The 106,276-nt window shown below is 36.5% G+C and overlaps 3 protein-coding genes across 4 annotated transcripts; 2 read left to right on the top strand and 1 right to left on the bottom strand.

Moving 5' to 3' along the window:
* The first annotated feature begins 15,177 nt into the window (after positions 1–15,177).
* LOC133515633 (uncharacterized) lies at positions 15,178–61,314 on the top strand. 2 transcript variants are annotated; one of them, XM_061848204.1, is made up of 8 exons: positions 15,178–15,597; positions 51,126–51,299; positions 51,823–51,947; positions 55,342–55,538; positions 56,151–56,354; positions 59,269–59,426; positions 60,273–60,347; positions 60,430–61,314. In XM_061848204.1, exons 1-8 carry the CDS (start codon positions 15,582–15,584, stop codon positions 60,459–60,461), a joined length of 981 nt encoding a protein of 326 aa, XP_061704188.1. In that variant the 5' UTR covers positions 15,178–15,581; the 3' UTR covers positions 60,462–61,314. The 2 variants fall into 2 exon arrangements, with proteins under 2 accessions (XP_061704188.1, XP_061704193.1); XM_061848209.1 differs by lacking the exons at positions 15,178–15,597; positions 51,126–51,299; positions 51,823–51,947 and adding an exon at positions 52,406–53,158.
* A 3,155-nt stretch (positions 61,315–64,469) lies between these two features.
* LOC133515622 (uncharacterized) lies at positions 64,470–84,085 on the top strand. Its single transcript, XM_061848197.1, has 8 exons — positions 64,470–64,763; positions 67,856–67,988; positions 68,420–68,554; positions 70,734–70,873; positions 72,368–72,544; positions 75,103–75,140; positions 76,810–76,923; positions 83,493–84,085. Exons 1-8 carry the CDS (start codon positions 64,686–64,688, stop codon positions 83,704–83,706), a joined length of 1,029 nt encoding a protein of 342 aa, XP_061704181.1. The 5' UTR covers positions 64,470–64,685; the 3' UTR covers positions 83,707–84,085.
* A 2,196-nt stretch (positions 84,086–86,281) lies between these two features.
* Positions 86,282–105,129, bottom strand: LOC133515505 (ER degradation-enhancing alpha-mannosidase-like protein 3). The gene is made up of 10 exons (XM_061848052.1): positions 104,770–105,129; positions 103,246–103,392; positions 98,221–98,373; positions 97,932–98,085; positions 97,004–97,173; positions 94,641–94,862; positions 93,942–94,107; positions 93,178–93,566; positions 92,170–92,371; positions 86,282–88,195 (listed from the first exon to the last, which is right to left on the bottom strand). The coding sequence occupies exons 1-10, from the start codon at positions 104,883–104,885 to the stop codon at positions 87,326–87,328; spliced, it is 2,589 nt and encodes an 862-aa protein (XP_061704036.1). The 5' UTR covers positions 104,886–105,129; the 3' UTR covers positions 86,282–87,325.
* Positions 105,130–106,276: the final 1,147 nt, after the last annotated feature.

Raw genomic sequence — 106,276 nt, 5'->3', positions numbered from 1 at the left:
ATAAAATCACTACGGATTGTTTTGTACGGGCTAAAAATCGAACTTTATACAATCATTACTAAATTCACCCCCCCGGAAAGGGGTGAAATCGGCTGAAAATAATGTAATGGTTGTAACTAAGAAGAGAAAAAAGGTGTACTCGGTGCAATTTGTCGTACGTTTTACAACACTTATATCTAAATTCGCACGTGTTATTTATGTTAATTTAAGCTACGGAACAGGTAAAAAAAAAAAACAACATACAAAAAAATCTATTTTGGCCATTGCGGGTCTGGGGAAAGTAATGTACTCGGTGCAAATTGAGTAAATAATTAGACAAAATATCTAAATCCAATGTCAAATTCGCACCAGGGTGCGACACCCGGAAAGTAGTTTTTCATGTTTTACTGTCGTTGTACTTCGGGGGAAATTTTAATACTATTGGAAATTGATGCAATCATATTCATTTGATTTTGTTTACATTCGCACCCCATAAAAAATTGGCATTTTTATACGGAACATGCAGTTTTTTAATTTTTTTTTTTTTTTTTTTTTATTTAGAAACCAAACAGTCGTATAAACATATCAACAATGCAATACAAACGATGTACCACAACAAAAGGAAAATACAACAAAAAGACCTGGAGGTTCATAAATTATAAATTATGTTAACTGATATAAATATAGTTATATAGCTACTTAATGCAAATTTTTGAATCTGATAGAAAAAATAACTGATATCTGTACTTATATATTAAAACAACTTACTTTTAACTATATCTTTTAGACTAGCCAACGAATTTTGAAAACAATCTACTTCGAATAGATTTTGATTATAGTAACTAGGAACTCGTCTGAAAAAGGTATGCCTGGAATAGTTTTTGACCGAAAAACTAATATGCACCAAGTTTTGTAATCAAGTACCAAAAACGTAGAGCAATAAATACACAGAAGCGACAAGCGCGTGATTAGTGGCAAGAGAAGGAACGCGCGTAGATGCACCGACGAAGCACGGCTCTTGAGGCACGAGTAGTGGCATGTACCTACTGCAAAAATAGTATGATTTTTTTTCTTTTATACTACGTCGGTGGCAAACAAGCATACGGCCCGCCTGATGGTAAGCAGTATCCGTAGCCTATGTACGCCTGCAACTCCAGAGGAGTTACATGCGCGTTGCCGACCCTAACCCCCTCCCGCCCCTCGTTGAGCTCTGGCAACCTTACTCACCGGCAGGAACACACTATGAGTAGGGTCTAGTGTTATTTGACTGCGATTTTCTGTAAAGTGGAGGTACTTCCCCAGTTGGGCTCTGCTCTAGATCTGGAATGACATCCGCTGTGCTGTGCCCTACCACACAGCGCGAGATGACATTCACAATGCCCATACCTCTCGTAAAAGGTTTCTGAGTATGCAGACAGACAGTCAACAAATTAAATACAGGTACGCTCAATGTTTGTTAAATTCGAAAAATCGCGTTTTTCCATATACTTACGAAAACGTTAGACTACTTAGTTCACTCAATGATTGTTTAAAACAATAGTTCCGTTTTAATGCCAGAAGAAAGATTTGTGCTCGTTGCCCGTCAAAAGTGTCAAACAAACTGTCTCGGAACAATCGCTGCGCGTAGGGTTTGAGATCCGGATATCCGATATATCCGGATATCCGTCAACTATAAGATCCGGATCTAGCGGGTCATAAGATCCGGATATTACGGATCCGTTAAATATGGTTATTGACCTATAACCGAAACAATTTTCTAATGAAATTTATGAATAATTTTGTCATTTAAATATAGTATTTTCATATATTTAAGCAATTCAAATACTAACAGCACATCAATTTTGATAAGTACATCATGTCACGCAGTAACTTTATACAATGAATGCGAATGTTGCTTAATGCAAACATTAGATCATTGGATATCCTGATGACTTGGGGCTATAGGCTCAAAACAAAAGCGACCTGGAGGCCAAGGCTAGGAAGGAGAGAAAATTGGTCTGATAATCAACCACTAGAATATCTCCAAATGAATAGGGTTAAGATGGTCGGCTCTTTATCATTTGTCATGAAGGGCATAGTGACAAGTGATAAAAATAGAACCATGCTGCCACCGCAGATCGAAAAGAAAAGACCTACCTAAAGTAATCGGGAAGAGGAGATAGATGTTCGAATCCAAAATGCCCTAAGATGCTCAGCAGCGCTTCACCGAGTTCTAGTATCCAAGCTGATCAGTAGACTGTCCATGATTCAAGTATATAAGACAATAATTAGATTTTGATGAATGGCATCGGTAAGTATTACACTTGGACTCTGAATCAGAAAAAAAAGAACAAGTTCTTAGTTAAGAAGACGAAATTCTGGCGGAATATTCTGGGACCTATCAGAGATGAAGATAGAGAAGATGAAAGCGTAGGAAAAATAGGGAGCTAGAGTAGCTAGTTGCGGCACCCAATATAATTAGCGAGATTATAGCCGCACGACTTCGCAGACTTGGTCACTTGGAGTGGACGGGAGAGAATCGGGCTGTGAGAAGATAGGAGCGATGTAGCCCTAAAACGCCCTCGGAGTATCCAACTAGCGTGGAGTGGTGCAGAATAGAGCAGAGTGACGTTGTACTTGTGTCAAAGGCCAAGATTCTTTTTGGGTCACTGATCCAGTGAAGTAAGTAAGTATTGCTTTCATAGTTAGTATTTCATGACGAATGAACACGAGGTGAGGCATTGGATGTATTTCCAACTATGCACCAGCTAATCCAGATATAAACCCTCCTTATTAAGTACGGTTTTAGAGATAACATTATGTTAGCTATTATAATAATCAAGTAATCATTTAAAATTGGTTGGGATAATATCATTGTATTAAAACATAGTTAAAAACGTTATTTCTGTGTTATCTAAATCCGTTTATTAGGATTTTATTTTGGTGGATATTCGAATAATTAGAATATCACAATATTCTAATTGCAAACCCTACATATAGTAGTGACACCCAGTAGTGACACAAATAGGTAATGTAAATACTGCGAGGAGGATCTTGTTTAGGAAATAATCGGACAGACAGACGGACATGACGAATCTATAAAGGTTTCGTTTTTTGCCATTTGGCTACGGAACCCTAAAAACAGAGCGATCGAGTATATTCCTTCAACAGGATGCTCTCTTACAGCATATAAAAAGGGCTTAACAGACCCACATTGGGACCAATTTACCTGAATAGCGACCCACAAATGCTAGATTCTTGCAACTAGGCTTGGCGAAACAAAAATGATGGACCAGCGTACACCTCTTTGTAGAAAACCCTTCCTGATGCTAGTCTCAGCTGCAAGGAGCTATTGTCTTGCAAGTGCAAAGAACGCTGTACAGGGTGTGGGTGAGTAAAACACGGATTTAAATACACTATGCTTTGCGCATGCGAAGGTGCATGCTCTGAGACAAAATATCACGTAAAAAAAAAATGTTTAATTAGTGTGTAACTTTAATTAGCTAGATCCGGAGTAAATTACAATAAAACGATCTCAGTATTCTTAATTTTGATAATAATACTTTTATCGAAAATATTACTTTACTATAAATATCGTTCAGCAAGTTACCTTTACTTAAACATCATTTGCCTTGCAAATTGTATTGAAACAGCCATCCGACTCTTGGTGGTGTCATCCGGTATGGAACAAAAATAGTGTAATTTGCTTGTTTATAAACCGATTTTCAAAATTTTAATGGAATTTAATAGCTTGCTTTGTAGCATTCATATCTTGATACAATGTTTTCCTGTAAAGTTACTAGTAAAGTTGATGAAAACAAAAAACGGATTTTATTTCGGGAAAATTTAAATAAAACTTAAAATTGTTCGCAAACTATGGTACTTACAAGGTCAAATGTATAAACGATAATGTAGCGCATTTAATTTTGCTTTTTATGACACCCCACACAAGCTTACATGTGATATACTTTCTGTGGTATACGCAATATTCTGAACACGGCACCGGCCATTTTGATGACGTCATAACTGGTGACTTAACCACGTTAGAAACTGTTTCCCGATGGTTTTTTTGTCAAAATAACATGCTTAACAACATACTAAAATATGGTGCTGGTTTCATCATAGGCACCTTTAGGGCCCTATATGACCCTAAATGAAGCGCCTTCATACCTACTCGTATAACATTTTTTTATACAATCAAACACATTTGAATAAGTAGTCGATAAAGCGGTCAAACACCGATAGATTATTAATATGTTGTAACATGACATCACTATTTTTGATCTCACATAGACAATTTACGCACAAACTTGCATTTCATTTTTGGTCGCACTTTTGAAGTTTGACAGTCGTTCTTGATATCCTATTTCTATGTATCCGGACCGAAAAATTGTCGGATATTGCAAACCCTAGCTGCGCGCTGCGCTATCTCCCCGTCCCGCGCGCCCCGCGCCGCGTGCGGCCAACCACCTTCGCTTGCAGTTCGTTGCGATTAATTCTATTTACTTTTTGACAAACTTCCGGTAAAAAAAATCTATTTTTTATTTAGTGCAAATGTAGTGTCTTTAGATAAGTACCGTTTTTTAAATTTTCACGTCTCTCTTAATTTCCCCCGAAGCACAATGTACAAAATAATTAAAAATACATGTGCCATAATTTGCCCAGGCGTGCAAAGTTAACTGAATGTTTATAATGCTTTAAAAAGCTTAACTTGAGATTGCACCAACCGACTGACTTATCCTCGAGCCGCAATCGAAAAAAAAAATTTTTTTAGGGTATCATACATTGCACATCTTTTTAATTAAGATATACTATGCACCAAGGTGTTCTCTATACACTACTTAGCTTGAACCAAATAGCTTTTAATTTACTCCAAAATTACGGCACTTTATAGTTTATACCTAAAATTTAACGGTCTTCCGTACATAATAGAAACGGTGCAACTCGGGGGAAATAATCTAGTTGCGCCATCTAACGAATCCAAAAAAAGCACGACTACACGACTTACTTCCATACTTTTCGTTAACTTGACTATACTATAAGACGCGAGTTGGCACAGTGGCTGTTATCAGCCACTGGGCAGAAAGCGGCGTACACCTCTCGACACCCCTGAGCCGCTCACACCGGTGTTGCTCCTGGTCGTCTTCACGACGGCAGTTTCAGGGGCCCATCTAGTGGGCGGCAAGTCACCGCCTGCCTCGTTAACTAGTGAAAACATTGTTATGGCAGGTGCCGGACGTCTTTGCAATAACCCAGTCTCATTGTCCACCCAAATTTCAATCCATAGACCGTTTTACTGTTCACTTTTTCTACAATAGTCCCAATGCCTGCTGCGACCGGTTCATGGGTATCTATTGTTGCACCTGTGAACGGGTTCCAGCAGGCGTTCTACATGACATTTAATCTCTCCAAAGGGCCTCTACGTGTTGGATCTATATCCCCACGCAAGCCTATCAAAAGACCGGGATTTATAGGCCCGTGAAATCCAAGGAGATACAAATAAGTTGTGAACTTCCTTAATCTTAATTTTTACTAAGTTCAAATGTCATCTATCTATACATTTACAGGGTTGGGCAGATTAAGTGTCCTAGATTAAAATGGCCATAAAATTAAAACAAAACTTCAAATCTGAATAACAAACTTCTTTTTATTTTAAGCATACTCTATATTTACAAAACAATATGGCATTTTAATACTAATAATATTTTCCAATAACAAAATGTCAATTATTTTACTGGTTCAATTGATTATCGATATCTAACACTACGTTTTCTATATTTTCCGTCTGTTTATTTCTTTGTAAATATCACTACAGTTCAGAAACCGCTGAAGTATAAAGGAGAAATCTAACTAGAAATTTCTCTACTACATATTTCCCAGAACCCCGGGCACAGTGCCGCTATATTTATTAGATTGGCATTCCAGGTATCCGCTTTTAAAAATTGTATTTACTTTTTTTAAGTTTGTTGTTCTCATTCACTGTAAGGCTTAGCACGCACTGCGATTTTATTTCTTGCGATTTCAGTCTTGCAAGTGCGTGCATTTATGTAGCATGCCGTACGTTACACTTTTTGCGCTTCTGAAACCGCAAGCAATTCGTTAGCTTTTTAAGTATGAAGTGGTAATTTTTGGACCAAGAGCTAACACCAGAAAATGCTATATTATACTAATTAGATATAGACGGACGTATGTTCGTTTTTTTTTTCTATCGAGTAAAAGTAAAAAAAAAAACAGGAATAAAAAAGAACAAAGTCGCTAGAGAAATTCCTTAAGATTTCTCAATTAAATATCTCAACCGTACCTATTGTTGTCTAAAAAATCGATACGAGATTTCAAAAAATCCGCTCTCTGAACGTACGGCACCTAGGATTTATGCATATCGAGCTTCGAGTTCTCGAGGTTCCACTGTATAATTATGCCAAAATGATCCAAGATATTCTAAAGATTGTCCATGATAAAAAGTGTTTGTGTATTGCCGCCAATGGGAGTTAAAGGAGACAGATATCAAGTTCACGGGGAAGAAATATAATATATTAATTATAACGTTAACAATCTGATTGCTGTTCGTGGAATCCAGTCTCTAGTTATATTTTGCCTTTTGCGTATAACATCGACATATTGTACAGTCAAGGTATTAAATATCGTCACGAAAAAAGTGCCAAAAATATGTATACACGACCTTATTACCTATGCATTAAGGTAGTGTGTATATATTTTTGGCACTTTGTCCGGGTCTATATTTAATACCTTGACTGTACTGTAATTAGTTCGTATTGGTGAGAATTAGCTAAGCGGTTTTGAAGTTTTAAAATACAGAGTGTAACAAAAAGAGTTAGGATCCGTTTAAGGGCATATTCGGTAGGTATCGTATTCTGATAAGGAAAAAGTATGAGAAAAACAATTTTACACGCAAAAGTTTATTTTTTCTAGTCTGCTAACCATTCATCCCAAAGTTTTCTCGTAATTTTTTTTTGTTATGCCTAGTATGTATTAAGCTTGTTTAGTAAGGCTGCGTCCACATTGAACACGTTTATTGATAAAAAAAAATATAGCAAAAAATAATCACCAAACTTCATAATTCTATCTTGTATCTTTACCTTACCTTACGTACCTACCTTACCCTATCTACTTTTTTGGTAGAAAAATATCAAAACAAAAAATAATAATTTCTATTATTATTTATACTTAGTATTTTTTTTAAATACACGTGTATATATTTCACTTTCTTCGCATTCGAAATGAAAAGTAGAGTGTTTAACTCTGGGGAAGTGGAGGAGGTGCATAGTTAGTTATTAAATACCTGTTTATTATAATTTTAAGATTTGGTTGTAGTATATATGTATATGGATCTCCCTAGCTTCGATATAAATAAATATGTGAATGAATTTAATTAAATGAATATGACTATTATTTTTGAGTGGGGAAGTATATTAAACTAAAATTATTAGTAAAACCCCGGCCAAGAGCATGTCGGGCCATGCTCAGTGTAGGGTTCAGTAGTGATAGTTACCCGTCCGTCACAATAGGCTGCTTTAAACGGGGGCTATTAGTGGGATCTTGTATATTAAACAACACTTTTACTAAGAATGGAAGACTTTGAAAAAACTCAAAAACGGTTTAACCAATCATGCTTGCTATAGTTTTCATTAAAAGTCGTTATTAAGTTCGGTTTTTCATATTTTTCCCAGACCTATGGAGCCATGGTTCAAAATTAAGAGTGGGGGACGCAATGTTTTTTCTTCTGGGGCGATTATTTCCGATAATATTTATTTTCTTTATCAAAAATGGTGACTTAAACCCCTATTGATTTTGAAAGACCTATCCAACGATACCTCACATCATAAGGTTGAAGCGAAAATTAAAATATCATCCCCACTTAACGTGTAGGGGCCTTTAACATGTTGACATTATTGACATATGTTTTATGCAGCGTCTTTATGCGAGTAACGTCTCTCGTGGCTGTATAAGCCAATGCGGGACCGGCATTTGCGACCGCATTTGTGGCAGCTGATGTAGGGAGCCATGTTGGCACAATGCACCTGATATTACTGCCGACATGTAGGGGAGGTACTCTTTAAAACGTTATTTTTTCTAGTTTTTATTTTACCACTTCGTTGGCATAATTGATTATACTAAATTGATTTTATTGATTATGCCAAATTGATGCTTGCTAGCACTAACGATCACGGACCATTGCCTAATTCCCTTACCACGGACAGACAGATGGATATGGTGAAACTATAAGGGTTTCTAGTTGCCGGTGAGCCGGGATTTGAACCCGCGACCTCCGGATTGAAAGTCGCACGCTCTTACCGCTAGGCCACCAGCGCCCCTGTAGGGCTAAGACGGCCGGTTTTTATCGTTATGATCATCTGTCATCATGCCTGTCATGACAAACAAGTGATAAAAATGCGACCATGATATATAATATACAATAGGTATAGGTATACCATATTATACAAATACAAATACAAATACAAATAATTTATTTATAACGCCAAGTTACATGTCATGTTCATGATGGTTTTCATATCATATTGTATATGGTATTATGACATAGGTATACAGTGTGTAAATTAAATACGGGCGAATGTTTGAACGGTGGTTAGCATAGGACCTAAAAAGTATAAAGAGATATATTTTGCTTAGAAATACAAAGAAAATAGCAACCATACTAAATAATTCGGCCCGCAATGTAAAGCAAGATAGAGCTTTAAAGTACCTAACTGTCAACGCTTGTTTGCAGTTACTATAAATAGCTCGTATGTCGTAATGATTTTAATATCAATCTAGTTAGGTAAAAGCAACTGTGAGCTTGGGGCATTGTTATTGATGTCATATAGCTACGCCCACAGTGAAGTTATTAAGTGATTGTTATGAGATGTAAGATGGCATAATATATAAAAATAATGATCGAGTTTCGGATCTGCTTGAGTTTTGTTTATCTAGGTACTGCAGATTACCGCTGGTAGAGAGGAGCGACGACGGCTGCAGGTGGGTTGCAGCAGCCAGAGCGCGCGGAGCCGTGGCCGCGGACGCATCCATCTAGTTGATCACGCGTGTGCCGCTCCGCCGTCGCCCTTGACGCGTCGACTTGTAGAGCAGGCGTGTGCTCGCACCGCCGTCGCCCTTACCGCCGCTTCTGTTGTTGACGACGCCGAGCCATGCCTACTTACTACTTCTTAGTGTTTACCGGCACGTATACACTGGTATGTATGTATTTAATATGTTTCAAAAATACTGCAACGCGAATAATTAAGAGTAAAACAATGAACATTACGCTTGGAGCTAGTCAAACATCTAAATCTGAAAGCAAAACAAAATTAAAAGTAGTAAATTTAGTTGTCCAATTTATCAAATACCTATTAGATATTTTTTCTAAACTTAATTACTTATCTGTTTTTTGTAAGAGTAATGTACCGATTACTTCGTAATTTATATCCATTGGTTACTAAGAATCCTTAAAAAAATATATTCAACATTAAACAAAGTAGGTACTTACTTAGTTATAAGAAAGAGCTTTTATATTGTATTCAAAAGGGATCGTACATCACAATGTAATATTGAGTCCTATAAATTAAAGCATATTTAGGTGCCTCAATATTTATTTGATCGTTGCAGCTACATCCCTTGGCGAATATTGTATGTAATTTGTAGCTAAATCTTCAGCTTTCTGGCCATGCGTTGTCTTCAAGGCAACTGTTTTATACGATTAGATGATTGAAAGATTTTAAATTTGCTACTTATACCAAAACTGGGTTTACTCGGATTTATCTCATTTTAATTCCAAGAAACACTTATCTGTAGTTATGCTTATAAATCTAAGCAAATTGCCAAATATGAATCTTTACTCTTAAATTTTGGGCTCTAGTAAGCTGTATTTTAGGTATTATAGGTATAGGTACACGCTAGGAACGCGAAAAACCATATTTATAATGTCCTATAATATTTATTTATTTTCTACCGTGCCTAATTTTCATTTAGCTTAAGAATTAATATATTTCAGAAATTCGGATCTCCGTACCCATGTTAATTGAAATATTTATATCTTTGCATATTTAAGTATGTTGCGGGATTTCATAAGATACGAGTTATATTAAGAACGAGAGTTATATTTAACGTTTCACGTGTAAATTGACATTTTAATAGATCTCATGGGAATATTTAGTAAGATATTTGACGCCTATAGATTATATTTTTATCGCTTTGAAGAGTTTCTTGTCATAGATAACGTACTCTGCCGAATACCACGCTAATGATATGGCGGCAGATGTGGGAGCGAGCCGTTATCTCTCTGCGCTACATTGTAAAAATGGCAAGTTTCTATGAGTAGGTACTACTAGGTAGTATTAGAGAAAAACATGCTAGGAAAATTTATTACCTCTTGGTTGAACTTTCCACATCAGGGGCTCATTTACCAAAACAAAAACCAAAAAATAGCAAGATTCGTAAGCTTTGAAATCAATCTTAAGCTTTGAGTATGGCAATCGAAAGTGACGCAAACGCATTACTTATTGACTTTGACTTTATCTTCGTCCACTTTACAAGATTTATAACGCCCAGGGTTTATCTTCTTCTTCATCTTCCTCGCATTGCCCCGGCATTTTTGCCATGGCTCATGCGAGCCTGGGGTCCGCTTGACAACTAATCCCCAGAATTGGCGTAGACACTAGTTTCAATCTAGCAATCTGACCTTTCAACGCAGAAGGTAAACTAGGCCTTATTGGGATTAGTCCGGTTTCCTCACGATGTTTCCTTCACCGAAAAGGGACTGGTAAATGATATTTCGTATATAAGTTCCTTAAAACTCATTGGTACAAGCCGGGGTTTAAACCCGCGACGGATTGCAAGTCGCACGCTCTAACATTACATAATATTTCTATCGCACACAAAGATTGACTTGGAGGGACTAGGAATAACCTTGCGGTGGTTGAAGTTTTTCAAAGAAGCTCCTTGTATCTATTTGTGTTCTCTGCAATGCATTGAGTGTTATTATTGAGCAAATGCATTGCATTGAGCAAGTACATGTCTGAAGAAGAGAAATACGTAACGTCCAATTACGTATTGAAAACCCCATTTTCATAAAGAACATAGATAAAATTGCGACTTTACTCAGAAAGTCGGTTTTTGAGGGCCAAAAACGCTAAATGGTCTTTATATGTATAATAAAGAAACAAATATAGGTATTAGAATAAAGATAAAAATAGAACACTTAATGAGCGTTCATATTAAACGTAACTTTCCTGCCTTAAAATGTCAACCTATTATGCTTGTACTAAAGTATAAAAATCGGCCAAAAGCATATCGGGCCATGCTCAGAGTAGGGTTCCATAATTACTCTTCCGTCACAAAAAGCTAAACTGGAACTTAAAGTATAGTAGATTATTAACCAAGGGACGAACCGCGGATAGTACCTACGTCTTTTTACTATGAAGGGGAAACTTTTTGCGATAACTCAAAAACAGCTAAACTGATCATGTGCGCTATAGTTTTCATTTAATGTCTTTCTTAAACTGTACTTCCACGATATTTTTCATATTTTTTTGACCTATGGTTCAAAAGTTAGAGGGGGGGGGGGACAATTTTTTTTCTTTCGGAGCGATTATCAAAAAATGTTTGTTGAAGACCCCCATTCGTTTTGAAACAATTCGAGACAATTCTAAGAACCCCAAACACAATTAGTTTGTTATATCACCGAGTTCCCATGGCCACATTCTGTCTCCATCATCAGATCAGCTCGATGGTACCATCATATTGCATTGTCACCCGACTTACATATGTATGCAAAACTTCAGCTCAATCGGAAACCGGGATTTGACTCAAACAAACGTACACACATATTTTAAATAAAAGCTTGTAAAAACCGAAACCACAACCAAGTATCAAAATAATGATAAAAATTTCTTCGCTATCGTAATATGCAATGTTTCTCAATTCAGTATTTAAAATATATACCTATATATAGTATATATTAATTTATTTTTCAAAAAAATATTGCAAGAATTTAGTCAGTTTTTCATTTTCATGAAAATGGAGAAAACGAAGCATCCAAAGAGCATATAATCTATACGTTTTAAGAGACGGGACTTCCATACTAGCGAATTGAATCAGTTTGTTTCGCAAATCATTACCAAAAAGTACGACAAAGAACTGTCAAAGAACCATAGTACCAACATAAGCGATTTAAATAGTGCACTATTTAAATCGCTTATGCTACTTCGCTACACGCTTGCGTTTCTTATAGATATCGAGGGAGGGTTGAAACATAGACTCCTACAAATTTTGTACTCGAAATCAGGTTTGAATCGAGTCCACATTTAAGTTGTATGTTATATAGTGGATAGTTCTATGAGTGGACTAATACGTGGTCGGGCTTAATGTGGACCCGATTTTTTTTTACAACAGCTTGTTGGAAAGGGGCTTTTCTATGGGAAGATGTATCAGGTCTTCGTTCCCAACAAATTTGACCCTCTGCCTGCGTCTGAAAACACACAGCCTTGGATAAACATGACTTTATCTACAGTTTATATTCCAAGTGTTTGCTAATGAGATGATCATCTGATTATTTAGCGCTAATATGCATCTATAAATCATATTTTTTGGCATCCCATTATCAACAACCCTTTATCAATGCTCTAACTTTTTTATGTATTTATAGGTCTGTTAATCATGTGAACCGGTCCAAATCCTGGTACGGGCATTTATTTGCGTGATGAGCATGAATATTTGTTCCTGAGTCATGGGTGTTTTCTATGTATTTATATGTATATATCGTTGTCTAAGTACCCACACCACATGTCCTGTAATATTTTATATTTATCATAAAAACAGAGATTAATTAACTTACATTTCATGTTAATATTCTAAATAATTACTAGATAAAAAAAAGTTAACTAATTACCATTAATGCATAGATGATAGATAATTTTCCACTGAAAATCTTCGACGAATTAATTATGTGTCATATTGCATGCAAGATCTCAGGAAATTTCTTATTTTATTATTTATACTGATATACACATAAACATACAGTTATCAATAGTTTTAATACATCCCTAGTTCACAACTGTTTTAGTAGTAAAAACGGGACTCTATTACTAAGACTCCACTGTCCTGTATGCCTGTCTATTACCAGAATACTGTATCTCATGAACCGTTACAGATAATGTATTTCTGTTGTCGCTATAACAACAAATACTAAAAAGTGCGGAACTCGGTAGGCGAGTCTGACTCGCACTTGTCCCGTTTATATTTTATTTGATGTGACATAGTGAGCCTATTTTTATGTAGCAAAGAATAAATTATGGATCGTAATTTAAAACTTTTGATACTAACTCGTAGGTTTCTTACGTACTTACTACGAATATTTTATGAATTATTCATTCCGAAATTTGCAGAAAACGCATTGGCAGTGAGTGATTCTTTCAAATTGCTGTTCGGGTTCTCCGACATCCGGATCTCAAGTTACTAAGTGATCCATAGTATCACTACCATACCTGCCGAATTCAGATGTACCTACGTAAGATAAGTGCCGATACTCAGGTATTATCTCTTATCGACTTTCTCGTCACAATTTGTCGGACAATTTCATGTATGAGGTGCATGCCGCTCATGAGTTACGCTATTATTTATTTAATGATAATAATTGGTTCAATAGCCTGATGGGGATTTAGCCCGAATGATATAACAATAATCCATCTGTAAGTGCTGGTGGCCTAGCGGTAAGAGCGTACTTGCAATCCGGAGGTCGCGGGTTTAAACCCCGGCTCGTACCAATGAGTTTTTCGGAACTTATGTACGAAATATCATTTGATATTTATCAGTCGCTATTTGGTGAAGGAAAACATCGTGAGAAAACCGGACTAATCCCAACAAGGCCTAGTTAACCCTCTGGGTTGGAAGGTCAAATGGCAGTCGCTTTCATAAAAACTAGTCCTACGTCAAATCTAGGGATTAGTTGTCAAGCGAACCCCAGGCTCCCATAAGTCGTGGCAAAATGCCGGGACAACTCGAGGAAGAAGGATATAACAATAATCTCCCAAAGAAGCTTTAGGTATATGCTGGGTTCAAATTCCGGCAAGCGCATTAATGCGCAGGAACTCGCGCTCATCACACAAATAAACCATAACCTCACCTTTTTAAATTGTCCACAACACAATACTATGTCGTCAGCATACAATTCCTAATTCGTCACCTTTATATCTCGTCCACATTACTATTTTGACCACAGTGCTAGCTCGTCAACATTAATGTACCACCAATTATCCAGACTTCCTTCTATAAATAAGACAAGTTTTGTACTTTTCATTTGCTATTTCATTGCATTTTTCCAACTGAAAACTTTTGTTGGCCTGTTATTTTGACTTATATGGTAGCATGTAGACTACATAGAAATATGGGCAAGATATGGACGTGACGAGATAGGAATGTTGACGAATCAGAATAATGGACCATATCGATACCTCTACTGAGTATAAGTTTAGTATACACTGAGGCAAGTGCAAAATCAGGATTCAAAGGTACAACGGAACGTAAGTTTTTATTTGTATTAACTTGATGTCTTTGATTATGTCTGCAATTCCAAAATTTATTGTAATTTATAATTTACGAGTATATACTATACTGCGTATACTGACGCGTATTTTAGCGGATCCAACAAGCACTTATTGCAGTATACGTCAAAATTTGACAATTTTTACGATAATATTTGATTCAAAGTGTAATTGTATGTTACCTTATATTAATGCATTTAAAATTTATCAAATATTTGTAATTTAAATTATCATAATTTTTATTACCATGTGTACCCAGTGAGTTGTATAAGTTTGCCACACTTTTATGCCCTCCTACGCGTCTACTGTAACAAGTTTACTGTAATGTGGTGCAAGTGACTTGCCTCAGTATACAACGTCCGAGTAGGTATATAAAATTATTATAGTTGTTATACGTCACTTTATTTCCATAACGAATATAAAAATCACCATGAAATTTCAGTGGAGGCTGTATTTTAATCATAAATAGGTATATAAAAAACCTAAAATCATAAAATTGTCACTTGCCGCCGTACACTTAGAAGGTATCGATATGACAATAATGACAAATTAAGGTGACGAAATAGGATTGTTGCTGAAACGGCCCTGAGCCTGAGACCGGATTATGGATTTTTTATGTGTAGTATTTATAGTGTGTTTAGTATTTGTCCATTTATAATAGGTACGTATATATAACACAAGCCTTATTGAATTGTTTAAAATATTTTATTTCTATCCCAATATCTGTGGCATCGTAGCTCTCCAACGGATGGACCGATTTCGATGCGGTTTTTTTACGTGAAAGCGATATTTCTTGCGGTGATTCTTAACTATGTTTCATAGAAATTGATCCAGCAGTTTGAAGAGTATCAGCTCTTTTCCAAAATGATGTAAGGCATTCGTAGCATTAAATGGATTTTGTTGGCATATAGCGTGGGTTTTTTTTTTCAATTTAATAGTTATTAACATTTAGTCGTTTACTTGTTGCAGGTGCAGGCGCTGATTCAATTCATTATTTCACTAATAGCAATCGCACAGCATTACTGTGTAATAAACTTCCTCAGAGGGTATCCGCTCTTAATTTACATCCGGATGTTATATTTTCATAGTAAGATATTTTCAATGCTTAAAACTTTACTGTTGTTAAACTTGTTGTATGCCTTATACTTAACTGAGACAGTTTTGTAAAAATGATTCGGGTGTGGTCAAAGGTTTGTTACGTGCAACTGATTAGCATTATCATAAGTAACTAAATTACTAGGAAGAGTACCGAGGCCGAAAGTTATAGGACTTGGATTATTCACCAGAGAGTTGATCACTAGTTTAATTCATTACAAAAAAAGCTATTGATTTTTAAATTAATAGACCATGGATTCTATTGTAATACCCAATAAATAACCCATTAAAACCGTATGAAAATTCACAATACATAGGATTTTTCTCAAGCACAATACTAACCATCCGCACAAAGTTATAGAACATCAAAGATGTTTCTCAGTAGTTTCCAAAGTAAGATAGAAAAAGACTATTCAGCATCCGAAATTGAAGTAGCTTTCGATTGATGAATGGTCTTTGACAGTTCAAAAAATTCCGGCATGCTCTTAGCAAGCCATCCTGGACCGTCTGGACATAACGAACACCCTGAAGCTAATGAAAAATAGTACCATAAATTATAAACTTTTTAGTGTACAAAATACTTTATTAATAAATTATTTAAAACAATGTCTTGTATAACTTAATGCCATTAAACAAATTTTAACATTGAAAACATCTATCTATTTAGAGAGGTACATAAATCAACTCTCAATTGATAAATTGGCAGCTCAGCCATTAACAGTTCTCCAGTACTGAGTAGATAGCGCTTGGAAATTAGTACAATTGATTTGCCGACTGAGACGAATGTATTCTTCGACGTTCTGGATGTGTCCACGAAATTTGCAGACTCCATCACCGAACTTGAAGCACAGAACCTCCGCTTCGAACGTAGGTCCACCTGGTACTGTTCTTTTTTGACAACAGGGTTTATCTGACGTCCAACACTGAAATACAAAAAGAAAGTTGGAACAACCATCATGAACTCCACTAATGAAAGACTGCTGAAGGCATCAATCTATACTTACGTCATCCCACTGTTTAATGCAGTCCGGGTCCTCTGATTCATCGTCTGGGATTTCACCTGAACCATCCAAGTCAATCTCATCCGCCGCTGCCGTTGCTAGCATTATCATAGCTCCCAAAATACAGATAATTTGCACTTTATTTGATGGCTCCATGGTTCACTGTGTTACGAGGGCAACGTTTGGGAACCGACTGAAGCCGCTAACTGACACCAGCCCTTATATAGCTGACCGACGGGGTAATAAAACGACCCACCCTGTCTGAGTCGTAAAACCCACCTACTCATTATTGGAATGTCAAGATTGCGTGCGAAACATATCAATTAGTGTAGTGAGTTAACAAATATTAGGGAAACAAATCAAATTATTATAACAAGTTGTCAAATAGAATTTCGGTTTATCTTTAACAGAAATTACAGAACTTCTTGTTCACTTCAAAGTTTTCTTCCTTGTGATAATTAAACAACAATGATTTTTATTGCAAGGCTTTGATCACACCAAGTCTTTAATCATTGCAACAATTATGTGATTTATCATGTGGTTGACCATTGACTATTTTGATGATTTTAAATAATCAGAAATACTATTGACTGGGTAATTAGTGGGATGAAGATCAAAGACGCTTTATGTTATTACAAATTTATTGTATCTATTCCTTAAATCTACGACAATTTCACTTAATCTACGTGAGATAAAAAAAATACGAAAGTACAAACACTAAATACTTTTCTACATCTTTAAAGCTTACATCTCTCTTAGAAGAGATCGATAAAAAAACGGAGACAGTATCTCCTTCCAATATTGACAACGGAGTGCTTTGTAGTTACGATTGTTACATTTCTTGGCAAGTTCAAGGTATCTGTTGTAGTTAGGTATGTTGGCCCGCGCCTCACACTTTTCTTCGCCGAATAAGAAGCAAACGCCATCTGTTGTCAAAATTTCTCCACCTTTCAGAGTTTGAGTCTTGCAGCAGGAAATTTTTGAGTTGCGGCACTGAAAATAAAAAATTACATGTTAGTACACGTCAACTATTTCAATCTAAAATCCTAGTTCACTTCGCTGAACATTTCTAATAATGACTAAAATGTTTGATCCGTTCTGCCGGGTCTTGATCAAATTATATGAAAAGAGGATTTGACTTTGAAGATATCGGAGCAATCGGTCAAGCCGTTCTCAAGTGATACTCGGACATATATGGTCCATTTTATTTTCATTTATACAGACAGAATAAAGACAATAATCTTACCCTTTCTCCCAACTTCAGGCAGCGCTCCGCAGGTTTTGCAGGCTTTGTCGCATCCTCCTGGCGGACGCGTTCTAAAGCTAGTTCAATTTCCAGCGGAATATCATCTGAATTTATGGGGGCGTCGTGAAAGATTTCCGAGTCATTTGCAGGGCTTGATCGGACTCCAATCGAGCTAATGCTCAGGAACAACAGGAATAACACCAGCGCCATCTTGAACTTGAAGTGTTCCTCCGTAAAAGTTCAGAGCGAAAGTGAAGTTGAGTACAGTAAGACCCGTGTATTTATCCTCGCCAAGAAGTAATAAAGTTCATAGGCCTTTCTAGAACTCCGCAAAAGTTACGACTTTGCACATACGCAATCTGCCTCGGATCGCTGTAATTCATTTGACGCCACACTGTCCGACAGGCTGTGCTGAACTCTACCGTCTTATTAGACAAGTTTCGTCGTACATTGAACAGCTGTCTAAAGGTTTTTTTTGCATTGAATCTACTAACAATGTGCATTTATACGAATTCAAATTTTCTATGAATGAATTCTCAGCCAGTAAGCAAGTGACGTCATGTCAACGAACAAAATATTCAATTTTTCCTGTCGAACGGTAGAATGCGAACTGACCCGGTGAAATCATTTCCATCAAGGCAAATCAGTAAAACCTAGAAGGTTCCGCTCGTTAAGTAGATGACATATTCCAGAGATTTATTTGTATGATATGTTGATCTAAGTTTCTGCTTGATTGAACATTCTAGAGTTGAGTTCTTTACCTAAACTATAAGGAACTTTTAGTTCTATAAAAAGCAAAGTGCGAAGAATAGTCAAAAGCTTGTGCATTCTACTATTTTGAGCTCGGTTTATCTTAACCGACAGAATCCCAATATTGGGTAGATATTTCTTTGTAATTTGTGCCATTCAATTTCTCTGCTAACTTGAGGTACAGGTGGAAATTTTTAATTTTTCTTGCGCCTCTGCAGGTTTGTTTTCCGAACTGAAAGCAGACTATTGGTTCACTTCCGTGCGTTATTCCTCCGTTGAATTTCATTGCACAGCAGGGATAAGATGACTTTGTGCACTGAAAATGAAAATTGTACTTCAATTACAAAAACAATCACTGAAATACAAAGGATAAAGTTTGTAGGTAATGTACGAAGAGTTTACGCATGAGCAATGTTTTTAACATGAGTCATATATACGCTGGATCATAGTACAACAGAATATCATTGTACTCCCCGTTCAAAAAACATTCAGTCAAATGTTCTACTGTACTCCTTCAATTAAACTATTACTTACATGAGATCCTTCCCTAAGGCATCGCGCTGCTTCGGTTATCACAATAACTGTTAGTAAAAATGCGAATATAATCTTCATTGTTACTTTTAGATATGACCTCTCACTGTGAAGTCTAGTGGAGCTTTGATATTCCACAAAAAATGAGCTTTGAAGTAACCTCGCAGACTCATAAACTTTGAGTATTATTGCATCGCTCTGACAGGTACAATTTAATCCACTATCCTAGAAAGCACTATTTAATCCGGTTTGTTCCGGTAGAAAATGAAGGTTAGGCTACTCATGAAATAGCAGTAAAGCACGCTATTCTGTTTAGGTGATCCTGAGTCATATTAAGTGTGTTCAACCGAACTAAGTCCTGAATATAGTAAGTTAGACTAAGTTTAGTACCGTATAGGCAGTATGAATGCTTTGACTATATTTAGTTTAACTTCAAATACCTAGGACTTAGTTCGGCTGAACACGCTCATTTACATTGTGGCTTTCCCTAATTGTTGCCAATAACAACTTATTATTTCCTGTGCCAACCGATAAGGGATTACGCATACGTCAAAGGTTAAAGCCAGAGCAATAGGTTCTCTATTTAAAGGAAAATCATTCCCATACATCATTACAGTTGTCGTTGTGTACTTGGAACGAGAGTACTGGTTTACAGTTGTGTTAATTATTTAATAATTATTGAAGCAAAATGTTCAAGTCTATTTTAATTTTTACACTTGTGGTGGCTCTGACGGTAGCGGATAAAAAGGAAATTACAGAAAACTGCATTTCCTACAGAGGATACGTAAGTAAAATTATAAATATAGTTTGAACAGTTGATGATCAATCATTCTCTTGAATTTTAGGGAAACTATCAACCTGCTTTCTGGGTATTTAAAGTTTTTTCTCATTCTTCCAGTGCGGGCCAATTAATCGACCCTGTTGCTGGCGAAAGGAAGAAACAAATGGCTATGTTTCATACTCGGAGACAACGTGCGACGTGGCACAAAGAATGTGCAACGTATACAGTGACATCGACGGGTTTAACGAGTCTCCAGAATACATCAATCGCAATAAAGACACCGATCTAGAAACAGCCTACAGCAACTGGATTGAGTCTCATCCAGATGAACTATACTTACGAGTCTACAGTTGAATAGCTTTATATCAATTAAATAGTATTATTTTTTCTAACTCGAATCTATTGATCACTCAAATGTTGTGATATTTTTGCTCAAACCTAATGTGCCAATAAAAAAATATTTTTAGCAAATTGAGTTCATTTATTTACTCAATTCCTTACCAGTGTACACATGTAAAAAGTGAAATTTCTTATTGATAAATTTCAAAGTAAATTCCAATAACTTTTTTATAACTATACAAGTTTTGAGTAAAGAAGTTCATTTCACTTCAAACAAGTTACAGTCAGTGTACGCCCGATATTTTTGTATTAACTCTTGGGAATCCCGAAGGATGATGTCGATAAGTTGAATGTTAGGTAGCGTCATTTTACTTACCAACGGTCAGTAATTGAACTAAATATTGTGACAAAGCCGCGACAGGAAGCAGAAGAGATAAAATGAGTAATATCCGGGGTAATATATTTTCAATTTACGAACTTTATTGTCCTATAAAGTTGATAGTTTACAGTAACTAATTAGTCATTGTTTTTACAACCTGTGACCTCTGAACAATTAGCAAGGCCAAAATATGTGGGTTTATGTCTTGTGGGTCACATCCTTATTATGAAATAGAATATAAGAGCCTGTTCTGGGGCTCAGGAGCTAGTTATCCTCAGGATCAGCAGCGAAGTGGTTGAATATTGACTTATTTCAACTTTTTTGATTGTGAATTTAAAGTGAAAATGAAGTCAAACAAACTTGTGTTAACGTGTCTAGTCTTAGTGATGATAGTAGTGATCAGTGAAGCTGGAAATGTCATGAAAAAACATTCTCGTCCCTCGAGGTAAGTCCTTTTGAAGTGATGCATTCTTTGAATCTAGTTTTCTTAGGCTTTTAAGAATCGGATTTGACAATATTTCAATTTACAGGCCGAGTCAGAGAAGAGTATCAGCGAGTCGATCGAACCCAGATGAACGTAGATCAGTTAGAACCAACGACGGTCATAGGCGAAAACCTGCTGATGCCCCAGTACGATCCCCATCTCCTGGAAGATCATCATCATCAGGCTCAAGACCTCGTAGCTCAGGAACTTCATCCATGCGAAATTCTCAGCCTCGATTCCCGCGAAGAAAGATCCCGAAGATTGTCATTACGCCGCCAGATGACGAGAGGTAGGTATTTTATTGACATTACAATATTTCATAGAAATTCAACTGTGCGATTGTTTTTATGACACGAATATGTAATTTACAGGGCGAAAACTGCTGCGAAACCCGGGCAGAAGAAAGTTACCTTTAGTAATCCTCTGGAGAACATAAAATACATCGAACCAAATCCTATCCGTAGGCGAAGACCGTCTGGAGGTCCATCACGCACCTCCGGCTAGAAAATTTCCTATTCAGCTGAGTGAACTTAATTCTCCGTATATCCTAACGTGAAATCGTATTGTTTGTGCTAATTAATTAACAGAAATGTATTTTTTCCCTATCAATAAAGTTTATACTTATCTTTATAGTGGTGTTGTTTTAATTCTTACTATCATAAGAGTATATCTTACTCGTGGAAAACAGTACTTAAACTTGATGGAACTAGATTTTGATATTTGTGAAGTACTGAGATTTTATCTCAGAGTAACTGGAACGTATGGCGTTCTTTGTATTGGTCCTAAAAATAGCTTCTTCCATTGTTCCTATATCGTTTTTCAAACGTCAAGGGTCGGAATAATAAGCAGTTGTTATAAGGAAAATCGGCTTGGAATGCCGATAGTCATTTAGTAGCTAAAATTGTACCAGTTTACAGTTGAAGAAATTCTATAAATAAATAACTCAGTAGCGAAATAAACCATAGTGTTATCTTGGGTTTTTTGACTAGTTGCGAGTCTGATGATAATGAAGGAAACTGTATCTCCTACAGAGGATACCTCAGTACAGTCCTAGAACATATTCAGCATTGAAGAAAGGATAGTAATGAAAAAACATGTAATCTCATTTATTCACATTTATTTTCCGAATTTACAGACATACACAACGAATAAAGCTTATCAATGTAAGGCTCACAAAAAGCATTGGCTAAGAAATTTATATATGTATTCAAGTAGGTAATTAAGGATGATAAATTAATTGTAGTTTACTACACGAAGAAACATTCATTATTCAATTAACGGTAGATAGACAATATTTCTTAAACTAATGAATTATATTAACACTTAAAGCCTTTTATTTATAAATTTAAGTTTGTATGAAATTATTATTTTTTGTTAATAATTATTTCATACAATGACAAAATGATGAAAAACATTTATTCTCCTCTACATTTAAATATATGAAGTAAAAATAAGTATAAAGTAAACTGAGTATCGAATTATCACAAAAATATGGTCTCTAAGATTTAGGCGCGCGACTTATTAATAAACAAATATGAATTTTTTTTAAGAAAAGAGACTTACAATTGTAATGTTTATTTTTACTACTAAAATAGTACATTTTTTACGTATAAAACACTTAATTTGTACTATAACATACAAAAATTGTATTTTAAATTTATCATTTCGGATGAAACGTTGCATTCATGATTAAATAATAATTATAAATTTATGTATCTACACTTAATGTATAAAATTTTAAATTACATTTAAAATTATGAGATCCATTTTTGAACATTTTTTCTACTCTATCAATTAATAACTACAAGAGCATAAAAATATTTGCACGATAAAAGCATTCGAAAAAATATTTCAAACTCAGCAAATACTTTGAATTAATATAGAATTGCATATATTTTTATGCTTATACATAATATATTTGAGCAATCACATCACGAATAAATTAAATTCACATATATTTTATCTAAATTTTATTATAAAAAATTTAAAATATGCACGGTAAAAGAGTAAACAAATATTTAAAGATTAAATCATTACCATATGATGCATTTATTTTCTGGATTCATTCGTGAATTTAACGGGCAATTGAAATCATTCGCAAATTCCTTCATATTTGACAACGGTCCAAGAACACGGAACTCCGGTGGACTGTGTGAGTCTTCAGTGATCCATCGTTTCAATTCTTCAGGTCGGTCTAGAGTGCAAAACGTGTTTGCGTAACTGATCCAGAACATTTGTTTCGGCGAATAAGGAAGTCCAGGAAGCTTTTGCTCTGGCTTATTTCGGTCGGCCCAGTATTTGTACGCTAAATATGCTGATTTAACGCCGCCATTATCATTGATATTAGAATCGTCGGTGCTTTCTCCATTCACCTAAAATAATAAAGAAAAAAAAATTATTATGAGTAAAAAATGCCTTCGCAAACTTAAAATGTATATAAAACATAATTATTTATATACTTACATTCATTCCAACTTCTTTAACAGTATAATTGTTGTACTGATTAACTAGACAATCAACCTTCTCTTTAAAATTATCCTTGGTTAAATCTGTCCACCAAATGCCGAAATTACCATCTTTATCAAACTGCCTTCCTAGATGATTAAAGCCGTTAGTAATTCCATAACCAATCGTAGTTCCAATGGCACCATAATTCATGTATTTTGGTCGGTCATTGCTGAAGAAAGTGCCTTGAAGGATTCCAGCTGGGATATCTGTTTAAAATAAAAGAAAATATTAATTAAATAAGTATACAGTAGAATACTGTATTGATAATTGATGAAATTAATAGTTCCAAATTTATGATACATACTTAAACAGTTTTTGAAAAATCCATAATCCGAATTTACATTAGCTGGTTGGCCATGTGTTAACCAGTCGCTTTTGTTTACTGGCTTTCTTAGCGCACTAAATGAATATTCTGTATCGAATAATTTCGTATTCAATATGTTCTCCAAGTAAGACGCATTTTCGTCAAGTTGTAGTCTTTCGTGAATTTCTTCTAATATTGAATCTTGCAAAAGTTCGTCAGGGTACGCAATATGATCTGCCATCGATACAACTTTCTCGAGAACACCCTTTCTGGATTCTTCATCCATCCAGTCAACCTGTAAATAATTATTGTCAGATGTTACCTTTTTTAATAACGAAAAGAATGGTGTGCACAACTTCTGGTTTTAAATGAATTCAATCCATAAAAAACTTATCAGAACATTTACAAAACGAGAGAATAATCAGAATTCGTTGATAGATAATAAGATGACTTACTGCTTGTAAAATATTTTTGAATTGATTTCGGATGTCAGAAACCATTTCTGTGACATTTTTCTTAGCATCTTCATTGGAAAATTGTCTTGCATACAGAGCTCCAACGCTAAATGGCAAATTTTTAAGAACGGCATTAACACATTCTTCCGACCTAGGTTCTCTTCCTGCTTGGCCATTCAGCACTGTCGTATACTTAAGTTGTCTTTGACGAATTTGGTCGTTTAAGTAACTCGCCGATGCAGCAACGGCACGCCAAATTGCGTAATTAGCTTGTATCCTCTTTGGCGTTGATTTGATCAGTTGTTCAAATTCAGATAGATATCGAGCAAATTGGACATTAATTATTTCGTTATCATCAACTTGGGCATAAGGCTTGAGGAGAGTGTTGAAGTATTCTTTCCAAGGTATGCTGGAGTAATTAGCCGATAATTCAGCTAGTGTCATTGGATTATGCGTTTGAGCATCATTCGGAGAAATTACTTGAGATATCTGTAATATTGAGTTAAAATTTAGTAGATGATAACAATAGATTCAATATGATGTCATTAAATAATAAAATTAAATACTTACATTGGCAAGATTCGTCTCAAATTTGAGAGATTCCATGAGTTCTTGTTCGGCGCGTTCACGCTCAGCACCTAGGATAACCGCAATATCAACCATGTAGCGGAAATATTCTTTAACAATATTGTCTTCAAATCCTTTCAATAAGTACCCTTGTGATAGTTCAAATGTTGCAGGGCGTAGCTGGAATGAAGTGTTAGCTGTATTGAACTTTAATAGCCGATATGGACATACCGATAAGGTATGTTTATTAATTTTTCAGAGTATCCAATTGTTAAATATACTTACGTTCAAAATCATCTTAGTATTATTGTCTGGATCTTCCCGAAGGTAGAGTTGTAAGAAATAATCTTGGGAGTAACCCATTTTACGGAAATTATAGACTGATGACATCCAACTAAAATCATCATCTTTCCACATGTCTCCTTCAAGTACTGGCCAGCTCCCTAATTTCTTTAAAATGTTCAACAATGGAGTAACTCCTTGGTCTTCGATAGCACCTGGAAGTATAAAGTTATTGGTAAGTACAAATTAAGGAAAGTTAAAAAAAACTGAAATTATTGGACGAAATAATACTCACTTTTATTCATACAACTTCCATAGAGCGTTTTAACAAGTCTGAATGGATGAATCATTTCTGCTAAGCGTGGATCTTCTATACTCTTTCTGAGTTGCTGTATAACTTCATCATCTATAGTAGTGAATGTTTCCACTTTGACTTTGTCGTCAGGAATAATTGTTGTATTGAGAAAACCTCCACAAGAAAATCTGTAGAAGTCATCACAAGGGTCCACTAATGTGTCCATAGACTTGAGAATATGCGAGGCTGGATAAAACAATATATTTATTAGTTTCATTATTATTCAGTATGATTCTCATAATAAATTAGAAATTTAAAGAGCGCGCTACTTGCACCTTTCAAGTCACTTCCGATGTATATTCATAAGTTGATATATTCAAGTACTACTGAGTAACCAATGGAGAGTAAGAAGGAATCATCGTTCAACCAATAATAAACCATAGCCTGTTTTTTGCGAGTTTTGACTAACAGTTAACTTCATACTTTAATGTATTTTATATTATAGGATCAGTCAAAACTTACCAGTATGAATACATTCTGGCGAGGTACAAACACTATCTGAAAATTGAACAACAGTAGAGGTTAGAACAAAAAATGTGAATGTTCTACTGATGAAAGTCAAGCAATATGACATATGACACTCATGTTCCAAAATATTTCGAATACGGCGATATTTCATATAAAAATCTCTATAAATAAATATAACTTTTGATTAAAAATGAAACTTCAAAACTTAAAAAAGCAGATATTCACCTTCAAATGTAGCGCTTCTTGCCGAGGCAACAGGTAAAAGGATTCCGCAGAGAGCACTTATCATGAATCCTCGCTCCAAAGCGGATATTCTTTTCCACCATGCTGGATTTCTTAAAAATAAATAAATCATTTTATTTCGACTATCAATAAAATCTCTGTTTGTAATAAAAAAAACATGATATATGGAGGACACAATATAGAATAATTGAGTATTGCTGTCAGTTGATGTATTTTAATTACAACTGAGCGGAACAATATCAAGCGTCGATTTTCAATACAGGTCTCATAATACGCATAAGTACGTTAATCTAACAACAACAGAAGCAAAGGACTTAAAACCCTGGATTTAACAGTGAATAAGCTTTTGCTTACCGAAATAGCCGATGCCGGCGAGTCCGTTGATCTTCGTAATTCAGCTCCATCGCTAGGAGGTTGTTTTATTCGAGATTAGTAACAATTATTAATCGATACTATAAAAAAAGAATCAGATTAAAATTGTTGCGACTAACAATCAACTTGAAACCAATTTTCTGTTTCGGAGCGCGATAAAACCTGTCCGTCCCCGGGGGAAGACGAGGCTTCAATGAGATATACCGAAGTAAGCACTCTTCTTATACTCAGATTCCGGCGTCGTTCCCGTAGCTACAACCCCGTCGCCCTCCCCCGGTCGTAAATGACTCTCTGCACTTCACAGATCCCATAAACAAGTGAGCACTGGCGCCAACATCAATCTCGTCGGGAAGTCGTAAAGTCAGCTCATAATCCCGCTTTATCACCTTATCAGCTTTTCCCTAATAAACGAAATGATGTTTTTGTTTGCTCTTATAACTCATAAATGGATCAGGTTACGTAAGCTCATCTCGATTCAGCGTACGCTGAGTCATGCCTGAGGTCATTGTTCATCTACATGTTTAGTGATAGAACATACGATTACCATTTCTTTCTTTAGTACACCTAATATATATGCTAATGTAAGACTTTTAAAGACTTTAGGTGTGCTAGAACTAATTAGACTTGCCTAATTTACGATTGGAACTCTTTAATTTGGACAGCTGTCTAAAGGTTTTTTTTGCATTGAATCTACTAACAATGTGCATTTATACGGATTCAAATTTTCTATGAATGAATTCTCAGCCAGTAAGCAAGTGACGCCATGTCAACGAACAAAATATTCAATTTTTCCCGTCGAACGGTAGAATGCGAACTGACCCGGTGAAATCATTTCCATCAAGGCAAATCAGTAAAACCTAGAAGGTTCCGCTCGTTAAGTAGATGACATATTCCAGAGATTTATTTGTATGATATGTTGATCTAAGTTTCTGCTTGATTGAACATTCTAGAGTTGAGTTCTTTACCTAAACTATAAGGAACTTTTAGTTCTATAAAAAGCAAAGTGCGAAGAATAGTCAAAAGCTTGTGCATTCTACTATTTTGAGCTCGGTTTATCTTAACCGACAGAATCCCAATATTGGGTAGATATTTCTTTGTAATTTGTGCCATTCAATTTCTCTGCTAACTTGAGGTACAGGTGGAAATTTTTAATTTTTCTTGCGCCTCTGCAGGTTTGTTTTCCGAACTGAAAGCAGACTATTGGTTCACTTCCGTGCGTTATTCCTCCGTTGAATTTCATTGCACAGCAGGGATAAGATGACTTTGTGCACTGAAAATGAAAATTGTACTTTAGTTACAGAAACAATCACTGAAATACAAAGAATAAAGTTTGTAGGTAATGTACGAAGAGTTTACGTATGAGCAATGTTTTTAACATGAGTCATATATACGCTGGATCATAGTACAACAGAATATCATTGTACTCCCCGTTCAAAAAACATTCAGTCAAATGTTCTACTGTACTCCTTCAATTAAACTATTACTTACATGAGATCCTTCCCTAAGGCACCGCGCTGCTTCAGTTATCACAATAACTGTAAGTAAAAATGCAAATACAATCTTCATTGTTACTTTTAGATATGACCTATCACTGTGAAGTCTAGTGAAGCTTTTATATTCCACAAAAAACATTGAAACAACGAAAAAACATTCTCGTCCCTCGAGGTAAGTCCTTTTGAAGTGATGCATTCTTTGAATCTAGTTTTCTTAGGCTTTTAAGAATCGGATTTGACAATATTTTAATTTACAGGCCGAGTCAGAGAAGAGTATCAGCGAATCGATCGAACCCAGATGAACATAGATCAGTTAGAACCAACGACGGTCATAGGCGAAGCCTCGATTCCCGCGAAGAAAGATCCCGAAGATTGTCATTACGCCGCCAGATGACGAGAGGTAGGTATTTTATTGACATTACAATATTTCATAGAAATTCAACTGTGCGATTGTTTTTATGACACGAATATGTAATTTACAGGGCGAAAACTGCTGCGAAACCCGGGCAGAAGAAAGTTACCTTTAGTAATCCTTTGGAGAACATAAAATACATCGAACCAAATCCTATTCGTAGGCGAATACCGTCTGGAGGTCCATCACGCACCTCCGGCTAGAAAATTTCCTATTCAGCTGAGAGTGGACTTAATTCTCCATATATCCTAACGTGAAATCGTATTGTTTGTGCTAATTAATTAACAGAAATGTATTTTTTCCCTATCAATAAAGTTTATACTTATCTTTATAGTGGTGTTGTTTTAATTCTTACTATCATAAGAGTATATCTTACTCGTGGAAAACAGTACTTAAACTTGATGAAACTAAATTTTGATATTTGTGAAGTACTGAGATTTTATCTCAGAGTAACTGGAGCGTATGGCGTTCTTTGTATTGGTCGTAAAAATAGCTTCTTCCATTGTTCCTATATCGTTTTTCAAACGTCAAGGGTCGGAATAATAAGCAGTTGGTATAAGGAAAATTGTCTTGGAATGCCAATAGTCATTAAGTAGCTATTACTGTACCAGTTTACAGTTGAAGAAATTCTATAAATAAATAACTCAGTAGCGAAATAAACCATAGTGTTATCTTGGGTTTTTTGACTAGTTGCGAGTCTGATGATAATGAAGGAAACTGTATCTCCTACAGAGAATACCTTAGTACAGTCCTAGAACATATTCAGCATTGAAGAAAGGATAGTAATGAAAAAACATGTAATCTCATTTATTCACATTTATTTTCCAAATTTACAGACATACACAACGAATAAAGCCTATCAACGTAAGGCTCACAAAAAGCATTGGCTAAGAAATTTATATATGTATTCAAGTTGGTAATTAAGGATGATAAATTAATTGTAGTTTATTACACGAAGAAACATTCATTATTCAATTAACAGTAGATAGACAATATTTCTTAAACTAATGAATTATATTAACACTTAAAGCCTTTTATTTATAAATTTAAATATGTATGAAATTATTATTTTTTGTAAATAATTATTTCATAAAATGACAAAATGATGAAAAACATTTATTCTCCTCTACATTGAAATATATGAAGTAAAAATAAGTATAAAGTAAACTGAGTATCGAATTATCACAAAAATATGGTCTCCGATTCTTCATCGATTGAAAGATTTAGGCGCGCGACTTATTAATAAACAAATATGAATTTTTTTTAAGAAAAGAGACTTACAATTGTAATGTTTATTTTTACTACTAAAATAATATATTTTTCAGGTATAAAACACTTATTTTGTACTATAACGTACATAAAATTGTATTTTAAATTTATCATTTCGGGTGAAACGTTGCATTCATTATTAAATAATAATTATAAATTCATATATCTACACTTGATGTATAAAATTTTAATTTACATTTAAAATTATGAGATCCATTTTTGAACATTTTTTCTACTCTATCAATTAAAAACTACAAGAGCATAAAAATATTTGCACGATAAAAGCATTAGAAAAAATATTTCAAACTCAGCAAATACTTTGAATTAATATAGAATTGCATATATTTTTATGCTTATACATAATATATTTGAGCAATCACATCACGAATAAATTAAATTCACATATATTTTATCTAAATTTTATTATAAAAAATTTAAAATATGCACGGTAAAAGAGTAAACAAATATTTAAAGATTAAATCATTACCATATGATGCATTTATTTTCTGGATTCATTCGTGAATTTAACGGGCAATTGAAATCATTCGCAAATTCTTTCATATTTGACAACGGTCCAAGAACACGGAACTCCGGTGGACTGTGTGAGTCTTCAGTGACCCATCGTTTCAATTCTTCAGGTCGGTCTAGAGTGCAAAACGTGTTTGCGTAACTGATCCAGAACATTTGTTTCGGCGAATAAGGAAGTCCAGGAAGCTTTTGCTCTGGCTTATTTCGGTCGGCCCAGTATTTGTACGCTAAATATGCTGCTTTAACACCGCCATTATCATTGATATTAGAATCTTCGGTGCGTCCTCCATTCACCTAAAATAATAAAGAAAAAAAAATTATTATGAGTAAAAAATGCCTTCGCAAACTTAAAATGTATATAAAACATAATTATTTATATACTTACATTCATTCCAACTTCTTTAACAGTATAATTGTTGTACTGATTAACTAGACAATCAACCTTCTCTTTAAAATTATCCTTGGTTAAATCTGTCCACCAAATGCCGAAATTACCATCTTTGTCAAACTGACTTCCTAGATGATTAAAGGCGTTAGTAATTCCATAACCAATCGTAGTTCCAATGGTACCATAATTCATGTATTTTGGTCGGTCATTGCTGAAGAAAGTGCCTTGAAGGATTCCAATTGGGATATCTGTTTAAAATAAAAGAAAATATTAATTAAATAAATATACAGTAGAATACTGTATTGATAATTGATGAAATTAATAGTTCCAAATTTATGATACATACTTAAACAGTTTTTGATAAATCCATAATCCGAATTTACATTAGCTGGTTGGCCATGGTTTAACCAGTCGCTTCTGTTTACTGGCTTTCTTAGCGCACTAAATGAATATTCTGTATCGAATAATTTCGTATTCAATATGTTCTCCAAGTAAGACGCATTTTCGTCAAGTTGTAGTTTTGCGTGAATTTCTTCTAATATTGAATCTTGCAAAAGTTCGTCAGGGTACGCAATATGATCTGCCATCGATACAACTTTCTCGAGAACACCCTTTCTGGATTCTTCATCCATCCAGTCAACCTGTAAATAATTATTGTCAGATGTTACCTTTTCTAATAACGAAAAGAATGGTGTGCACAACTTCTGATTTTAAATTAATTCAATCCATAAAAAACTTATCAGAACATTTACAAAACGAGAGGATAATCAGAATTTGTTAATAGATAATAAGACGACTTACTGCTTGTAAAATATTTTTGAATTGATTTCGGATGTCAGAAACCATTTCTGTGACATTTTTCTTAGCATCTTCATTGGAAAATTGTCTTGCATACAGAGCTCCAACGCTAAATGGCAAATTTTTAAGAACGGCATTAACACATTCTTCCGACCTAGGTTCTCTTCCTGCTTGGCCATTCAGCACTGTCGTGTACTTAAGTTGTCTTTGACGAATTTGGTCGTTTAAGTAACTCGCCGATGCAGCAACGGCACGCCACATTGCGTAATTAGCTTGTACCCTCTTTGGCGTTGATTTGATCAGTTGTTCAAATTCAGATAGATATCGAGCAAATTGGACATTAATTATTTCGTTATCATCAACTTGGGCATAAGGCTTGAGGAGAGTGTTGAAGTATTCTTTCCAAGGTATGGTGGAGTAATTAGCCGATAATTCAGCTAGTGTCATTGGATTATGCATTTGAGCATCATTCGGAGAAATTACTCGAGATATCTGTAATATTGAGTTAAAATTTAGTAGATGATAACAATAGATTCAATATGATGTCATCAAATAATAAAATTAAATACTTACATTGGCAAGATTCGTCTCAAATTTGAGAGATTCCATGAGTTCTTGTTCGGCGCGTTCACGCTCAGCACCTAGGATAACCGCAATATCAACCATGTAGCGGAAATATTCTTTAACAATATTGTCTTCCAATCCTTTCAATAAGTACCCTTGTGATAGTTCAAATGTTGCATGTTCTAGCTGGAATAAAATGTAAGCTGTATTAAATTTGTCTTTTATAAGATTTTTTATTGTTGAGTATAGGCGATATAGACATACCGATAAGGTATGTTTATTAATTTTTCAGAGTATCCAATTGTTAAATATACTTACGTTCAAAATCATCTTAGTATTATTGTGTGGATCTTCCCGAAGGTAGAGTTGTAAGAAATAATCTTGGGAGTAACCCATTTTACGGAAATTATAGACTGATGACATCCAACTAAAATCATCATCTTTCCACATGTCTCCTTCAAGTACTGGCCAGCTCCCTAATTTCTTTATAATGTTCAACAATGGAGTAACTCCTTGGTCTTCGATAGCACCTGGAAGTATAAAGTTATTGGTAAGTACAAATTAAGGAAAGTTAAAAAAAACTGAAATTATTGGACGAAATAATACTCACTTTTATTCATACAACTCCCATAGAGCGTTTTAACAAGTCTGAATGGATGAATCATTTCTGCTAAGCGTGGATCTTCTATACTCTTTCTGAGTTGCTGTATAAGTTCATCATCTATAGCGGTGAATGTTTCCACTTTGACTTTGTCGTCAGGAATAATTGTTGTATTGAGAAAACCTCCACAAGAAAATCTGTAGAAGTCATCACAAGGGTCCACTAATGTGTCCATAGACTTGAGAATATGCGAGGCTGGATAAAACAATATATTTATTAGTTTCATTATTATTCAGTATGATTCTCATAATAAATTAGAAATTTAAAGAGCGCGCTACTTGCACCTTTCAAGTCACTTCCGATGTATATTCATAAGTTGATATATTCAAGTACTACTGAGTAACCAATGGTGAGTAAGAAGGAATCATCGTTCAACCAATAATAAGCCATGGCCTGTTTTTTGCAAGTTTTGACTAACAGTTAACTTCATACTTTAATGTATTTTATATTATAGGATCAGTCAAAACTTACCAGTATGAATACATTCTGGCGAGGTACAAACACTATCTGAAAATTGAACAACAGTAGAGGTTAGAACAAAAAATGTGAATGTTCTACTGATGAAAGTCAAGCAATATGACATATGACACTCATGTTCCAAAATATTTCGAATACGGCGATATTTCATATAAAAATCTCTATAAATAAATATAACTTTTGATTAAAAATGAAACTTCAAAACTTAAAAAAGCAGATATTCACCTTCAAATGTAGCGCTTCTTGCCGAGGCAACAGGTAAAAGGATTCCGCAGAGAGCAGTTATCATGAATACTCGCTCCAAAGCGGATATTCTTTTCCACCATGCTGGATTTCTTAAAAATAAATAAATCATTTTATTTTGACTATCAATAAAATCTCTGTTTGTAATAAAAAAAACATGATATATGGAGGACACAATATAGAATAATTGAGTATTGCTGTCAGTTGATGTATTTTAATTACAACTGAGCGGAACAATATCAAGCGTCGATTTTCAATACTGATCTTATAAGACGCATAAGTACGTTAATCCAACAACAACAGAAGCAAAGGACTTAAAACGCTGGATTTATCAGTGAATGAGCTTTCGCTTACCGAAATAGCCGATCTCGGCGAGTCCGCTGATTTTCGTAATTAAGCTCCATCGCTAGGAGGTTGTTTTATTCGAGATTAGTAACAATTATTAATCGATACTATAATAAAAGAATCAGATTAAAATTGTTGCGACTAAGAATCAACTTGAAACCAATTTTCTGTTTCGGAGCGCGATAAAACCTGTCCGTCCCCGGGGAAAGCCCAGGCTTCAATGAGATAGACCGAAGTAAGCACCCTTCTTATACTCAGATTCCGGCGTCGTTCCCGTAGCTACAACCCCGTCGCCCTCCCCCGGTCGTAAATGACTCTCTGCACTTCACATATCCCATAAACAAGTGAGCACTGGCGCCAACATCAATCTCGTCGGGAAGTAGTAAAGTCTAATAAACGAAATGATGTTTTTGTTTGCTCTTATAACTCATAAATGGATCAGGTTACGTAAGCTCATCTCGATTCAGCGTACGCTAAGTCATGCCTGAGGTCATTGTTCATCTACATGTTTAGTGATAGAACATACGATTACCATTTCTTTCTTTAGTACACCTAATATATATGCTAATGTAAGACTTTAAAAGACTTTAGGTGTGCTAGAGCTCATTAGACTTGCCTAATTTACGATTGGAACTCTTTAATTTGGTGTAGAGTTTCAAATTTTTCCGTCATTCTTTTTGTGAAATTCTGAGAAACAAAATATTTTTGGAAAACTATTGTAATGTCATCATTATAATATTTTTCCTCCTGCGGGGTACTTTATAATCATATTAATTACGTTCAGTTCGTTGAACTGACGTTTTCAGTGTTCAAAATGTTGAGCTTACGTTTTGAACCTTCAATACGATTAACTTAAGTTTTTGAGGTTTGATACGTTCAATTTACGATTAAAATTAAAAAAAAAATAAAAAATCCCTCAATGTATTGAAGTAACAAGGTAAGATTTCAAAGTTGAAACTTATGGACTTCAGCCCGTTTAGTCCATAAGTTAGTTTTTAACTGTACCATATTAGTACACTTTTATCACAGTACACTGTCCCATGCGCATAAAAAAAAAACAAGTCAACAATGCAGTAAAATCCAAAGTATGCATTGGGATTATAGAAGCAATTGAACACATAACAAAACTCAATAAAAACATTCAATTTAGAGCAAGATGTACTGTTTGTCGGGCACTAAGTTCTTATCTCTTACTATACACTCCATCGATTTCTTATCGGAGAAAGTAAACCAGTATCGAAATCATAATACCTATCATGTTTTGCAACTTGTAACCGTTAAACTTTGTTTTTTTAAACTCTTTGTGAAGTAAAATGGTTTAATAGTGTCAGTAGCAGAAAAATTACTAGCGGAATCTTTGACTTATTTGAAGATTATAAGAAATACTAATACGTTGGTGCATATCGCCCTTCTCAAGTGCCTACAGCGAGAAATGGTTATCGTATTTTCTATGAACAAACATGTAGATCAACAATAACCTCAGGCATGACTCAGCGTACGCCGAGATGAGATGAGATTACGTAACCTGCTCAATTTATGAGTTATGAAAGCAAATGAAAACACAGTGACTATGAAAGACAGTAGCGTTCTTTTATTTAGGAGATTATTATTGTCATAACAATTAAAGAAGAAAACTAAACTCGAGCACTTGTACAAATATCGTTTAAAATCATTGTAAGGATTAAGAAACAGTGTCAAAAATTTCAAGTTACAGATGACAACTAATATACTTTATCCTTCTAACCCCAGAAAAACCCGTGGATAGAAATAGTCATGTTATCGTCCTTACTAGGCATGAAATTTATAGTTTCATATTGTGTAAACTTGTAGGTTAAGCGTATTTTATCTTCCAAAAGTTAATTCAAACAGTATCGTTAACTCTCAGATACGATACTGTTGCTTATGGGCGTTTAAGGTGATATTATTTTGTTTATTTAGGGCAAGCTGATGACGTGATAAGGCGAGATTATGAGCTGACTTTACGACTTCTCGACGAAATTAATGTTGACGCCAGTGTTCACTTGTATATAGGGATATGTAATGTGCAGAGAATCATGTACGACCGGGGGAAGGTAGCGGGGTTGCAATTACGGAAACGACGCCGGAATCTGAGTATAAGAAGGGTGCTTACTTCGGTCTATCTCATTGAAACCTGGACTTTTTCCGGGGACGAACAGATTTCGTCGCGCTCCGAAACAGAAAGTTGGTTTTCAAGTTGATTGTTAGTTGTAATAACTTTAATCTGATTCTTTTATTATAGTATCAATTAATTATTGTTATTTATCTCGAATAAAACAACCTCCTAGCGATGGAGCTTAATTACGAAAATCAGCGGACTCGCCGAGATCGGTTATTTCGGTAAGCGAAAGCTCATTCACTGTTAAATCCAGCGTTTTAAGTCCTTTGCTTCTGTTGTTGTTGGATTAACGTACTTATGCGTCTTATAAGATCAGTATTGAAAATCGACGCTTGATATTGTTCCGCTCAGTTGTAATTAAAATATATCAACTGACAGCAATACTCAATTTTCCTAGATTGTGTCCTCCATATATTATGTTTTTTTATTACAAACAGAGATTTTATTGATAGTCAAAATAAAATGATTTATTTATTTTTAAGAAATCCAGCATGGTGGAAAAGAATATCCGCTTTGGAGCGAGTATTCATGATAAGTGCTCTCTGCGGAATCCTTTTACCTGTTGCCTCGGCAAGATGCGCTACATTTAAAGGTGAATATCTGCTTTTCTAAGTTTTGAAGTTTCATTTTCAATCAAAAGTTATATTTATTAATAGAGATTTTTATACGAAATATCGCCGTATTCGAAATATTTTGGAACATGAGTGTCATATGTCATATTGCTTGACTTTCATCAGTAGAACATTCACATTTTTTGTTCTAACCTCTACTGTTGTTCAATTTTCAGATAGTGTTTGTACTTCGCCAGACTGTATTCATACTGGTAAGTTTTGACTGATCCTATAATATAAAATACATTAAAGTATGAAGTTAACTGTTAGTCAAAACTCGCAAAAAACAGGCCATGGTTTATTATTGGTTGAACGATGATTCCTTCTTACTCACCATTGGTTACTCAGTAGTACTTGAATATATCAACTTATGAATATAGATCGGAAGTGACTTGAAAGGTGCAAGTAGCGCGCTCTTTAAATTTCTAATTTATTATGAGAATCATACTGAATAATAATGAAACTAATAAATATATTGTCTTATCCAGCCTCGCATATTCTCAAGTCTATGGACACATTAGTGGACCCTTGTGATGACTTCTACAGATTTTCTTGTGGAGGTTTTCTCAATACAACAATTATTCCTGACGACGAAGTCAAAGTAGAAACATTCACTTTTATGGATAATCAAGTTGAAGAGCAACTCAGAAAGAGTATAGAAGATCCACGCTTAGCAGAAATGATTCATCCATTCAGACTTGTTAAAACGCTCTATGGAAGTTGTATGAATAAAAGTGAGTATTATTTCGTCCAATAATTTCAGTTTTTTTTAACTTTTCTTAATTTGTACTTACCAATAACTTTATACTTCCAGGTGCTATCGAAGACCAAGGAGTTACTCCATTGTTGAACATTATAAAGGAATTAGGGAGCTGGCCAGTACTTGAAGGAGACATGTGGAAAGATGATGATTTTAGTTGGATGTCATCAGTCTACAATTTCCGTAAAATGGGTTACTCCCAAGATTATTTCTTACAATTCTTCGTTTATGAAGATTTCATAAATAATACCAAGATGATTTTGAACGTAAGTATATTTAACAATTGGATACTCTGAAAAATTAATAAACATACCTTATCGGTATGTCCATATCGGCTATAAAAGTTCAATACAGCTTACACTTCATTCCAGCTACGCCCTGCAACATTTGAACTATCACAAGAGTACTTATTGAAAGGATTGGAAGACGATATTGTTAAAGAATATTACCGTTACATGGTTGATATTGCGGTTATCCTAGGTGCTGAGCGTGAACGCGCCGAACAAGAACTCATGGAATCTCTCAAATTTGAGCTGAACCTTGCCAATGTAAGTATTTAATTTTATAACTTAATGACATCATATCGAATATATTGTTATCATCTACTAAATTTTAACTCAATATTGCAGATGTCTCCAGGGGTGTCTTCAGCGTATGATCCAATGACACTAGCTGAATTATCGGCTAATTACTCCAGCATACCTTGGAAAGATTACTTCAACACTCTCCTCAAGCCTTATGCTCAAGTTGATGATAACGAAATAATTAATGTCCAATGTACTCAATATCTATCTAAATTTGATCAACTAATCAAATCAACGCCAAAAAGGGTACAAGCTAATTACGCAATTTGGCGTGCCGTTGCTGCATCGGCGAGTTACTTAAACGACAAAATTCGTCAAAGACAACTTAAGTACACGACAGTGCTGAATGGCCAAGCAGGAAGAGAACCTAGGTCGAAAGAATGTGTTAATGTCGTTCTTAATAATTTGCCATTTAGCGTTGGAGCTCTGTATGCAAGACAATTTTCCAATGAAGATGCTAAGAAAAATGTCACAGAAATGGTTTCTGACATCCGAAATCAATTCAAAAAAAATTTAGAAACAGTAAGTCATCTATCATTATCTATCAACAAATTCTGATGATTCTCTCGTTTTGTAAATGTTCTGATAAATTTGTTATGGACTGAATTCATTTAAAATGAGAAGTTGTGCACACCATTCTAAAAAAATTATTTACAGGTTGACTGGATGGATGAAGAAACTAGAAAGAGTGCTCTCGAGAAAGTTGCATCGATGGCAGATCATATTGCGTACCCTGACGAACTTTTGCAAGATTCAATATTAGAAGAAATTCACGAAAAACTACAACTTGACGAAAATGCGTCTTACTTGGAGAACATATTGAATACGAAATTATTCGATACAGAATATTCATTTAGTGCGCTAAGAAAGCCAGTAAACAAAAGCGACTGGTTAACACATGGCCAACCAGCTATTGTAAATGCATATTATGGATTAGTTAAAAACTGTATAAGTATGTGTTATAAATTTGGAACCACTAATTTTATCAATTATCAATACAGTATTCTACTATATACTTATTTTATTAATATTTTCTTTAATTTTAAACAGATTTACCAGCCGGAATCCTTCAAGGCACTCTCTTCAGCAATGACCGACCAAAATACATGAATTATGGTGCCATTGGATTTTTAATTGGTCATGAAGTTACTCACGGCTTTGATAATACAGGAAGGCAGTTTGATAAAGATGGTAATCTAGTCGATTGGTGGGCACAATCAACCATGGAAAAATACAACGCGAAGGTTGATTGTATAATTAATCAGTACGGCAATTATACCGTAAAAGAAGTTGGAATGAATGTAAGATAATAAATAATTATGTTTTATAGATTTTAAATTTGCGAAGGTATTTTTTAATTACCAATAATTTTTCTTTATTATTTTAGGTGAATGGAAAAAGAACCCAAAATGAGAATATCGCTGACAATGGCGGTGTTAAAGCATCGTATTTAGCGTACAAATACTGGGCCGACCGAAATAAGCCAGAGCAAAAGCTTCCTGGACTTCCTTATTCGCCGAAACAAATGTTCTGGATCAGTGCCGCAAACACGTGGTGCGCTCTAGACAGACCGGAAGAAATGAAACGATGGATCACTGTTGACTCACACAGTCCATCGGAGTTCCGTATTGTTGGAACGTTTTCAAATTTGAAAGAATTTGCGAATGATTTTAATTGCCCGTTAAATTCACGAATGAATCCAGAAAATAAATGCACCATATGGTAATGATTTAAACTTAAAATATTTGTTTATTCTTTTACCGTGCATATTTTAAATTTTTTATAATAAAATTTAGATAAAATATATGTGAATTTAATTTATTCGTGATGTGATGCTCAAATATATTATGTATAAGCATAAAAATATTTGCAATTCTATATTAATTCAAAGTATTTGCTGAGTTTGAAATATTTTTTCAAATGCTTTTATCGTGCAAATATTTTTATGCTCTTGTAGTTTTTAATTGATGGAGTAGAAAAAATGTTCAAAAATGGATCTCATATCTTTAAATGTAATTAAAAATTATATACATTAAGTGTAGATACATAAATTTATAATTATTATTTAATAATGAATGCAACGTTTCATCCGAAATGATAAATTTCAAATACAATTTTATGTACGTTATAGTACAAAATAAGTGTTTTATACGTGAAAAATGTACCATTTTAGTAGTAAAAATAAACATTACAATTGTAAGTCTCTTTTCTTAAAAAAAATTCATATTTGTATATTAATAAGTCGCACGCTTAAATCTTCCAACCGATGAAGAATCGGAGACTATATTTTTGTACAAATTCGATACTCAGTTAACTTTGTACTTATTTTTATACCATATATCTTAATGTAAAGGAAAAGAAATGTTTCTCGTTATTTTGTCATTGTATGAAATAATTATATATAAAAAATAATAATTTCATGCATATTGAAATTTATAAGTAAAAGGCTTTAACCGTTAATGTAATTTATTAGTTTAAGAAATACTGTCTGTCTACTGTTAATTGAATAATAAATATTTCTTCTTACCGTAAACTACAATTTATTTATCTTTCTCAATTCCCTACTAGAATACATACGTGGCATTCCATGCCAACTCATCCTACCAATGAACTTTGCATCTTCGATTTTGCTGAAACTTGGGGATCTTTTTCTACCCCACGAAATAGGTTACTGTGATTTTTTATGAATTTTTTAATCTAGCCGTTCAAAAGATATGAATTTTTGAAAATTTCGGGGTTTTTAATGTTCAATTTCTGTATGATGATATAGCATACTTCAATCATACTAGCTTTTGTTGGCTCATAAGTTTAATTGGCTTGTAAAGTCGAGAAATAGGTATAAGATGAAAACAAATATGCTTATCACAGACCACGGCTAGTAACAAGAATTTAAATCTAGCTTTATAATTCGTACATAGAATCAAGTAAAAATGGTGTTTGAAATAAAAAACGCTTTGATAATGGCACAATAGTTTATTCTCCAATGGAAAAATGATTTATAATTAACTTTTTACATTAACTATTCTTTCTGCATTTTATCATCTCGTCCCGTATGCAACGCTTTAGGGCCTCACTACTCAGTTGACGCAAGTTGCGCTGGTACTCATGTATTCGGACAAAATTGACTATAGTCGTAACTGCGTCAGGGTCTAACCGTAAATATGAACTACCTCCGCGCGACCCTACGTGCAGACACGTTTTCAAGGCAAATTCAGTAAAAATATGTTTGGCCAGCTGACGTGCCAGGGCAGAATATTTATTTGAATATGCCAAACAATTCTCGAGTTCTGCCTCTTCAATGTACACTCCAGTATTAGGCAGGAGTTCGACTAATCCTAGTGAGTACTCCCAATGCTTTAGTGTCCATTTTTCAATGGTCTGTTGGTTCTCAATAGCTTTGTTCAAATTGTTGCCTTGTAATAGATCTAGTGAAGTTCTTAATGCAACCGATGTTAGAAATGGATCTAACTCGACGTTTTGATCAATTTTGCGCTTCGCGACTTTGGATTGTCGGCCATCATGAATCCATTCTTCGAATTCCAACTGATTGCTTCCATTCATCTCGTGGCTTAAAGACAAATTAGTTGAAATCGAGCTCTGAGAACGTTCGACTTCCATAGACAATTTTTCAGCACTGTCCTTGCATTTATTGATGTAATGTATCGCGCTGTCGTAAGAATCTGCAACGAATACGTCATTGTTATCCAAGAGTTTAGCCTGAAAGATACGAAAGCTAAACAACGAACCATTGATAAGGCTTCAGAAATCTATGAATTGACATCTAAGGCACTCACCTGTACTATATATGATTTCTACTAAGAACGGAAACCAGTATATACAGGGACTTTCGTAGTTCTTGACCCGTTCGCTAGTGACTTCCTTTGGCTCATCAGGATACGCCAGAAAAACTGTTGTCCACTCATCCTGCCATTTGATCCAGGATGCTGGTACACAATGGAGACCACTCAGTAAATTGTCATGTGTATCATAAAATTTTACCACATGATAAAAGCGCTGTTTTGAGTTCATCTGGAAAAATTAAATATAAACCATCAAAACATAATCTAATTAAGCAAACATTTATAACTTATATTAACTATTGTAGTAGAAAAATTCTTACCTCATCAAACGCGCCATCCATTCTTAGTTACAGAACTGCAATAATTGGCAATTTAATTAAATACGACTTGCATCAAAACACGTCTGCACAAAGGCCAGGATAGCTATATAATGAGCAAGGTTTTTTCTGGGCAATATATATCTAATTGGTGAGTCGTTGTTTTCCCATGACTGAGTAATCGAACAAGCGAAATATTTGTTTCAATTTTTTCCTTATTAGTCCTGAAACTGGAGATTAAAAACGCTTTACTAAATATGGTAATGCGATTCTATTTACTAGAAAACTGACATGAGGCTCTTGCAATACGTAATTCATTTACATTTCAAGGACTCCTTGAAAGGGAATCGGTACTGATAACCTTTGACATGTCGACTCTTAAGAATATGAATAGGAACAAGAAATCGTTATTCTATAGGTATTATGAATAATGGATTAGTCATCTGGTAGGTAATCGCGAGACTATGATTACGAAATGTTGTATAAAGGACTGTTCGGGAACAGCTACCTGTATTATCTTTTAACATTTGGAACGAAGTGATTATACTTTAAGACATACATTTACGAGAATTTTCATGGTTAAAAAGGCGAAATGAAGTTGATTAAATGTTTGATCTTGACGTTGATAGTTGCGATTTGTGAAGCAGAAATTATAAAGGAATCGAGTTCCTATTCCTCGAGGTAAGTACTTTTAGAGTGTTGAAAGTGATATAAAACAGCTGTGTGGAGGCTTAAGAACTCAAAGCCATTAGGACTTGAAGCAAAGTGGTTGTCAGTTAAGACTAACAGTGAGACAATTTGAAGTATATGAAGTAAAAATGAATTTAAGAAAGTGTTTATTGATATGGTTGATTTTAATGTTGATAGTTGGGATTTGTGAAGCAGAAATTGTAAAGGAATCGAAGTAAGTACTTGTAGAGTATTAAATGTTTCGAACCAGATTTTGCTACTGTTTGATGCAAGCTTTCTTATTGAGTTTCCATTAACACTGTGTCCAATTTGCAGGCCAAGGATCGCAGAAAACAGTTTGATAGAAGGTTACTCGGATAGAGTGAAACCTAGTGCATACAATTCCGGAAAAACCCGAGCTCTGCGTCCGCAAAGACCTAATGTGGTCCCAATACGACCTAGGTATCCCGCGAGATCTGACTCGCGGAGATCCCAAGCTCCGGAAGCTACTTCCTGGCAAGAATCTCAATCATCTCAACCCCAGCGAGAACTGATATTCATTTCGCGACGCAACATGAGGTAGTTATCTAGTTCTTAGAATGCTTTACGAAGACCTTCAGCTTGATCCAGATATTAACTATAACATGATGAGACATCAATTTATCTTAATGAGCAATGTTCATTATAATAATCTAATTAGCAAGTACTAGTTTCGCGTGAAATCGATAAGCATAAATTGATTTTAATTTTACTCAGTAATTTGATAACCTCTGACTTCTGCATAATCAACAAAGCCAGATATGGAACTCGTTATTGAAACAAAAACTTACTCATTATGATGTCAGATTTAGATAAAAATTAAGTAGAACTGAGTACTTATCAGAGTCACTTCATTATTGTACTAGCAACGCCCCGCCTCTACTGACCATTGCGTAGCAACGCCCCACTCCCTAGCAACGCTCCGCCCCCTAACAACCGCTGCTTAGCAACAAGGCCATATAACCGTACGACTAGAAATAAACAACGATATTCATAGAAAATGTGCGTTTATTAAAAACGATATAAAAATATTCTTAGAACAGAATGTTAACACTGTAGCTCAAACTTAAAAGTCTAGTTCTATACTTAATTACTAAAAAACGTCCTTACATTCTACAAATATTTGTAGGATTATATCATAACCATTAAATAAATTTTTTTTTTCGGAACAGCGGCATCTGGTATCGTATGGCGCTTTCGATCGTACCAGTATTGACTCGTCGCGAATTTCGCTCCCATTCATATTTTTTAACGAAATTGACAATCGCCTTAACTGCATCAACATTTAACTTATTTTCTAGATTTCCTTTTCGTGGCCCGATGAAAGTGCACGTTTTCAAGGCAGACTCAGTAAATATATTTAGAGTGAGTTGTCTTGTCAATGAAGTACAAGTCTTCGAAGATTTCAAACACTTTTTAAGTTTTGCTTCTTCAATGTAGACATCTGTATTTGGCATGAGCTCGACAAGTCCGGATGAGTACTCTTTATGCTTCAGCGTCCATTTTTCATCGGTTCGAGGTGAATTGTTAGCAGGTGCCAACAGATTGATGTCTTCCAGTAAATCCCAAAGAGTTTTTGATGTTGTCACGTTTTTATTTTCCTTTAAAAACATGAGCGGTTGATCTGAATAATCTTCTTCTTTAAATTCATAGGTATCTTGCAGATCTATTTCAGGCTTCGATAAGTCAGGTTCCGAATTAATAATTTCATCTACCGTACTCGCTATCAATGAATGGGCACCTGAACTCAATTGCTGGTTAAGTTCGTTTTCAAACTCCATCAAAACAGCACTTTCATCTTCTTCAGAGCTAACCGACGAAGTTGAAACTGAGGACTGAAGACTCTCAATTTCCGAGGAAACTTCAGCATAACACTTTTCTGCATTCTCGTGTGCATAGATGTAATTCATCACGTTGTGAAAATCTGCAAAAGATACGTCATTGTTATTCAAGAGTTAAACCTTAAAGAATACTCAAACTTCCGCTAACTTTCGTTTAAGATTCGATCTAATACTCTAATGAACTAAATAATGAACCATTGATAACACTTTACAAAATAAGGGATTGAAAAACAGATCTAGATCTCACCTGAGCTGTAAATTAATTCTGCAAAGTGCCGAGTCCAGTTCTCGGTGGGACTTTGGTAGATTTCGATCCGTTTTCTAGTGATTTCATGTTCCTCATCAGGATACACCACCATCACTGTTGTCGAGTTATCATCATGCCAAAAGATCCAAGATGCTGGTACACAATACAGGCCACCAAGTGGCTTGTCCTCCGCTTCATAAAATTTCACCACATGACAAATCTTCTGGCTTGGGTTACTCTGAAAGAATTAATTATAAACCATCAAAATATAATCTAGTTAAGCAAACGCATATGAACGAAGTCAACAATTGTAAAAGAAAACTTACCTCAAACGTATTGTAATCCATTGTCAAGTTCTAAACTGCACCGGTCCTTTAAATGAAAATTTAAAATTTTGTAAAATATGGTCACTCTAAAATCGGTCCTGTTCGAAAGCATGCGAGCTTTATTATGAATAATTACTACTTGGGGCCATATATATATACCCGAATTAGTGATCCATTGTTTCCTGTCGGATCGATAGGTATACTCTATATATGGCTTGATAAGCCCGTCATCGGTAAATAATGAACAATGGGACAAAATATTTTTCCCTAATTACTCATGACCAGCTACTGTGAGCTCAGAGATGTATTTATAAGCTGAATGAATCCTTGTTAGAATTGTACCATTAACTGCCCTTTTTAAATTATCAAGAACACTCCAAGTAAATTATTCTTATCATTTGGTAATTTGGTTCTTTTGACTGCTGATACTAATATGGTGCCTTCCATAGAATTAATTTTATGAATAAAACATTATTAATCGGTTGCGAACATCTGTAACTATTAACTATGGAATTAATAATCATAAGATCAACCGATTAAACGTGATGTGATCCAATTTTGAACATATCAGCACATTAAACCTGTCAATTAATGAATTACGATGTCACCATACAGTAGCAAACTAAATTATAGAACGAATATTATTCAGCGCGGGCAATCTAAGGAATTTCTTAATTATGACCCTTATGGATCGTTAAGCAGTTAAAAACAAATAAATATTCATCGCTTACAAGAAATAATATCGATAACAAATAAATCGTTAAATAAGAGATCGTGGCCACTTGATAAGAAAGATATAAAACAGCTGTGTGGAGGCTTAAGAACTCAAAGCCGTTAGGACTTGAAGCAAAGTGGTTGTCAGTTAAGACTAACAGTGAGACAATTTGAAGTACATGAAGTAAAAATGAATTTAAGAAAGTGTTTATTGATATGGTTGATTTTAATGTTGATAGTTGGGATTTGTAAAGCAGAAATTGTAAAGGAATCGAGGTAAGTACTTGTAGAGTGTTGAATGTTTCGAACCAGATTTTGCTGCTGTTTGTTGCAAGCTTTCTTATTGAGTTTCCATTAACACTGTCCATTTTACAGGCCAAGGATTGCAGAAAACAGTTTGATAGAAGGTTCCTCGGATAGAGTGAAACCTAGTGCATACAATTCCGGAAAAACCCGAGCTGTTCGTCCGCAAAGACCTAATGTGGCCCCAATACGACCTAGGTATCCCGCGAGATCTGACTCGTGGAGATCCCAAGCTCCGGAAGCTACATCCTGGCAAGAATCTCAATCATCTCAACCCCAGCGAGAACTGATATTCATTTCGCGACGCAACATGAGGTAGTTATCTAGTTCTCAGAATGCTTTTAGTTTCTCTAGAAATGAAATTAATGATGGATACTTTCTGATTGTTTACAGGGAAAGACCTGGACTTGCAGGATCTAACTCAAGAAGACGTCACTTCAGGAGAAGGCACCATAGAACCCAAGCTCCAAGACTGCAAAAACCAACTGAACTTTCAATTCAACCAGAATTTACAACTGAACCTTCAGATTCATTTAGATATCGCAATCCTGAAGATTTTGATAGAAGCGGCTTTCAATCATCTAGTTCTCAGCGGGAACAGATATTCGTTTCTCCACAACGTCATCCAAGGTAGTTAGAGATAGTTTATTGAAACCATAAAAGAGGTTATAGGAAATTAACATTAATTTAATGCGATTTTAATGGGTGTAAAGTATTTCGTCATGGCAGTAAAATTTATACACCAGCATCGGTTGAATCTAATTATGTAAATTGAGTTGATCATTAATTTCATAAATTGGTAATCAAATTTTCGATAAGATCTTGAGTAGGAACTCATAGTTTTCTTTGAAGTTTTAACTGGTAAATTTTGATAATTTACAGATCAAAGCCTGACACTGTTGAAGACAAACCAAAGAAAGGTCATTCCAGAAAAATGCATCACCATAAAAAACATGGAAAAGATCAAGCTTCGAGAAAACGACGACCAAATGTACATCCAATTCGATCGGAATTTACAACTAACAGCCCTCCATCTGCTGTGATATAAATTGTATTCGAATGAACTTGATGAATTAGCAGCAAACTGATTATTTTCTGTTATAAAAAATTATAATCTCATCAGAACTTATATAATAAAATTTTTATCTAAATGTACTTTTTCTATAGAAAGTCCAGGCTCTTACTAATTACCTTTAAAATTATCTGCTGAATTTGTACAAATAAAATAATATGGTCCAGTTATATTGACCCAGTATAACGCTGAATCTACAATTTTACAATCTCCAATTCGAATAAGTTTGATGAAGTAAAAACACCTAACTTCAAAGAACAATAGCTTCATTGATAAGCGTGAGATGACGTCAACTTGCTCGACACCCACGCAATAATATGGTTTTGCCATGAGTGATAAGGCCAAATATGGTTCATAGTTTCCCATTACTCATATAGGGCTATTATAACAAATAAGGAAAATAAAACTTGATCGGTTTAACCCATACATGAATGCCTACCTAATTCGCACGTAATGCCGTACTTTATAGAAATATTATTAACAATTTTTATGCGAAAAGTCACGTATACTGAATTTTATTTGTGCAGGAAAGAGATAGATATATTTTATTCCATGAAACTCTTATCATTAACCACAAGAACTCGCTTTATTAGAGCGATAGGTATACAATTTTGATAACCCATGACCCATGATATCCGCTGGTTCCCAGTATTCCTTGTCAAAACCAGAAAAAATAACTTTGTTCATTGAAATCGTATGTTTATTGAAACAAATACCGATACGATTATAGATTCCAGTTTGACATTATACTTTGCAGGCGCCAATTATTATAGATAGTAGTTGTACCATGGCTTTGTCCATTTCGTCACTAATTTTTTTAGTAATATTTATTTTTTGGTAACTTTTATCGATTGACAAACACTTGAAACTAATGGCTGAATTATATTTAACTGTTGCTCTAACGTAAGCTCATTGGTAGCGAGTAATTGACTTGAAAAGGATTCGTTGCTGATGGTATTTTGGATGCTGGTAGAGGTTGAGACAAAATCAGATTGAGCTTCTTGAGGAGGTGATACGTAGTATGACGCAAAGAGTATCGCATCTTCGAGGCTATCTGCAAATGAAACTAAATTAAATAACCCGTAAATGTACTAAGTGATAAGATTTGTTAATTAGGTATTGTCTTACCTGTTTGATAATAAAAGGCAGCCATATGAGGTTTCCAGTGATTCGACGCTGGCGAGTTCTCGATAATCAACTGTTCAATCTTGTAATTATCAATTGGAAATGGGTAGCGTATGAATATAATGTGGTCTAAGTACGAACAGAGCCATTTACTAGGGACGTATGTCAAGCCTGGGTGATCACTGAGGTCGCCCATCCACTTGACGACAAAATATTTCTTCACTGACACCGTAGGAGAGGTCTGAAAAGTGCAAATGCATTGTTTAGAACTGGATATTCATGGAGTGAACTTGTAAGAGTTTGCAACAACACTTACCATATTCATAGACATGATTTCAGGTTTAGAACTTGAATTTAACTAAACAACGTGTGTTTCAAAACTTGACGTAGAGAAATGTGTCTAGACAAACAGGATATTTGTCTTTTATATAGATCCCTGAAGAAGCGTCTGCATGCATAAGTAAAATTCCAGACGAACTATTGACATGAAAGATTTATTGAAATCAGCATATGAAATACATTAATACAAAGTAGACGAAATGGTGCCATAGGAGGAAAAAAAAAATTTGAAGCTACTTTGGTGGTATCGTTTGTAAAACTTTTTCCAATATCGATGTGACTTGGCTGCATCTTGTCGGAAACTGTTTTTGTGCATATTCAGCAAATCGTTCGTAGACAAATTGGATCCCATCGTCAAGATCATCTACAATTGACCAAACAAATTAAATTAGAAGGTGTCAAAAAATAGATTTTGAATGTTAATGAAATTAAAACCGACTTACCTGTTACATACTCCACCGTTGCTGAGTGGACATTTGAGAGTAGTTTTCGGAAAGTGCGGCGTAACACTATGTTTCGCCAAGGGATAGCAACGAAGACATTATTGCCATGTTGGGACACGATCCACGATCTATGGATGCAATGATAAGAAAAATGACTAAACTTTCTAGGTGATTTTACAAATTTCACTACTAAGAAAATGCTATCAGATATTTGTGACATGTCTAACGTCTTCTTGTATTCGCAACTACAGATATTATGAAAAGAATACAAAGTCATTTGCTGGTACAAATAGAAGTGCATCAGAACAACAAACTCGTATAAAATCAGTCTGACCTTAACGGTCTATTCTTATCAAGGTGATTGCCGGCGAATGCACGAATTAATTTTATAAATAAAAAAGTATTTTTGTTTCATCAAGTGTTTTCTAAATTTCTACTTGGAAAACTGTCCTAGTTAAATATTTAAAATATTAGACTAAATTATGACTCACGTTGTAATAACGGCCCGAGTCCGGGCCGAGGCAAGCAACACTTCATTTTCCATGACCTGTGTCCGGTGATCACGTGATGCTTTCGTTTGTCGTTCGTGACGTTTCGTAAGCGAAGTGTCGGATGCCTGACCCGAGCCGTTCTAATTCTAACGTGTGTCATCCTTAAGAGGGTATCGTGCGCACAGTGGCGCCACTTTGGGGGGATTGCGTTTTCTAATAAAGCAATTTATTTCTGCATAATTAAGCACGGGTAAGTTGTAGTCCTATAAATTCCCCCACTTTTAGTCTTTGTTGCATAGTTTAGTTCTTCTTATTTTTTACTAATTTTACAAAACGAAAAAAGATAATAAAAAACTGAAAAAAAAGGAAAACCAAAATAACTTAATTTCATATCTTTTTTTAAATAAAGTGAACCGCCTTCAAAAAACCAACCCACTGAATAGTACTAAATAAATTTTATACACCCACCCATATCCTTGTCCAGTCTCTATCTGGTTGTAAAGCAATTTTCTGCCAAAAAGTAATTAATACCTAATAATAAGAAATCTAATAACCATCCTGGTAATTACTTAGTTTTTGAAGGCGGTGCCAAACCAACAAAAACATTATTTGCTGCCAAACAGAAAAAAATAATACGAGTAGTTATAGTATAGGTAGTAGGTAGTAGTGCAAGAGCTAAATTAATGAGCAAACTATATCTTTTTTATGCAAGTAAGCGCAGAGTTATTCATTGTGTAAAGTTTTGGTTTGGCACCGACTATCTAAAAAAAAAGATATGAAATTAAATTATTTTGGTTTTGGTTTTATTTTTTTAAATTTTTTATTATATTTTTCGTTTTGTAATATTAGTAAAAAATAAGAAAAACTAAACTACCTATATAACAAAGACTAAAAGTGGGGGAATTTATAGGACTACAACTTACCCGTGCTAAATTTTGCAGAAATAAATTGGCTTATTAGAAGCACAATCCCCCCAAAGTGGCGCCACTATGCGCACGATACCCTCTTAATAAGTCGTCATAGGTAAACTAATCTACCTTCTACTAAAAGACTCACGAGGATCCTTCTCAAGAACCGCCTCAGTTTAAGTGATAGTGCTGAATTCAAAACGTAAAATGCAGTTTCCTAACAGTCATAATAATTTATTTGATATTCACAACTATCCAAACACTTCGCTACTGCTACTACCTACTTTCGTACAAGAGGGTCATTATCAACATTTTCACTCTTTAATATTTTGTTGGCTTAGTAAGTTTAAATTAATAAATTATAATGCCCTTACTTATAAACGCACTACACGTCCCAATTAGCTAATAATAGTTTGTCTTAATATGTATTTTTAGAAAAGGATAAACCATAAATTAACTCATTGAGGCTTGTAGTACTTTTATGAATACCTAGGGGGGTAACATATTAGGTAATGTATATTATAATTATTAATAAAAACATTGTCTTTCAGATCCAAGTAGTTGTGGGACCGACATTAATATCGGGGCAAGCCTGGAGGATGTAGCGAACGAAGCCTACGTCTACATTGCCTCCATGCCTGTCGTCACTGCCAGAGCATTTATATTCAGCTGTATTGGCATCGGATTAAGCGTGCTTTGGGCGGCTGCAAGCATTGTACTAATCAGTATGTAATCAAATGCATATTTATCAAAATGGATGTATTGTAAAAAAAGGTTTTATGTAGTTAACTATGTAAATGGTATTGTATTCTATTCATGGTACTTAATTCATACACACATGAGTTTATAGCATACGCCAACACACTTTCATGCGTGTAACTTAAATAGAAAGTGCGTAACAATTGTTGTAACAGTGGAGTCAATTAATGTAAGACTTATTACAGCTCCCTAACTATGTAATCTTTTTTTGCAATTCACCCAAGTAATGGTTCTATATTTACCGTTTAGGATCCAATTAGTGCAATATGTACCTAAAGATAAAACTCATTTGATTATTAATATTTTTGAAAGTTGTTATTATGCTGGGAAGCCTGTTTTTGGTCCTATAAGTTAAATTCGTAAGCCAATCTAGTACTTTCTACAGCATTAAAACATTACCTAGCTAGTCGAAAAATGAAATTATAAGGCAATGCGCTCAAAATGTTGTAAAACCATATATTATAGATATATAGAAACCTAATTTTGCAGAAGGAGGATGGAGAAAGCACCATTCGAACCACGTGCACTGGCCTTGGGTTGCAGTTTCTTTTCTAGTTGCCCTAGAGGATATAGTCGGCATATTATGCTATATCAATGATTCCTTCCATACAGAAGTAAGTAAATGCTCCAAAATTTATAAAAAAAAAGTTTTATTATAAATAATATACCGATGTATTTTTAATCACTTTCGTCGTCATTTAATTAAAAAGAAACACGTGGTTATATAGTCTTAACACGAAAGTGGAGGACCCGTGCGAAATCGCCTTTTCATACAAACGTAGTCCTCATTTTCCTCTCTGGATATTAACATTACTGATAATAGTTTGACGCGTTTGATTTTATTTTCATTCTTTTTATTATTATGGAACTTATAAGGATTTTAAATTTTGAATGAAATCGGGTTTTCTCTCCTAATTATTATAAGAATAAAAAAAAACGAAAATTCATACATAGGGGCATAGCTATGATTATTATAAATCAAATACTGTAAAATATTTTCCATAATGTTAATATCCAGAGAGGAAAATAATAATAATAATAAAACCTTTATTCTCTCATAATATTACATAAATTGAACATTACTTATATTAATTATACATATAAGAGGAAAAAGGACGGCCGAAATTCCATACAAATGGAGATTCGGCCGTCCTCTTTCCTCTTAACCAGTTACATATTAAGCACTTATTGCGAATTGTGTGTAGGAAACAAATTTATATTTGTCGAGAGAGGCATATATAACTAGCCCGTACAGTTTAGGTCAGTTCCATAAGGATAAATGCATTAACCCTTTGACCGCCAAAGACGCCAACTGACGCGCGCGGCTGCAGTTCAATATCAACCTTCGTACATCCCGACAAGGTTCACGATGACGCGCCGCGCTTGATACGCGTGTCGTTCAAAGGGTTCATGCCACCGACCTATGTTCTTTATATATCTACACACTGTCCCTTACAAAGTAATAGTTCTATAGAGTGACATATATTTCTATTTTTAATCCGAATGCGGATTTACATGTTATACTTACAGAAGTTACACAATGTATTTTTCACCGATCAAAAACATAATTCAAATGAGCCTTTATGAGAATATGTCGCCTCTATTAAAATATTTTTATTTGTTGCAACAGACTTTGAGGGATTCATTAGAATTCATAAATGGAATAGGCAGCGGTTTCGGCAACAATAATCCCAGCACAAAATGGGCGTCGAGGACTATGGCTATCCTTCATGGACGTTTCGGCATCTTCCTACTCATCAATTTAGGGCTCATTATTTTTACAATATTGGATTGCTCTCGGTACCGGACATCAGTCACGTCTTCAGTGAGTTATAAGGGACTGTGTTGTTATTGGTCTGTGTCGTCAATTTCTTATGATTATTTCCACCGCCTCGATCTCTGGCAGGGTAATGGCATCATGCGTGACTGTGCAGGTCGATTCACCAAAACTGAACTTATCATAATGCTCGTACGAGTTTATGTCACCTGCTTTGATGAATCGTCCGACGATAAAAAATACTATAAAGGTAGTTGTCTGATGTCGGCGTCTGCGCGACCGCGTAACGATAGATTTGAATACGTTAATAGACACTATAGAAGAATATTGTTTTGTTTGCTACCGCACGTGTCTGGCACGCTCAATTTCTGTAGAGTCAGACCAAGATAAGTTAGCAGCGATTTTGACAGACCAGACAGTGCAGGTGTTATTTCAAACGTCAAACTTCTATGAAACTATGACGTTTACTTAATACTTGCACAGGCTGGGCTATCAAAATCGTTGCCAACATAGCTTGGTCTGACTTTAGATATAAATCATTAACTCTCAAAGAAACGAACTGTGGCAGTCTGCGCCAAATGTCAAAAATGCAACCGATGTCGCTGTTATTTAGCACTATAGGTACCTTGTTAACAACTGCTTGTACATGTGTCCTCTCTTTTTAATATTGTACTGTGGTGTTTTATTGTTTCGGCTGATACATTATGAAAAAAAATCAGCTTTTAGCATGTCAGGCCATCCTCGTGTATTAGGCTTTCCTTGTTGCATGTCCGTCATTCATAATAGGTAGGCAGACTTAAAAGGGGACTTTTTGTTGATACTATGTACTTACTACAAGGTAAACGGGGTATTACTTATTACTTTTTAAATACGCAAAAAGGATATAATACCTTTCAAATTAGTTTACATACTTTATGATATTTTAATTTTATTGAACCTATATGGTTCAACCGTTTATGGACTTTCGGAGCTATGTTTTCCTAAAATATTCACTATATCTAAAATAGCTTTTTCGTGACTCCTAATATTTACGAGTATCCTCCTTGCCCTGTCAGTATGTTTGTTAGTTAGTGTGGGTAAAATCTTGAAAGTTAAATTAGACCCACTTCCCGATTTACGAATAAGCTGAAATTTTGCATACATATGTAAATTGGATGACAATGAAATATTATGATAACATGGAACTGATCTGATGATGGAGACAGGAGGTGACAATGGGAACTCTGTGATAAAACAGGAGGTGACAATGGGAACTCTGAGAATACAAACTAATTGTGTTTGAGGTTAGAATTGTCTCGATGAGTATTAGTTGCTTCTGGAAAGAAAAGAGCAGTCAACGATATAAACTTTCCAAAAACGTATTTTTAATCTATTTAACAATACCCTAAACCACAAGGCAAGAAAGAAAAAAATCGCCTCTCTTTACGTATACGGTAGCTACTGTAATTTTCTTTTTCGGCGTGATTGTTATGTACACCCACGCCAGAATTCATCTTTCTAGTAGTAATGATATCTAACGTAAGCTATAAAAATGCATAAAATGATAATATGATAAATATACACGTCACATTATTAAACTTTACCTATAAGGTATATTAATAGTAGAAAATGAATTCGTAGCATTTAGGTACAGTAAATTCCTACCTTTTATAGTCGTAACGAGTACAGATGGAGTGAATAATCCTTTACCATCGGTTTTTCACGGAAACGCACGAACGTGCTAGGTACATACTTATGCTTTTTCGGTCAGTCTCACTCTCAGTACAAAAACTAATACGAACGTTACTGAGAAAATATTATGGCCAAGGATTGTTCACTACATCTGTAATGTAAGAATTGATATTTGGCCTATGCATTAACCCTTCTGTGTACTTAGACTTATATACTCGTATGCTAAGACTGTCAGTTAAACGGTAGGTCTGTTTGTTATGTGTGTATTGTGTTGTTAGAAATTACTTTGAAATTATAGGGGGGTATGGTTTTTTTATACTAAGTAAATCATTCAATTCTAAGAGTGGATTATAAAACATCGGAATTACTAGAAAAATACCTTGATGGGTAAAGTAAAATACCGAATTTTTGGCCCTTATATTTGTAGGAAAGTCACCCCCGCAGCCATCAAAAAAGAATGAAGGGGCTAATTATTATCGGGGGAGTTGACAATACTACATATATTGAATATAAACTTTATTGTATGCGGGTTTTTCTTGCTTCGAATAACCTATTTTTAGGAGATAGAGCCAACTCGTAACTTGGACACGAGCCCGGAGGCGAGCAGTAAGGCTGAGGAAGGCAGCGACGAGCGCACTTCGAGCGAGCCCAGCGAACCGATGCCGAAAATCCCGCGCCCTGGCCTCAGTCAGTCTTTCCGGTCTATGAAGGACATGCTATTCGGTAGATCGGTTTCAATGAATTCTTTAGACAACAGGTAACATTTATTAATATCATATTACAATAATAATATTAAATAGCGAGCGTTAAGTGGCGAGGTGGCTGTAGGTTCAAAGTCCAGTCACACTTCTGTACCCTGTACCTTTACACCAGTGTTGCCCCTGAGCCATCATAGATTTCGCTTTTTCTAGGTGAGTCACAGTTTGCCGGAAATAAAATTGGATACCGTCTTTTTATCCTATAAGTAGTCCAGTATTTAGTATATCGCTTCAACCCAATAGCCTAGCTAATTTTAGATGCCATCAACTCTCAATAAATATTAGTACTTGCAGAGTGCTGCCTCTGCATGTATCCCATGACACGGCAAGGGTCGCATTCGCTCGGTATACCCCTTACGTAATGAGATATTAAACGTAACGTAATATCTCATATATTAAAGTGTCAAGAGCTTCTACGTGTTGGATTCTTGGTTGGTTGGATATTTAAATAATATAGGTATTTAACTTAATTGATTGTTTGTCACATAATAAATAATCTAGGAAAATAACATTATTTGCACAACATGTAATGCAAGTTACGCCGTCCGATATGCATAAATAAATCTTTTCTTTCAGCATTTGAAGAGTTATTGAAATACTTTATTTCCTAGGAACAAAAACCGTGTGAACTTCATGGCTGAGGAGTCTACGTCCAATCCGATCCATCCCCCGCACAGCTTCGAGAACCTCATCGCGGAGCAGCAGCGGCGCCTGCGCGGGGCCACGGTCGACACCGCCGGCCGTCGCGGTTCTATGCAAGCTGCGCGCAGTCTTCCGCACCTGAGTACCACCAATGTACAAGAAACGTCCCGCGGGTAAGTTTTAATTGTTAAGAGGAATTATTAGTGGCAATTTTGCCATACAAACGTTGCAGACATGTTCCTCTTTGGATTTTTGCCCTAGATGAATAATGTTTTTATAAGTTCAATATTACCAGTATGTTTGGCTTTTTTGATAAGTATTCTTGTTTTCAGCAAAAAGAAAATAAAGACAAAAACCAAAACGGTCAGACACAGATAATTTCTTTCTCATTGCGTTCCCAAAATTTTGTTACTTTGGTTAAGTTTTGGAGGAGGAAAATGTTGAGACCGAAACCTCGATTTCTGAGATTATTTACGTCGGATTTTTGGACGGAGCTGTAGTTGTTCTTAACGCACATTTTTGAGACTCCGCCTGCGCCTGCGAGACATCAACATTGACTTAAATTTCTTAAATCTGAAAAGGGACACAACTAATACTAACTTAACCAACTTCAAAAAAAGGGGAAAGTTGTGAATTCGACAGTATTTTTTGGTTTGTTTGTTACCTCCGAACTCCGTCATTTGTGAACCGATTTGAAAATATTTTTTTGTTCAAAGTATATAGTTCCAGATTCAGAGACAGTTCGGATGATGAAATCTAAGGGGAATTAATAGGCATACGTATAGCGATTTTAGTATTTTCATCAAGTAACCAAGCATTTGCATTCAAAAAAGTGACATTTGATAAAGTGCAACTGCTGATAAAAAACAAGAACAAATGTGTTCAACGACGGGTATTTCACGTTTGGTGATTTATTTTCTTCGTTAAGTTTACTTAAGTTTTTAAGAAACATTTTTGTCAACGTCCAGTTCTGATGATGGGTTCCATAAGAAATTGGGGGAACGCCTCAAATCTTGATGGATTCAAATCCAGACATTGAAATTTGAATCTACCCGAAGCGTGAAACCTTTTTGTGACATGATTGTTTGGCCAGACAGGCACGAGTCCTTCAGTATACTGCGCCACTTATTATAGACCGCGGGCAGGAGCATATTTCGTTAGTCATCGCCTCCCGGCTGATACTTGACATATGATAGTTTAGATGCTGTTTTAAACTAAAAAACCGTCAGCCGGTTTTATCGCGGTGGAATGACCATTAGCTGTAAAATGAACATATGAAAAATATGCGCCTTACCACTTTATGTGCGGCAAAGTATGCGTAATGTGTAAATTGCGTAATCCGTTGATGGCATTTCAGGCGTTTACGCCTGATAAAATGCTACTTGCAAAGTTTCATCATTTGTTATTGTTGTCATAAAAAGTATAGCGCTTACCAACAGCTGATGTTGTTACCACCGCGATATAACCGGCTGACGATTTTTTTTACAGCATCTGAACTACGAGTAAGATTTGACAAAGTATCAAACAAAGTATCTCACCCCACCAACGGAGCGGCAGCTGACGTCCACGAGGGTTCATCATACCTAGCCGTTAACCACTACACGAGTTTTCAGCCGGGAGGCGATTGGTTATGGAAATTGTTCCTGGCTCGCGGTCTATTACAAAAGCTTTATACTAAAAATGGAAAAATAAAAAGTTTATAAAAAATAAAACCGACTTCAAAAAGGATAAGATTAAATATTATCCCTTTAAAATGCGCTAGCAAGTCTAGCAACCGATACGTTTGAAGTCGGTGCCAAGCCAATTAGGTACAATATCTAGCAATAATACCCCAAAACAACTAACGGACAGATTTCTTTCTTCCTTATTTAACCGCACCAGGGTCCGGATTTGGTTCAACAGTGCGGATTTGGCTTGGAACGTTGCTAGCTTACACGCTAGCAACGGATATGTTCGAGGTATATTTATATTAAAGGCTTAGGTATATAACTTGTTAAGGTTTTGTGTAAATTGATTGAAATATGGTTGAAAAAAAACACGCTGGCTAGGAGCTTTAATCGAAAACGCTAGCTAATCCGTTTGAGCTATAACAACACAATGTATGGTGGAGATGTCTCTCATTCATAGGTCTACAAAAAAGTACACGATGTTAAATGTCTATCTTTTAAGGATAACTTACTTCTAGAAAAAGATCACGTAATAGGTATGTGGCATTTGCAAAGCTATTTACATGGATACATTATTAATAATTCCTCCTCCCTCCTTCCTTCGAATGGATGACCACCGCTTGCCTAAAGCTGTGCTCTACTCTGAGTTGGCGGTGGGTAAGCGGAAGCACGGTGGTCAGCACCTGCGCTACAAGGACGTGCTCAAACGGCATCTGAGCGCTTGCGCCATCGACCCTGAGCGTTGGGAGGAGCTTGCTGGAAGGAGGTCTTCTTGGCGTACCATCCATAACGGTGTCAAAACATTCGACGATAACCGCCTCACTAGCCTAGACATGAAACGCCAGTTACGGAAAGAGAGACCTAAGCCCTCCTACGTGTACACGTTCAACGCAGCTGGCCAACTTTATTGTCACGCGTGCAATAGAGTATTTAAGAGCAAGTTCGGCCTGGCCAGCCACATTAGGGCTCATGCTAGACAACGTCCATAATGTGTTTATTTGGGGTCGCCGTCATCGAAAACGATGAGGAGGACTATATATATATATATATATATATATATATATATATATATATATATATATATATTAATAATTATCAAATTAAATACATTAGTTACATTAAGCACTTCATACAGATTACAATGGTCCCTTACACCATACAATTTAAATGAATCTTTCAGGAGAAATCGTAAATTAAAGTTTCATTTCGAGCCATATAAGTTGTACGAAATGTTAAAGACGCTATCCGCAGTTAGTTCTAATTTTTACCACCTTATGCACTGGGATCGTTTTACTTACCCCCACCATGCACTTCGCACGGTCCCAATATTTGTTGGAAAATCGGAAATTGATCATTTATCGACATACACGATTGAAATCTCGTACCAAAAAGCTGATGATAACTGATGATACCTATCTAGCGGGCGCAGCATAGCCGGGCAACTGCCGGGCCAGATGCCGTGGGCGTATATCGCAGGAGCCCCGGCCAACCGCATGAGAGACCAGCTGCCTCCGGACGAGGACCTCCCCCCTGTCCCACTCCCGGACTACACTGCGTTGCAATCTCACAGGAAAGCATGTGAGTCTGTAAGCACGATGCATAATATAAGTACACGCGACGCTGCGAAAAGTTCAGGGTGCTTAGCCAACATGCCAATCGTTTACGCTCCGTAGCGAACAAAACGCAACTGTCAGTGTCGTACTCAAAGAGTAAAGTAAGTATTAATATGAAGAGTGATATAGAGAAACAAAGCGTTTCGTTATCGTAGCGCAAGCTATTGTCACCTTGGTTTGGCACCCTATTACATATGTCGGGGGCGACTTTTCCGAACAATCATTCACTTAAAATTTATGCAACTAAGTAAGATATTGAAGGCATTCAATCGAAAATTACGTTTTGTTTTATAGATAACTGAATTATCTCCAATTATCCCAGATCTGCCCTAACCCCAACATATCATTTTTTGAGAGGTTGTTTATAGTTCGAAGCGAACTAAGTAGTATTCTTATTCATTTTGAACTGGCGTTGTATAAGCCAATTTTCCTGAAAATTTATAAAGAGAAAATCTTTTCATTGAAAAAAGGGGTGGCATGTGTTCTTCTGTGGTTCCACTCTTAAGACCCCCTACTTCTTCATGATCAACCCAGACTAATAGGTAGGTAATATATTAGCAGAAGAATATAAGTTTAGCCCATACTAAATCAAAATCTGAAATGATTATACCTACGAGTATATAACATACATATTAAAAAAAACGGCAACTTCTTCAAATTGAGTACTTTATTAAGGTCAGAAACTTGTGTAAAGAACAGGATCCCTCCAAGGAGAACAGGATAGCCAACAATAAAAACGCATATAGTAAAACTAATTTTTTTCGATGGTACATAATTCTGGTAAACTTTTTAAGTTAGATGTTTGTTACAGCCGTGCATCGAGCAGCATCGAGTCTAAGTTCATTGACACAAAAGAAGGACTACACTAACTCCAAATCCTCTCATCGTGAGTATAGTGTTTATTAAATGACAGTCCGTTATAGTGTAATGCACGTGACCAGCACTAAAATGCTTTGTTGTGCCAGCAGCGGGGTCAGCACAAGTTGATGTGTTGTACTAGAGAGGAAAGCAGCAACCCGAATCGAATATTGAAGAAGAAATACAGTATTAAGGCAATCTTCAACCATCGCCTGATTTCTCGATCTACGTCCATACTTATATTACATGGGCCCTCTTTCTCAGAACTATTTTCTTGAAGCTACACTGGTATTATTAGTTTGCGAATATTCAAGAATGAGTGGGTTTTGAAGCGGTACCTAGAAGGACTATAAGCATTCAGAAAAAAGAGAAAATAGAACAAACTATCGCTGTGGAATGTAAGATTCTAAATCTTTTAAACACGGTTTAACCGCCTTAAAATCCGCCTACCTAACATTACCGTTTACCGATGAATATATTTTTCAATGTGGCAATGTAAAAAGTAAAAGTCTAATTGCACAAAACTTATGTGTTAATACCTAAAAATTAAATTCAGGTAGCTGTGAGTTTAAGATATGGCTCTAAGGGCCACCCCACACTGGCGTCTTTTGAGCGTCGGCGTCTAGTCAGCGCTATGGGAACTGGCGTTACTGCGCAGTTGCGCCAAGCAGCGGCCATAGAGTTGACCAGACACCGGCGCTCGGGAGATCCTAGTGTGGGGTGGCTCTTAGACCTTTTTTAACAGCAGTCGTCTCGTATAAATTCATTATATTCCTTGGACTAAATTTGCTTATCAATAATAAGCGACATTTAGGAAATGCAAGGCACTGTTAACTTAATGCACAATTTTGCAATTACGTTTAACGATCTCATTAGGCGTGAGATAGTATTAAACGTTACTGCATGCAGTTCGGCCATGTACAGATTTAGGTTCCAATTTGTTATTCTGTTCCCGAAAGTACTTAAATAAATATATTGAAATGGGTGGAAGGAGGAAGCAAGCCAGAGGAAGCTAACCTAACCTAACCTAACCTATTAGCAACCTGGTTTTTTGCCCACAATATTGTTACCGAAACTAAGTACTTCGGGATCGGTATTGGTTTTAATATTTATCCGATATAAGTCGATGATATATAAGATACCCATTGAACGCAATTATTCCGTCAAATAGTTTTGGTATAGGTATAATAAGGTTTTATAGCTTAAATGTATCTACATAGGTAGGCTTACATATAGTCTCCTTAAGATAGAACAGTATCTGGGTCATGCATACGCAGATAAACAGTAAATAACCCTTGTGTATCTGTACCCGAAACATAAGGAGAACGGAGCCTAAATTCTGGCAGCAACATAAATACATCGCCCAAAGAGTTTTGGCGTAGTCATCGCGGGTTACAAAATAATAAGCATTTATGGGCTAGGTAATGTTCCTTTCAAGAATATAAAGACAAATATGAACACGACTTAGTCAGGTCATAAGTTCTGTCACGAAGGTTTTGATTAAAAGCAATACAAAGCAATTAATAAAAAAAAGTTTGCCATGATTTGAAAGCCAGTTTTATAAAAATGTTGAACACGACTTTATTTGCTTCTTGTTTACTTTGAGATTTTCGTTACACACGAATACGCCGCTGGATTGTGAAAAATTATACTTTACAAAAGGGAATAAAAATCACAGTAATAATAAAAATGCAATTGTTTATTTGTATGCCCTACTTTATTAGAACGTTATTTTATCACCAGTATTTAGTTCTCCGACAAGTCTGTACTTCATCTAATACCCTTCAAACATAGGGTACTTTTCAGTAAGACGCTTATTTTTGACTGCCATCCAACTAGGAGGAGTAGGTTTGGGTTTGCAATTTTGGTAGTGAATAATATATTTTAAGAGAAATGAAAATTCCAGCTTTAATTTTATGTAATATTCAACCATGTAACAAAAGAAGTATAAATAAATAGGGGGCAAAATCACCTTGAAAATATCGCGTACCTAATTTTGGCATGTTTTTATCTTTTTTCCGATTATTACATAAAATTATGTAGAACTGAGATAGCAAATTACGTTAAATTATATTGTAAGTAATTTAGCATTAAATAATCTTTCAACCCATATATAGGAATAATAAGGCATCATCTGCACCTGTAACTTTTTTATCAGTAAAAATCTTTGTAACAGAACTTATGGCCTGACTAAGTTCGGTTTAAAGATTCTTTATTCTCATAAGAATTTGTACAATTCACTTAAAATGAGAACTTAAAATATATTCATTTTATTTACATACTTCATGTCACAAAAGGAGCGACAGACACTGATTGCAATTTACAATAAGCACTTGTTATTATTTTGCCGGTAAGTATGTTTAAGTAAGTATTTGTATTAGGGGGTAGGTAAGTGGACAAACAGTGCGCGTAATACTCGTACGTAGATCGCTGACGAGGAAACATAGAATGGGCGCGACTAGATGTGGCCTCGATATGTGTTATTATATATTATTTCAATCATTTTTAATTTTAACATAAGATAGTGCAAAATATAATTTATTATTTAATTTACATTTTAATTCGGTTCATTGTTATTACTTTTATGACTAGTTTTATGTATTACACGTGTTGACATATTTATATTTGTATTCACTAGTATTACATATTCTCTGTATAACAAATTCGTGAAGCTTCTAAAATTGTTGCTTAGAATAAAATGTTCTTAGTATATGTGTTAATAATAAGTTGTGTAGTGTCACTATGAATGTTAATAGTAATTTGTGTGTGCTTTGTGTTAAAGTACTTAAATAGGTACGGTAACATATTTTTGGCCATTTCCATAAGAAACACAAAAAAAAAATAGAAACACAGAAACTAGAATAAAAATTTGCCCTCATGTACAGTCAGCGTCAAATACTAAATATATGGTGTACCGAACTATTTGGCTACTTTGACTGCTACGAAGTATTTGACGCTGACTGTACCCGAAACCTGTTAACTTCAGCACGTGTCATTTATCGGAATAAGATGACACAGGTAATGGAATTTAAACATTTGCGTAACTATTGTGTAACAATTTATACATATAAAAATTGAGATCCAATAGGTCAGATATTGACCTATCTGAAATTATCAGGACATGATAACAGATTAAAGTGCCAAAGAGAACCGACAAATTTTAATGTTATACTAATTTAGGAAACTAGGTTATTTAAAATATCGTGTTATGTTAATGGCGTTATTAGTGTTAAGTTGTGCTGTAGTTAGCTTAATTCAGATAAGTATTTTTATTGTTGATGTAATAATATATCGATTAATATTAACTAAACATTTCATTAATGTGTTAATATCGTATCATGGTGTTATGAATGTAAAGTAATACCTTAGTTAGATTGATTCAGATCATTGAGTATATTTATTGTCAAAGTTGTAGACATCGATTAAGTTTATAAAATACAGACATTTTTAAAAATTAATTGTTTATACATAGTTTCATTAAGTTTTTAATGTGGATATTTACTTACTGCCGTAGTTAGCTTAATTCAGTTAATATTTTTTTTATAGGTATAGAAATTGAATCAATTTAATAAACCGTTGAATTAGTATGGGTTGTAATGTAATCAATGTTCTTGTTGTATATCTTATAAGAATCTAGTCATTAAATTAAAATTATTATAAAAAGTATTTTTTGTATTCTAAAATACCCCGAATGTTTGTGTAGACTGAAAGTTCATAGATCATTCAGTGAGTGAAATTGGTGGATGATGGAATCCTATTTGTGTTGTTATTCTAGGTCCATGCAAAAATGTACTTTTTTTTATTACTGCTGCGGTCGATAATTAGTGGGTTTTATAACTTTTATATGTCACCTGGCGATTTATCGAGATTATTTTCGAAATTCGCTTCTTCGTATACCTGCTAAAAATCTAAATGCTGTAACAAATACGTTAGGTACGACACTTAAATTTAATTACAAGCTGATTATAAAATAAAAAATATATAAAAATACGTTTATCTCCCAGTAGCACGTATTGTTGTACATACGTTATATTTAATATAACGACATTATTTCTTGACGAAGTTGGTACCAATAACGCGTAGTGATCCAGATGAAATACTCGTAATGCTTTTGTAGGTAAATGGACGACAAGGTATTACGAGTAAGTACAATAGTATGGGAAACCTTGCCCTGACACGTCACACTCTCGGTCGTATCTCAGGAACTCGTCGCAGATAGCGGCCTGCGCATTATTAATATCGATAACAATTATCGCGATACGATTAATGTTCCTCCGGCGTGTTTAATCCCTTCGTGAAATAACACCCAACTTGGTACGACGTGTATTTTTGCAATTGAATGTAATGTGACTGTTTCTTCCGCAATATGAATATAAGGAGCGATAAACAGAAAATTCCTGCGGAACTCTCTCTAGCTGCGTTACTGTCGGCAGGATTAACTCTTGTAAGTACTTGCATCGAGGATAAAGTAATAACAACAGACTGTAAGTATTAAAATTATAAGCTATCCCTGCTCAGTGTGTGCAATGTGTCCATAAACGACAAATTTCTAAAAAAAATTAGTCCCTAGTAATTCGTTGAACGACAGACATATTTTAATCTAGCCAAAGTTACAATCCATTTTAATAATGTGCGTTATCTACCCAACTAACGCCTATGAATGCATAGCGAATGTAGTTTACATTGGAGATTTTATTTAGACCTCGACCTCTGATAATTTTTTATTTTTCAAGTACCGACTGTAGGCACAGATATCCCCAAGACCTTTAAAAGAATTTTGCTGTCGTTAAAATACTTTTATCAATAAATACCTGACTAGTTCCGCTGTGTAGTTGCCTGACTAGTTGCTTGTCAACCAGTGATTCAGATACAGACATACACATTAATGATAATAAGTTTATTGCAAATAAATCATTTTTGGTACAAGCTTTTATAGCTGACTGTACTTTCCTTTGCACAGGCAACTAATATCTACCCATAGAGACAATTTTTTAAAATGTGTAATAATGTCCTATAATATTTATTTATATTGCATTGTCACCCGACTTACACATGTATGCAAATTTTCAGCTTTTTCGGAAACCGGGAACTCGGACAAATTGATCTTGCAAGATTTGACCCATACAAACATACATAGTTGCATTGCAAGTTAAATTTAAAAAATCTGTCAAGGAAAGGAAAATCAGAATTTATTATTTTTCACCACAACGACCGGTAAAGGAACTCTTGATTATTCAAAAACTAATGAGAAAGTATGGAGAAAGTTGGATTTTATCCACATGTAGGGCTAAGTAATCAGGTGCAAATTTTTAGTTGTTTCCTTATGTTAGCTGGACGAGTTGACTTTTAAATGCTGATTTTGATTGATACATTTTTTATTATATTTATTTGGATTTGATTAGGTTTGGTGTTTCATAGTTTCCTTGCGTTGTTGTGGTGAAAAATGTTGTATTTCACTCGGAGGCAAAGTTGATTTCACCTTCGTGCCTTGAAACCCTCGCAACACTCAAGATTCCACTTCTCGAACTACTCGCTACGCTCATGGTTCAATTTTGGAATCTTTCACTTGCTCGGGTATCAATATTAGCAAATAATTATTAATTTGAAAATATCGTAGGTAGCAGTTTTCTATAACATTATAATGTAAAGGAAAGGAAATTATTTTGATCATGTTTATTGAAATTGAGACCAATAGAAAAATATAACAACATTCCATATCACTTTAATCAAAGTTTGTTGGTGTTGTTGTTTTTGTTGAGATGAAATATGTTTTCCAAAGGGGAAATGCTTAGGAAAACCTGAAGGACGCTTCCAATAAACATGATCAATATAATCTCCTTTCCAGCTTCCTCCTCCTCCTCTACACTTTGCTACAACGTTACTAGGTACCTACTTTATACTAAATAAAACAACATGCCTATACTATAGAAAACTGTTAACTACCTACGACATTATCAAAAGAAAATAAAAAATTCTGATTTCCCATTTTTATCATTAATATGTAGTCTATGTCTGAATCATAATAGTTTTTTTTTGTTGGACCTATCGATTACAACGAGCTGAGTCCTGCACTGAGCATGTCCAGCCTTAGTGCAGGACTCCACAGGGGCAACAGCCGACATTTGCACCCTACTAAGGCGTTTTTTTTGCAAAACCTCAAAAACGGCTTAACCGAATTTTAACAAAATAGTTTTTATTAAGCTTTACTTTCATGATTTTGTTTTCATACTTTTGGCTAACAGTGCAAACGTTTTCGGCGGTCGTATTGATTATTTCCGACAGTAAACAGTTTGTCTTTGGCCACTCAAAGCTAATTTGAAGGAGCTTTGGCTTTCCAATCAATTGTGATTTGGTTCAGTACTAACATTAGTTTTTTACGCTTTTTATTATACTTAGGTATATATAGTCTATATACATATGTAGTTACCTATTATGATCTTATTATTTTTGGATATTAAAAGATAGTGTACTTATATTCCGTAAGTTTGTGTATCTAAAAACCTAATTACAGTTTTTCAGTCATCTACTCGGAGGTTTGCTGGAAGTGCTCCATTTTTTATTTGGAACCTTATTTTATTTATAAACAGTTGAATTGAAAAAAATACTATTGCGTCTCGCTAGCAAGACCTCTCGAAGTTAAATGCATTGTTACTTTTTTTTAAATATATTAATGAAATATTCTAGTAGTATGCTATGCGACACCTTTTTCAAATTTGTTCCTATTTAATATTCTTCTTCCACGCTTTGTCCCGGCATGTTGCCACGGCTCATGGGAGCCTGGGGTCCGCTTGACAACGAATCACAAGATTTGGCGTAGGCACTAGTTTTTACGAAAGCGACTGCCATCTGACCTTCCAACCCAGAGGGTAAACTAGACCTTGCTGGGATTAGTCCGGTTTCCTCACGATGTTTTCCTTCACCGAAAAGCGATTGGTAAATATCAAATGATATTTCGTACATAAGTTCCGAAAATCTCATTGGTACGAGCTGGGGTTTGAACCCGCGACCTCCGGATTGCAAGTCGCACGCTCTTACCGCTAGGCCACCAGCGCTTGTTCCTATTTAATATTATAGGACATTATTACACAAATTAACCGAGTCCCACAGTAAGCTCAATAAGGCTTGTGTTGAGGGTACTTCGACAACGATATATATAATATATAAATATTTACAAATACTTAAATACATAGAAAACACCCATAACTCATCACAGGAATAAATGCCCTTACCAGGATTTGAACCCGGGACCATCGGCTTCGTAGGCAGGGTCACTACCAACTAGGCCAGACCGGTCGTCCAATTGTTGTGTGTCCAAGTTAAGTTAAATACCGTTTCGTAGAACATCGTTAGCCTAACACAAATGTCATATATGTACATATACATACCATCATAATATATAACCATATTCAAAACATAAATATTTCCGAAGAAAATAAATCCAGCATATAATTATGATGATTAACCGGAAATATGCGCGTGGTAAAATTTCAACGTCAATATGTTCTCAGAAAGGTTCTTAAACATTTTTGTTTTCAGATAATATCACCAATATACATCGTGTTATGTATCCTCGCTTTAGTTTACCGCTCCAGTTGCGACTCGGGAATGCTGTCCGGTGCCACTGGAGATAGTTACTTCATCTACACACTCTACAGAATATATATACAAGGTACGTAATATTTGTAATATAGCCATACAGTGTATGTTTAAATTGGCCTCATAAGATGAACTTCCTAGTTTTCGAATTCTAGCTACTTTTCGATTGGCAGTCGCGCTACGAGTGCTACGCCCTAGCCCGTACGAGTATCGTAACTACCGTACAATTGATTTCCTGCTAATAATTATGGATCGTTTGCTGTGGCGTTTCGTACACGTAGTTCGCTTAATTTCACGAGACCCATGGTTGTTGCGCCTCTACAAAGCATTTCGCTACAAACCGGAAAAATCGGTGTTTTGTGTTACGACGTAACAGTATACCTATGAGTTAAACACATAAGTAACTTAGTTTGCCTTTTATTTACCCTCCCTCATATAACTCCTCGTCTGCATGGACAACTAATCTCGGTGTCGATATTTATTTCCGTTGCTGTTTTTTTTTAGCGGACACATGCGGTAACCCGGGATCGTCGCCACCAGCAGGTGTTCTACTGACGACACCAGATACAGTATTTGTGTTCGTTATTGCTATTTTGACTGCTTCCGTTATAAGCTGTGCAACTGCCATCACACTAATTGGTAATTCATTATTATCTAATTAGCTTATTATTAGGGTAAATAGCAAAAAAATAAACGTAGTATACCTAATGGAATCAAACAGGGTACACTTTGTGTTTGTGGGTTTTGATAATTTATGGATTGTAGGTACATAAGGCAACTATATTTTTTATCGCACCAAAAAATATGTTTATTTGGCATCGTATTAAACAAAACGGTTGCCTAATTTCAATGAGCAAATTATTTTTTTGTATACGAATTAATAGTATAGAGCCGCGAGCCAAACGATTGAGTCTGGTCCGAAAAACCGAAGGTGCCATACGTAACATACGTTTATATTTTTTTAATGATTTTGTGCGTGCACATGCAGCTTATATTGCACAATTATATTGAATGAACGAATATTGAATGGTACTGAATGGGTGAAAAAGTTGTGCCTTTAACTTTTTTCAGATAATTGACGAGGGAAATTGTTTTGACGTTTTTGATGTGAAGGTTCGATTTGAGTGCTGGTTGATGCGTAAATTATGATTATTTTACCTTATTTCTTCGCATGTTTGGAGGAAAGCACTATATATACCTCGGCAGGAACAGCAATTCGTAGATTCGTTCGTCTTATTTCGCGTCGTCCGACAAAATCGAAACTCATCCTTCGTCAATTGCTCTTTCCCGGCCTCTGCAATTATGAACTATTACAGTACGAGTACTTAGTGCGGGAATAAGCACTTTCCATGCCTATGTGAAAATTTAAAGGGCCATACTATGTGCCTACTGTAAAACGTTGTAAGATACTAAAACGTAAAAAAAAATTAAACAATGGTTTTAAAAGACAGGTAAATCAATTTTAAATATCTAGCAGAGACCCTAAAGTTTTCATTTGGTAGTGTAGTGTGTAAAACAGCGTCAGAGTTTCACAAATGTTAATTTTTAAACAACGTTAACAAATCTTTGAGTTTGGAGATTTCAAAGCTAAATATATACACCGTGTTTTTATTGAATTCCGTTAACTTCGGGGTATTTGTAAGTACGTTTAGGGAAACTACATGACATAGTTAATTTTCCAAAAAAAAAAAAAAAAATTAATTTTTTTTAACATTTTTTTATTATAAAAAGTAATTAAATGTCGCATATAGCGTTGTTGTTGCACGGGCATTACATTTATCTCAATCAAACAATTGAAAACTGTGACATGTCAATGTCATTTCGAACATCGATCGTCCGAGATAGTAGTTACGTTTAGTAGCAAATGTATTAACCCGTACTAAACACTAATCAATATGTGAACGGGCCCTAAGGTAAGTGTACCCACTCGTAAGGGCTTTATAAGATAAAAATAAAACATTGATTATCTCCGAAATGGAGTTAATTAGAATACCGGTGTATTTGAGAAAGTTACTTAATTTAAGCTCAGGAATGCACCCTTGAAATTAAAGCAAATCAAAAAAAACACGGTGTATAGGTATAAAATATCTATATCATACTTGTTAGAACGTGACAGGCATGGTGACAAATGATTAAGAGCCGACCATCTTGGCCCTACAGGGCACTTTTTATCGGCTATCCTCTACTCTACTCGCCAGATTTAGCTACGAGTAATTTCCAATTTGTTTGAAAGAAAGAACATACGTTTATTCATGACAAAACAAACACGGATGACAATACAATGTATAGGATTTAGCGCAAAATGCCATAAAAGGGTTTATCGAAGGATATCCGTGGAACTAATTTTGATGACAATAATGTACGATACGCACTGACCGGCTGGAGTCGGGCCGCGCCGGAGCGCATTTTCAATGTGCTTCTATGGTAAACTGTATTATTTTGTATATTCATGAACGACGCAAAAAATACGAAGATAATAATTTCTCGAAATTGATAACTAAGATATTTATTTTTATTACGACAATACATAGCAAAGAGCATATAATCAGTACGTTTTACATAGAATCATAAGTGGCCAGGAATAATCACACTTGAAAGACAAACAAATAATGAGTTTGCAAACTATACGTTATATTACAAATTCCAGAAATGGAATGTCTATTCGCACACATGCAAGCGGGGCTTTAGTAAAGTTTTTTACCTATAGGTGTTTATGAGGTAGATATTTCACCTCATGCCTGTGTGTATTCACACATTTCACTAACAGTTAAACCTTATCATCGACATAACTTACCCACAGGTACTTATCATGTTTCAGTGATCGCTGTTAATAACAAAACTGGGCTCTTATTTGCCACCATATGGACATATATTTGTATATGTGTAGCGTCATTAGTGGTCGATATAACATACGCTGTCTTCTTTGGAAAAGATTATGCGGAAATGAGTTACACAATGGTAAGTATGTACCATCAACTAATAGAAATATAACTAAAGTATGAACTAGTTACACGGCCCGAATCGAACAATGATTAAGACACGTTTAAGGTCTTGGAAAGATCTCTAAAAGATCGACAGCTAAACGACATGTCAAATTTGACGTTTATTTCGGTTTCGCTGTGATCCCAATAAGATCTATCTACGATATTTCTAACGTCAGTGACATTGGTTGCCCGAATCGAGCTGTTTCTGTCAATTATACGACATACAAACGATATCTTAATGAGAACTTATCTAAACCAATAGGGCTAAGATGGTCGGCTCTTTATCATTTGTCACCAAGCCTGTCACGTTCTAACAATAAGTATGTAAGTGCGAAAGTGACGGACATAGTGACAAGCGATAAAAATGGAACCATGATGCTGCCACTGAACTTATCGTTATCGTATCTGATTCTTCGAATCGGGCCGATAGTTTATTTAAATTAGTAATAAGTTTTTAAATTGACGTAACGATTTGGTTTTTTCTGTCACCTTGCATTTCATTTTTAATAAATAGGCATATCAAATCTATCTACGCGTCGTCGTCCGTCGTATAGGAGCATAATTTAATGCAATATAGGTTGGCCGGTCGAAGCAGTTTACTGTTGGCGCCAGCCAACTTTACCTGACAATTTTATCTGTTTTTTTATTTATTTAAGTCTAATCCCTTACGGGTTCTCTTACATTTCACGACGCTTCTCTTTCCGCACAGACTCTAGAATAAAAAACATATACTAGTGTCATTTATATTTAAAAATGTAGGCGCGAAAGGTTATCGTCCCATAGAAAATTTGGATTTGCCGTTTTTTTTCTATTGACCAAGTTTTTGACCGGCTATACCTACAATATTCGTACACATCTACACCGTATTTTTTTATTTGGTTCTCGTTTTATATGAAGGATGTAACGGATTTAGAGTTAAAAAATATATTTTTACCGTACCCAATAGTTAAGAACATTGGTGAAAGGAAAGCCTTGAAGAATTATTCAATTTATGCATATTAGCCACAATTCACATACTCCCTAAACTACGCCAGGGGGCCGAGCCAAGGTGACAAAGTGTCAAAAATATGTATACTGGACCTTATTGCCTATTTATATGTGGCGATATTTAATACCTTACTGTACAGTCGCCATCACATAGATCGGAGCAGCCAAGGTGCACAAAAATATCTGAACATGCACTTTAATGAAATTAAGCAACAGCAATCGGAAAACCAGCACTAATTGGGGATTAACGATGCGAGAATACAGTCAGTATTTGCATGAGTTTTCCTTTTCTGCTTACGGATATTATGCGTGGTGGGATAGATATCTACGCCTACCGCGAACACCGAAGTTCGTAAATTGCTGACTTCTTTCTCTGCCACTCTAATAACGCCTTAATTGGAGTAAAAGAGAAAGAAATTTGTGAACGCCGGTGTTCGCGGTTTGTAACTTTTCTGTAACCGTAATAACTCGTTTGTTTTAGGAAATCCATTTTCCAGGAATCGCAAGTAATTATTTGAATGATGTTCTTCGACTAGGCTCTTTGCTTTTCATGACAATTGCTCTGAAGGGATTCCTTGCTCCTGTAATAAATATTGTTCTACTTATAGTATTAGCAATATATGCTTCTAACTACAGGAATCAACTTCGAACCGAAGAGGTGAGTCTTTAAAAAAAATCTCGTATCTCATGTTTATTGTCTCAAGGTTCTAACGTTAACTCATACATAGTTTCCACCTATTTCTATTGTTGAGCAGTAGGTACAATCACGTCTGAAAATATCGATACGAAAAAAGTGCCATAAACATGTATACACGACTTTATTGCCCATATATTAAGGTAGTGTATACACATTTTTGGCACAGTTTTCAGACGAGACTGTACACTATATTATGCATCATAGTGTTTTAATGAAGTATTTGCTTAGTTCATTTCAATTTTATTCCGAAGTTCAGATCCAAATAACACGCTGACACACACATACAAAATTTCTATTAGTTAAATTCAATTGATAGCGACACAATACAAATAAATAAAAATATATTAGGGGACAATCTTACACGGATTGACCTAGTCCCAAATTAAGCACCGAGAATAATACACTCGAGTGCAAAGATATCGGACCAGCATTATTTTTTTTTTTTTCAATTTCTGTAAAAACTGAAAGCTCGATCATGATAATTTAGATACGACGTGGTAGATAATTTTCTGCCCTATCAATTGACATCAATATTCAGGGGTGGGGATGGATATTGTGCAAAATATGGGCCTGGAAATCATCCCCCTCCAACTGCCTCATTAACGCATGCATTAATTAACCACTTATCATTAGGTATAAAACCAGTCATTATCATTGTTTATGATCATTTGTGATTGATACGTCTTCCTGAACACTACTCTCATCGACGGAACCTGGAAAAACTAAAGAAAAATGGATACTACCCCGACTGAAGCTGGCCAAGCAGTTGCCCTATTGCAGGGACGGCTTAGTCAACGTGCAGTGGCTCGACAACAGGGGCCTACCGCAAAAACCGAAATTAGCAAATTGCGGGGATCTTTCTCTTTTACTCTCACTAAGACATAATTAGATAGACAGAGAAAAATGCCCGCAATTGACGAACTTCAATTTTCGCGGTTATAGCTCTGAACCTATCGAAGTCATCAAAGTGTCTTCTAAAGGTTCCACAACGATCAGACGCGAAACTGGCAGAACTCGCAGTACTTCTGAGAGAGATGACCGTTTCATCGTTGTTACCTCGCTACGAAATCATCGACTGAATGCTGTTCAGCTTCAGCAGAAGCTCTTCAAGACCAGGAATGTGTCTATCAGTCGATGGACAGTTAGGAGACGACTGAAGAAGAAGGAATTGACAGCCCACAGAGATACAAATGGTCCAAAACTCACCCCACTACACCGTGGAGCACGACGCGTCTTCGCTCGCAAACATGAAGAATGGACCCTTCAGCAATGGAGTCCCGTACTTTTTTCCGACGAGTGTAGAATAACTTTGTTTGGCAATGACGGACGGGCACGAGTCTAACAAAGGCCTGGGGAGCGGTTCTCACAATCACATCATGGTCTGGGCTGGTATTTATCTGGAAGCGAATACCGATGTTGTGTTCATCACAGGGCCAGCTACCAGGCCGAATTCAGGCGGTTTGACTGCACGTCGGTACGTAGAGGAAATCCTGGCTGATCATGTCGTCCCATTTGCGGGTTATATTGGCGATGAGTTCATCTTCATGTAAGATAACGCTCGGCCGCATACAGCCCGGATAACTAAGGAGTACCTGGAGGTGGCCGATATCAGAGTCATGGAATGGCCAGCCTGAAGTCCTGCCCTAAACCCGATCGAGCACATTTGGAACTAGCTGAAAAGAAGAATCCGGGCCAGAAATCCCGCCCCTGAAACTTTATTGAAGATAAAGACTGCGATCAAAGAAGAAAGGGTGGGCATCCTTCAAGCAAGACACTGTAAAAAAAAAAAAAGATCGATGAATAAGTTTTTGGCATAAATTTCATTTTTGGTACAAGCTTTTATCGCTGACTGTGTTTTTTTTTTACAGGCAACTAATACTCATAGAGACAATTCTAAAAACCCGAAACACAATTAGGTTGCGTTGTTTTATCACGGAGTTCCTATGGCTACCTCCTGTCTCCATCATCAGATCAGCTTAATGGTACCATAATATTGCATTGTCACCCGACTGTCATATGTATGCAAATTTTCAGCTTCATCGGAAACCGAGAAGTGGGTCAAATTTAACTTGCAAGATTTGTCCCATACATACAAACAGGGCAAGTTAAATAAAAGCTTGTAAAAACCGTATGACTGCATGTCGTAGGGCTAGAGGAGGCAATACACGGTATTAAAATGCTGAAAATTGTTTTAATTTTTCTTAAATTTCCTTTTAAATCACAGTTTTCCCATTATGCATAAGTTTTACTCCAGTACGCATTTTTAGGGCGGCAACGTTCTTGGCCCTGAAAGTCTGAAAGTATTGGCAGCAAACCTGTGAAAATCACATCAATTTATAGAGGAAAAGCCAAACTTTCATTAGTTATATATAATGTGTCATAGTAGTGCTTACAGTTTTTACAGAAATTGAAAAAAATATATAAATGCTGGGGTGGTCCGATTTCTTTGCACCCAAATAAAAGAGATTTAGTTACTTACGTAAATTAATTTTACATGCACTGTTTTATTTTAATTGCAGCATTCCATACACAAAGTGGGAGCGATTCACGCATATGAGTAAGTAAATATACATTTTATTACAAGTGTGCAAAGTACCTAGTCCTATATGTCATATGTATGAGTCCCGAGATATATTTTATGAGCCGTAGGTGAAAATAAAATTATACTTGGTATAGTCATACCTAAGTGGTATAACCAATAAAACCAAAATAATAGTAGATTCTTAACCAAGGGATGAAAGGCATCAATTTATGTCGCGGTAGTTTATAGTCCGAGACAGAAATGATGCCTTTCACCCTAGTTAAACTCTCCACTTTCCATTTGGAATAAGAGGAAAGTAAAATACACTACATTTAAAAAAAATATGCCAAAGTATTAACTACATTAGTATTTCTTGAATGTAGGTACTTTTAATTAACAATTTACGTAAAAATATAGTTATATATAGAATGCGGAGTTCATTATCAAAATGAAAATTGTAGAACAAATCCATTTATAACCAAAATTTTAATTGCTTATCGTAAAAAAGAGAAATAAAAAGTACTTAGAAAGAACGTGAGAGTCAGAATGGCGGGTGTACCTAAATAAAATTAAATGAAAACCATACCACATTTTTGTACCTAATTTGCACTATTTAGTACCTCCTTTAAAAAAATTGTACCTCACGGTACTTAAAGTTATCACCAAAAAACAGTACACCCGCCATCCTGACAGTCAGAATGGCGGGTGTACTTTATTACGCCATATTCCCGTGGTTATTGGTAAATTCTATAAAAGCCAAATTTTTGTACCTTCATATTCAATTATATATGAGCCATTTTATTTTTGGTTTCCAAGTTTTACTCATTTATATTTTGCTTGCTATACACTTTTGCAGGCGTTATAATTTTTCAAGTTATCGATCTCATTTTTAAGAAAAAAACGCTAAGGTACAATTATTTTTATTAAGCCAGGATTTAGTACCTTTAATTTATAATCTGTTAAGTTCAAATAACTCAGAAAATCATCTACACACTTACTAACTTTGGGTACAATTTTTTTTAACGGAGGTACTAAATAGTACAAATTAGGTACAAAAATATGATATGCTTTTCATTTATTTTTATTTAGGTACACCCGCCATTCTGACTCTCACGAAAGAACAGTGCTCTGGAGGATGGACGTATCATTTTCTGCACACTTTTTAGAACAACAACGATCTACTTTCAGAGCATGAGAAATGAAAAATATTTTGAACAGCTCGGCTATACCTCTACACAGAAATCGCTACGGCGTAGCACTTGCACCGCAAATTAGCTATGAAACATCAAAACATATCGTATCCAAAACATTAACAAGTTCCGCATACTTACATACGTTGAACAAAATTAAATGTTACCTACCTGTAATTCTTGCTATAGGTACTTTCAAGGTGACGACACACTTGATGTTCACACAACGTAGAATGTATTCAATGTGCCTACCTTAAAATGATTCTCTTACCCAACATATTGAAGCTACGCCTACAGCGCGGCATAGTGAAGTACCGCTGTTTATAGTTCCTCTACACGTGGTTCGCGGTAGGCCCTCTGAACTATATCGGGCAGTTGCGTTTCAACCATCTCATGGCCATCTCGCTGGTCCAGTGTGTACAGGAGCCAACACCAACGCATGTCCATCTCACTGGTCAAGCGAAGCGCCATCGTATAGTGGAGCCATACAATCTTACCAAGTCTTATTTTATTAGCCAACATATTAACCGTGGTTTCGTGGAAGAGGAGCCGCGCAACCACCCTCGCAGCCCGCTGAGGGCCGCACCGCCACAGGTGCCACCGCATACGCCTCTGTCGGACTATTCCAAGTAAGTGCATGACACACTCCAATAGTATCGTTATACTCAAACTACATAGTATACCAGTTGCACGAAAATGAAAATTTAGATCTGTCTACTTTATGAATTCCACTAGGTACAGTCAGCGTCAAATACTTCGTAGCAGTCAAAGTACAAAGTAGTCAAATAGTTCGGTACACCATATATTTAGTATGGTGTACTGCACTATTAGGACACAATGACTGCTACAAAGTATTTGACGCTGACTGTACATACATTATAGGATAACTGTTTTGGACCTCTCATGGCTTATTATACAAGCATAATATAATACAATTCAAGATTCATCAAACTTATTTATTTTAAAAAATCTGTAATTATAAAAAGCGCTTCATTTTGCTCTGGACGAATTAAGAACAATCGCAAATTAAACTGTCATATGTGGCCTATATTTGCGATCAACACTGCTGCTTATCTGCGAGACACGCTTTCGACCAATTATTTTAGGTGTTAGGTGGGTGTGATATTGTCCCAAGCTACTTCCGCCATGTCTGTCCGAGGCTTGGTCCGTGATCGTTAGTCCTAGAAAGCTGCAATTTGGCATGGATGCCTAAATCAAAAAAAAATCCCATTCATTTTTAGGGTTCCGTAGCCAAATGGCAAAAAACGGAACCCTTATAGATTCGTCATGTTCGTCTGTCTGTCCGATTCTCTCACAGCCACTTTTTTCCGAAACTATAAGAGCTGTACTGTTCAAACTTAGTAAGTGGATGTATTCTATGAACCGCATTAAGATTTTCACACAATAATAGAAAAAAAAAATTATAAATTTTGGGGGTTGCCCATATTTAGAACTGAAACTCAAAAAATCTTTTTTCATCAAACCCATACGTGTGGGGTATCTATGGATAGGTCTTCAAAAATGATATTGAGGTTTCTAATATAATTTTTTTCTAAAATGAATAGTTTGCGCGAGAGACACTTCCAAAGTGGTAAAATGTGTGTGTGTCCCCCCCCCCCCCCCCGTAACTTCTAAAATAACAGAATGAAAAATCTTAAAAAAATATATGATATACATTGCCATGTAGACTTCCACCGAAAATTGGTTTGAACGAGATCTAGTAAGTAGTTTTTTTTTAATACGTCATGAAATTTAAAAAAAAAATTTTTTTCATCATACCCATACATGTGGGGTATCTATGGATAGGTTTTCAAAAATGATATTAAGGTTTCTAATATCATTTTTTTCTAAACTGAATAGTTTGCGCGAGAGAACCTTCCAAAGTGAAAAAAGTGTGTCCCCCCCCCCCCTGTAACTTCTAAAATAACAGAATGAAAAATCTAAAAAAAATATATGATACACATTACGATGCAAACTTCCACCGAAAATTGGTTTGAACGAGATCTAGTGAGTAGTTTTTTTTTAAACGTCACAATTTAAAAAAAATTTTTTTTTCGTCAAACCCATACGTGTGGGGTATTTTATATTTATATTTATATTTATTCACTTAAATACAATGCAAGTTTACAGTATGTCATTACACCAAAGCACTTACACGCTAAATTATTAATTATACATGAAGAGAAAATATGTCAGTGAGAGAAATAATACCAATACTAAATACATTCACAAAAAATAATAATAATACTAAATAAAGAAAAAAAAATACTAATAAAACAAATCATGATTCATTCAAATTATTTAGGAACTGTTTGGCAATACAACATAATTGCGCAAATTTTCCGGCAAACATGTCAGCCTCCTCGTACTGAGTGAGCATTAAGTGCAGTAAAGATATTGCGCGCGCGGTAGGAGCGTGTCGAGCGTGGCACGTGCGAGCGGACACGCGCTGCAACAGGCCCGGCCGGCGGCGCGGCGCCACCGCCACGCAGTTCATATCCTGGGGGACTCTCACCGGAACCACCAATCTGATCCTCTCTAGCACAGCTGGGCAGTCCACTCTGTGGTGTACGATAGAAAGATAGTGGACTAACAACAACAACTTCCTCCTCATCCGAAGCGTGTCTAGCCCAACCATCCCAGAGACAAACAATGAAGGGTACAGGTATGGATAATACCCGTAGGCTTTGCGATACAACCAGCGGGCGAATTTACGCTGTACTCTTTCCACCATCAAGGAGTATTTAGCCTCGTAGGGATCCCAAATAACAGCCCCATATTCCAACCTACTACGGACATAGGCACTGTATAGAACCACAGCGACTCCGACATGGAACTGCTTCGACGCCCTCATGACGAAACCTAGGGTTTTACTAGCCTGCTTACAAATACCAGTTACGTATTTATGGAAATCCAGTTTAGTATCTAAGACTAAACCTAGGTCCCTAATTTCCTGAACTCTTTCCAAACCAACGTTCCCCAGGCTATAATCGGCTAAAAGTGGCGAGCGCTTACGTGAGAAGGTAATGACCTTGCATTTTGCTGTATTAAAAGGCAGCCGGTTTTCTACACTCCATTCAGCTGCTGCATTGATATCGCTCTGCAATGCAGCGCTATCCACCATACTTCTGACGCCGAACAACAACTTTAGGTCGTCCGCAAAAAGCAAACAATCAGCTGAGCGAATTGTGTCAGGCAAATCGTTTATCATTAAAATAAACAATGTAGGCCCCAGAGTACTGCCCTGACTCACCCCAGAAAGCGTGTAGTAATCATTTGATTCGAAGCCACCTACCCTGACAAACTGCTGCCGTTCGCCCAAGTAACTGGCGAAGAAACTTAAAAGCTTTGGCGTGAAGCCCAGCAGTGCCAGCTTCCCCAGCAAGATGTCGCTGTCAACCAGGTCGAATGCTTTCCTAAAGTCGAAATACGCAGCGTCGACCTGGCGTCCAGCGTCCATCTCACTGCTGACGTAGTCAGCTAGAGCAACTAGGTTTGTGGTGGTAGATCTGGCTTTGCGGAAACCGTGCTGACTGGGGTGCAAACGATCGGATATCTGTTGACTTATGTGCCGGTTAAGAGTCATTTCAAATATTTTACCAAATACAGACAGTACGGCTATGGGTCTGAAAGAAGTGATGTCCATATCGGATCCTCCTTTGGGAACCGGCGTAACTCTGGATTTTTTTCCAACGCCTAGGATAAATTGATTCTTTAAGCGAGAGGTTAAAAACGTACAACAAGGGAGTCACCAAGGCGGAAGCACAATCTTTAGCCAAAAACACGGGGATACCATCGGGCCCTCCAGAAGACCGCGGTTTAAGTTTTTGCGTTGCCGCTCTAAAGTCGGCCTCAGTAATGGAGGGGATCGAGACCGACCGAGAGTCACCAGAGGAGTGGGCTACGCGAGCCGCAGCTTCAGCGTCCAAGCGCGGCCTTTCCTGTTGGAACACCGAGCTGAAATATTTAGCGAAGGCGTCCGCCGCGTCCTGCCCGCTGATATCACGGCCCTCAAAAGTAAAAGATTTATCGCGGTGCTGCCTTTCACTTTTTTTATCTTTAATATATTCCCAGAATTTTACCGGGCAACTAATAATATTATTTTGCACAGCCTGTATATACAGTTTATAAGCTCTACTGATCAGGTTTTTAACATGCGTTCTGTAATACTTAAACATATACCTATTGTAATCCTTCCCCTCCTGCCTAAGCCTCTTCAAATGAAAATACTTTAATTTGATATAACGAATTATTTCTGCAGTGTACCATTTCGGGTAAACGTATTGTGAATCGACTCTACAGCGGTTTCTTAAGGGGACGAATAGGCTAATACAGGAGTAGAGTTTCTCATAAAAGATCTCAGCAGCACTGTCAACTTCAGTGGCAACAAGGAGATCAGCCCAATCGATGGCGGCCAGGGCTGGGTAGAGCGCCCTGTAGTCAGCCTTACGCCAGTCCCAGTCCGGACAGCACGCATCGCGCGGGCGCGGAGTCGTAGGCGGCGGCGGTGGCGCGCCGCACGGCCACGACGCCGACACCACAAGTGGTGGGTGGTACGCATCCATTGGCACTAGCAGCTCACTGCTACAAATTACGGTTAGCATGTTGTTGTCGAGATCACTCAGCACGAGGTCTAAAATGCTCCCATGGTTATTTTTTATACTATTATATTGAACTAGGTTACAAAAATTACAAAAAATTTCAAAATTTGTTTTTACGTTGGAATTAAACGAGTTAAGATTGAAATCACCGAGAAGCAATAAATTTAAGTCTGGATATTTACACACAGCATTCTCGATACAAGATAATACACTCATATACCGCTCCTCATTATAGCAGGGAGGCAGATACACAACACAACATAGAAATTTAAAATTCTTATAACTAACTATGGCAAGTAACAATTCCTTATCAGGTGTAAGGCCGTCAATATCATGCAGAACACGAATCGAGTAACACTCGCGTGCGGCCAACAGCACTCCGCCCCAGCCGGCATCCCCCGCGCGGTCACGGCGCACCACAGTCCACTCACTGGGAAAAAGCTCGCCGTCGCACACAGAGCTTGTTAAAAAAGTTTCAGTTAGTGCTATACAGTCGAAATTACATTGGGTTACATTACTGTGGAACATATCTGTTTTAGACCGCAAACCACGCACGTTTTGGTAGTAGAAATTTAATGTTTTAAACCGAGGAGGAGCCGCTGACGCGCCCCTCCCCGTGGCGCCCACGAAAGTTCTGCCGCCAGGGTTTTATACAAATGCCTTCAGCCCAGTTATTCGGAGACAGTATTAACTCACTGTACTTACTGGGTACTCCAAGCCTAAACGATGAATAATTCCCACGTGATTTGAGTACATCAACGGTGCAGACGTCAGAACTACAGATAGTGGTAAGATGAGAACACACTTGTTCCGCTGTAGTGCCCTCTTGCACGTAGCAAAGGTGAAGCTGCCGCATGCGTTCTGCAGCGCGCAGTGCGGTAGCGCCCGGCACAGCCGTACCACGGCACACATGGCCATAAATATTGTCAGTTTTATGTGATGCGCGCTCACGGCCATGGCCCTGCCCGCCGCCACCGCTGCTGAAGTCACCGCCGCTGCTGCGGTTTCCAACCGTTGCTTGCACAATACTGCGATCCTCACAGCTACGGATACCATTACATAAGTTCGCAGATTTCCGTGTTTTCTTTTCGTATCGCACCTCGTGCCAATCTGCGTCGTTATCGCTGCGAACGCTAGCCCCAGCGACGTTCACACAATCCTCCACGATGACGTCGCTAACACCTACTGTGCTCTCCTTGGCTCTCTCGCTCTTAGACTGCACGTTGTATGTTTTAGTTTTCTCCGGCTCAGATATCATTTCAGCTTTACCCGCTTCATAAGGGCTCGGACTAGATTTCGACAATTGGTCCGACTTGTCCTCATTATGCTGGTCTTGAGAAGCGAGGTTATTCTGTTGCAGCATTCGCTCTATTTATATTTTTTTCTAATAGGTTTCGCAGTTCGACGCACCTGTTTTCTAACTGTCCTACTGCTTGCCGTATGCTTGCAAATTCGTTCCTAATAATTTTGCTTATTAATTTCTCCAGGCGCTCGTTCAGCGCTACTTGTAACTCCTCACGAATTACTTTTTTCAGGCTGTCCAATGTTGCGTTTTCGTCCTCTGCGTCGCTAGATTTTCTATTAGATCGTGTCCTGTTTTCTTGATGACGACGAAGAGTAACGTTTTGTCTATCCGTAATTGCAGGTTGATCTGAGCAGGTACTGACATCTAATATTGAGACCTCGTACTGCGCCGACAGCAGTCCCCTTACTGGCGTATTGGTGTTGTTACCCTTAGGTACCTTACAGATACAGCCCTGGCACAGCCAAGTGTTTTTGCTGCTTGTTGTCATAGTATTATACACGGTTTTACTGACATTAGCGCACTCGAGATCGTAGATGCTGGCGCAGGTGCAACATTTGAGGTGTTCCTGTTCTTTAATAATGCTAAAACAGCCATCACAAGTTTTCTTTGGGGAAGTCATACTGCCAAGTAAAAAGTCACTGGACACTTCACTATAATCCGTTTTAGTCTTTGTGGAATATATGCTTTAACACTGTTTGTTTATTTGTTTATTACGGAGCAATCGTAAACATGACTGTTCAGCACTAGCGCTCGCGCGGATAATAAATAAGTAACTTTCTCAAAGTATTCTAATTAACTCCATTTTGGAGATAATCAATAATTAATTTTTATCTTATAAGGCTCTTACGAGCGTGTACACTTCCCTTAGGGCCTATTTACATATTGATTAGTGTTTGGTACGAGCTAATACATTTGCTACTAAACGTACGTGCTATCTCGGACGATCGATGTTGGAAATGAGATTGAGATGTCACCGCTTTCAATTGTTTGGTTGAGTTAAATGTAAGGCCCGTGTTACAACTACGCTATATGCAACATTTAATCACTTTTTTATAAAAATTAAAAAAAATTAAAAATTATAAAAACTAACTATGCCATTTAGTTTCCTTAAACGTACTTACCGATACCCCGAAATTAACAGAATTCAATAAATACACGGTGTATACTGTTAAATTATAATTACTGGAACAAGGAGACAGGGAATGTAATTAAAAAGATAATAAAGGAAATAAGTAGGCAGCCAATTAGTATAAGGCTACACTAGAAACTGTAATATATATTTTTTGTTTAGCAACCGAGATTATGACCGCTCCAACTCTTGGCAACACACTCCAGCGCCGATGCCATTCTCGTACATGGAGGAACCCCGGAGGCCGCGGGCGAGCCCCGCCGCGGGTGAGCAGTGGCGGCGCGACCCCTGGCCGCCTGCGCCGCCAGTCCCGGCGCCCGACTACAGCCCGCCGGCCCGTCGGCTCAAATCGGCCTTGAAACCGAACTATATGTAAACATCGCGTAGCATTAGGACTTCTGACAACTATCATCCGTCACTATGTTAAAAATTGCACAATGACTACCATATACCTACCTATTTCATGTTTCAGTAGCCAATTAGGTTATAATTAACTAGCATCAGTATGCAGTAGTACAGATGAAGTATGTGTATACATATTTCGCCTTATTACAGAGGAGAGGGTACAAAAGTTTAAACGTCTTTGACGTCGACTGTACCTATACAGCCTACTTTTACCACGAGATGACCAAAACCACTAACCATTGTAACAAAGTAGATATTTGTTTGTCAATTCCTTAATTGCTATTTTAACCTTACCTATATTTTTTGTTTAAGTTTTAATAAATATTTAGTGCTGTTCTTACGAAAATAAAGTTGTTTTATTTTTAATAGGTAGTATATATGTAAGTAGTAAACGAGCTTTACGAAAATTCAGTAATTATAATATAAATCTTCCATGCAACTTATTAAATAATAGTAAGAGTAGAGTTGTATGGAGTGAGCACTGTAAGCTTACTTATCCATAACTCCATACTAATATTATATATGCGAAAGTAACTCTCCGTCTGTCTGTTAGCTCTTCACGCTTGAACCGCTGAATCGATTTAGATTAAATTTAATATGGAGATATTTTATGAGAGTCAGAATGGCGGTTGTACCTAAATAAAAAATTAATAAGTTTACCATATTTTTGTACCTAATTTGTACTATTAAGTACCTTCATTTAAAAAAATGTACCTCACGGTACTTAAACTTATCACCAAACCATTTTTTTTAAGCCTGCGACAAGTGCAACATATAGTTCGAGAACTGACCTTAACACTGCAATCCAGCACAGAACATAACACTATCTTGACTGCAACAATTTTTATTAGTTATCTTCCCAATTGATTTATATATTAAAAATTAAAAATTGCGGTGCTACGAGGTTAGTCATTAATGGCTACTATCGAACACAAATGGTCACTTTCTCTCATAGGTAGTCTGCTTCTTTCGCACTCATGGGGTGTTGATATACGTGATGGCTTCCCTTTCGCACACTTCAGCTGTCTTTAAGCGTTAGCGTATGGTAGGTCTGGGGTTAGGAAAGATGTAGCAATGCATACTCCATATATATATATATATATATATATATATATATATATATATATATATATATATGTTTCCATTACTAAATTGTTCAAGCTTCACTACTATTGATTTCCCATTATTATTCCCATTTTCCAATTTTAATGCCTTTTTTCCTAAATCGAATAATTTTCCTCAAATCTTCAGTAGTTAATTGACCCGAAAAAGTTCCACTTGCCTCGTGCATAAACCACACAATTATTTTTTTATCAATCATCATATTATTTCACGCAGACGAAGACACGGGCTGAAACTAGGAAATGATATATAAATGTTTGAAGATACTCAAACACATATAAAACACCAATGACTCGGGAACATTATCCCTGCTCATCGCACAAACTACCTTACCAGGATTTCATAAATATTTTTTGTTTAGCAACCGAGATTATGACCGCTCCAACTCTTGACAACACACTCCAGCGCTGATACCATTCTCGTACATGGAGGAGCCCCGGCGGCCGCGGGCGAGCCCCGCCGCGGGTGAGCAGTAACGGCGTTTTAAAATTAGATAAAGCGTTTAAAAATTATTTAAAGTGAGCTTTTAAAAATTTGATAAATAGAGTCGGGCCAAGTTAATGCTCAATGGCATAATGTGGGGTGTCACCATAAACGTTACGTTCCGTTTATTGGTTGCACTTCCACGCTTTTCCTCGTCGAAGTCGGTGTACCTTACACCGACTCACATTTTCGATTCATAATTACGAATATATAGAAAATTAAGTATACCTCATCCGGTTTGTATTTAGAAACAATAGTTTGAAGATTTCCACGCATGTTTGAGAAAAGAGTACAGATTATTTAAAAGCCAGGAGGCCTAGCCAGCCATATAAGAGCTCACGATATGCAACGTCCATAATGTTTACTTAGGGTCATCGAAAGCGATGGCCCCACTTTGTCGCTTGCGATAAGGACGCTTTGACAGGTTATTTGTATAAAGATACAAGCAAATCTCGTGCTTATGGTAAGCAACAAAGTGGAACCTTTGACTTCGACGCAAATACTATATATATATATATATATATTTATACGCTGCGAAACATATTGGAGACGCGGACGCAAGGGACAAGGTTGTACCGCGCCTATTCGACGATGACAACAATAGCGCAATGATTAGCCAGTACGGAAAATTAAAATACTGGATCAGACTATTTACTTGTTTTACGGCGTCAGGAACATTTTGAGGACACCACTGAGAAACTCCTAGTATTCGTTAAAAAGTATTTTATTGTTTTTAAACATTGTTTATTTTCATTGCCCCATTGATTGATTGATAAGTACGGTAAGGTATATATGGGAATCCAGTTCAGTCATTAATTGAGGACATGCTTATGTTCCCCATTTGTTTAACTACTATTGCAAATGCAAATGTTTAGGAACCATTACAAGTAATATTTAGACAATATACGATACACAAGGTCAATAAATTAAAATATAAGAGATATCGTTAAAAGTAATTTAATTTATATATTTTTGTAGCCTATTGTTAGTAAAACTTAAATTGTTATTAAATTTTAATAACAATACCAAAACAGCGAATCATTTCAGACGACAAGAGCAAGGGTTTTATTGTACAATTAAGTAAAACTTTATTAAATATAACCAGTTCTGTACCCCTAGTGTACATTTTTTCGATAGCGACGTGACGTACGCGTTTGCGTTAAGTGTCATTTTGTATGAGATTTTCGAGTTTCCAAAACGTCCCGCTTGGCGCGCTGTTCAAAATCCCATACAAAATGAGACTTAACGCAAACGCGTACGTCACGTTTCGCTATCAAATAAATTTACACTAGGGGTCCTGAAGACACGGTTTACGCTAGTTTTAGACCGCTCAAACTAGTTATCACGACCACTATATTTCCTACGTATAGCATTCGTCCTACTCACTTATCCGTCCGATATAAATCCGTTGGATATAAAGCGATCGTGCTGCCGATGCAGGCAATGCATAGTTAAACCATAGAAAAATAGGTAAGCTTAGAGTGCTAACTCCATACATCAGTTACCTTATTTAATAATAATGTATGTTATAGGAGGTAAGTTAAAACTTATTAATAATAAGTTTTAAACTCGCTTATAACTTAGCTGCATACGGAGTAGGCTTACTTATTTATCTAAGGTTAAACACAGAAAGAGATAACACCGTACCAATAAATTCAACAAATAAGACGCTGCACACGTCCCTTTATCCTGATTCTTTTCATTGATAAAAAACAAGACTTTGTTCAACTATTGGGAGGGATTATAAGGCATGCCGATGCGTCCAAACGACGGATTAGTCGAGCAGGATGCATTTTTATACAGAAACTGCCTCTCCATTTTTGCATTGAACTTGAATCATATTCGCCAGGATATTTGTTTTATTGTATAAACGATGTTTGGGATACGTCAAAGGATCATTGTGTCGACCTTATGTTAAATCTTACAAATAGTATATACAATATTTTTACATCACTTTATACAAATTGCTATAATTATTGACTCTATCAAAACTCGCCAGGGATATTTACAGCTGTCTTTACTCTTATCGTTTCGTCAGAGAGGGCGTCCGGTGTGTCAGTTGTTCTTTCTCTCTTGACAGGAACAGCCGGAAGGTCTTCTATGTGGCCTTCTTTACTATAAACTATATCGTTTTGGAACGGCTGCTCCAAAACTTCGTTGCCGCAGCGCTGCCCCTGTGTACCGCTGCTTTCATCGTGAGATAAAGACAGTTCAAACTGCGCCACTAATTGGCTGAGTACTTTTTTGAGGTGATCAAATGATTCCGACTCTGCGGGCCCGCTTGATGTTTCCAAAACGGCCTCGCAGTTATCGTCGTCGCAGGTGTTTTCGTACTGTCTTTTGAGCGACTTGAGTTCGCCGACGGTAACGATCAATTCGGGGTCCTCATTCATGGCATCCAACAGGTAGTCGCCCTCCCGAGTGAAGAGGAAAACGGCCGGTATTTCGATGTCGTCCTTGCCATCGCCAGACATCGCGAACATGGCAGTGACCGTGTGCGTGGAGTCGGGCACGTTGTCCACGACGATGGCGAGCTTGGCACCGGCGTTTTGTATATTTCTGACTTTCTGAGCGAATGTACATTGTCCCCGTTGCGCGACGGCAAACTTGCCCTTAAGGCTGGCGGCGTTGTTGAGCGCCGTGCAGGCGTCCAGTGGGTAGACGCGGACGGGCGTACCGGAGAGGCGCGCGTCGCGCACCTCGCGCCCAAAATGACCCGGGCCCGCAGGAAACACGCGTCCGCGAACTTCCACACCCACCGGTGTCACACCATTTTCTACATCGCTCATAGAGTTCCACTTGGACATCTCGCGCATAAACGTCAGTCCTTCTGCTGCATCTTTTGATGATTTGGCCTAAAAGAAATATTATTTAAATAAATTTAATTTAATCTTTTATCGTTAAGGTAATAGCAATTATGCAATAACCTATATCGATATACTCAGGGAAAACCAGAGGGCCTACCGCAAACGACGAAAACGGGAATTTAAATTTTTGGGGTAAGTAGGTAAAGTGGTACATAAAATTATAGAAATTTATTGAGGGCGCCATACAGCTTCAACAGGCAACATATGATGCAAACACCCATACATCCATCTCCGTCTGCCGCATAAGTACGTCCTTTACGTTTGTTGTTTATTTGACGTTTGCTGTATTATTATTATTATTTCAAATTACAAATTGCACCTTACAGCCAATGCCAAATCGGCATAAATTGGAACACATTGACAGCATAAAGCAATAACACATGTACACAGCTGTCACTTAGGTATTCAATATGGTATGGTACTCTCAGGCATCTCTCTTTCTAATACTCTCTTGCATTCCACTATCACTCGCACCATCGCACTCACAAACAAATCACACTGGCTGCACTTCGAACAGTGAGTTGAGCAGCGCGTGCGGGTGCCGTCACGTGCGCGTGTAATTATACTCGTATGTACTTACAAACAGGCGTATCAGACTTCGACAAGTTTCATACTATCAATTTTTGTCTGCGGTAAGCGTGTAGTCCAAGGTCTTCATTGATAACTTTTTTTAAGGGAGCTTCTCTTCACAGACATCTGTATTGCCAACAACTTGTGCTTCCGGACGGGGTTTCTTGCAATTCTCGCCTTCACTGCCTTTATTAGAGCTGGGGTCCGAACGGTGTGTGGTCTTCCAGACCTCTTGCGGTCATCGAAGCTCTGAGTACTATTGTATTTATTAATTGTGCGATAAACAAATTTTTTGTTGATTTTAGGTTTTCAAGCAACTTCAAAATCATGTTTAGCGGGTGCCCACATTTGTGCAACGCAATTACTGCGATACGATTCTCTTTTAGGCCCCAATTCATTATAGATACGCCGAGATAAGCGTTATGTGTGGTATATAATTACAGCTCACAAATCCACCACATGACATTTGTTTTAACGGAAATAAAGAGGTTGCAAATCGAGTAACAGAACCTAGTAACCAACTAGGTACTTGGCGGCATATAAAAACTTTTGTACAATGGCAAATAAGCAAAAACGCCCAGTCTTTCTCGGAAATCGTATTTATAGCTTACTTCTATGAGCTGGCGAACCTATAATAACCTACAAGCCTACAATCCTACATTACCTATAAACCTAGCACGCTTTGGTGCAATCATTCGATGTTAAAACTGTAAGCCACCATTTTGAAAATTTAACTTTTACTTAAAATTTGATTAATATATGTTTTGTTATTTCCTCGCAAGTGTTGAAAAACGTCGTATGAAATGCGTGTGCATTGGTCATTGGTTATCATGCTCGTGGCGTATTCCTTTACAATGTTCGCCTACGCCTTCGGCTCCGGCTCACATTGTAACTCACGCCACTCGCCTATTTTGACCCTTCTTATACAACTGTTGCATTAAATACTATAATAAAATTCTCAAGTACGTTCTTTTTGCAGTCAGTTAACGGTTTTTGTAACACCTATAAAGCTTGTTTACGCTTTTGATTTGTGATAGTGCCTGCGTACTGTGAACTATTTATATGTAACTAGGGGCAACTGACAAACATTGACGTTGTTATTGTTATTGACAACGCTCATACAATTGGTAATAAGAAGTACTTTTTTTTAATTGGCTATCGCCACGGAGGCATTTGCCAGCATCACGTCAATATAGTTTAATTATTCTCATATAACGGGATTGGGAATTTAACACGAAAATGTTGGTCAGATTAAGGAGCAGGGAATAGTTACAATTTTAAATTGTTAATTTTGATAAAATTTGAAAGGATTCGAAATAATAATAAGAAGTAACCTATTAGGTAATTATTTAAATAATGGCCATTATCAATGACAACGTGCATGCGTTTTGTGTATTGTTTATTTGTAGCCGAGCGAAAACTTCATGGTGAAGTTTGACGCCTGTCTTTCACATAGAAATATGATGGACAAGAACGTCTGTCAAACCTCAAAAGTGCGACCAAAAAACAAATGGAAGTCTCTTCTTCCTCCTGCCCTTATCCCACGCTGTGGGGCCGGCACATGTTCTTCTCTTCCATTCTCCTCTATCTTTCGTCACCTCAGCACTCACTCCTTTCTTTCTCATACCACAAAACAAATGGAAGTGTGTGCGTAAATTGTCTATGTGAGATCAAAAACAGTGATTTCATGTTACAACATATTAATAATCTATCGGTGTTTGACTGCTTTATCGACTATTTTTTCAAATGTGTTACTACTATTAGACCCTATTAGCGCCTATAGTACCTTTAATTTTAATTTATTTTTTTAATTTTAATTTCGCGCCTCTTTCTACTGACATGTTGGGTCGGGTGATGGCTTCCCTTTCGCACACTTCATCTGTCTTTAAGCGACAGCGTTTATTAGGTCTGTGGTCTTTCATGCGCGTTTTAGATGCTGTCATTAATGATGTAAAAATAATAGATCAAAATAATTTTAGACCTACTGTAAAAAGTGTCCGAGTCCGAATTCAAATAAAATGGGCACCAATCACATATTTTTCACCTAAACATTAACGGGTTGGAGTAAATAGTTTTAGTTAGTATACATACAGCTAATCTCGACTATGAATTAGGTGGATGGTGAGAGTTGATTTTTGATAGCACCTCATGTGAGTCAGCAGAAGGAACAAACACCGTACGTCTCAACTTACTCGTCAACACTACAGCTAAGACCCTTTCATTCACATTCAACACTATGATATTGATAAAGGTTACAAGTGTCTATAAAACATTGAAACGATCTTTCAATGTTTGAAGTAGCATTAAACAGATTTAGATCGCCCAAGACAAACTTTTGAAGTATCATACAGGAAACACTCTCTCACTGTCAAACCACTCAAGGTACCTTTCATCTGAAGACCCCGGGGGTATGGATACTATATTAAGATATACGTAATGTCCTGAAGCTGTGAATCTTGCTCAGAAGTCTTCGCCATGTATAGTCTCGTAACAGGTCACCCCGCTCTCGACACAGTGAGTCACGCGTTGCCAACAGCACCCCGCCACCGCCGTGTCCATATCGATCTCTTCGAAGCACATTCTACTGTGTGCTGCGCAACTCTGAATCGTAAAGTGATTCGTCCAAGTTTGATTCCGTGACAGCTACTATGTCCAAATCGTAAGATTCAAGGAGATTACATTTCCACAACTTACTTTTCCACCAGCGAACGTTCTGATAGTAAATACTTAATGAAATCGTCTTTGGCACTCGCTTCGTTCCCTGTCTTCTGAGTTTGCAACGGTCTTCGATATTTAATAGTTATTACTACGGCTTGACCTAACATTCATCTAACTTCAAAACTTTACAATATATAAATTAGACCAAAATACTACGTATTTCATCAATAATTGAATCATATAATAATTTATTGCATGTCACAAACCAGTTATAAAGGTGGTAAATTTTATGTGGTTAAGTTATGTGACGCCCTGGAAGGGCACGGCAATATAAATACTATAGTTAACTTAAAACTACTAACTGAAAATTTTGAAACAATTTACAAACTTACCCGTCATATCAGCGGATCAATCATAAAACATCCTTAAATCTGACCATAATCCTCCAACTTGAAATTTTGGCCAACCGCGTTTAAAACACGTTTTATGTTATCTTCCGAGTTTAACTACGTTTTCCTATATTCATTTTGATGCTGTTTCTTTCCTTCGAAAAATAACTAGTTTAACACAGATATATTTTAAAATAAAAATTACGTTCATACAAAAAATCTGTCAAAATGAGATTGTTGCGATAAGTCAACTGTTGTTGCCACTATGTTTCGCCTTTAGTTCTACTTCATTCAATTTTATGTACCACTACAAAGGAAGTTAATAAAACGTTTGGCTATAGTTACCGTATTGGTTGTGTAGAGCAGTTGCACCCTGCCATCGGGCAGCGTGAGCACGGAGATGCCCATGTCGGCGAGCGCGTGGATCTGGCGCGGGTCGTTGAGCGGGCGCAGGCGCGCGGGCGGCCGCGCCGCCGCCGCGCCCAGCAGCTGCCGCATCGGCTGCCGGACCTTCTCCGCTACCAGCGAAGCCGTGTTCGGACACGTCCTGAGTACACGATCAACTTACAATCTGGTAGACGTTTCTGCGTTAAATTTCTGCGCCAAAATTGCGCTTAGTTCTTTGATTTAACCCGTTAAATCTCAACATGTCGTCCAAAATGGCAAACCTCAAGGTCATTTTTTGGTTTACAAATTTTGATCCCTACTCGCGTAGCCAACATGCCAATCGATAATCGTTGGGGCCCCAGAAGTTAAAGTATCAACTACTTATAGCGAATGCGCCTACATTTACACGAAAATGTAATATTACCTACCAATTCTGTTAAAATAAAAGCCGCATCATTTCAATATTTCTCCGAGATACACACGTTACAGGCTGAGCCTAAAGTCAGGATCAATGTACTGCTCCTCTTGTAATGCCAATTTCTTGAAATAAATATATTTTTATTGAAATAACCTTGAAGTTATGATTCTTTATAACACTATGTGAAACAAACTGAAGTCGTTTTATTTTTAATTCTATTACGTAACAAACGTTAAAGACAACAGGTGCTTGTTCAGTAGAAAATTTATGTAGATTCGACTACATCAAGGCAATCCCTTATATAAAGCATTATAATGTTAAAATACCCTCAAAATAGTTGCTTTTGTTCAACAAGCTAACGAATTGGGTTAAAAAAAGGTGGTATTTGAATGATCAGCTAAAAATACTAACCTAACCTAAAAACGAATTGCACAGCAAAAAACTAATTACAAGCAAATCAGCTGCATTCTGCTGTGCAAATCAGAATTTTTCGATGAACGATATTATTTTTGTGGGTTAATTAAAAATATTTGATATAAAAGACTTACTTTCTGTACTTGTCCTCGTCGTCGTCGTCTAGTTTCAAGCTGAAGTACGAAGTGTTTTTCCCCGCATGAGCCAGGGACAGCGGCAGGAAATGCGCTTCCGTCGTCAGCACATAGTCTTCCAACTTTACCGGCATATCTTTATCATCACCGAACAGCATGTATAAATATTTGAAGGTCTCCGCTAGGACGAACGAGTCCATTCTGTCCTCGTGGACTCTCGTCCTGACGTCGTTGACTGCGGCGTAGCCACAAGGCACTTTGGTGTATTGCTGTAAAGCTTTGAGGGCCATCTTGCCCACGTGCAAGTAGTGGTCGTCCTCGGTAGCCCGGTGGAGGAAGTATGTGGACTCGAGGAACTCGGGTCGGAGGGGATGCTGCCCCCAGTGTACCTATTAAACATATTACAATGTAAATTTACGTCCCTCCATAAATACTGAGTTAGTTCTATAATTGAAAATGTATTTTTTTTCTTGACATCACTTGATACGAAGATACGCATGTGGGGTATATGATATTGTAACTACACGACAGCTGACAAATATTGCAGTTGTTTTAGTTGAAAATATCCATTAGAGACGATCAAGTTACTAGAACGGTGTGATGGTGCGTTGCGATTACAGCGCGCGTCCTCTTGATGTTTTTTTTTTCCTACCACACCGGCCGCAATCTCAATTATCGCCGGTTGATTCTGATATTTAAGGATCAATGGAATCGGGACACCCAATGGAGTCTCATCAATACAAACGCAAGTCTAGTGAGTGTACCTGGAAGTCGGTGGTGAAGGCTTCTGGTATGAAGGTGTGGCGCTGCATGACCTGGTAGAGCATCTCGTGCGTCTCGACGGCGGGTCGCACGTCGCCCAGCAGCACCTGCAGCCCCGGCCAGAACGCCAGCAGCGCGTCCATGAAGTTGCGGGATTGGAGGTGCGGCCTGTAAATGCCAAGCTCATCACAATACAGTTAGATTTCCTTCCAAAGTCGCTACATTATTAAGCGTTTACGAGTTTCCCGATAACAAACTTTTGGGTTCGCAAAAAGCTATACGATGTCTCCTCTTACATAAGGCGCGATAAAACACAAATATATGCACATAAACTATTAACAAAGACATATTTACTTGTATGCCCTTTGTAACATGGCCTGAAGTGAGCGATGTGCATTCGTACTATTTAGTATAGAGCAAAGAGAATTGAATGTAATAGAGACGAAAAAACGTGCCCCTTAGTTTGACATCCAAAACAGATCGTGCTGTACTGTGCCATATGTTATACGGTCACTGAATTATTAAACGTCAAAAATATATGGAGCTCTATAGCGCCATCTCGCTCACCTGTCAAATTCTAAGCACGAAATTGTCTGAGATTTAACAGATGTTACTCATTCAATGTATCTTTGGTATAGAGGCTGTGATGTGTGGTAAACGCGAATCATCTTAGCTGAATAGTTATTACCAATTTCACCTACCTGTGCATATGGACGGCCAACATGACGGGCCCCCTGCTGATGTACTTCATGACGGCGTTGTAGTGGCGATTGAACCTGGCCAGGTACTTCTCGTCGCCCAGCAGGATGTACGCCTTGAGGCAGTACTCGTAGTACGAGTCGATGCCGGCGCCCACGCCTGAGTCCTTGCGGACCCAGTCGCCGGAGTGGATGTTTATCACCGTGCCCATTAGGTCGGACGTCCTGAAATATATCAGATGTTAACACGAAAGAGGACCCGGCGAAATCGCCTTTTCTTACAAACGTAGTCCTCATTTTCCTCTCTGGATATTAACACTATTGAAAATATTTTGACAAAAAAAATTGTATATCAATCACTGCTATGCCCCTACGTTTGATTTAATTAGAATTTTTAATTATTATAAGATTTAGGCTCATTTAAAAATTTTTGTATGAAATATGTTTTTCGCTCCTAACTTTTACAATAATCGAAAAAAGTCAAACATAGCTATGGTTAATATACATCAAATTATGTAAAAACATTTTCTATAATATCAATATCCAGAAATAAAAATGGGGACTACGTTTGTATGGAAACGACCATCCTCTTTCCTCTTAAGTAAAAATTTTAAAACATTAGGAAAGAGACCTGATGATCAGCTATCAACGGTTGAACCATTTGAACAATTGAATCACGAAACTTGTTTCTTTTGTGAGGTTTAATGACAATCTGACAGATACAGATACAATAAACAGATCAAAAATCACAATTTATATTGTTATAAGTAAGCCTGCTTCCATATTTTTGGCCTGGGCTGTTACGTTTACAGACCTCTAAGATGCGAGTCCGAGTAGCGGCGAAGAAGCTAGTAGCGATCGACTATTTTCTCGCGAAACACTTTGAAATAAAGTTCAATATCAGGTTAAAACTATATTTCCTCTACCTAAGGGCTTAAACTTATATTTTCTAGAAAAAAAAACGTATTTAAACAGAAGACACTTGCTCGCGAAGAAAAATCTCGCCCTCTATTCGCTAAACGCTGCTGGTCAGAGCACCTTAAAGTTCGACTGAGCGTAAGCATGAGCGAGACAGAAGTGCGTGCCCGGGACCACGGGTAGAGTCCGACCAAGCTAAGTTGGCAGTGATTTTGATAGCCCAGCCTGGGCAAGTGTAAACGTCATAAATCCAAAAACGGGCTACGACTTTTTAAAAACTCCGTTTTCTGAACCTTACTGCACCTTAATTTAGATCAGCGCAGTTAAAAATATCAATCTCTCATGCCATAAATAGTCCATTGCTGGGAAGGAGGCCACAATTCAATGAAACAATAAATGCTTGGACCGATATTTTTATCACTAAGCCAGACAAAAGGAAAACGTGGTCTATGTACAGCCAAGTGTAATATGGGTGGACAGTGCACACAAGTTGCTCAAAAATATGTCCCATAGCTCGTATGTCAACGACATTTTTGAGTAAGTTGCGCGGACCCATATTTTTTCACTTGACTGTACATACTACAAGGAAACTTGTGTTATTTATTCGTACGCGAATATTTACCTCATTATTATGTGAATTCATGTGGTATTTCACCGATAAGTGAATTTATTATTGTTGAACAATGCTTTGAAAATGACTCATTTAACTAATAAATGACGCGCATATGCTCCGACTAAGCTACTTACCTTTCAGACTACTTAAATAGGGTAGATAAGCAGCTTCGTCATATTTTAGAGAGTATACAGTCGCCAGAATAGTGGAATGTAATCATAAAACGTGATACAACAACCATCTGCAGATTTTAAGTAAGTGGCAGTTTAAACAATTTGTTTAGTGTGAATGTATGAGCGTTTGTTACTAAACGCAAGTACCACATGTATGAACTCGCACTACATAAGATAGATTTCCTTTTAAATATAGCCCAAGTTGCCGCTTACTAAACTATATTTTAGTAACTCTTTATTATAAAAACTTTTTTTAATCTCTAGTGGCATCACCAAATGGGCTCCAGTAAAAACAGTGCCGTTATGCATAGTTGGGGCCATTTCGTGATGCACACTTAGTGTAGATTCTATTTCTATATTTTTTCCTGTATGTCTTGTTGTTCTTTATTCTAAAAACACCTTTAAAACGTCATTTATAAGTCTAAAACAGAGGTGTAAATTTGCCATCCGAGGTGTAGAACCTGTAGAGCCAGTTCAGATTAGGCGCAGATCGTGCACGTCTCGCGGGATGCTACTGGTTTACTTAAGATCAGTGTTTTTTAACCACTAGTGGTTCCTGAAGAGAATCTGAAGTTTTCCGTTATCCTTCGTTAAAATTATTCGAAATAATTTACAAGTAAAAAAATAATTGGTCGAGTGGGGTTTGTCACTGATTTATTTACCTGTGCCTGATCTTCCACAGCCTGTCCATGGCCTTGTGCGCCTTCTGCTCATAGACGGGGCGGCCGGTGAGCCGCGACAGCGCCGCCATCTCCAGGATCATGGTGCCCGCGCACGCCGTGCACGTCTCGCGCGACTCCTGCAGGTGGCGCACGCCGTGCCGCAGGTTCACCTGCAAGCGATAATGCGTTAAGAGGAGGCTAACGCATATTGTAGTTTCTATAGTGAATAGGGGTGATGTCAAGAGTTGAATTTTATAACAAGATCTGGATAAATAGATACAGAATGACTCATCTGTCACAATAAATTGGACACTGAAAAAAAAAATTTTCAACAAAAAATCTTTAACGTTCTAGATGATCTGACGTGGTGTTGCAAACAAAATATATCTACAGATACAGCCAAATATGCTCGCACGTAATTGCGGACTGCGTTTTCTTTGCACGGATAGCAGTAATTAGATTCGCTGTAATGTTATAGGTGCAATGAACCTTCAGAGGTACCTACTCGTATATGTAATTACCCACCCAACTGGTTAAACACGCATAGGTCCTGCCTATGTATGAATTTGGTGAGGAAGTCAGAATGTGAATTTTTGGGCTCTGGTTCTCAAACTATAATTATCACCTAAATCAACAGTCAATCCACTAATTTAGCTCATAAACGCCTAGAAGACGCACGAAGTTATTTATTATTATTGAACTTATTAATAATCCAGTTAATATGAAGTCGTGATTCGGGTTTAAATGATCGGGTTAAATGATGATGAACGCTTGTTTTTAAATCAAGAAGATGACAAAATACAGGCGTAGTCTCTGTCTGATGTCAAGCGACTACTTAGGTAAATCTGTATACCTACTGTTGCAACTCTGTTCTCATTCGCATACGTTCGTTGTAAGACTTTAGCGCCATTGCAAGCACGGTACGTACCCGTCCGTGCGGGATCCCTGTGGACGTGTTGAAGGCGGGCAGTAAGCGGCGACCGAGATCTTCAGCTAGTGCCAGCAGCTCTCCACCGTACCACTGCAACACGGGCACCTCCGGCTTCAGCACCGTTGCCAAAACGTGCGCGGACAGCAAGCCCCTGCGACCATACGCAATACATTACAACAAGATATAGAGAAACCATAAGTTGGTTATATTAAAATAACATTGAATGGAATCACAAAAGCGTGCCTCGCCAAGTCGAGAAGAGAGTAAAGAACTTTAAGACACTTGCCCCAGCATTCTGATGTTAGTTTCGAACACAGAAACTACGATGTCGTGATCGAACGAGACGTCTTTGATGACAAGTTTGATGGCTCTGCTGAACTCGGAGAAGTCTCCCATCACCACCAGCGTGTCCAAGCTGTCCACTAGCGTCAGAGAAAAGCTGGAATCATTCAAAATATTATCATAACCATAATCATTCTTATACATTTAGATAGCTCGCTATTAGGCGGTAACCGACGGCTGCCAACAACGTTTCACGCACATCTTTTTACATGAGATAATCTAATTACTAAACATTGTTATACGCGGTAAGCGCATTGCGTCTCAACGCACATGTAAAATATTTTACCTTAAATAAATAAATATTATAGGACATTATTACACAAATTGACTAAGTCCCACAGTAAGCTCAATAAGGCTTGTATTGAGGGTACTTAGACAACGATATATATAATATATAAATATGTATAAATACTTAAATACATAGAAAACACCCATGACTCAGGAACAAATATCCATGCTCATCACACGAATAAATGCCCTTACCAGGATTTGAACCCGGGACCATCAGCTTCGTAGGCAGGGTCACTACCCACTAGGCCAAACCGGTCGTCATAACCTTCATAGTATGTATAAGGAGTATCCTTGTTTATTGCGTGAAACGCGTGCGGCGCAAGCGGTTAGGGTCTCCCCACACCTATCAACGCGGAATCGGCCAAAGCCGATAGGAAAATGCTTTATGTCTAGTTGCCTACGCAATAAAAAAATAAAAGACATCGCTCGGCTCCACTCGGCCTACCCCTTACGACGGCTTTCGCCGATTTTGCGTTTTCTTATTTGTACGCACAACTATTGTGTTCGACTTGAGGATTTTTATATTATTTCTACTCAGACACATGAGCTTTTTCCATTTTTACTAAGAAATATATGTCTACAATTTTTTGGTCCGTTTGGCTACGTTTTATGTCCGTAACAAAACGGACAAACAAAAATGTATGAAATTTTGGGGACACTTTTTTGTCGTATAAGGATCGAAAGAGGTCGTGATTCTGAGTGGACATAATACGAGTATACAAAATCCAAAAACTAACATGCAATTTAGGGGTACAATTTTAAATAGAAATACCCCGATAGGTGTAAGGAGACCCTAAATCGCGTTACAGACGCAGCATTGTACGCCTAAAACGAAGTGCCCTATGTTGATTTAACATAGTAAAAATGATAATGCGCTAGCCACGGCGTTCAAATGATTTCGTTAGAAATAAGACTGTGCCTCTCTACCTATGGTTGTTATTTTAGGGCTCCGTAGCTCAGTCGGCAAAAACGGAACCCTTATAGCATCAGGTTGTTGTCAATTTGTCAATACCCTTTTTCTCAGAAACGCGTAAAAGTACCTATCAAGCCGAAATTAATATCAAATAATACACAGGTCTGCTACCCCTTGGAGCAGTGCAAAATTCTAAGTCAAGGTAATCTAAAGACAAGTGCGAGATCGTTTACCTCGCGCACCGAGGGTTCCGTACAAACTTTAAATTTTCTCATTTAACTATGATCAATCACGAAAGACTTTTGACCAGAAGTATACTATTAGCATAATTGTGTACAGCGCCATCTATGGGCAAATTGGCTAACTAATTTGCGCGATCTGTATGTATGTTGGTTTTTCAGGGATACCTAATTCTTTATCATGAGAACGCGATTTCAATAATTTTTGTTTTATTTGAAAGGAAGTGTCTTTAGTGTAATCTCATAGGAATTTCAAGTATAATAAACACCCGCAAATGGGATCAAATTAGAAATTTAATTATAAAATGTGTTTTGTTATTTAAAAAAAAGTTATTAAGGTAGGTCTGATTTTATTTTTCCAGTAATCTATATGATAATTTTATTACAATGTTTTTTTCACATTTTCCTTCGTAAGTCAATTTACTTTCACTATAAAAAAATGTTTTGTAATGTTCAATTTAAGCTCCTTCAAATTATACCCCACTTGACCTAATAACTAGAGGTTAAAATTTTGCCCCCTCTTTATATTGGGCATTTTCCATAATTAATATAAATAAAATAAAAAAAATTACGCTTCCAATATGTCTGAGTTAGCGTTGTTCATTACTATTCCAAATTTCAAATCGATAGCTTAAGTACTTTTCGAGATATTTAGCAATATGACAGACGGACGGACGGACAGAGTCGCACCATAAGGGTTCCTTTTGTACCTTTTTGGTACGGAACTGTTTATGGCGCATATTTATTTTGACGCTCGTAAGGGCATCAAAAACCTATAGGGAACTTGCCGAAAAGAGTTACTTAGTTAGCTAAGTTTGTACGGAACTCCAGGTGCACGAGTCCAAATTACACTTGACCGTTATTTTATTACCTATTTTGTTTTATTTTCGATGTAAAATAGAAAATACTCTGCTGTAATAGTACATTATGATACAATTGTGCTAAGTTGGTTATTACACACGAGGCGATATTGTGCGCGCGAGCTGTAAGCGAGCGCGCAATAAGAAAGCCGATGTGAGTAATGCCCAGTGCATTCTTGCAAGGAAAAAACAAAACTTATAAATTAGATTTTTTTTTGTCTAAACAGTAAACCACCACCACCAAATCGTGCTGGGCTTGTAGGCACTTATTCGCCAGTTCATTGAAGTAAGCTAGCAATACGTTTTCCAAGAAAGAACGGGCGTTTTTTCTGATTTTCCATTGAATAAAAGTTTCATATGCCGCCAATTATTTTTCACCCAATTTTGATGGTAAAAGGCGATCGTTCTCGGCTCTTGCCTCTATTATTATTACTGGCAGCGTCAATTGTATGTGTTTTTCATTTTCAATGCTTGAAAATGACATTTTCGTCAATATATAAACTAAAAACATGCAAAACTATTCCAATTTTATGACAAATACGGAAAATGGCTGGCGCGTTTTTTTTTAAGCACGATTCCAATGCGCGCGCAAGGCAAAGGCGCGAACGAAATCGACAAACAGCCAATAAAAAAATTGTAAAAAAGCTAATATTTTCGTATTTCTATTCGACGGATGGAGATTAAATCTATAAAATGTTATGTTTATTCATAAATGTAATTTACGAGATAATTTAATCTATAAATTATGTTTGGTGTAATAAAACCTCTTTGAACTAACAATTGTTGGTTAAAAAAAATGTATTAGTCGACCAAATTAAGAAGGCTCCGATTCCATGCATATTATTAGCAATCAGTTACCTTCTGAACTCAGTCGGATAATATAATGAAAAAGCACGAGTGTTATAATATACTGAAAAAGCACGCGTGTTTAATATCTAGGATTATGAGCCAAAAATCGGTGGAATAAAAATGCTGTTTTGAGCAAGTGTGTTGAAAAGAATATAAATGACTACCTACTTAGTCCACGTATTTATCATGTTATTCGGAACCATATAAATGCCTAATACCGGCTAATACATTACATAAATATTTAAGTTAGTATTCGGAAAATGTCTAATGCATTCACAACCAGCACGAGCTACACGAGCTGTGATCGCACATTTTTTCCGATCTGTAGGAAAAAGCGCCTACAAACAGAGAACCCATTTAGTAGCTGGCAGCGAATGTGTTAAAATGAACACGTACTGTAACTAGAAACACCGATTGACCTTGAAAGCAATTATTGTTATCAGTATTACAATACATACATTGGTTTGTACATTGCAGGCAGATTTTTTTTTATATACACGTGCATAAATTTCAGCGCGACTAGAGCCACATGCGGCTTTCCACCAGATTTCCTTTATTGTTTTCCAGGTATTCCCACCTGGTCCTCGTCAGTCCTACAAGCGACGCATTCAGTGCAATAGGCGCGGCATGCGAAACCGACGTCATCATTTTAGGACTGGCAAACAGGGGTTTGGGGGGGGTGGGGGGTTGGTTGGAACCGCAATGCGAGCGGCGTAGCAATTACTCGAGAAAAAATTTACTCTAATCACCTAATCAGTATAAATAAATAATAAATAAATATTATAGGACATTATTACACAAATTGACTAAGTCCCACAGTAAGCTCAATAAGGCTTGTGTTGAGGGCACTTAGACAACGATATATATAATATATAAATATTTATAAATACTTAAATACATAGAAGACACCCATGACTCAGGAACAAATATCCATGCTCATCACACGAATAAATGCCCATACCAGGATTTGAACCCGGGACCATCGGCTTCGTAGGCAGGGTCACTACCCACTAGGCCAGACCGGTCGTCAATGCAATGCGGCGAACTTATTTGCAACTCGTGGCTATATCAATGCATGAGGCAGGGATCGGAACCGGTTTTTTGCAAAAACATCGAAATAACCATATATTTCGGTTTATTTTATACTCTAAATGTAGGACTCAGTTGTGTTTTCAGATAACGACTTCGTATTATTAGATTGCCTAATTAGAAATGAAGTAATTAACAAAGAACGAAAAAATACCGTTTTCGTTCCCATACAAAAAATACCGGTTTCCGATCCCTGGCATGAGGACAAGAGCTTGTACCCCAATCCAGCTTATCATTTTCAGGACTTCAGTTTATGCACTTCAGTGGTATTAATAATAATAACCTAGTTTATGGTAGTGTCAGCGCCCGATTAACTAGCATTATAATTGTATAGTGACAGAAACTCAATATAATGAATTTATATTGCTGCAACCCTATAAATTAAAATGTATCCAAAAGCTAATTTGGTGTTTAATCTACCACTGAAGCCACTCCCCCCAAACCTCACAGTACAAAAAAAAAGGTGTACGAGTAAGTGTGTGGTTTTCACGGAAGAGTTCCACACCTTAATAGGGTAGGAAAAAAAACATGCAAATAAAGGAATGTGTGTTCATTAATGAATGGGATTTGGACTTAAATACCCTATAGTTAAAGATTCATTACTATAATATATGGAAGTATGAGAATTCAAATGAATAACATGCATAAGGGATGCATCAGTAACTATGATTTAATATACTATATAGGATATGCATAGGATAACCAGAAACAGATCAAAATTTTCTTACTTTCCAAGAGCATCATCCATGTCACCGCGACTTGGTGTGATGCCTTTCCATCGCCCTTTGCAGCTAAGAGGCATCAACTCATCCGCTGGATATGCATTGTCCATGTATGCATTGTATGCATGGTAAAACATTTTTCGGGCCTCCTCTCTGTACAAAATTTCATAGACATTAAAATCTATAGGTATATAGTATAATTAAATAAATATAAATTTTACACCAATTTACATAATCCTACAGTAAGTTGGATAATTCATTCAATAAAGGCAATCTAACAAATGAACATAGTCCTAAGCATAGGTTTGGTGACACCAAAGAGAATTTGAAATAGAGGTGTATTATAAAAGAAAACTTTGTAGCAACGTAAATTTACTGCCATCTTTCGACACATAATTAAAAGTTTTCGAACGCCATTTGACTTTCATCCTTATTCTTTTACTGATTCGACTTAAATATGTTAAATATCAAAAAGTGGCGCCATCTAATAGGTCAAAGGCTAAAGGCATCGTTTCGAGCGATGGCGCCATAACCTTTAGGTAGTGCCCGGTAAGATGGCGCCACTTTTTGATATTTAAGAGCAATTCCTAGCTGAGCAACTTTTCAAATCTCGAATTTTTGAAGCTATGTTTTTGTCGCGCTGCGGTGGGCGGGACTGCGTGCGTTCGATAAGGACAACTGCAGCTCGGACTAACATTCCTACGCAAAAAAACTCTAAAATCATGGCTTCGCTCTCTACTGTTTCCTCCTACAAAACGCAACCAATCATTATCAAATTTTGAAAACTGCAAGTGGAATAAATAATCTATGCCGCTACGTTTTGACTTTTTGGATATTTGTTGTGTTGTCATATTTGTATACAGCACCTTTTTTGCAGCCAATTCAATTGAGCCGTTTTTGCGATTTTCGAGGCGCTGTAAGTTTCTTCAAAATAAAATAATCCAAAAAAGCAAAACATAACGGCACAGATATTGATGATACTGATCTTATTTGAAAAAATCATTGCTCTAGATTCAAAATCCAGGGAGGAAACCGTCGAGAGTGTTTGTATGGAAAAATCGCAACTGGGAATTCCTCTTAACAAATTGAACACATATCACTGAAAGAATAAGAATCAAAGTCAGATGGCGTTCTAAAAGTTTTAATTATGTGTTGACGAATGGCAGTATATTTAAAAAAAAAAATCTTTTTATTGTTTACCAGTAACAATTTTTCCATAAAAGAAATATCTGGGGAAACCCAAAGGGCTAAGCCTGTATCTTGGGGCCCTAGAGCACAAAGCAATTTTAACATTAAAATTAATATGCTATACGTATACTTAACAAAATAGCATTAACTGTACAATTTACGAGTATAAAAACAATAAACAATTACATAGTAAATAATTTATATTAATTCAACAGCTTTTGATTAACATGTAGTAGACATTAAACATTTTGATTTTCACGTTTACCTTGAATATCTTACTATAAGCATAATTAAAAATGATAATGAAAAGATAACATTCCATTACACTTTCTTTGATTTTACCTTAAACTTATTCTTTCAGCTTTAGTCATTGGTGCAGAAGTTTCTTCTTCAGTACTCACGCTGATAATTGCAAGAACAAGAACTAATAAAACTCGATAAGCCATTATTTTGATCATAACACAATATTTTTAGTAACAATATCACTAATTATCAGTTGTAAAGAAAACATGAAATAACGAATATAGAAACGAAGGAAGTAAAACATAAAAAGCGCTACTGCTATAATTTAATCATTTTTAACACTTTCACATTGTTGTAGGATATTTAAAATACCATTTACAGTCAAAAATTAAGCGACTTCAAATATTACAGTGTCGCGAATTGTGATGTGATTGTAATGTGTAGTACACTGTACAGTGATAGTTTAATAATTGACGTGTATTTAGTCTATGGGTAAATGTCATGCCACAGACTATATAAACCTATAAATAAACATGAAAACGACCGAAATGTAAGGCTTGGACCTATGGCTGCTTCCCGACATCGGGCTTGAAATCAGTTCCGATTTCGGGCCTGATAATCGTTTTCCATTTCACGGAATATCAGGACATCGTTAACAATATTTGAAATATAAAATAGTTATTTACGATACAAGTGCAGAAAACAGGAAATTCGCAACGAGTGGTGATAAATTTAAACACGACCGAAGGGAGTGTTTTAAATCGACACGAAATGCCAATTACCTATTCGCACGTGTATCGTACAACGTTTTACAGTACATATGGCTCTTTAAAGTTTCGACATATGCTTGGAAAGTGCTCAGTGAAAGAACCACCATGTACTGTAAAATACTTTGTGTCTAGTTGCCAAAAATGTACAATGTATGACATTTTTGAATATGAACCATTTTTTTAATGCCCGTAATTGACGAACTTTGATTTTCGCGGTTATATCACTGATATCAGGCCTGATAGAGTGTGGATGTAATTGCCACTTTAGGGCCCGATGTCGGGAAGTGTGGATGTAATTGGGCCTTAGGACAGTAATAAATACCTAGGGTATGGAAGGTAGAGTTAAGGAATAGAATCATACCAAAAGTGTCCAACAATAAACCATAAATAGGTGGCGCTACAATACCTAGAATACTTGCTCAAGCGAACAGTGCTCTTCGCTCCGTCAATTACGCCTAGGTTCTTAGCTACTCTAGCGCTACTCTGGAGAGATTTGGAACTATTATTTATAGCTGACAGCTGATCACTTTTGCAACAGTTCTGCCCATGTTCCGCCTATGGAGATTATATTCCTTGCCTCTACCTTCCATAGTTCTTAGCGACTCTGGAGAAATTTGGAACTATTATTTATAGCTGAGAGCAAAGAGTAAAGTAAGCTGAGAGCATTACTCTTTGGCTGAGAGCTGGACACTTGTGCAACAGTTCTACCATAAAAGATTTCACTCCTTTTAATTCCACACTTCATAACCTAGGGATTCCGTACACACAGGTGTTATAGTCAGACCAAGCGATGTTGATAGCCCAGAAGTGTCAAGTAAACGTCATACTTTTATAGA

This window comes from Cydia pomonella, chromosome 1, assembly GCF_033807575.1.
Source record: "Cydia pomonella isolate Wapato2018A chromosome 1, ilCydPomo1, whole genome shotgun sequence".
Taxonomy (NCBI): Eukaryota; Metazoa; Arthropoda; class Insecta; order Lepidoptera; family Tortricidae; genus Cydia; species Cydia pomonella.
The sequence above is the reverse complement of the archived record's forward strand: the minus strand, read 5'-3'. Positions and strand labels throughout refer to the sequence as shown.

What these genes read in the sequence shown, in the direction of transcription:
- LOC133515633 (XM_061848204.1), top strand. An exon ending in TGCAAGCATTGTACTAATCA is followed by an intron (nt 51,300 to 51,822) that starts GTATGTAATCAA and finishes CTAATTTTGCAG; the next exon opens with AAGGAGGATGGAGAAAGCAC. An exon ending in ATGAATTCTTTAGACAACAG is followed by an intron (nt 55,539 to 56,150) that starts GTAACATTTATT and finishes TTTATTTCCTAG; the next exon opens with GAACAAAAACCGTGTGAACT.
- LOC133515622 (XM_061848197.1), top strand. Translation starts at nt 64,686, where the DNA reads ATGAATATAAGGAGCGATAAACAGAAAATTCCTGCGGAACTCTCTCTA. An exon ending in TGTCGGCAGGATTAACTCTT is followed by an intron (nt 64,764 to 67,855) that starts GTAAGTACTTGC and finishes TTTTGTTTTCAG; the next exon opens with ATAATATCACCAATATACAT. An exon ending in CTACAGAATATATATACAAG is followed by an intron (nt 67,989 to 68,419) that starts GTACGTAATATT and finishes GTTTTTTTTTAG; the next exon opens with CGGACACATGCGGTAACCCG.
- LOC133515505 (XM_061848052.1), bottom strand. Translation starts at nt 104,885, where the DNA reads ATGATCAAAATAATGGCTTATCGAGTTTTATTAGTTCTTGTTCTTGCA. An exon ending in GCTGAAAGAATAAGTTTAAG is followed by an intron (nt 103,393 to 104,769) that starts GTAAAATCAAAG and finishes AATTTTGTACAG; the next exon opens with AGAGGAGGCCCGAAAAATGT. An exon ending in ATGGATGATGCTCTTGGAAA is followed by an intron (nt 98,374 to 103,245) that starts GTAAGAAAATTT and finishes GAATGATTCCAG; the next exon opens with CTTTTCTCTGACGCTAGTGG.